The sequence below is a fragment of the Somniosus microcephalus genome, chromosome 2, assembly GCF_052327205.1.
Source record: "Somniosus microcephalus isolate GS21.2 chromosome 2, FLI_Smic_1.0, whole genome shotgun sequence".
Lineage (NCBI taxonomy): Eukaryota > Metazoa > Chordata > Chondrichthyes > Squaliformes > Somniosidae > Somniosus > Somniosus microcephalus.
The window spans coordinates 385377676-385521854 of NC_140988.1; the positions used below are offsets into that span (position 1 = coordinate 385377676).

General features: G+C 51.2%; 1 protein-coding gene across 1 annotated transcript; it reads right to left on the reverse strand.

The window, feature by feature from the left end:
• Positions 1-13811: 13811 nt before the first annotated feature.
• Positions 13812-71339, reverse strand: LOC147123835 (uncharacterized). Its single transcript, XM_085976360.1, has 7 exons — positions 70994-71339; positions 65712-67431; positions 60575-60714; positions 59351-59495; positions 56355-56612; positions 48541-48713; positions 13812-14878 (listed from the first exon to the last, which is right to left on the reverse strand). The coding sequence occupies exons 1-7, from the start codon at positions 71150-71152 to the stop codon at positions 14573-14575; spliced, it is 2901 nt and encodes a 966-aa protein (XP_085832486.1). The 5' UTR covers positions 71153-71339; the 3' UTR covers positions 13812-14572.
• Between the last annotated feature and the right edge of the window lie 72840 nt (positions 71340-144179).

The window sequence follows — 144179 nt, forward strand, 5'->3', positions numbered from 1 at the left end:
TCAACACATGTGTCAGCACATCTGTCAGCACATCTGTCAACACATCTTTCAGCACATCTGTCAGCACATCTGTCAACACATCTGACAACACATCTGTCAGCACATCTGTCAGCACATCTGTCAACACATCTGTCAACACATCTGTCAGCACATCTGTCAACACATCTGTCAGCAGCTCTGTCAACACATCTGTCAGCACATCTGTCAACACATCTGTCAACACATCTGTCAGCACCTCTGTCAGCACCTCTGTCAGCACCTCTGTCAGCACCTCTGTCAGCACATCTGTCAGCACATCTGTCAACACATCTGTCAACGCATCTGTCAGCACATCTGTCAACACATCTGTCAGCACATCTGTCAGCACCTCTGTCAGCACATCTGCCAACACATCTGTCAGCACATCTGTCATCACCTCTGTCAGCTTACCTCTGTCAGCACATCTGTTAACACATCTGTCAACACCTCTGTCAACACCTCTGTCAACACCTCTGTCAGCACATCTGTCAGCACATCTGTCAGCACATCTGTCAGCACATCTGTCATCACATCTGCCAGCAGCTCTGTCAACGCATCTGTCAACACATCTGTCAACACCTCTGTCAACACAACTGTCAGCACATCTGTCAGCACATCTGTCAACACATCTGTCAACACATCTGTCAGCACATCTGTCAGCTCCTCTGTCAACACATCTGTCAACACATCTGTCAGCACCTCTGTCAACACATCTGTCAGCACATCTGCCAACACAACACGGTGCAGCACGGTGGCATAGTGGTTAGCACTGTTGCCTCACAGCGCCAGGGACCCGGGTTCGAATCCGGCCCCGGGCGACTGTCTGTGTGGAGTTTGCACATTCTCCCCGTGTTTGCGTGGGTTTTCTCCGGGTGCTCCGGTTTCCTCCCACAGTCCAAAGATGTGCGGGTTAGGTTGATTGGCTATGATAAATTGACCCTTAGTGTTAGGGGGATTAAATACGTGGGGTTACGGGGATAGGGTGGGATATGTGTTGGTGTAGGGGTTACAGGGATCGGGTGGGATATGTGTCGGTGCAGGCTCGATGGGCCGAAATGGCCTCTATCTGCACTGTGGGGTTTCTGTGATTCTGTGATTCTGTGAACTGTCAGCACCTCTGTCAACACATCTGTCAGCACATCTGTCAACGCATCTGTCAACACATCTGTCAACACATCTGTCAGCACCTCTGTCAACACATCTGTCAGCACATCTGTCAGCACATCTTTCAACACATCTGTCATCACCTCTGTCAACACATCTGTCAGCACATCTGTCAGCACCTCTGTCAACACATCTGTCAGCACCTCTGTCAGCACATCTGTCAGCACATCTGTCAGCACATCCGTCAGCACATCTGTCAACACATCTGTCAGCACATCTGTCAGCACATATGTCAACACATCTGTCAGCACATCTGTCAGCACCTCTGTCAACACATCTGTAAGCACCTCTGTCAACACATCTGTCAGCACATCTGTCAACACATCTGTCAGGGGAGGGTTTAAACTGAAATAACAACAGAAAACACTGGAAAAACTCAGCAGGCCAGGCAGCATCCGTGGAGAGAGAAACAGAGTCAATGTTTCAGGTCGAACCCTTCATCAGAACTGGAAAAAAAGCAGGAAATGGAACAGATTTTAAAGCAAGTTTAGGGGCTGGGAAATGGGGGAGGGGATGAAAGAACAAAAGGGAAGGTCTGTGATAGGATGGACGGCAGGAGAGGTTAAGAGACATTAAGAAATATTCAAGGCGAGACGAGATGGTAATGGGACAGGTTAAGGAATAAAGGATGGCTCTAGATGAAGTGTGAATTGCGCTGGCAGAGTGAAGGACAGCTGCCCTGTGGGAGAGAAGAACAGAAGGCACAAACAAAAAGTGTGGATAAAAAATATATATATATGTGATAGGGGCCGAGGTTATGATCTGAAATTGTTGAACTCTATGTTGAGTCCAGAGGGCTGTAAAGTGCCTAATCGAAAGATGAGGTGCTGTTCCTCGAGCTTACGCTGAGCTTCCGTGGAACAGGGTTTAAACTAGCTTGGCAGGGGGATGGGAAGCTGAGAGTAGATTCAGAAGGGAGAGAAGCAAAGCTGGAAATGGAAGGCAGAAACTTAGTGATGTAATAAAACTCACTACGGACTTGGTTTGAGCATAAAGCAAGGCTTTAATCAACTTGTTTCAGAACATGGCGGTCTAGTTCAATGCAGATGAGCTGATAGACACGTGGGAGTATGATATTATAGCTATTATTGAGACATGGTTGAAAGGAGGGCAGGAATGGCAGCTCAACATTTCTGGTTACATGGCTTTCAGACGAGATAGAGAGGGGGATAAAAAAGGAGGGGGGTGGTCGCAATATTGATTAAAGAAACAATTACAGCTGTGAGGAGGGAGGATATCTTAGAAGGGTCATCCAATGAGGGCCTATGGGTTGAACGGAAAGGCAATCACACTGCTGGGAGTGTACTAGAGACCCCCAAATAGTCAGAGGGAGATAGAAGAGCAAATATGTAGGCAAATTTCTGAGACGTGCAAAAATAGGGCAGTAATAGTAGGGGATTTCAACTATCCTAATATTAACTGGGATAGACTCAGTGTAAAGGTATAAAGGGCGCAGAATTCTTAAAATGCATTCAGGAGAACTTTGTTAGCCAGTATGTGGCAAGCCCAACAAGAGAGGGGGCGGTTCTGGACCTAGTTTTAGGGAATGAAGCTGGGTAGGTGGAAGGGGTATCAGCAGGAGAGCAGTGTAGAAGGTCAGAGGGACCTGCGAGTGCAGGTCCACAGATCCCTGAAGGTAGCAGGACAGGTAGATAAGATGGTTAAGAAGGTATACGGAATCCTTGCCTTTATTAGCCGTGGCATAGAATACAAGAGCGGCGGGGGGGTTATGCTTCAACTGTATAAAACACTAGTTAGGCCGCAGCTAGAGCACTGCGTGCAGTTCTAGTCACCACATTACAGGAAGGATGTGATTGCACTAGAGAGGGTGCAGAGAAGATTTACAAGGATGTTGCCAGGACTGGGGAATTTTAGCTATGAGGAAAGATTGGATAGGCTGGGGTTGTTTTCTTTGGAACAGAGGAGGCTGAGGGGAGATTTAATTGAGGTGTATAAAATGTTGAGGGGCCTAGATAGAGTGGATAGGAAGGACCTATTTCCCTTAGCAGAGAGGTCAAAAACCAGGGGGGCATAGATTTAAAGTTATTGGTAGAAGGATTAGAGGGGAGTTGAGGAGAACCTTTTTCACCCAGAGGGCGGTGGGGGTCTGGAACTCACTGCCTGAAAGGGTGGTCGAGGCAGAAACCCTCATCACATTTAAAAAGTACTTGAATATGCACTTGAAGTGCCGTAACCTGCAGGGCTACGGACCAAGAGCTGGGAAGTGGGATTAGGCTGGGTAGCTCTTTGTTGGCCGGCGCGGACACGATGGGCCGAATGGCCTCCTTCCGTGCTGTAAATTTCTGTGATTCTACAATTCTATACCCTATCAGTTCCCCTTAATATTTTGAAAACTTCGATCAAATCACCCCTTAGCCTTCTAAATTCCAGGGAGTACAAGCCAATGTGTTTATTCTTTTCTGTACAAGTGAAGAGATAAGGCAGTTTATGTTGTGTTCTGAGAACCATGCACTCTGGAGCCTTTATAAGTCTTTAAAATGTTGAGCTAATAATACCCGTTGTAAAACCATGAGCCAAGGCCGTGGCGGAGGTGATCTAATGGCCTTTTAGCAGAGCTTAAAAGCGACCCCGTTGTAACATGAGGTGTGGAGATGGAGGAGAGAGACAGCTGGAACAGCAGGAGGGGTGAATCTCCCTCTCCTGCAACAACGACTCCTTTGTAATCTTGGTGTTGGCCGTGAGCATATTTCACATTTAGGGGGGAAAAATTCGGCTGCTTTGCACCTCCCGTTAGCGCACCCTTGGGGCTGCAAAGCCCCTAGCGCCCAGGCGCGGCGCCGCTAACGCCTCCAGCGAGATTCAGCCATGCGCAACGTCCCGCTTGCTAGGCCCCTCCCCTTTAATCAGGGCAGGGCGGCCTGCAGTGCCGCGGCGCTACGTGCCGACCCGCGTGGCGCTGTTGCCCATAGCGCCACGATATTGAATGGGAGCGCCCCAAGAGGGAGGGGGAGCGCTTCCAGTAGCCCCGCCTCCTGCTCGGGGCGCGACCATTCAATTTCGGGCACGGGGGCGCTAACTTTTTCGGGGCGTTAAAAGGAGCAAATTATCGCCCCGATGGGGGCGCGAGCCAATTTCCCCCCCTTTAATCTTTAATAAACAGCAAATATTTGACTCCGTGTCTAAGATTTCATCCTTGGCTTTATAACAGTAACAACAACTTGCATCTTTGACATAGTAAAACATCCCAAGGTGCCTCACAGGAGCGTAAATCAGACAAAAATTTGACAGCGAGCCACATAAGGAGATATTAGGGCAGGTGACCAAAAGCTGGGTCAAAGAGCGAGGTTTTAAGGAGCGTCTTAAAAGAGGAGAGACTGGCGGAGAGGTTTAGGGAGGGAATTCCAGAGTTTAGGACCCAGGCGGCTGAAGGCACGGCCGCCACTGGTGGAGCGATTATAATCGGGGGCCTGCTCAAGGGGCCAGAATTGGAGGAGTGCAGAGATCTCGGGGGGTTGTGGGGCTGGTGGTGGTTACAGAGATTGGGAGGCGATGTAGTATTACAATATTTATATTCCTAACTCCCCCTGCGATGTCCCCCGGCTTCCCGTAGGTTCTGATTACAGCCAACCTTTATTTGGCTCTTCAACCTTGTTCATCTTCTCTCCCAGCCTGGCCTTTCAATCTATTTCATTTCCTGTGCTTTTTCAGTCTTGACAAAGGGTCTGACCCGAAACGTCGACTTTATTTTCTCTCCACGGATGTTGCCTGGCCTGCTGAGTTTTTCCAGCATTTTCTGTTGTTATTTTGGATTTCCAGCATCTGCAGTATTTTGCTATCGTACTAGTGTTTGGTTCACTGCCACACCTCTTCTAGGAATGCCTACCTTGAAGAAGTTCTGCTCTTCTCTTCGACGGGATCTCCGTTTGGCTCTTCAACCTTGTTCATCTTCTGTCCCAGCCTGGCCTTTCAATCTATTTCATTTCCTGTGCTTTTTCAGTCTTGACAAAGGGTCTGACCTGATACGTTAACTCTGTTTCTCTCTCCACGGATGTTGCCTGGCCTGCTGAGTTTTTCCAGCATTTTCACAGAAATCACAGAAACCCCACAGTGCAGATAGAGGCCATTTCGGCCCATCGAGCCTGCACCGACACATATCCCACCCTATCCCCGTAACCCCACGTATTTAATCCCCCTAACACTAAGGGTCAATTTACCATAGCCAATCATCCTAACCCGCACATCTTTGGACTGTGGGAGGAAACCGGAGCACCCGGAGGAAACCCACGCTGTTATTATTATTTTAAATACGCAGATTGGACTCTGATGGTGTCAGCAGGTTCCCGCCGGCTCTCTTAACCCCAGGCCCGTGGAGGGAGGGGTGGGGGCTAGAGTTCTGGGCAGCCCATTACAGGAGGGGGTACCAGATCCAGGGAAAGGGGGCAGTGAGGATTCATAGAGTGGGACCAGCAGCGGGAGGGTAGAGTTTGATTTATTGGGGCTCCTTCATTGGAGCAGAGAAGGGAATCTCAGGGGCTTCCGTTATTAGCTGCCGCTCACAGTCTGCGAGCAGCGTGTCGGCATCGGGAAGGGGTTGGGGTGAAAAACTGGTTGAGTTTCACGACAGGACGGCCAGAGGCTTCAGTGTAAATAACCCAGGACGCCTGGTGCCAGGAATCGGCAGGGCGACACCACCATCTGGTGGCTGTAAATCTTACTGCAACAAGACAACAACAACAACCTGCATTTATACAGCACCCTTAACGTAGTAAATCGTTCCCAAGGCGCTTCACAGCAGCGTTGCCAAACAAAATTTGACACCGAGCCACATAAGGAGAAATTAGGGCAGGTGACCAAAAGCTGGGTCAAAGAGGTAGGTTTTAAGGAGCGTCTTAAAGGAGGAGAGACTGGCGGAGAGGTTTAGGGAGGGAATTCCAGAGCTTAGGGCCTCGGCAGCTGGAGACACGGCCGCCATTGGCGGAGCGATTAAAACCGGGGATTTAGAAGAGGGCAGAATTGGAGGAGCTCAGAGATCTCGGGGGGTCATGGGGCTGGAGGAGGTTACAGAGATAGGGAGGGGGCGAGGCCATGGTGGGATTTGAAAACAAGGATGAGAATTTTGAAATCGAGGCGTTGCCGGACCGGGAGCCAATGTAGGTCAGCGAGCACAGGGGTGATGGGCGAACGGGACTTGGTGCGAGTTAGGACACGGGGCAGCCGAGTTTTGGATGAGTTTGAGTTCATAGAAGGTGGAAGAGAAACTTCTTTACCCAAAGAATGTGGAATTCGCTACCACAGGGAATGGTTGAGGCGAATAATATAGGTACATTTAAGGAGAGGCTAGACAAACATATGAGGGAGAAGGGAATAGAGGGTTATATTGATGGCGTTGGATGAAGTAGGGTGGGAGGAGGCTCGTAGACCACACTTGGAGTACTGTGTACAGTTCTGGTCGCCATATTATAAAAAGGATATAGAGGCACTGGAGAGGGTGTAGAGAAGATCTACAAGGATGATACCAGAAATGTGAGGTTATACCTATCAGGAAAGGATGAACAGGCTGGGTTTCTTTTAAGAACATAAGAAATAGGAGCAGGAGTCGGCCATTCGGCCCTTCGAGCCTGCTCCGCCATTCAATGAGATCATGGCTGATCTTCTGCCTCAACTCCATTCACCAGCCCTATCGCCATATCCCTTGATGCCCTCACTAGTCAGAAATCTATCGACTTCTGTTTTGAATATACTCAACGACTGAGCCTCGACAGCCCTCTGGGGTAGAGAATTCCAAAGATTCACCACCCTCTGTGTGAAGAAATTTCTTCTCATCTCAGTCCTGAATGGCCTACCCTTTATCTTGAGGCTGTGGCCCCTGGTTCTAGACTCCCCAGCTAATGGAAACATTCTCCCAGCATCCATCCTATCAAGACTTGTAATAATTTTGTATGCTTCAATGAGATCCCCTCTCATTCTTCTGAATTCAAGAGAATACAGGCCTAGTTTACTCAATCTCTTCTCATACGACAGTCCCGCCATCCCAAGAATCAATCTGGTGAACCTTCATTGCACTCCCTCTATGGCAAGTATATCCTTCCTTAGGTAAGGAGACCAAATTGTACATAGTACTCCAGGTGTGGTCTCACCAAGGCCCTATATAATTGGAGTAAGACTTCTTTACTCCTGTACTCAAATTCTCTTGTAATGAAGGCCAGCATACCATTTGCCTTCCTAATGGCTTGCTGCACCTGCACATTCACTTTCAGTGACTCATGTACAAGGACACCCAGGTCCCTTTGAGCATCTGCATTCCCCAATCTTTCACCATTTAGGAAATACTCTGCCTTTCTGTTTTTTCTACCAAAGTGGATAACTTCACATTTATCCACATTATATTCCATCTGCCATGTTCTCGCCCACTCACTGAGCCTGTCGAGATCCCCTTGAAGCCTCTTCACATCCTCTTCGCAACTGACACTGCCACTTAGCTTTGTATCATCAGCAAATTTGGAAATGTTACATTTAGTCCCCTCATCCAAATCATTGATATAGATTGTGAATAGCTGGGGCCCAAGCACCGATCCTTGCGGTACCCCACTAGTCACAGCCTGCCATCCTGAAAAAGACCCGTTTATCCCTACTCTTTGTTTTCTGTCTGTTAACCAATTCTCAATCCATGCTAGTATATTACCCCCAATTCCATGAGCCCTAATTTTGTTCACCAACCTCTTGTGTGGGACCTTATCGAAGGCCTTCAGAAAATCCAGATACACCACATATACCGGTTCCCCTTTGTCTACTCCACTAGTTACATCCTCAAAGAACTCCAATAGGTTTGTCAAATAGGACTTCCCTTTCATAAATCCATGTTGACTCTGCCCAATCTTACTATTAGTTTCTAAGTGCCCAGTTATTGCATCCTTTATAATAGATTCCAGCATTTTCCCAACTACTGATGTGAGGCTAACAGGTCTGTAGTTCCCTGTTTTCTCTCTCCCTCCTTTCTTAAATAGCGGGGTTACATTTGCTATCCTCCAATCTGCAGGAACCGTTCCAGAATCTATAGAATTTTGGAAGATGACAACCAATGTGTCCACTATCCCGATGGCCACCTCTTTCAAAACCCTAGGATGTAGGTCATCCGGTCCTTGGGATTTATTGACTTTTAGTCCCATTAATTTTTTACTAATAATAATTTCTTTAAGTTCCTCATTCTCGTCACACCCTTGGTTTTCTTGTATTTCTGGGAGGTTTTTTGTGTCTTCCTCCGTGAAGACAGAAACAAAGTATTTATTTAATTTCTCTGCCATTTCCTCATTCCCCATTATAAATTCTCCCATCTCTGACTGTAAAGGACCTACATTTACCTTCGCCAGTCTTATCCTTTTCACATACCTATAGAAGCTTTTACAATCCGTTTTTATATTTTTCGCTAGTTTGTGCTCATATTCCATTTTCCCTTTCTTTATCAATTTCTTGATCCCCCTTTGCTGATTTCTAAAAAGATCCCAATCCTCAGGCTGACCGCTTTTTCTGGCAACTTTATAAGCTTCCTCCTTTGACTTAATACTAACTTTAATTTCTTTTGTTAGCCATGGTTGGATCACTTTTCCTTTTGGGTTTTTATGCCCTAGAGGAATATATGTTTGTTGCAAATTATGCATTATTTCCTTGAATGTTAGCCATTGTATGTCCACCATCATACCTTTTAGTGTAGTCTCCCAATCTACCATGGCCAACTTGTCCCTCATACCCTTGTAGTTCCCTCTGTTTAGATTGAAGACCTTAGTTTCAGATTGGACTACATCACTCTCACACCGGGCAGCACGGTGGCATAGTGGTTAGCACTGTTGCCTCACAGCGCCAGAGACCCGGGTTCAAATCTGGCCTCGGGTGACTGTCTGTGTGGAGTTTGCACATTCTCCCCGTGTTTGCGTGGGTTTTCTCCGGGTGCTCCGGTTTCCTCCCACAGTCCAAAGATGTGCGGGTTAGGTTGATTGGCCATGATAAAAAAATTGGCCTTTAGTGTTAGGGGGGATTAAATACGTGGGGTTACGGGGATAGGGCTTGGGTGGGATGGCTGTCGGTGTAGGGACCGGGTGCTAGGGTTTGGATGATCAGCCATGATCTCGTTGAATGGCGGAGCAGGCTCGAAGGGCCGAATGGCCTACTCCTGCTCCTATCTTCTATGTTTCTATGTTAATGTAAAATTCAATCATATTATGGTCACTTGTCCCTAAAGGCCCCTTTACCACAAGATTATTGATTAGCCCTTTCTCATTACACAGTACCAGATCAGAATAGCCTGTTTCCTGGTTGGTTCCTCCACATACTGATCCCGGAAACCATCTCGTATGCATTCCAAGAATTCATCCTCCACACCATTAGTGGTAATTTGAGTTGCCCAGTCAATATGTAGATTGAAAAAAGAAGGCTGAGGGGTGACATAATAGAGGTCTTTAAAATTATGAAAGGTTTTGATAGAGTGGATACAGAGAGAGTGTTTCCACTTGTGGGGAAGAGCAAAACTAGAGGTCACCAATATAAGATAGTCACCAAGAAATCCAATTGGGAATTCAGAAGAAGCTTTTACAATCCGTTTTTATATTTTTCGCTTGTTTGTGCCCATATTCCATTTTCCCTTTCTTTATCAATTTCTTGATCCCCCTTTGCTGATTTCTAAAAAGAGGCTACATCTTGAGTATTGTGTGCAGTGTTGGTCGCCTTATCTGAGGAAGGATGTTCTTGCCATGGAAGGAGTGCAGCGAAGATTCACCAGACTGATACCTAGGATGGCAGGAATGACGTATGAGGAGAGATTGGGTCGATTGGGCTTGTACTCGCTGGAGTTTAGAAGAATGAGAGGGGATCTCATCGAAACTTATAAAATTCTAACAGGACTAGACAGGCTAGATGCTGGAAGGATGTTCCCGATGGTCGGGGAGTCCAGAACCAGGGGTCACAGTCTAAGGATAAGGGGTAAGCCATTTAGGACAGAGATGAGGAGGAATTTCTTCACCCAGAGAGTGTTGAACCTGTGGAATTCTCTACCACAGAAGGCAGTGGAGGCCAATTCATTAAATATATTCAAGAAGGAGTTAAATATATTTCTTAAGGCTAAAGGGATCAAGGGGTATGGGGAGAAGGCAGGGACAGGGTACTGAATTTGGATGATCAGCCATGATCTCATTAAATGGCGGAGCAGGCTCGAGGGGCCGAATGGCCTACTCCTGCTCCTGTCTTCTATGTTTCTATGTTTCTATGAAACTTCTTTACCCAGAGAGTGGTGAGAATGTGGAACTCACTACCACAGGGAGTGGTTGAAGCGAATAGTATCGATGTGTTTAAGGGGAGGCTAGATAAACATATGAGGGAGAAGGGAATAGAGGGTTATGCTGATAGTTAGATGAGGAAAGACGGGAGGAGGATCGTGTGGAGCATAAACGCCGGCATGGACTGGTTGGGCCGAATGGCCTGTTTCTGTGCTGTAAATACCATGTAATTTCCCAATAACCTGCTCCTTCCCGATCAGTGACATCATCTGAGCATCCCATCACCACCAGGAAATCAGGAAGCACTTCTTCACACAAAGGGTAGTGGAAATCCGGAACTCACTCCCTCAAAAAGGCTGTGAATGCTGAGGGTCAATTAGAGATTTCATGACTGAGATCGATAGATATTTATTGGGTAAGGGTATCAAGGGGTATGGAACAAAGGCTTTTAAATAGAGTTGAAGTACAGATCAGAAATTATCTGATTGAATGGCGGAACAGGCTCGAGGGAACTGAATGGCCTCCTCCTGTTCCTGTGTAACAGGCTTGAGGGGCTGAATGGCCTCCTCCTGTTCCTGTGTAACAGGCTCGAGGGGCTGAATGGGCCTCCTCCTGTTCCTGTGTAACAGTCTCGAGGGGCTGAATGGCCTCCTCCTGTTCCTGTGTAACAGGCTCGAGGGGCTGAATGGCCTCCTCCTGTTCCTGTGTAACAGGCTCGAGGGGCCGAATGGCCTCCTCCTGTTCCAGTGTAACAGGCTCGAGGGGCCGAATGGCCTCCTCCTGTTCCTGTGCAACAGGCTCGAGGGGCCGAATGGCCTCCTCCTGTTCCTGTGTAACAGGCTCGAGGGGCTGAATGGCCTCCTCCTGTTCCTGTGTAACAGGCTCGAGGGGCTGAATGGCCTCCTCCTGTTCCTGTGTAACAGGCTCGAGGGGCTGAATGGCCTCCTCCTGTTCCTGTGTAACAGGCTCGAGGGGTTGAATGGCCTCCTCCTGTTCCTGTGTAACAGGCTCGAGGGGCTGAATGGCCTCCTCCTGTTCCTGTGTAACAGGCTCGAGGGGCTGAATGGCCTCCTCCTGTTACTGTGTAACAGGCTCGAGGGGCTGAATGGCCTCCTCCTGTTCCTGTGTAACAGGCTCGAGGGGCTGAATGGCCTCCTCCTGTTCCTGTGTAACAGGCTCGAGGGGCTGAATGGCCTCCTCCTGTTCCTGTGTAGCAGGCTCGAGGGGCTGAATGGCCTCCTCCTGTTCCTGTGTAACAGGCTCGAGGGGCTGAATGGCCTCCTCCTGTTCCTGTGTAACAAGCTCGAGGGGCTGAACGACCTCCTCCTGTTCTTATGTTTCCTCAGGGGTTATGTTCACAGCCCGGTTTGGTACGGATCATGACAGGCCCAGGTTAGGCTTTACTATCTGTCCTGAGTTAGCCAATCACAGCCGGGGTTAGAGAGAGGGGTCAACACGATTGGCATCAGTGCCCCCTGGTGTGGTGAGGGGGTTAAAACAAGGCAGAGTTTCCCCACTCTCTATCCCCATCCAGCGAATGTGTTGGGAAAAACGGTGGAGAGGGGCTATAGAGTCATACGGCAGAGAAGGAGGCCATTCGGCCCATCGAGTCCGTGCCGGCTCTCTGCAGAGCAATCCAGCCAGTCCCAGCCCCCGCTCCACCCCCGTAGCCCTGCAAGCCCACCTCCCTCAAGTGCCTAGCCAGTCTCCCCCCGAAAACAATGAGTGTCTTCGCTTCCACCACTTCCGTCGGCAGCGAGTTCCAAGTCACAAGCACTCGCTGCGTATTTTTTCCTCACAGGGTTGGGCTGGGATACGATGCCACCCAGAGTTGAATTGCCCGCTGACACTCCCTCGCCTCGGCTCACCTGTGGAGGATGGTCACTCGCGTGATGGACAGGCGTGGAGAATGGAGCCTGTAGCCCAGTAACAGGTCACCTGGAGCGGAGGGGGCAAGGCCCCAACTTAGCAACGAGCTGGAGTCCGTGGGCTGTGTCACGTGACACTACACCCCCCTCATTGCATCACTTCCTGTTTTGAAAGGAAGTGCTACCCCATGCAGAGCAGCTGGTGGATCTGATATTTTTGTGGAACATTCCGGAAATACAGGGTGCTGTGACGGGCCTGAAAAATTGCGTCACGTAACGTTACATTGATGGGACCCACTCATTCCATTCTTCCCCAGCACAAAAGTCACATGCTCCAGCCCAAAACTGCGACCATTGCACGTTTCAGCATTTGCGAAGTTTTATTATGTACATTTCCCGAAACACCAAACCAAACCCTGGTCAAAAAAGTATTTATGCAGCAGAATATTACACGTACATTCAGGACTCGGAAAGGCCAGGGGAGGAATCGGGGGTGACTGAGATACAATAGCAAGGACAGCTCATCAAATCCAACCCAGAATATTGGGGCAGATCTTCCAAACTTCTCTACACTGTCCCATCAAACACTCCCAGGGCAGGTACAGCACGGGTTAGCTACAGAGTAACATAGAAACATAGAAGATAGGAGCAGGAGTAGGCCATTCGGCCCCTCGAGCCTACTCTGCCATTCAATGCGATCATGGCTGATCATCCAAATTCAGTACCCGGTCCCTGCTTTCTCCCCATACCCCTTGATCCCTTTAGCCTTAAGAAATATATCCAACTCCTTCTTGAATATATTTAATGAACTGGCCTCCACCGCCTTCTGTGGTAGAGTTCCACAGGTTCACCACTCTCTGGGTGAAGAAATTCTTCCTCATTTCTGTCCTAAATGGCCTACCCCTTATCCTTAGACTGTGACCCCTGGTTCTGGACTCCCCGACCATCGGGAACATCCTTCCTGCATCTAGTCTGTCCAGTCCTGTCAGAATTTTATAAGTTTCAATGAGATCACCTCTCATTATTCTAAACTCCAGCGAGTACAAGTTCAATCGACCCAATCTCTCCTCATACGTCATTCCTGCCATCCCAGGTATCAGCCTGGTGAATCTTCACTGAATTCCTTCCATGGCAAGAACATCCTTCCTCAGATAAGGTGACCAAAACTGCACACAATACTCAAGATGTGGTCTCACTAAGGCCCTAAGTAAAGCTTCCTCTACACTATCCCATCAAACACACCCAGGGCAGGTATAGCACAGGTTAGATACAGAGGAAAGCTCCCTCTACACTAACCTATCAAACACTCCCAGGGCAGGTACAGCACGGGTGAGATACAGAGTAAAGCTCCTTCTACACTGTCCCATCAAACACTCCCAGGGCAGGTATAGCACGACTTAGAAACAGAGTAAAGCTGCCTCTACACTGATCCATCACACACTCCCAGGGCAGGTACAGCACGGGTTAGATACAGAGTAAAGCTCCCTCTACACTGTCCTATCAAACACTCCTGGGGCAGGTACAGCACGGGTTAGATACAGAGTAAATCTCCTTCTACACTGTCCCATCAAACACTCCCGGGGCAGGTACAGCACGGATTAGATACAGAGTAAAGCTCCCTCTACACTGTCCCATCAAGCACTCCCGGGGCAGGTGCAGCACGGGTTAGATACAGAGTAAAGCTCCCTCTACACTGTCCCATCAAACACGCCCAGGGCAGGTACAGCACGGGTTAGATACAGAGTAAAGCTCCCTCTACACTGTCCCATCAAACACTCCCAGGGCAGGTACAGCACGGGGTTAGATACAGAGTAAAGCTCCCTCTACACTGTCCCATCAAACACTCCCACGGCAGGTACAGCGTGGGTTAGATACAGAACAAAGCCTCCCAATGTACAGGCGCTCTGAGTGAAAATGGAGGACACTGAAGTACTCACAGAGTTGCCCGTTGTTGAGTGAACCCTTGACCTGCTGGACCCTAACCCTGTTAAATAAGGCGTGGTTGGTGAAGTTTGACAGAGGTGTAAAGGGCAGTAACATGAAGCTCACTGCAGGTCCCTGGCCTGAACTTGTACATACTGAGGTGCACAAAAGCACACTCGTAAAATAAAGAAGAGGAGGGTTTGAACTTGGTAGCGCAGGGGTGAAAGTTCAGAGGTCAGCATTGCATAATCAGTTTGCTGTTGAGCCCGTACGTCGATCTGCTTTGTCGGTTGACGAGTGGAGTGGAGTCAGTTAAATCCGGTGCGCTCCTATCGGGGAGTGGCTCTCCCACCCTCGGGCCCCAATTTTCCCATCCTATTGGTGCCCTGGTGTTCTGGAACCATCCACCTCACAGATGTCGAACCAGTGCTCGGCGATGCGTCCCCGGGGCAGTAGACCGTTGAGGGGGAGCGAGGTGTTCCCTTCGCGGTCCCGCTCGCTGATGACCCTCCAGAAGACAGTGTCCTTGAAGACGAAGATGGTGGCGTGGGTGTAGGAGTAGTAAACTGCGTCCAGGTTCCCCAGGGGGTGGTTGCCCCTGACCACCGGCGGAAACACGTCCACGATTCTCTTGGGGTAGCCGGGCACTGTGCTGTTGAGGTCGACGCTGAATGCGGTCACCTGCGGATTTCAACAGACAGGTCAACGCCGCGGTAACACTGACGCTGGACTAGGTGCAGGTCTGCTCAACGGGAACGTACTACCCCCGCAACATAGGGTCAACTCCTCCCATCGCCCAACTTAGGGTCAACTCCTCCCATCACCCAACTTAGGGTCAACTCCTCCCATCCCCCAACTTAGGGTCAACTCCTCCCATCCCCCAACTTAGGGTGAACTCCACCCATCCCCCAACTTAGGGTCAACTCCTCCCATCCCCCAACTTAGGGTCAACTCCTCCCATCCCCCAACTTAGGGTCAACTCCTCCCATCCCCCAACTTAGGGTCAACTCCTCCCATCCCCCAACTTAGGGTCAACTCCTCCCATCGCCCCAACTTAGGGTCAACTCCTCCCATCGCCCAACTTAGGGTCAACTCCTCCCATCGCCCAACTTAGGGTCAACTCGCCCCATCCCCAAACTTAGGGTCAACTCCTCCCATCGCCCCAACTTAGGGTCAACTCCTCCCATCACCCAACTTAGGGTCAACTCCTCCCATCCCCCAACTTAGGGTCAACTCCTCCCATCGCCCAACTTAGGGTCAACACCTCCCATCCCCCAACTTAGGGTCAACTCCTCCCATCCCCCAACTTAGGGTCAACTCCTCCCATCGCCCAACTTAGGGTCAACTCCTCCCATTGCCCCAACTTAGGGTCAACTCCTCCCATCGCCCCAACTTGGGTCAACTCCTCCCATCCCCCAACTTAGGGTCAACTCCTCCCATCGCCCAACTTAGGGTCAACTCCTCCCATTCCCCAACTTAGGGTCAACTCCCCCCATCCCCCAACTTAGGGTCAACTCCTCCCATCGCCCAACTTAGGGTCAACTCCTCCCATCCCCCAACTTAGGGTCAACTCCTCCCATCGCAAAACTTAGGGTCAACTCCTCCCATTGCCCCAACTTAGGGTCAACTCCTCCCATTGCCCCAACATAGGGTCAACTCCTCCCATCACCCCAACTTAGGGTCAACTCCTCCCATCGCCCAACTTAGGGTCAACTCCTCCCATCGCAAAACTTAGGGTCAACTCCTCCCATTGCCCCAACTTAGGGTCAACTCCTCCCATCGCACAACTTAGGGTCAACTCCTCCGATCGCCCAACTTAGGGTCAACTCCTCCCATCGCAAAACTTAGGGTCAACTCCTCCCATTGCCCCAACTTAGGGTCAACTCCTCCCATTGCCCCAACATAGGGTCAACTCCTCCCATCACCCCAACTTAGGGTCAACTCCTCCCATCGCACAACTTAGGGTCAACTCCTCCGATCGCCCAACTTAGGGTCAACTACTCCCATCCCCCAACTTAGGGTCAACTCCTCCCATTGCCCAACTTAGGGTCAGCTCCTCCCATCGCCCCAACTTAGGGTCAACTCCTCCCATCCCCCAACTTAGGGTCAGCTCCTCCCATCGCCCCAACTTAGGGTCAACTCCTCCCATTCCCCAACTTAGGGTCAACTCTTCCCATTCCCCAGCTTAGGGTCAACTCCTTCCATCCCCCAACTTAGGGTCAACTCCTCCCATCGCCCAACTTAGGGTCAACTCCTCCCATCGCCCAAACTTTGGGTCAACTCCTCCCATCCCCCAACTTAGGGTCAACTCCTCCGATCGCCCATCTTAGGGTCAACTACTCCCATCCCCCAACTTAGGGTCAACTCCTCCCATCGCCCAACTTAGTGTCAACTCCTCCAATCCCCCAACTTAGGGTCAACTCCTCCCATCGCCCAACTTAGGGTCAACTACTCCCATCCCCCAACTTAGGGTCAACTCCTCCCATCCCCCAACTTAGGGTCAACTCCTCCCATCCCCCAACTTAGGGTCAACTCCTCCCATCGCCCAACTTAGGGTCAACTCTTCCCATCGCCCAACTTAGGGTCAACTCCTCCCATCGCCCAACTTAGGGTCAACTCCTCCCTTCGCCCAACTTAGGGTCAACTCCTCCCATCGCCCAACTTAGGGTCAACTCCTCCCATCGCCCAACTTAGGGTCAACTCCTCCCATCACCCAACTTAGGGTCAACTCCTCCCATCGCCCAACTTAGGGTCAACTCCTCCCATCCCCCAACTTAGGATCAACTCCTCCCATCGCCCAACTTAGGGTCAACTCCTCCCATCGCCCCAACTTAGGGTCAGCTCCTCCCATCGCCCCAACTTAGGGTCAACTCCTCCCATTCCCCAACTTAGGGTCAACTCTTCCCATTCCCCAGCTTAGGGTCAACTCCTTCCATCCCCCAACTTAGGGTCAACTCCTCCCATCGCCCAACTTAGGGTCAACTCCTCCCATCGCCCAAACTTAGGGTCAACTCCTCCCATCCCCCAACTTAGGGTCAACTCCTCCCATCGCCCAAACTTAGGGTCAGCTCCTCCCATCGCCCCAACTTAGGGTCAACTCCTCCCATTCCCCAACTTAGGGTCAACTCTTCCCATTCCCCAGCTTAGGGTCAACTCCTTCCATCCCCCAACTTAGGGTCAACTCCTCCCATCGCCCAACTTAGGGTCAACTCCTCCCATCGCCCAACTTAGGGTCAACTCCTCCCATCCCCCAACTTAGGGTCAACTCCTCCCATCCCCCAACTTAGGGTTAACTCCGCCCATCGCCCAACTTAGGGTCAACTCCTCCGATCGCCCAACTTAGGGTCAACTCCTCCCATCCCCCAACTTAGGGTTAACTCCGCCCATCCCCCAACTTAGGGTCAACTCCTCCCATCGCCCAACTTAGGGTCAACTCCTCCAATCCCCCAACTTAGGGTCAACTCCTCCCATCCCCCAACTTAGGGTCAACTCCTCCCATCCCCCAACTTAGGGTCAACTCCTCCCATCGCCCCAACTTAGGGTCAACTCATCCCATCCCCCAACTTAGGGTCAACTCCTCCCATCGCCCAACTTAGGGTCAACTCCTCCTATCCCCCAACTTAGGGTCAACTCCTCCCATCGCCCAACTTAGGGTCAACTCCTCCGATCCCCCAACTTAGGGTCAACCCCTCCCATCCCACACCTTAGGGTAAACTCCTCCCAACCCCCAACTTATGGTCAACTCCTCCCTTCGCCCAACTTAGGGTCAACTCCTCCCATCCCCCAACTTAGGGTCAACTCCTCCCATCGCCCAACTTAGGGTCAACTCCTCCCATCGCCCAACTTAGGGTCAACTCCTCCCATCGCCCAACTTAGGGTCAACTCCTCCCATCCCCCAACTAAGGGTCAACTCCTTCCATCCCCCAACTTAGGGTCAACTCCTCCCATCGCCCAACTTAGAGTCAACTCCTCCCATCGCCCCAACTTATGGTCAACTCCACCCATCCCCCAACTTAGGGTCAACTCCTCCCATCGCCCAACTTGGAGTCAACTCCTCCCACTGCCCCAACTTAGGGTCAACTCCTCCGATCCCCCAACTTAGGGTCAACTCCTCCCATCCCACAACTTAGGGTCAACTCCTCGCATCCCCCAACTTAGGGTCAACTCCTCCCATTGCCCAACTTAGGGTCAACTCCTCCCATCGTCCAACTTAGGATCAACTCCTCCCATCCCCCAACTTAGGGTCAACTCCTCCCATCGCCCAACTTAGAGTCAACTCCTCCCATCGCCCCAACTTATGGTCAACTCCACCCATCCCCCAACTTAGGGTCAACTCCTCCCATCGCCCAACTTGGAGTCAACTCCTCCCACTGCCCCAACTTAGGGTCAACTCCTCCGATCCCCCAACTTAGGGTCAACTCCTCCCATCCCACAACTTAGGGTCAACTCCTCGCATCCCCCAACTTAGGGTCAACTCCTCCCATTGCCCAACTTAGGGTCAACTCCTCCCATCCCCCAACTTAGGGTCAACTCCTCCCATCCCCCAACTTAGGGTGAACTCCACCCATCCCCCAACTTAGGGTCAACTCCTCCCATCCCCCAACTTAGGGTCAACTCCTCCCATCCCCCAACTTAGGGTGAACTCCACCCATCCCCAAACTTAGGGTCAACTCCTCCCATCCCCCAACTTAGGGTCAACTCCTCCCATTCCCCAACTTAGGGTCAACTCCTCCCATCACCCAACTTAGGGTCAACTCCTCCCATCCCCCAACTTAGGGTCAACTCCTCCCATCGCCCAACTTAGGGTCAACTCCTCCCATCGCCCAACTTAGGGTCAACTCCTCCCATTGCCCCAACTTAGGGTCAACTCCTCCCATCGCCCCAACTTGGGTCAACTCCTCCCATCCCCCAACTTAGGGTCAACTCCTCCCATCGCCCAACTTAGGGTCAACTCCTCCCATTCCCCAACTTAGGGTCAACTCCCCCCATCCCCCAACTTAGGGTCAACTCCTCCCATCGCCCAACTTAGGGTCAACTCCTCCCATCCCCCAACTTAGGGTCAACTCCTCCCATCGCAAAACTTAGGGTCAACTCCTCCCATTGCCCCAACTTAGGGTCAACTCCTCCCATTGCCCCAACATAGGGTCAACTCCTCCCATCACCCCAACTTAGGGTCAACTCCTCCCATCGCACAACTTAGGGTCAACTCCTCCGATCCCCCAACTTAGGGTCAACTCCTCCCATCGCAAAACTTAGGGTCAACTCCTCCCATTGCCCCAACTTAGGGTCAACTCCTCCCATTGCCCCAACATAGGGTCAACTCCTCCCATCACCCCAACTTAGGGTCAACTCCTCCCATCGCACAACTTAGGGTCAACTCCTCCGATCCCCCAACTTAGGGTCAACTCCTCCCATCGCCCAACTTAGGGTCAACTCCTCCCATCCCCCAACATAGGGTCAACTCCTCCCATCCCCCAACTTAGGGTCAACTCCTCCCATCCCCCAACATAGGGTCAACTCCTCCCATCCCCCAACATAGGGTCAACTCCTCCCATCCCCCAACATAGGGTCAACTCCTCCCATCGCCCAACTTAGGGTCAACTCCTCCCATCCCCCAACATAGGGTCAACTCCTCCCATCCCCCAACTTAGGGTCAACTCCTCCCATCCCCCAACTTAGGGTCAACTCCTCCCATCCCCCAACATAGGGTCAACTCCTCCCATCGCCCAACTTAGGGTCAACTACTCCCATCCCCCAACTTAGGGTCAACTCCTCCCATCCCCCAACATAGGGTCAACTCCTCCCATCCCCCAACATAGGGTCAACTCCTCCCATCCCCCAACATAGGGTCAACCCCTCCCATCCCCCAACATAGGGTCAACTCCTCCCATCGCCCCAACTTAGGGTCAACTCCTCCCATCGCCCAACTTAGGTCAACTCCTCCCATCGCCCAACTTAGGGTCAACTCCTCCTATCCCCCAACTTAGGGTCAACTCCTCCCATCGCCCAACTTAGGGTCAACTCCTCCCATTGCCCAACTTAGGGTCAACTCCTCCCATCCCCCAACTTAGGGTCAAATCCTCCCATTGCCCCAACTTAGGGTCAACTCCTCCCATCCCCCAACTTAGGGTCAACTCCTCCCATCGCCCAACTTAGGGTCAACTCCTCCCATCGCCCAACTTAGGGTCAACTCCTCCTATCCCCCAACTTAGGGTCAACTCCTCCCATCGCCCCAACTTAGGGTCAACTCCTCCCATCGCCCAACTTAGGGTCAAAACCTCCCATCACCCAACTTAGGGTCAACTCCTCCCATTGCCCAACTTAGGGTCAACTCCTCCCATCCCCCAACTTAGGGTCAACTCCTCCCAGTGCCCAACTTAGGGTCAACTCCTCCCATTGCCCAACTTAGGGTCAACTCCTCCCATCAACCAACTTAGGGTCAACTCCTCCCATCGCCCCAACTTAGGGTCAACTCCTCCCATCGCCCAACTTAGGGTCAACTCCTCCCTTCGCCCAACTTAGGGTCAACTCCTCCCATCGCCCAACTTAGGGTCAACTCCTCCCATCGCCCCAACTTAGGGTCAACTCCTCCCATCGCCCAACTTAGGGTCAACTCCTCCCATCGCCCAACTTAGGGTCAACTCCTCCCATCGCCCAACTTAGGGTCAACTCCTCCCATCCCCCAACTTAGGGTCAACTCCTCCCATCGCCCAACTTAGGGTCAACTCCTCCCATCGCCGCAACTTAGGGTCAACTCCTCCCATCCCCCAACTTAGGGTCAGCTCCTCCCATCGCCCCAACTTAGGGTCAACTCCTCCCATCCCCCAACTTAGGGTCAGCTCCTCCCATCGCCCCAACTTAGGGTCAACTCCTCCCATTCCCCAACTTAGGGTCAACTCTTCCCATCCCCCAACTTAGGGTCAACTCCTCCCATTCCCCAACTTAGGGTCAACTCTTCCCATCCCCCAACTTAGGGTCAACTCTTCCCATCCCCCAACTTAGGGTCAACTCCTTCCATCCCCCAACTTAGGGTCAACTCCTTCCATCCCCCAACTTAGGGTCAACTCCTCCCATCGCACAACTTAGGGTCAGCTCCTCCCATCGCCCCAACTTAGGGTCAACTCCTCCCATTCCCCAACTTAGGGTCAACTCCTTCCATCCCCCAACTTAGGGTCAACTCCTCCCATCGCCCAACTTAGGGTCAACTCCTCCCATCGCCCAAACTTTGGGTCAACTCCTCCAATCCCCCAACTTAGGGTCAACTCCTCCCATCGCCCAACTTAGGGTCAACTCCTCCCATCCCCCAACTTAGGGTCAACTCCTCCCATCGCCCAACTTAGGGTCAACTCCTCCCATCCCCCAACTTAGGGTCAACTACTCCCATCCCCCAACTTAGGGTCAACTCCTCCCATCGCCCCAACTTAGAGTCAACTCCTCCCATCGCCCAACTTAGGGTCAACTCCTCCCATCGCCCAACTTAGGGTCAACTCCTCCCATCACCCAACTTAGGGTCAACTCCTCCCATCGCCCAACTTAGGGTCAACTCCTCCCATCCCCCAACTTAGGGTCAACTCCTCCCATCCCCCAACTTAGGGTCAACTCCTCCCATCCCCCAACTTAGGGTCAACTCCTCCCATCGCCCAACTTAGGGTCAACTCCTCCCATCGCCCCAACTTAGGGTCAGCTCCTCCCATCGCCCCAACTTAGGGTCAACTCCTCCCATTCCCCAACTTAGGGTCAACTCTTCCCATCCCCCAACTTAGGGTCAACTCCTCCCATCGCCCCAGCTTAGGGTCAACTCCTTCCATCCCCCAACTTAGGGTCAACTCCTCCCATCGCCCAACTTAGGGTCAACTCCTCCCATCGCCCAAACTTAGGGTCAACTCCTCCCATCGCCCAACTTAGGGTCAACTCCTCCCATCCCCCAACTTAGGGTCAACTCCTCCCATCCCCCAACTTAGGGTCAACTCCGCCCATCGCCCAACTTAGGGTCAACTCCTCCGATCGCCCAACTTAGGGTCAACTCCTCCCATCCCCCAACTTAGGGTTAACTCCTCCCATCGCCCAACTTAGGGTCAACTCCGCCCATCGCCCAACTTAGGGTCAACTCCTCCCATCCCCCAACTTAGGGTCAACTCCTCCCATCGCAAAACTTAGGGTCAACTCCTCCAATCCCCCAACTTAGGGTCAACTCCTCCCATCGCCCAACTTAGGGTCAACTACTCCCATCCCCCAACTTAGGGTCAACTCCTCCCATCCCCCAACTTAGGGTCAACTCCTCCCATCGCCCCAACTTAGGGTCAACTCATCCCATCCCCCAACTTAGGGTCAACTCCTCCCATCGCCCAACTTAGGGTCAACTCCTCCCATCGCCCAACTTAGGGTCAACTCCTCCCATCGCCCAACTTAGGGTCAACTCCTCCCATCCCCCAACTAAGGGTCAACTCCTTCCATCCCCCAACTTAGGGTCAACTCCTCCCATCGCCCAACTTAGAGTCAACTCCTCCCATCGCCCCAACTTATGGTCAACTCCACCCATCCCCCAACTTAGGGTCAACTCCTCCCATCGCCCAACTTGGAGTCAACTCCTCCCACTGCCCCAACTTAGGGTCAACTCCTCCGATCCCCCAACTTAGGGTCAACTCCTCCCATCCCACAACTTAGGGTCAACTCCTCGCATCCCCCAACTTAGGGTCAACTCCTCCCATTGCCCAACTTAGGGTCAACTCCTCCCATCGTCCAACTTAGGATCAACTCCTCCCATCGCCCAACTTAGGGTCTACTCCTCCCATCGCCCAAACATAGGGTCAACTCCTCCCATTCCCCAACTTAGGGTCAACTCCCCCCATCCCCCAACTTAGGGTCATCTCCTCCCATCGCCCAACTTAGGGTCAACTCCTCCCATCCCCCAACTTAGGGTCAACTCCTCCCATCGCAAAACTTAGGCTCAACTCCTCCCATTGCCCCAACTTAGGGTCAACTCCTCCCATTGCCCCAACATAGGGTCAACTCCTCCCATCACCCCAACTTAGGGTCAACTCCTCCCATCGCACAACTTAGGGTCAACTCCTCCGATCGCCCAACTTAGGGTCAACTACTCCCATCCCCCAACTTAGGGTCAACTCCTCCCATCCCCCAACATAGGGTCAACTCCTCCCATCGCCCCAACTTAGGGTCAACTCCTCCCATCGCCCAACTTAGGTCAACTCCTCCCATCGCCCAACTTAGGGTCAACTCCTCCCATCCCCCAACTTAGGGTCAAATCCTCCCATTGCCCCAACTTAGGGTTAACTCCTCCCATCGCCCAACTTAGGGTCAACTCCTCCCATCGCCCAACTTAGGGTCAACTCCTCCCATCGCCCAACTTAGGGTCAACTCCTCCTATCCCCCAACTTAGGGTCAACTCCTCCCATCGCCCCAACTTAGGGTCAACTCCTCCCATCGCCCAACTTAGGGTCAAAACCTCCCATCACCCAACTTAGGGTCAACTCCTCCCATTGCCCAACTTAGGGTCAACTCCTCCTATCGCCCAACTTAGGGTCAACTCCTCCCATCGCCCAACTTAGGGTCAACTCCTCCCAGTGCCCAACTTAGGGTCAACTCCTCCCATCGCCCAACTTAGGGTCAACTCCTCCCATTGCCCAACTTAGGGTCAACTCCTCCCATCAACCAACTTAGGGTCAACTGCTCCCATCCCCCAACTTAGAGTCAACTCCTCCCATCGCCCAACTTAGGGTCAACTCCTCCCATCGCCCAACTTAGGGTCAACTCCTCCCATCGCCCAACTTAGGGTCAACTCCTCCCATCGCCCAACTTAGGGTCAACTCCTCCCATCCCCCAACCTAGGGTCAACTCCTCCCATCGCCCAACTTAGGGTCAACTCCTCCCTTCGCCCAACTTAGGGTCAACTCCTCCCATCGCCCAACTTAGGGTCAACTCCTCCCATCGCCCAACTTAGGGTCAACTCCTCCCATCACCCAACTTAGGGTCAACTCCTCCCATCGCCCAACTTAGGGTCAACTCCTCCCATCCCCCAACTTAGGATCAACTCCTCCCATCCCCCAACTTAGGGTCAACTCCTCCCATCGCCCAACTTAGGGTCAACTCCTCCCATCCCCCAACTTAGGGTCAGCTCCTCCCATCGCCCCAACTTAGGGTCAACTCCTCCCATTCCCCAACTTAGGGTCAACTCTTCCCATTCCCCAGCTTAGGGTCAACTCCTTCCATCCCCCAACTTAGGGTCAACTCCTCCCATCGCCCAACTTAGGGTCAACTCCTCCCATCGCCCAAACTTAGGGTCAACTCCTCCCATCGCCCAACTTAGGGTCAACTCCTCCCATCGCCCAACTTAGGGTCAACTCCTCCCATCCCCCAACTTAGGGTCAACTCCTCCCATCCCCCAACTTAGGGTTAACTCCGCCCATCGCCCAACTTAGGGTCAACTCCTCCGATCGCCCAACTTAGGGTCAACTCCTCCGATCGCCCAACTTAGGGTCAACTCCTCCCATCCCCCAACTTAGGGTTAACTCCGCCCATCCCCCAACTTAGGGTCAACTCCTCCCATCGCCCAACTTAGGGTCAACTCCTCCAATCCCCCAACTTAGGGTCAACTCCTCCCATCGCCCAACTTAGGGTCAACTACTCCCATCCCCCAACTTAGGGTCAACTCCTCCCATCCCCCAACTTAGGGTCAACTCCTCCCATCGCCCCAACTTAGGGTCAACTCATCCCATCCCCCAACTTAGGGTCAACTCCTCCTATCCCCCAACTTAGGGTCAACTCCTCCCATCCCCCAACTTAGGGTCAGCTCCTCCCATCGCCCAACTTAGGGTCAACTCCTCCCATCACCCCAACTTAGCGTCAACTCCTCCGATCCCCCAACTTAGGGTCAACCCCTCCCATCCCACACCTTAGGGTAAACTCCTCCCAACCCCCAACTTATGGTCAACTCCTCCCTTCGCCCAACTTAGGGTCAACTCCTCCCATCCCCCAACTTAGGGTCAACTCCTCCCATCGCCCAACTTAGGGTCAACTCCTCCCATCGCCCAACTTAGGGTCAACTCCTCCCATCGCCCAACTTAGGGTCAACTCCTCCCATCCCCCAACTAAGGGTCAACTCCTTCCATCCCCCAACTTAGGGTCAACTCCTCCCATCGCCCAACTTAGAGTCAACTCCTCCCATCGCCCCAACTTATGGTCAACTCCACCCATCCCCCAACTTAGGGTCAACTCCTCCCATCGCCCAACTTGGAGTCAACTCCTCCCACTGCCCCAACTTAGGGTCAACTCCTCCGATCCCCCAACTTAGGGTCAACTCCTCCCATCCCACAACTTAGGGTCAACTCCTCGCATCCCCCAACTTAGGGTCAACTCCTCCCATTGCCCAACTTAGGGTCAACTCCTCCCATCGTCCAACTTAGGATCAACTCCTCCCATCGCCCAACTTAGGGTCAACTCCTCCCATCGCCCAAACATAGGGTCAACTCCTCCCATTCCCCAACTTAGGGTCAACTCCCCCCATCCCCCAACTTAGGGTCATCTCCTCCCATCGCCCAACTTAGGGTCAACTCCTCCCATCCCCCAACTTAGGGTCAACTCCTCCCATCGCAAAACTTAGGCTCAACTCCTCCCATTGCCCCAACTTAGGGTCAACTCCTCCCATTGCCCCAACATAGGGTCAACTCCTCCCATCACCCCAACTTAGGGTCAACTCCTCCCATCGCACAACTTAGGGTCAACTCCTCCGATCGCCCAACTTAGGGTCAACTACTCCCATCCCCCAACTTAGGGTCAACTCCTCCCATCCCCCAACATAGGGTCAACTCCTCCCATCGCCCCAACTTAGGGTCAACTCCTCCCATCGCCCAACTTAGGTCAACTCCTCCCATCGCCCAACTTAGGGTCAACTCCTCCCATCCCCCAACTTAGGGTCAAATCCTCCCATTGCCCCAACTTAGGGTCAACTCCTCCCATCGCCCAACTTAGGGTCAACTCCTCCCATCGCCCAACTTAGGGTCAACTCCTCCCATCGCCCAACTTAGGGTCAACTCCTCCTATCCCCCAACTTAGGGTCAACTCCTCCCATCGCCCCAACTTAGGGTCAACTCCTCCCATCGCCCAACTTAGGGTCAAAACCTCCCATCACCCAACTTAGGGTCAACTCCTCCCATTGCCCAACTTAGGGTCAACTCCTCCCATCGCCCAACTTAGGGTCAACTCCTCCCAGTGCCCAACTTAGGGTCAACTCCTCCCATCGCCCAACTTAGGGTCAACTCCTCCCATTGCCCAACTTAGGGTCAACTCCTCCCATCAACCAACTTAGGGTCAACTGCTCCCATCCCCCAACTTAGAGTCAACTCCTCCCATCGCCCAACTTAGGGTCAACTCCTCCCATCGCCCAACTTAGGGTCAACTCCTCCCATCGCCCAACTTCGGGTCAACTCCTCCCATCGCCCAAACTTAGGGTCAACTCCTCCCATCCCCCAACTTAGGGTCAACTCCTCCCATCGCCCAACTTAGGGTCAAATCTTCCCATCGCCCCAACTTAGGGTCAACTCCTCCCATCGCCCAACTTCGGGTCAACTCCTCCCATCCCCCAACTTAGGGTCAAATCTTCCCATCGCCCCAACTTAGGGTCAACTCCTCCCATCGCCCAACCTAGGGTCAACTCCTCCCATCGCCCAACTTAGGGTCAACTCGTCCCATCGCCCAACTTAGGGTCAACTCCTCCCATCGCCTCAACTTCAGGTCAACTCCTCCCATCACCCCAACTTAGGGTCAACTCCTCCCATTCCCCAACTTAGGGTCAACTCTTCCCATTCCCCAACTTAGGGTCAACTCCTCCCATCGCCTCAACTTCAGGTCAACTCCTCCCATCACCCCAACTTAGGGTCAACACCTCCCATTCCCCAACTTAGTGTCAACTCCTCCCTTCGCCCAACTTAGGGTCAACTCCTCCCATCGCCCAACTTAGGGTCAACTCCTCCCATCGCCGCAACTTAGGGTCAACTCCTCCCATCGCCCAACTTAGGGTCAACTCCTCCCATCCCCCAACTTAGGGTCAACTCCTCCCATCCCCCAACTTAGGGTCAACTCCTCCCATTCCCCAACTTAGGGTCAACTCCTCCCATCGCCCCAACTTAGGGTCAACTCCTCCCATCACCCAACTTAGGGTCAACTCCTCCCATCGCCCAACTTAGGGTCAACTCCTCCCATCGCCCCAACTTAGGGTCAACTCCTCCCATCACCCAACTTAGGGTCAACTCCTCCCATCCCCCAACTTAGGGTCAACTCCTCCCATCACCCAACTTAGGGTCAACTCCTCCCATCCCCCAACTTAGGGTCAACTCCTCCCATCGCCCCAACTTAGGGTCAACTCCTCCCATCGCCCCAACTTAGGGTCAACTCCTCCCATCACCCAACTTAGGGTCAACTCCTCCCATCACCCAACTTAGGGTCAACTCCTCCCATCGCCCCAACTTAGGGTCAACTCCTCCCATCCCCCAACTTAGGGTCAACTCCTCCCATCCCCCAACTTAGGGTCAACTCCTCCCATTCCCCAACTTAGGGTCAACTCCTCCCATCGCCCAACTTAGGGTCAACTCCTCCCATCACCCAACTTAGGGTCAACTCCTCCTATCCCCCAACTTAGGGTCAACTCCTCCCATCCCCCAACTTAGGGTCAAATCTTCCCATCGCCCCAACTTAGGGTCAACTCCTCCCATCGCCCAACTTAGGGTCAACTCGTCCCATCGCCCAACTTAGGGTCAACTCCTCCCATCACCCCAACTTAGGGTCAACTCCTCCGATCCCCTAACTTAGGGTCAACTCCTCCCATCGCCCAACTTAGGGTCAACTCCTCCCATCCCCCAACTTAGGGTCAACTCCTCCCATCGCCCAACTTAGGGTCAACTCCTCCCATTGCCCAACTTAGGGTCAACTCCTCCCATCGCCCAACTTAGGGTCAACTCCTCCCATTGCCCAACTTCGGGTCAACTCCTCCCATCGCCCAACTTTGGGTCAACTCCTCCCATTGCCCAACTTAGGGTCAACTCCTCCCATCCCCCACCTTAGGGTAAACTCTTCCCATCCCCCAACTTAGGGTCAACTACTCACTTCGCCCAACTTATGGTCAACTCCTCCCATTCCCCAACTTATGGTCAACTCCTCCCATTGCCCAACTTCGGGTCAACTCCTTCCATCGCCCAACTTATGGTCAACTCCTCCCATCGCCCAACTTAGGGTCAACTCCTCCCATCGCCCCAACTTAGGGTCAACTCCTCCCATCCCCCAACTTAGGGTCAACTCCTCCCATCGCCCAACTTAGGGTCAACTCCTCCCATCACCCAACTTAGGGTCAACTCCTCCCATCGCCCAACTTAGGGTCAACTCCTCCGATCCCCCAACTTAGTCTCAACTCCTCCCATCCCCCAACTTAGGGTCAACTCCTCCCATCGCCCAACTTAGGGTCAACTCCTCCCATCGCCCAACTTAGGGTCAACTCCTCCCATTGCCCAACTTAGGGTCAACTCCTCCCATCGCCCAACTTAGGGTCAACTCCTCCCATCGCCCAACTTAGGGTCAACTCCTCCCTTCGCCCAACTTAGGGTCAACTCCTCCCATCGCCCAACTTAGGGTCAACTCCTCCCATCGCCCAACTTAGGGTCAACTCCTCCCATCACCCAACTTAGGGTCAACTCCTCCCATCGCCCAACTTAAGGTCAACTGCTCCCATCCCCCAACTTAGGGTCAACTGCTCCCATCCCCCAACTTAGGGTCAACTCCTCCCATCGCACCAACTTATGATCATCTCCTCCCATCCCCCAACTTAGGGTCAACATCTCCCATCGCGCCAACTTAGGGTCAACTCCTCCCATTGCCCAACTTAGGGTCAACTCCTCCCATCGCCCAACTTAGGGTCTACTCCTCCCATCGCCCAACTTAAGGTCAACTCCTCCCATCCCCCAACTTAGGGTCAACTCCTCCCATCGCCCAACTTAGGGTCAACTCCTCCCATCACCCCAACTTAGCGTCAACTCCTCCGATCCCCCAACTTAGGGTCAACCCCTCCCATCCCACACCTTAGGGTCAACTCCTCCCATCCCCCAACTTATGGTCAACTACTCACTTCGCCCAACTTAGGGTCAACTCCTCCCATTCCCCAAGTTAGGGTCAACGCCTCCCATCGCCCAACTTAGGGTCAACTCCTCCCATCGCCCAACCTAGGGTCAACCCCTCCCATCGCGCAACTTAGGGTCAACTCCTCCCTTCGCCCCAACTTAGGGTCAACTCCTCCGATCCCCCAACTTAGTGTCAACTCCTCCCATCGCCCAACTTAGGGTCAACTCCTCCCATCCCCCAACTTAGGGTCAACTCCTCCCATCGCCCAACTTAGGGTCAACTCCTCCCATCGCCCAACTTAGGGTCAACTTCTCCGATCGCCCAACTTAGGGTCAACTACTCCCATCCCCCAACTTAGGGTCAACTCCTCCCATCCCCCAACATAGGGTCAACTCCTCCCATCCCCCCAACTTACGGTCAACTCCTCCCATCCCCCAACTTCGGGTCAACTCCTCCCATCGCCCAACTTAGGGTCAACTCCTCCTATCCCCCAACTTAGGGTCAACTCCTCCCATCCCCCAACTTAGGGTCAAATCCTCCCATTGCCCCAACTTAGGGTCAACTCCTCCCATCGCCCAACTTAGGGTCAACTCCTCCCATCGCCCAACTTAGGGTCAACTCCTCCCATCGCCCAACTTAGGGTCAACTCCTCCTATCCCCCAACTTAGGGTCAACTCCTCCCATCGCCCCAACTTATGATCATCTCCTCCCATCCCCCAACTTAGGGTCAACACCTCCCATTGCCCCAACTTAGGGTCAACTCCTCCCATCGCCCCAACTTATGATCAACTCCCCCCGTCCCCCAACTTAGGATCAACACCTCCCATTGCCCCAACTTAGGGTCAACTCCGCCCACTGCCCAACTTAGGGTCAACTCCTCCCATCGCCCAACTTAAGGTCAACTCCTCCCATCCCCCAACTTAGGGTCAACTCCTCCCATCGCCAAACGTAGGGTCAACTTCTCCCATCGCCCAACTTAGGGTCCACTCCTCCCATCGCCCAACATAGGGTCAACTCCTCCCATCCCCCAACATAGGGTCAACTCCTCCCATCCCACAACTTAGGGTCAACTCCTCCCATCCACCAACTTAGGGTCAACTCCTCCCATCCCACAACTTAGGGTAAACTCCTCCCATCGCCCAACTTAGAGTCAACTCCTCCCATCCCCCACCTTAGGGTAAACTCTTCCCATCCCCCAACTTAGGGTCAACTACTCACTTCGCCCAACTTATGGTCAACTCCTCCCATTCCCCAAGTTAGGGTCAACTCCTTCCATCGCCCAACTTAGGGTCAACTCCTCCCATCGCCGAACTTAGGGTCAACTCCTCCCATCGCCCCAACTTAGGGTCAACTCCTCCGACCCCCAACTTAGTGTCAACTCCACCCATCCCCCAACTTAGGGTCAACTCCTCCCATCCCCCAACTTAGTGTCAACTCATCCCATCGCCCCAACTTAGGGTCAACTCCTCCCATCGCCCAACTGAGGGTCAACTCCTCCCATCACCCAACTTCGGGTCAACTCCTCCCATTGCCCAACTTAGGGTCAACTCCTCCCATCGCCCAACTTAGGGTCAACTCCTCCCATTGCCCAACTTAGGGTCAACTCCTCCCATCGCCCAACTTATGGTCAACTCCTCCCATCGCCCAACTTAGGGTCAACTCCTCCCATTGCCCAACTTAGGGTCAACTCCTCCCATTGCCCAACTTAGGGTCAACTCCTCCCATTGCCCAACTTAGGGTCAACTCCTCCCATCGCCCAACTTAGGGTCAACTCCTCCCATCAACCAACTTAGGGTCAACTCCTCCCATCGCCCAACTTAAGGTCAACTGCTCCCATCCCCCAACTTAGAGTCAACTCCTCCCATCGCCCAACTTAGGGTCAACTCCTCCCTTCGCCCAACTTAGGGTCAACTCCTCCCATCGCCCAACTTAGGGTCAACTCCTCCCATCGCCCAACTTAGGGTCAACTCCTCCCATCACCCAACTTAGGGTCAACTCCTCCCATCCCCCAACTTAGGGTCAACTCCTCCCATCCCCCAACTTAGGGTCAACTCCTCCCATCGCCCAACTTAGGGTCAACTCCTCCCATCGCGCCAACTTAGGGTCAACTCCTCCCATCCCCCAACTTAGGGTCAGCTCCTCCCATTGCCCAACTTAGGGTCAACTCCCCCCATCCCCCAACTTAGGGTCAACTCCTCCCATCCCCCAACTTAGGGTCAAATCCTCCCATCGCCCCAACTTAGGGTCAACTCCTCCCATTCCCCAACTTAGGGTCAACTCTTCCCATTCCCCAGCTAAGGGTCAACTCCTTCCATCCCCCAACTTAGGGTCAACTCCTCCCGTCGCCCAACTTAGGGTCAACTCCTCCAATCCCCCAACTTAGGGTCAACTCCTCCGATCGCCCAACTTAGTGTCAACTCCTCCCATCCCCCAACTTAGGGTCAACTCCTCCCATCGCCCAACTTAGTGTCAACTCCTCCCATCGCCCAACTTAGGGTCAACTCCTCCAATCCCCCAACTTAGGGTCAACTCCTCCGATCGCCCAACTTAGAGTCAACTACTCCCATCCCCCAACTTAGGGTCAACTCCTCCCATCCCCCAACTTAGGGTCAACTCCTCCCATCGCCCCAACTTAGGGTCAACTCCTCCCATCCCCCAACTTATGGTCAACTCCTCCCATCGCCCAACTTAGGGTCAACTCCTCCTATCCCCCAACTTAGGGTCAACTCCTCCCATCCCCCAACATAGGGTCAAATCTTCCCATCGCCCCAACTTAGGGTCAACTCCTCCCATCGCCCAACCTAGGGTCAACTCCTCCCATCGCCCAACTTAGGGTCAACTCGTCCCATCGCCCAACTTAGGGTCAACTCCTCCCATCGCCCCAACTTCAGGTCAACTCCTCCCATCGTCCCAACTTAGGGTCAACTCCTCCCATCGCCCAACTTAGGGTCAACTCCTCCCATCGCCCCAACTTAGGGTCAACTGCTCCCATCGCCCAACTTAGGGTCAACTCCTCCCATCGCCCAACTTAGGGTCAACTCCTCCCATTGCCCAACTTAGGGTCAACTCCTCCCATCGCCCAACTTAGGGTCAACTCCTCCCATTGCCCAACTTCGGGTCAACTCCTCCCATCGCCCAACTTTGGGTCAACTCCTCCCATTGCCCAACTTAGGGTCAACTCCTCCCTTCAACCAACTTAGGGTCAACTCCTCCCATCGCCCAACTTAAGGTCAACTGCTCCCATCCCCCAGCTTAGGGTCAACTCCTCCCATCGCCCAACTTAGGGTCAACTCCTCCTATCCCCCAACTTAGGGTCAACTCCTCCCATCGCACCAACTTATGATCATCTCCTCCCATCCCCCAACTTAGGGTCAACTCCCCCCATCCCCCAACTTAGGGTCAACACCTCCCATCGTGCCAACTTAGGGTCAACTCCTCCCATTGCCCAACTTAGGTTCAACTCCTCCCATCGCCCAACTTAGGGTCAACTCCTCCCATCGCCCAACTTAAGGTCAACTCCTCCCATCCCCCAACTTAGGGTCAACTCCTCCCATCGCCCAACTTAGGGTCAACTCCTCCCATCCCCCAACTTAGGGTCAGCTCCTCCCATCGCCCAACTTATGGTCAACTCCTCCCACCACCCCAACTTAGCGTCAACTCCTCCGATCCCCCAACTTTGTGTCAACCCCTCCCATCCCACACCTTAGGGTAAACTCCTCCCATCCCCCAACTTATGGTCAACTACTCACTTCGCCCAACTTAGGGTCAACTCCTCCCATCGCCCCAACTTAGGGTCAACTCCTCCCATCGCCCAACTTAGGGTCAACTCCTCCCATTCCCCAAGTTAGGGTCAACTCCTCCCATCGCCCAACTGAGGGTCAACTCCTCCCATCGCCCAACTTAGGGTCAACTCCTCCCATCGTGCAACTTAGGGTCAACTCCTCCCTTCGCCCCAACTTAGGGTCAACTCCTCCGATCCCCCAACTTAGGGTCAACTCCTCCCATCGCCCGACTTAGGGTCAACTCCTCCCATCCCCCAACTTAGGGTCAACTCCTCCCATCGCCCAACTTAGGGTCAACTCCTCCCATCGCCCAACTTAGGGTCAACTCCTCCCATCGCCCAACTTAGAGTCAACTCCTCCCATCGCCCCAACTTAGGGTCAACTCCACCCATCCCCCAACTTAGGGTCAACTCCTCCCATCGCCCAACTTGGAGTCAACTCCTCCCACCGCCCCAACTTAGGGTCAACTCCTCCGATCCGCCAACTTAGGATCAACTCCTCCCATCGCCCAACTTAGGGTCAACTCCTCCCATCGCCCAAACTTAGGGTCAACTCCTCCCATCCCCCAACTTAGGGTCAACTCCTCCCATCGCCCAACTTAGGGTCAACTCCTCCCATCCCCCAACTTAGGGTCAACTCCTCCCATCCCCCAACTTAGGGTCAACTCCTCCCATCGCCCAACTTAGTGTCAACTCCTCCCATCGCCCAACTTAGGGTCAACTCCTCCCATCCCCCAACTTAGGGTCAACTCCTCCGATTGCCCAACTTAGGGTCAACTCCTCCCATCGCCCAACTTAGTGTCAACTACTCCCATCCCCCAACTTAGGGTCAACTCCTCCCATCCCCCAACATAGGGTCAACTCCTCCCATCCCCCCAACTTACGGTCAACTCCTCCCATCCCCCAACTTCGGGTCAACTCCTCCCATCGCCCAACTTAGGGTCAACTCCTCCCATCGCCCAACTTAGGGTCAACTCCTCCCATCGCCCAACTTAGGGTCAACTCCTCCCATCCCCCAACTTAGGGTCAACTCCTCCGATTGCCCAACTTAGGGTCAACTCCTCCCATCGCCCAACTTAGTGTCAACTACTCCCATCCCCCAACTTAGGGTCAACTCCTCCCATCCCCCAACTTCGGGTCAACTCCTCCCATCGCCCAACTTAGGGTCAACTCCTCCTATCCCCCAACTTAGGGTCAACTCCTCCCATCCCCCAACTTAGGGTCAAATCCTCCCATTGCCCCAACTTAGGGTCAACTCCTCCCATTGCCCAACTTAGGGTCAACTCCTCCCATCGCCCAACTTAGGGTCAACTCCTCCCATCGCCCAACTTAGGGTCAACTCCTCCTATCCCCCAACTTAGGGTCAACTCCTCCCATCGCCCCAACTTAGGGTCAACTCCCCCCGTCCCCCAACTTAGGGTCAACACCTCCCATTGCCCCAACCTAGGGTCAACTCCGCCCACTGCCCAACTTAGGGTCAACTCCTCCCATCGCCCAACTTAGGGTCTACTCCTCCCATCGCCCAACTTAAGGTCAACTCCTCCCATCCCCCAACTTAGGGTCAACTCCTCCCATAGCCAAACTTAGGGTCAACTCCTCCCATCGCCCAACTTAGGGTCAACTCCTCCCATCGCCCAACATAGGGTCAACTCCTCCCATCCACCAACTTAGGGTCAACTCCTCCCATCCACCAACTTAGGGTCAACTCCTCCCATAGCCAAACTTAGGGTCAACTACTCCCATCCCCCAACTTAGGGTCAACTCCTCCCATCCCCCAACTTAGGGTCAACTCCTCCCATCCACCAACTTAGGGTCAACTCCTCCCATCCCACAACTTATGGTCAACTCCTCCCATCCCCCAACTTAGGGTCAACGTATCCCATCGCCCAACTTAGAGTCAACTCCTCCCATCCCCCACCTTAGGGTAAACTCTTCCCATCCCCCAACTTAGGGTCAACTACTCACTTCGCCCAACTTATGGTCAACTCCTCCCATTCCCCAAGTTAGGGTCAACTCCTTCCATCGCCCAACTTAGGGTCAACTCCTCCCATCGCCGAACCTACGGTCAACTCCTCCCATCGCCCCAACTTAGGGTCAACTCCTCCCATCGCCGAACCTACGGTCAACTCCTCCCATCCCCCAACTTAGGGTCAACTCCTCCCATCGCCGAACCTACGGTCAACTCATCCCATCGCCCCAACTTAGGGTCAACTCCTCCCATCGCCCAACTGAGGGTCAACTCCTCCCATCGCCCAACTTAGGGTCAACTCCTCCCATCCCCCAACTTAGGGTCAACTCATCCCATCGCCCCAACTTAGGGTCAACTCCTCCCATCGCCCAACTGAGGGTCAACTCCTCCCATCACCCAACTTAGGGTCAACTCCTCCCATCGCCCAACTTAGGGTCAACTCCTCCCATCGCCCAACTTAGGGTCAACTCCTCCCATCGCCCAGCTTATGGTCAACTCCTCCCATTGCCCAACTTAGGGTCAACTCCTCCCATCAACCAACTTAGGGTCAACTCCTCCCATCGCCCAACTTAAGGTCAACTGCTCCCATCCCCCAACTTAGAGTCAACTCCTCCCATCGCCCAACTTAGGGTCAACTCCTCCCTTCGCCCAACTTAGGGTCAACTCCTCCCATCGCCCAACTTAGGGTCAACTCCTCCCATCGCCCAACTTAGGGTCAACTCCTCCCATCGCCCCAACTTAGGGTCAACTCCTCCCATCCCCCAACTTAGGGTCAACTCCTCCCATCCCCCAACTTAGGGTCAACTCCTCCCATCCCCCAACTTAGGGTCAACTCCTCCCATCGCCCCAACTTAGGGTCAACTCCTCCCATCCCCCAACTTAGGGTCAGCTCCTCCCATCGCCCAACTTAGGGTCAACTCCTCCCATCCCCCAACTTAGGGTCAAATCCTCCCATCGCCCAACTTAGGGTCAACTCCTCCCATCCCCCAACTTAGGGTCAGCTCCTCCCATCGCCCAACTTAGGGTCAACACCTCCCATCGCCCAACTTAGGGTCAACTCCTCCGATCGCCCAACTTAGGGTCAACTCCTCCCATCCCCCAACTTAGGGTCAGCTCCTCCCATCGCCCAACTTAGGGTCAACTCCTCCCATTCCCCAACTTAGGGTCAACTCTTCCCATTCCCCAGCTAAGGGTCAACTCCTCCCATCCCCCAACTTAGGGTCAACTCCTCCCATCCCCCAACTTAGGGTCAGCTCCTCCCATCGCCCAACTTAGGGTCAACTCCTCCCATCCCCCAACTTAGGGTCAACTCCTCCCATCGCCCCAACTTAGGGTCAACTCCTCCCATTCCCCAACTTAGGGTCAACTCTTCCCATTCCCCAGCTTAGGGTCAACTCCTCCCATCGCCCAACTTAGGGTCAAATCCTCCCATTGCCCCAACTTAGGGTCAACTCCTCCCATCCCCCAACTTAGGGTCAAATCCTCCCATTGCCCCAACTTAGGGTCAACTCCTCCCATCGCCCAACTTAGGGTCAACTCCTCCTATCCCCCAACTTAGGGTCAACTCCTCCCATCGCCCAACTTAGGGTCAACTCCTCCCATCGCCCAACTTAGGGTCAACTCCTCCTATCCCCCAACTTAGGGTCAACTCCTCCCATCGCCCCAACTTATGATCATCTCCTCCCATCCCCCAACTTAGGGTCAACTCCCCCCATCCCCCAACTTAGGGTCAAATCCTCCCATCGCCCCAACTTAGGGTCAACTCCTCCCATTCCCCAACTTAGGGTCAACTCTTCCCATTCCCCAGCTAAGGGTCAACTCCTCCCATCCCCCAACTTAGGGTCAACTCCTCCCATCGCCCCAACTTAGGGTCAACTCCTCCCATTCCCCAACTTAGGGTCAACTCTTCCCATTCCCCAGCTTAGGGTCAACTCCTCCCATCGCCCAACTTAGGGTCAACTCCTCCCATCGCCCAAACTTAGGGTCAACTCCTCCCATCCCCCAACTTAGGGTCAACTCCTCCCATCGCCAAACTTAGGGTCAACTCCTCCCATCGCCCAACTTAGGGTCAACTCCTCCCATCGCCCAACATAGGGTCAAAGCCTCCCATCCCCCAACTTAGGGTCAACTCCTCCCATCCACCAACTTAGGGTCAACTCCTCCCATTCCCCAACTTAGGGTCAACTCCTCCCATCCCCCACCTTAGGGTAAACTCTTCCCATCCCCCAACTTAGGGTCAACTACTCACTTCGCCCAACTTATGGTCAACTCCTCCCATTCCCCAAGTTAGGGTCAACTCCTTCCATCGCCCAACTTAGGGTCAACTCCTCCCATCGCCGAACTTAGGGTCAACTCCTCCCATCGCCCAACTTAGGGTCAACTCCTCCCATTCCCCAAGTTATGGTCAACTCCTTCCATCGCCCAACTTAGGGTCAACTCCTTCCATCGCCCAACTTAGGGTCAACTCCTCCCATCGCCCAACTTATGGTCAACTCCTCCCATCGCCCAACTTAGGGTCAACTCCTCCCATCGCCCAACTTAGGGTCAACTCCTCCCATCGCCCCAACTTAGGGTCAACTCCTCCCATCCCCCAACTTAGGGTCAGCTCCTCCCATCGCCCCAACTTAGGGTCAACTCCTCCCATCGCCCCAACTTAGGGTCAACTCCTCCCATCCCCCAACTTAGGGTCAACTCCTCCCATCGCCCCAACTTAGGGTCAACTCCTCCCATCGCCCCAACTTAGGGTCAACTCCTCCCATCGCCCCAACTTAGGGTCAACTCCTCCCATCGCCCCAACTTAGGGTCAACTCCTCCCATCGCCCAACTTAGGGTCAACTCCTCCCATCCCCCAACTTAGGGTCAAATCCTCCCATCGCCCCAACTTAGGGTCAACTCCTCCCATTCCCCAACTTAGGGTCAACTCTTCCCATTCCCCAGCTAAGGGTCAACTCCTCCCATCCCCCAACTTAGGGTCAACTCCTCCCATCGCCCCAACTTAGGGTCAACTCCTCCCATTGCCCCAACCTAGGGTCAACTCCGCCCACTGCCCAACTTAGGGTCAACTCCTCCCATCGCCCAACTTAGGGTCTACTCCTCCCATCGCCCAACTTAAGGTCAACTCCTCCCATCCCCCAACTTAGGGTCAACCCCTCCCATCGCCAAACTTAGGGTCAACTCCTCCCATCGCCCAACTTAGGGTCAACTCCTCCCATCGCCCAACGTAGGGTCAAAGCCTCCCATCCCCCAACTTAGGGTCAACTCCTCCCATCCACCAACTTAGGGTCAACTCCTCCCATTCCCCAACTTAGGGTCAACTCCTCCCATCCCCCACCTTAGGGTAAACTCTTCCCATCCCCCAACTTAGGGTCAACTACTCACTTCGCCCAACTTATGGTCAACTCCTCCCATTCCCCAAGTTAGGGTCAACTCCTTCCATCGCCCAACTTAGGGTCAACTCCTCCCATCCCCGAACTTAGGGTCAACTCCTCCCATTGCCCCAACTTAGGGTCAACTCCTCCGATCCCCCAACTTAGTGTCAACTCCTCCCATCGCCCAACTTAGGGTCAACTCCTCCCATCGCCCAACTGAGGGTCAACTCCTCCCATCACCCAACTTAGGGTCAACTCCTCCCATCGCCCAACTTAGGGTCAACTCCTCCCATCGCCCAACTTAGGGTCAACTCCTCCCATCGCCCAGCTTATGGTCAACTCCTCCCATTGCCCAACTTAGGGTCAACTCCTCCCATCAACCAACTTAGGGTCAACTCCTCCCATCGCCCAACTTAAGGTCAACTGCTCCCATCCCCCAACTTAGGGTCAACTCCTCCCATCGCCCAACTTAGGGTCAACTCCTCCCATCGCCCAACTTAGGGTCAACTCCTCCCATCCCCCAACTTAGGGTCAACTCCTCCCTTCGCCCAACTTAGGGTCAACTCCTCCCATCGCCCAACTTAGGGTCAACTCCTCCCATCGCCCAACTTAAGGTCAACTGCTCCCATCCCCCAACTTAGGGTCAACTCCTCCCATCGCCCAACTTAAGGTCAACTGCTCCCATCCCCCAACTTAGGGTCAACTCCTCCCTTCGCCCAACTTAGAGTCAACTCCTCCCATCGCCCAACTTAGGGTCAACTCCTCCCTTCGCCCAACTTAGGGTCAACTCCTCCCATCGCCCAACTTAGGATCAACTCCTCCCATCGCCCAACTTAGGGTCAACTCCTCCCATCCCCCAACTTAGGGTCAACTCCTCCCATCCCCCAACTTAGGGTCAACTCCTCCCATCGCCCCAACTTAGGGTCAACTCCTCCCATCCCCCAACTTAGGGTCAGCTCCTCCCATCGCCCCAACTTAGGGTCAACTACTCCCATCCCCCAACTTAGGGTCAGCTCCTCCCATCGCCCCAACTTAGGGTCAACTCCTCCCATCGCCCCAACTTAGGGTCAACTCCTCCCATCCCCCAACTTAGGGTCAACTCCTCCCATCGCCCCAACTTAGGGTCAACTCCTCCCATCGCCCCAACTTAGGGTCAACTCCTCCCATCGCCCCAACTTAGGGTCAACTCCTCCCATCGCCCCAACTTAGGGTCAACTCCTCCCATCGCCCAACTTAGGGTCAACTCCTCCCATCCCCCAACTTAGGGTCAAATCCTCCCATCGCCCCAACTTAGGGTCAACTCCTCCCATTCCCCAACTTAGGGTCAACTCTTCCCATTCCCCAGCTAAGGGTCAACTCCTCCCATCCCCCAACTTAGGGTCAACTCCTCCCATCGCCCCAACTTAGGGTCAACTCCTCCCATTCCCCAACTTAGGGTCAACTCTTCCCATTCCCCAGCTTAGGGTCAACTCCTCCCATCGCCCAACTTAGGGTCAACTCCTCCCATCGCCCAAACTTAGGGTCAACTCCTCCCATCCCCCAACTTAGGGTCAACTCCTCCTATCGCCCAACTTAGGGTCAACTCCTCCCATCGCCCAACTTAGGGTCAACTCCTCCCATCCCCCAACTTAGGGTTAACTCCGCCCATCGCCCAACTTAGGGTCAACTCCTCCCATCCCCCAACTTAGGGTCAACTCCTCCCATCCCCCAACTTAGGGTCAACTCCTCCCATCCCCCAACTTAGGGTCAACTCCTCCCATCGCCCAACTTAGGGTCAACTCCTCCCATCGCCCAACTTAGGGTCAACTCCTCCGATCGCCCAACTTAGGGTCAACTACTCCCATCCCCCAACTTAGGGTCAACTCCTCCGATCGCCCAACTTAGGGTCAACTCCTCCCATCCCCCAACTTAGGGTCAACTCCTCCCATCCCCCAACATAGGGTCAACTCCTCCCATCCCCCCAACTTACGGTCAACTCCTCCCATCCCCCAACTTCGGGTCAACTCCTCCCATCGCCCAACTTAGGGTCAACTCCTCCTATCCCCCAACTTAGGGTCAACTCCTCCCATCCCCCAACTTAGGGTCAAATCCTCCCATTGCCCCAACTTAGGGTCAACTCCTCCCATTGCCCAACTTAGGGTCAACTCCTCCCATCGCCCAACTTAGGGTCAACTCCTCCCATCGCCCAACTTAGGGTCAACTCCTCCTATCCCCCAACTTAGGGTCAACTCCTCCCATCGCCCCAACTTAGGGTCAACTCCCCCCGTCCCCCAACTTAGGGTCAACACCTCCCATTGCCCCAACCTAGGGTCAACTCCGCCCACTGCCCAACTTAGGGTCAACTCCTCCCATCGCCCAACTTAGGGTCTACTCCTCCCATCGCCCAACTTAAGGTCAACTCCTCCCATCCCCCAACTTAGGGTCAACTCCTCCCATAGCCAAACTTAGGGTCAACTCCTCCCATCGCCCAACTTAGGGTCAACTCCTCCCATCGCCCAACATAGGGTCAACTCCTCCCATCCACCAACTTAGGGTCAACTCCTCCCATCCACCAACTTAGGGTCAACTCCTCCCATAGCCAAACTTAGGGTCAACTCCTCCCATCGCCCAACTTAGGGTCAACTCCTCCCATTGCCCAACTTCGGGTCAACTCCTCCCATCCCCCAACTTAGGGTCAACTCCTCCCATCCCCCAACTTAGGGTCAACTCCTCCCATCCACCAACTTAGGGTCAACTCCTCCCATCCCCCAACATAGGGTCAACTCCTCCCATCCCACAACTTATGGTCAACTCCTCCCATCCCCCAACTTAGGGTCAACGTATCCCATCGCCCAACTTAGAGTCAACTCCTCCCATCCCCCACCTTAGGGTAAACTCTTCCCATCCCCCAACTTAGGGTCAACTACTCACTTCGCCCAACTTATGGTCAACTCCTCCCATTCCCCAAGTTAGGGTCAACTCCTTCCATCGCCCAACTTAGGGTCAACTCCTCCCATCGCCGAACCTACGGTCAACTCCTCCCATCGCCCCAACTTAGGGTCAACTCCTCCCATCGCCGAACCTACGGTCAACTCCTCCCATCCCCCAACTTAGGGTCAACTCCTCCCATCGCCGAACCTACGGTCAACTCATCCCATCGCCCCAACTTAGGGTCAACTCCTCCCATCGCCCAACTGAGGGTCAACTCCTCCCATCGCCCAACTTAGGGTCAACTCCTCCCATCCCCCAACTTAGGGTCAACTCATCCCATCGCCCCAACTTAGGGTCAACTCCTCCCATCGCCCAACTGAGGGTCAACTCCTCCCATCACCCAACTTAGGGTCAACTCCTCCCATCGCCCAACTTAGGGTCAACTCCTCCCATCGCCCAACTTAGGGTCAACTCCTCCCATCGCCCAGCTTATGGTCAACTCCTCCCATTGCCCAACTTAGGGTCAACTCCTCCCATCAACCAACTTAGGGTCAACTCCTCCCATCGCCCAACTTAAGGTCAACTGCTCCCATCGCCCAACTTAGGGTCAACTCCTCCCATCGCCCAACTTAGGGTCAACTCCTCCCATCGCCCCAACTTAGGGTCAACTCCTCCCATCCCCCAACTTAGGGTCAACTCCTCCCATCGCCCAACTTAGGGTCAACTCCTCCCTTCGCCCAACTTAGGGTCAACTCCTCCCATCGCCCAACTTAGGGTCAACTCCTCCCATCGCCCAACTTAGGGTCAACTCCTCCCATCGCCCCAACTTAGGGTCAACTCCTCCCATCCCCCAACTTAGGGTCAACTCCTCCCATCCCCCAACTTAGGGTCAACTCCTCCCATCCCCCAACTTAGGGTCAACTCCTCCCATCGCCCCAACTTAGGGTCAACTCCTCCCATCCCCCAACTTAGGGTCAGCTCCTCCCATCGCCCAACTTAGGGTCAACTCCTCCCATCCCCCAACTTAGGGTCAAATCCTCCCATCGCCCAACTTAGGGTCAACTCCTCCCATCCCCCAACTTAGGGTCAGCTCCTCCCATCGCCCAACTTAGGGTCAACACCTCCCATCGCCCAACTTAGGGTCAACTCCTCCGATCGCCCAACTTAGGGTCAACTCCTCCCATCCCCCAACTTAGGGTCAGCTCCTCCCATCGCCCAACTTAGGGTCAACTCCTCCCATTCCCCAACTTAGGGTCAGCTCCTCCCATCGCCCAACTTAGGGTCAACTCCTCCCATCCCCCAACTTAGGGTCAACTCCTCCCATCCCCCAACTTAGGGTCAGCTCCTCCCATCGCCCAACTTAGGGTCAACTCCTCCCATCCCCCAACTTAGGGTCAACTCCTCCCATCGCCCCAACTTAGGGTCAACTCCTCCCATTCCCCAACTTAGGGTCAACTCTTCCCATTCCCCAGCTTAGGGTCAACTCCTCCCATCGCCCAACTTAGGGTCAAATCCTCCCATTGCCCCAACTTAGGGTCAACTCCTCCCATCCCCCAACTTAGGGTCAAATCCTCCCATTGCCCCAACTTAGGGTCAACTCCTCCCATCGCCCAACTTAGGGTCAACTCCTCCTATCCCCCAACTTAGGGTCAACTCCTCCCATCGCCCAACTTAGGGTCAACTCCTCCCATCGCCCAACTTAGGGTCAACTCCTCCTATCCCCCAACTTAGGGTCAACTCCTCCCATCGCCCCAACTTATGATCATCTCCTCCCATCCCCCAACTTAGGGTCAACTCCCCCCATCCCCCAACTTAGGGTCAAATCCTCCCATCGCCCCAACTTAGGGTCAACTCCTCCCATTCCCCAACTTAGGGTCAACTCTTCCCATTCCCCAGCTAAGGGTCAACTCCTCCCATCCCCCAACTTAGGGTCAACTCCTCCCATCGCCCCAACTTAGGGTCAACTCCTCCCATTCCCCAACTTAGGGTCAACTCTTCCCATTCCCCAGCTTAGGGTCAACTCCTCCCATCGCCCAACTTAGGGTCAACTCCTCCCATCGCCCAAACTTAGGGTCAACTCCTCCCATCCCCCAACTTAGGGTCAACTCCTCCCATCGCCAAACTTAGGGTCAACTCCTCCCATCGCCCAACTTAGGGTCAACTCCTCCCATCGCCCAACATAGGGTCAAAGCCTCCCATCCCCCAACTTAGGGTCAACTCCTCCCATCCACCAACTTAGGGTCAACTCCTCCCATTCCCCAACTTAGGGTCAACTCCTCCCATCCCCCACCTTAGGGTAAACTCTTCCCATCCCCCAACTTAGGGTCAACTACTCACTTCGCCCAACTTATGGTCAACTCCTCCCATTCCCCAAGTTAGGGTCAACTCCTTCCATCGCCCAACTTAGGGTCAACTCCTCCCATCGCCGAACTTAGGGTCAACTCCTCCCATCGCCCAACTTAGGGTCAACTCCTCCCATTCCCCAAGTTATGGTCAACTCCTTCCATCGCCCAACTTAGGGTCAACTCCTTCCATCGCCCAACTTAGGGTCAACTCCTCCCATCGCCCAACTTATGGTCAACTCCTCCCATCGCCCAACTTAGGGTCAACTCCTCCCATCGCCCAACTTAGGGTCAACTCCTCCCATCGCCCCAACTTAGGGTCAACTCCTCCCATCCCCCAACTTAGGGTCAGCTCCTCCCATCGCCCCAACTTAGGGTCAACTCCTCCCATCGCCCCAACTTAGGGTCAACTCCTCCCATCCCCCAACTTAGGGTCAACTCCTCCCATCGCCCCAACTTAGGGTCAACTCCTCCCATCGCCCCAACTTAGGGTCAACTCCTCCCATCGCCCCAACTTAGGGTCAACTCCTCCCATCGCCCCAACTTAGGGTCAACTCCTCCCATCGCCCAACTTAGGGTCAACTCCTCCCATCCCCCAACTTAGGGTCAAATCCTCCCATCGCCCCAACTTAGGGTCAACTCCTCCCATTCCCCAACTTAGGGTCAACTCTTCCCATTCCCCAGCTAAGGGTCAACTCCTCCCATCCCCCAACTTAGGGTCAACTCCTCCCATCGCCCCAACTTAGGGTCAACTCCTCCCATTGCCCCAACCTAGGGTCAACTCCGCCCACTGCCCAACTTAGGGTCAACTCCTCCCATCGCCCAACTTAGGGTCTACTCCTCCCATCGCCCAACTTAAGGTCAACTCCTCCCATCCCCCAACTTAGGGTCAACCCCTCCCATCGCCAAACTTAGGGTCAACTCCTCCCATCGCCCAACTTAGGGTCAACTCCTCCCATCGCCCAACGTAGGGTCAAAGCCTCCCATCCCCCAACTTAGGGTCAACTCCTCCCATCCACCAACTTAGGGTCAACTCCTCCCATTCCCCAACTTAGGGTCAACTCCTCCCATCCCCCACCTTAGGGTAAACTCTTCCCATCCCCCAACTTAGGGTCAACTACTCACTTCGCCCAACTTATGGTCAACTCCTCCCATTCCCCAAGTTAGGGTCAACTCCTTCCATCGCCCAACTTAGGGTCAACTCCTCCCATCCCCGAACTTAGGGTCAACTCCTCCCATTGCCCCAACTTAGGGTCAACTCCTCCGATCCCCCAACTTAGTGTCAACTCCTCCCATCGCCCAACTTAGGGTCAACTCCTCCCATCGCCCAACTGAGGGTCAACTCCTCCCATCACCCAACTTAGGGTCAACTCCTCCCATCGCCCAACTTAGGGTCAACTCCTCCCATCGCCCAACTTAGGGTCAACTCCTCCCATCGCCCAGCTTATGGTCAACTCCTCCCATTGCCCAACTTAGGGTCAACTCCTCCCATCAACCAACTTAGGGTCAACTCCTCCCATCGCCCAACTTAAGGTCAACTGCTCCCATCCCCCAACTTAGGGTCAACTCCTCCCATCGCCCAACTTAGGGTCAACTCCTCCCATCGCCCAACTTAGGGTCAACTCCTCCCATCCCCCAACTTAGGGTCAACTCCTCCCTTCGCCCAACTTAGGGTCAACTCCTCCCATCGCCCAACTTAGGGTCAACTCCTCCCATCGCCCAACTTAAGGTCAACTGCTCCCATCCCCCAACTTAGGGTCAACTCCTCCCATCGCCCAACTTAAGGTCAACTGCTCCCATCCCCCAACTTAGGGTCAACTCCTCCCTTCGCCCAACTTAGAGTCAACTCCTCCCATCGCCCAACTTAGGGTCAACTCCTCCCTTCGCCCAACTTAGGGTCAACTCCTCCCATCGCCCAACTTAGGATCAACTCCTCCCATCGCCCAACTTAGGGTCAACTCCTCCCATCCCCCAACTTAGGGTCAACTCCTCCCATCCCCCAACTTAGGGTCAACTCCTCCCATCGCCCCAACTTAGGGTCAACTCCTCCCATCCCCCAACTTAGGGTCAGCTCCTCCCATCGCCCCAACTTAGGGTCAACTACTCCCATCCCCCAACTTAGGGTCAGCTCCTCCCATCGCCCCAACTTAGGGTCAACTCCTCCCATCGCCCCAACTTAGGGTCAACTCCTCCCATCCCCCAACTTAGGGTCAACTCCTCCCATCGCCCCAACTTAGGGTCAACTCCTCCCATCGCCCCAACTTAGGGTCAACTCCTCCCATCGCCCCAACTTAGGGTCAACTCCTCCCATCGCCCCAACTTAGGGTCAACTCCTCCCATCGCCCAACTTAGGGTCAACTCCTCCCATCCCCCAACTTAGGGTCAAATCCTCCCATCGCCCCAACTTAGGGTCAACTCCTCCCATTCCCCAACTTAGGGTCAACTCTTCCCATTCCCCAGCTAAGGGTCAACTCCTCCCATCCCCCAACTTAGGGTCAACTCCTCCCATCGCCCCAACTTAGGGTCAACTCCTCCCATTCCCCAACTTAGGGTCAACTCTTCCCATTCCCCAGCTTAGGGTCAACTCCTCCCATCGCCCAACTTAGGGTCAACTCCTCCCATCGCCCAAACTTAGGGTCAACTCCTCCCATCCCCCAACTTAGGGTCAACTCCTCCTATCGCCCAACTTAGGGTCAACTCCTCCCATCGCCCAACTTAGGGTCAACTCCTCCCATCCCCCAACTTAGGGTTAACTCCGCCCATCGCCCAACTTAGGGTCAACTCCTCCCATCCCCCAACTTAGGGTCAACTCCTCCCATCCCCCAACTTAGGGTCAACTCCTCCCATCCCCCAACTTAGGGTCAACTCCTCCCATCGCCCAACTTAGGGTCAACTCCTCCCATCGCCCAACTTAGGGTCAACTCCTCCGATCGCCCAACTTAGGGTCAACTACTCCCATCCCCCAACTTAGGGTCAACTCCTCCGATCGCCCAACTTAGGGTCAACTCCTCCCATCCCCCAACTTAGGGTCAACTCCTCCCATCCCCCAACTTAGGGTCAACTCCTCCGATCGCCCAACTTAGGGTCAACTCCTCCCATCCCCCAACTTAGGGTCAACTCCTCCCATCCCCCAACTTAGGGTCAACTCCTCCGATCGCCCAACTTAGGGTCAACTCCTCCCATCCCCCAACTTAGGGTCAACTACTCCCATCCCCCAACTTAGGGTCAACTCCTCCCAACGCCCGAACTTAGCGTCAACTCCTCCCATCCTTACCTGCCCTGGGAGTGTTTGATGGGACAGTGTAGAGGGAGCTTTACTCTGTATCTTACCCGTGCAGTACCTGCCCTGGGAGTGTTTGATGGGACAGTGTAGAGGGAGCTTTACTCTGTATCTAACCCGTGCTGTACCTGCCCTGGGAGTGTTTGATGGGACAGTGTAGAGGGAGCTTTACTCTGTATCTAACCCGTGCTGTACCTGCCCTGGGAGTGTTTGATGGGACAGTGTAGAGGGAGCTTTACTCTGTATCTAACCCGTGCTGTACCTGCCCTGGGAGTGTTTGATGGGACAGTGTAGAGGGAGCTTTACTCTGTATCTAACCCTGTGCTGTACCTGCCCTGGGAGTGTTTGATGGGACAGTGTAGAGGGAGCTTTACTCTGTATCTAACCCGTGCTGTACCTGCCCTGGGAGTGTTTGATGGGACAGTGTAGAGGGAGCTTTACTCTGTATCTAACCCGTGCTGTACCTGCCCTGGGAGTGCTTGATCGGACAGTGGAGAGGGAGCTTTACGCTGTATCTAACCCGTGCTGTACCTGCGCTGGGAGTGTTTGATGGGACAGTGTAGAGGAAGCTTTACTCTGTATCTAACCCGTGCTGTACCTGCCCTGGGAGTGTTTGATGGGACAGTGTAGAGGGAGCTTTACTCTGTATCTGACCTGTGCTGTACCTGCCCTGGGAGTGTTTGATGGGACAGTGTAGAGGGAGCTTTACTCTGTATCTAACCCGTGCTGTACCTGCCCTGGGAGTGTTTGATGGGACAGTGCAGAGGGAGCTTTACTCTGTATCTAACCCGTGCTGTCCCTGCCCTGGGATTGTTTCATGGGGCAGTGTAGAGGGAGCTGTCCTCTGTATCTTCCCCGTGCTGCACCTGTCCTGGGATTGTTTGATGGGACAGTGTAGAGGGAGCTTTAATCTGTATCTACAGCTGTGCTGTACCTGACCCGGGAGTGTTTGATGGGACAGTGTAGAGGGAGCTTTAATCTGTATCTAACCCGTGCTGTACCTGCCCTGGGAGTGTTTGATGGGACAGTGTAGATGGAGCTTTACTCTGTATCTAACCCGTGCTGTACCTGCGCTGGGAGTGTTTGATGGGACAGTGTAGAGGGAGCTTTACTCTGTATCTAACCTGTGCTGTATCGGCCCTGGGAGTGTTTGATGGGACAGTGTAGAGGGAGCTTTACTCTGAATCTGGCCCGTGGTGTACCTGCCCTGGGAGTGTTTGATGGGACAGTGTAGAGGGAGCTTTACTTTGTATTTAACCCATGGTCTACCTGTCCTGGGAGTGTTTGATGGGGACAGTGTAGAGGGAGCTTTACTCTGTATTTAACCCATGGTCTACCTGTCCTGGGAGTGTTTGATGGGGACAGTGTAGAGGGAGCTTTACTCTGTATTTACCCATGGTCTACCTGTCCTGGGAGTGCTCAAAGCTGTTTCAGTGCTTGGAGTAAGCTTCCTGATTGTCCATTGTTGCTATCCGTCATTAGAATGAAAGCAAGGAATGGAAGGACCAGCAGTGATGACATGGGGTTGAAGAGCATCAGATTTGGGAGTGAGTCGGGGATGAGAGATACTCACGTTGAATCCTTTAAAGAAATACACGCAGTGATCCCTTTTGTCAAAGTAGCTGGTGTCGATGGGACCGTCAATCCCTGGAAACCCTTGAGAGATGGGGCGGGGATAGCGATTGCCTTGAGGGTCCTCTGTGTAGACTCTGTCGTTATCATTATCGTAGTGCCAGTACATCGTCCCTACGACCAGACAGAGAGCGCACCGTCAGCACCTCACAGACACCTTCAGTTGGCAAAGGCAGCCTGGGACTGAGCCATACTGAGCCAGCCTCTGCCTTGTTCATGGCGCTACAGCTTATCTCAGTATCCCTTCGGAAGCTCATGGGGTTAAAGGGGCAGCGGCGGCATGGATACGTTGTATAGAATTAGAGTCTGCAGCACCAAAACAGGACATTCAGCCCAACAGCTCTATGCTGGTGTTTATGCCCCTCATGAGCCTCCTCCCAACCCTCTTCATCACCCCCTATCAGTATATCATAGAATGTTACAGACCAGAAGGAGGCCATTCGGCCCATCAAGTCTGCGCCGGCTCTTTCGAAGAGCAATCCAGTTAGTCCCACTCCCCCGCTCTTTCCCCATATCCCTGCAATTTTTTCTCATTCAAGTATTTATCCAATTTCCTTTTGAAAGTTACTGTTGAATCAGTATCCAACTCCCTATCAGGCAGCGCGTTCCAAATCCTAACCACTCATAGCATAAAAATGTTTTTCCTCATGTCGCCTCTGGTTCTTTTGCCAATCACCTTAAACCTGTGCCCTCTCGTTACCGACCCTTCAGCCACTGGAAACAGTTTCTCTTTATTCACTCCATCTAAACCCTTCATGATTTTAAACACCTCTATCAAATCTCCTCTTCGCCTTCTCTGCTCTGAGGAGAACAATCCCAGCTTCTCCAGTCTATCCACGTAGCTGTATTTCCTCATCTCTGGAATGATTCTAGTAAATCTCCTCTGTACCCGCTCCAAGCCTTCATGTCCTTCCTAAAGTGTGGTGCCCAGAATTGGACACAATATTCCAGCTGGGGCCGAACTAGTGTTTATAAAGGTTTAGCACAACTTCCTGCCTTTTGTACTCCATGCCTCTCTCTTTATAAAGCCCAGGATTCCATATGCTTTATTAATTGCTCTGTTAACCTGTCCTGCCACCTTCACAGATTTTTGCACAAACACCCCCAGGTCTCTCTGTTCTTGCACACCCTTTAGAATTGTACCATTAAGTGTGCATCGTCTCTCCTTCTTTCTACCAAAATGTATCACCTCACACTTTCTGCGTAGAATTTCATCTGCCAGGTGTCCGCCATTCCACCAGTCTCTCTCTGTCCTCTTGAAGTCTACTACTATCTTCCTGACTGTTTACTACACTTCCAAGTTTGGTATCATCTGCAAATTTCAAAATTGTGCATAACCATCTATTCCTTTCTCCCTCATGTAGTTATCTAACTTCCCCTTAAATGCATCAAAATTGGAGAAAGAGCAGAGAAGTGGGACTAATTGGATCGCTCCCTCGAAGAGCTGGCACAGGCACGATGGGCCGAATGGCCTCCTTGTGTGCTGTATGATTCGGCGCAGGAGGAAGAATGAGCTCGAGACCCTGGTCCTGATGACTCCTGTGATGGTTGACGGGGACAGTAGCTGCCGCCAACCATGTCGTCCATCACTCCCAGTGTTGAACGTTTGGTGAAGACAAGACTGGGCTCAGCTCTGCCATCTCCAGTGGTATGGAAGCTTTCCATCACTCACTCTATGAAGAGTGAATTCTCGGGGGAAAGGTGCCTGAGGGCTGCTGGTACTTGTGGAACAACAGACGGGCAACAGCCAGAGTGAAAAAAGAAACAGAAAGGTTGGCAGAGCTGGTGAGCCGAGGAATAAGACATTGAGGAGTGAAGGTGGAGCTTCAACACTGGGACCGATGGGTGATGTGGTTATTGGCGACTACTATTATAGCTGATCTGCTTCTGACGGAAGGGGCTCAGCAATACTGCGGGGCTGCTGCTGCTGATGTTACACCCCACTTGTAATACAAGCAAATTGTCTGCGTCCGTTGGGATTGTGTAAAACGGGAGTGAATGGGAAGGGGTTTGGTCCATTGGGATTGCATACAACGGGAGTGAATAGGAAGGGGTTTGGTCCATTGGGATTGTGTACAATGAGGGTGAATGGGAAGAGGTTCGGTCCATTGGTATTCTATACAATGGGAGTGAATGGGAAGGGGTTTGGTCCATTGGGATTGTGTACAACAGGAGTGAATGGGACGGGGTTTGGTCCATTGGGGTTGTGTACAATGGGAGTGAATGGGAAGGGGTTTGGTCCATTGGGATTGTGTACAATGAGGGTGAATGGGAAGAGGTTCGGTCCATTGGGATTGTGTACAATGGGAGTGAATGGGAAGAGGTTTGGTCCATTTGGATTCTGTAAAATGGGAGTGAACAGGAAGAGATTTGGTCCATTGGGATTCTATACAGTGGGAGTGAATGGGAAGGGGTTTGATCCATTGGGATTCTGTGCAGTGGGAGTGAATGGGAAAAGGTTTGGGTCCATTGGGATTCTATATAATGGGAGTGAATAGGAAGGGGTTTGGGTCCATTGGGATTCTGTAAACTGGGAGTGAATGGGAAGGGGTTTGGGTCCATTGGGATTCTATAAACTGGGAGTGAATGGGAAGGGGTTTGGGTCCATTGGGATTCTGTAAACTGGGAGTGAATTGGAAGGGGTTTGGATCCATTGAGATTCTATACAATGGGAGTGAATAGGAAGGGGTTTGGGTTTATTGGGATTCTATACAATGGGAGTGAATGGAAAGGGGTTTGGGTCCATCGGGATTCTATACAATGGGAGTGAATGGGAAGGGGTTTGGGTCTATTGGGATTCTATATAATGGGAGTGAATGGGAAGGGGTTTGGGTCTATTGGGATTCTATATAATGGGAGTGAATGGGAAGGGGTTTGGGTCTATTGGGATTCTATATAATGGGAGTGAATGGGAAGGGGTTTGGGTCTATTGGGATTCTATATAATGGGAGTGAATGGGAAGAGGTTTGGTCCATTTGGATTCTGTAAAGTGAGAGTGAATGGAACGGGGTTTGGGTCCATTGGGATTCTATACAATGGGAGTGAATAGGAAGGGGTTTGGGTTTATTGGGATTCTATACAATGGGAGTGAATGGAAAGGGGTTTGGGTCCATCGGGATTCTATACAATGGGAGTGAATGGGAAGGGGTTTGGGTCTATTGGGATTCTATATAATGGGAGTGAATTGGAAGGGGTTTGGGTCTATTGGGATTCTATATAATGGGAGTGAATGGGAAGGGGTTTGGGTCTATTGGGATTCTATATAATGGGAGTGAATGGGAAGGGGTTTGGGTCCATTGGGATTCTATAAACTGGGAGTAAATGGGAAGGGGTTTGGGTCCATTGGGATTATATAAACTGGGAGTGAATGGGAAGGGCATTGGTCCATTGGTATCTGTGCAGTGGGAGTGAGTGGGAAGAGGTTTGGGTCTATTGGAATTCTATACAATGTGAGTGAATGGGAAGGGATTTGGTCCATTGGGATTCTGTAGAGTGGGAGTGAATGGGAAGGGGTTTGATCCATTGGGATTCTGTACAATGGGATTGAATGGGAAGGGCTTTGGTTCCATTGGGATTCTATAAACTGGGAGTGAATGGGAAGGGGTTTGGGTCCATTGGGAATCTGTACAATGGGAGTGAATGGGAAGAGGTTTGGGTCCATTGGGATTCTATAAACTGGGAGTGAATGGGTTTGGGTCCATTGGGAATCTGTACAGTGGGAGTGAATAAGAAGGTGTTTGGGTCCATTGGGATTCTGTACAATGGGAGTGAATCGGAAGGGGTTTGGGACCATTGGGATTCTATAAACTGGGAGTGAATGGGAAGGGGTTTGGGTCCATTGGGAATCTGTACAGTGGGAGTCAATGGGAAGGGGTTTAGGTCCATTGGGATTCAATACAATGGAAGTGATTGGGAAGTTGTTTGGTCCATTGGGAATCTATACAATGGGAGTGAATGGGAAGGTGTGTCATCCATTGGGATTCTATACAATGGGAGTGAATGAGAAGGGTTTTGGTACCATTGTGATTCTATAAACTGGGAGTGAATGGGAAGGGGTTTGGGTCCATTGGGAATCTGTACAATGGGAGTGAATGGGAAGGGGTTTGGGTCCATTGGGATTCTATAAACTGGGAGTGAATGGGAAGGGGTTTGGGTCCATTGGGATTCTATAAACTGGGAGTGAATGGGAAGGGCTTTGGTCCATTGGGATTCTGTAAAATGAGAGTGAGTGGGAAGGGGTTTGGGTCCATTGGGATTCTATACAGTGGGAATGAATGGGAAGTGGTTTGGGTCCATTGGGATTCTATAAACTGGGAGTAAATGGGAAGGTGTTTGGGTCCATTGGGATTCTGTGCAATGGGAGTGAATAGAAAGAGGGTTATGGCCATTGGGATTCTGTACAGTGGGAGTCGATGGGAAGGGATTTGGTCCATTGGGATTCTGTAGAGTGGGAGTGAATGGGAAGGGGTTTGGTCCATTGGGATTCTATAAACTGGGAGTGAATGGGAAGGGGTTTGGGACCATTGGAATTCTATAAACTGGGAGTGAATGGGAAGGGGTTTGGGACCATTGGGATTCTATAAACTGGGAGTGAATGGGAAGGTGTTTGGGTCCATTGGGATTCTGTACAATGGGAGTGAATGGGAAGGGGTTTGGGTCCATTGGGATTCTGTACAATGGGGGTGAATGGGAAGGGGTTTGGGTCTATTGGGATTCTATATAATGGGAGTGAATGGGAAGGGGTTTGGGTCTATTGGGATTCTATATAATGGGAGTGAATGGGAAGGGGTTTGGGTCTATTGGGATTCTATATAATGGGAGTGAATGGGAAGGGGTTTGGGTCTATTGGGATTCTATATAATGGGAGTGAATGGGAAGAGGTTTGGTCCATTTGGATTCTGTAAAGTGAGAGTGAATGGAACGGGGTTTGGGTCCATTGGGATTCTATACAATGGGAGTGAATAGGAAGGGGTTTGGGTTTATTGGGATTCTATACAATGGGAGTGAATGGAAAGGGGTTTGGGTCCATCGGGATTCTATACAATGGGAGTGAATGGGAAGGGGTTTGGGTCTATTGGGATTCTATATAATGGGAGTGAATGGGAAGGGGTTTGGGTCTATTGGGATTCTATATAATGGGAGTGAATGGGAAGGGGTTTGGGTCTATTGGGATTCTATAAACTGGGAGTGAATGGGAAGGGGTTTGGGTCCATTGGGATTCTATAAACTGGGAGTAAATGGGAAGGGGTTTGGGTCCATTGGGATTATATAAACTGGGAGTGAATGGGAAGGGCATTGGTCCATTGGTATCTGTGCAGTGGGAGTGAGTGGGAAGAGGTTTGGGTCTATTGGAATTCTATACAATGTGAGTGAATGGGAAGGGATTTGGTCCATTGGGATTCTGTAGAGTGGGAGTGAATGGGAAGGGGTTTGATCCATTGGGATTCTGTACAATGGGATTGCATGGGAAGGGCTTTGGTTCCATTGGGATTCTATAAACTGGGAGTGAATGGGAAGGGGTTTGGGTCCATTGGGAATATGTACAATGGGAGTGAATGGGAAGAGGTTTGGGTCCATTGGGATTCTATAAACTGGGAGTGAATGGGTTTGGGTCCATTGGGAATCTGTACAGTGGGAGTGAATAAGAAGGTGTTTGGGTCCATTGGGATTCTGTACAATGGGAGTGAATCGGAAGGGGTTTGGGACCATTGGGATTCTATAAACTGGGAGTGAATGGGAAGGGGTTTGGGTCCATTGGGAATCTGTACAGTGGGAGTCAATGGGAAGGGGTTTAGGTCCATTGGGATTCAATACAATGGAAGTGATTGGGAAGTTGTTTGGTCCATTGGGAATCTATACAATGGGAGTGAATGGGAAGGTGTGTCATCCATTGGGATTCTATACAATGGGAGTGAATGAGAAGGGGTTTGGTTCCATTGGGATTCTATAAACTGGGAGTGAATGGGAAGGGGTTTGGGTCCATTGGGAATCTGTACAATGGGAGTGAATGGGAAGGGGTTTGGGTCCATTGGGATTCTATAAACTGGGAGTGAATGGGAAGGGGTTTGGTTCCATTGGGATTCTATAAACTGGGAGTGAATGGGAAGGGGTTTGGGTCCATTGGGATTCTATAAACTGGGAGTGAATGGGAAGGGCTTTGGTCCATTGGGATTCTGTAAAATGAGAGTGAGTGGGAAGGGGTTTGGGTCCATTGGGATTCTATACAGTGGGAATGAATGGGAAGTGGTTTGGGTCCATTGGGATTCTATAAACTGGGAGTAAATGGGAAGGTGTTTGGGTCCATTGGGATTCTGTGCAATGGGAGTGAATAGAAAGAGGGTTATGGCCATTGGGATTCTGTACAGTGGGAGTCGATGGGAAGGGATTTGGTCCATTGGGATTCTGTAGAGTGGGAGTGAATGGGAAGGGGTTTGGTCCATTGGGATTCTATAAACTGGGAGTGAATGGGAAGGGGTTTGGGACCATTGGGATTCTATAAACTGGGAGTGAATGGGAAGGTGTTTGGGTCCATTGGGATTCTGTACAATGGGAGTGAATGGGAAGGGGTTTGGGTCCATTGGGATTCTGTACAATGGGGGTGAATTGGAAGGGGTTTGGGTCCATTGGGATTCTATAAACTGGGAGTGAATGGGAAGGGGTTTGGGTCCATTGGGGTTCTATACAATGGGGGTGAACAGGAAGAGGTTTGGTCCATTTGGATTCTGTAAAATGGGAGTGAACAGGAAGACGTTTGGTCCATTGGGATCGAAACAGTGGGAGTGAATGGACAGTGGTTTGATCCATTGGGATTCTGTACAGTGGGAATGAATGGGAAGAGGTTTGGTCCATTTGGATTCTGTAAAGTGAGAGTGAATGGGAAGGGGTTTGGGTCCATTAGGATTCTATACAATGGGAGCGAATGGGAAGGGGTTTGGGTCCATTGGGATTCTATACAATGGGTGTGAATGGGAAGGGGTTTGGTCCATTGGGATTCTATACAATGGGAGTAAAATTGAGGGTTTGGGTTTAGTGGGACTCTATATGGGGCAGAGCTCGGTATTTACTCTATGGTACAGCAGTATAGTTGTTTATTATTGGACTAGTAACCCAGGTGTCTGCACTAAAAATCCAGGGAAAATGTGTCCAAATTCCACCCTGGCTGTTTGGAAATTTGCATTCAATTTGAAAATAAAATCTGGAAATAAAAAGCTGGTCTCGGTAAAAGTGAGCATGACGCTGTGGAGATTGTCATAAAAACCCATCTGGTTCACTGATGTCCTTTAGGGAAGGAAATCTACCGTCCTTACCTGGTCTGGCTTATATGTGACTCCAGATCCACACCAATGTGGTTGACTCTTAACTGCCCCTCTTAAGTGGCCGAGCGAGTCACTCAGTTTTTATCGACACCGTCTCAGGGCAACTAGGGATGGGCAATAAATTCTGCCGATACTTTCTTTCAAAACTATGTTTGGAGACTGGGATAGTTCAAAGGATAATTCTGCTAGTATGACCATAACAAGCAGCACTTCACATAAGGGATTCAAGTTTTATATCTAAATTTTCCTTATATTACCTCTCTTAGATTCACTTAACAAGGTAATTCTGGAACCCGAAGATGAATCCAATGATGCACTCTGATCTCGTTTCACTTGGTCATACATGCCGCAAGAATATTCTAGATCCCTCTGAATTTTGCAGCATCAGCACTTGTTAGCGACACCCACACCAAGGGAATGAGTAAAAACATGGCCTCACCTTTAAAGAACAGAGTTGTATCCTTATTCCAGGTCCAGATGTGAACGAACCCATCCATGTCGGAGGGGGGGAGACCTCGCCATCCTACGACCAGTGGGATGGGATCTCCGTAGCGAGTTCTGTTGAAGCGGTTCTCGTACATCCAGTACCAACTGTGTCGCAAGAAGTAGGTATTGAAACGGTATGTTGCCTCGCCAAAGTCATTCTCCTCTCTACGGACCCAGTCGAACACGGTGTTGAAGCTGCCTTCACAAACCCCTGAAGGCCAAACAGGAGACACAAGTGGACATTCCAGCTCAGATAACCCGTGTAGAATTACTCTTTACTTTTTAACCACTTTGACTTAATTTGTGTTCTGTTTAACCTGGTTATTGGAGGAACCTCGTAACTTACTGCCAAGCCTCTCACAGTGAAGCTCTTACCTTCACCTCTAGGACTCACTCAAGAAAGTCAGCCCGCTTGATCGGCAGCCCATCCATCTTCCACCACCTTAAACATTCACCCCCTCCACCACCAGCGTACCGTGGCTGCAGTGTGTACCATCTACAAGATGCACTGCAGCAACTGGCCAAGGCTTCTTCGGCAGCACCTCCCAAACCCGCGACCTCTACCACCTAGAAGGACAAGGGCAGCAGGCGCGTGGGAACACCACCACCTCCAAGTTACACACACCATCCTGACTTGGAAATATATCGCCGTTCCTTCATTGTCACTGGGTCAAAATCCTGGAACTCCCTCCCTAACAGCACTGTAGGAGCACCTTCATCATACTGACTTTTTAAAAAATTTGGTCATGGGATGTGGGCATCGCTTACATTTATTGCCCATCCCTAGTTGCCCTTGAGAAGGTGGTGACGAGCTGCCTCCTTGAACTGCTGCAGTCCGTGTGGTGAAGTTACTCCCACAGTGAGTATAATTCTTTGTTGCGGTTTGGTACAACTGAGTGTCTTGCTAGGCCATTTCCGAGGGCAGTTAAGATGTCACATGTAGGCCAGACCGGGTAAGGACAGCAGATTTCCTTCCTCTAAAGGACATTAGTGAACCAGATGGGTTTCTACGACTATCCGATAGTTTCATTATTCCAGATTTATTTAACTATTTGAATTAAAATTCCCCAGCTGCCATGGTGGGATTTGAACTTGCATCTCCAGGTCATTAGTCCAGGTCTCTGGATTACTAGTCCAGTAACATAACTGCTATGCTACCGCTCCCAGACTGCAGCTGTTCAATAAGCCGCCCACCACCTTCTCAAGGGCGACTGGGGATGGGCAATAAATGCCGGCCTTGCCAGCAATGCCCACACCCCGAGAATGAATAAAAACGAAGCGTTGGTCAGTGAGACCCGTCCCCCTGTCCCCTGAGGGGGGCCTGGTCTCTCCTGGCAGCTGGCGTGAGTTTGGGGCATCAGGTGGGATTGAGAGATATGATCAGCGCCATGACGTACACCATACCCCCAGTACATCGAACTAGTCACATATAAGCTCTGGTGCAAGTTCAGAATAGATCCATAGAACAAATGCTACTGGAATATCAGACAGGCTCTAACCTTGGAATCCCAATCTAGTGGTTCAGATGGCATCATCAGCTCTGGAAATGAAAACTGAGTGGTTGGACTGTCGAAGAAACCCTTTGATTAGATCCACTCTTGGGTTGCAATGACAATTACATTTCCTTTCATTTAATAAGGCCATAGATTATCATGCATCAATTAATCTCACTAAGGGATCTGTTGTTGTTCTGTATGATGGGAAAAGCTTACAATGGGATGTCTAGTTTGGCTGTCCAATCGATGGCCTCCCGAGATGCCAAGTGGAGAAATGAGGTGCCTCCTGCAACAGATCTCAGTGGGCAGGTTGATGTGAGGTGTTCCACGGTCTGGGACTCATGGCCACCTCGGGTCGTCCCTCATCTTCCACTTGTGGGGCAGGTGACTGCATTGTCCGTGCCCTGTGCAGATTGGGTTGAGCGCTCTCCACTGTCTTTGAGGGAGGTCGAAGCCAGGGACCTCTGCTGTTGGGTCAGTGACGAGGTGCTGGTTCGTAATGTTGCATATTGGGATATGCAGGGTTTGTTGATGATCCTTTAGAGGATGTGGAATCCCCTTGTAATCTGCTGCGACGTATCAAGCCTTTGAAATGCCAAGTTATACCTTACCAGGCAGCCAATTAACTAATTACCAGACCATGGCATTCAACCAAGCCAAGTAATGAGCTAACCAATTAACTAGCAAATCAGCCAACAAACCAACCAGCCAGCCAACTGGCAAACCAAGCAACCCATGATAAAACCAACCAGCCAGAGAATCATTTAACCATCCAATCATTCAACAACTTGTATTTATATAGCGCCTTTCACCACCTCAGGACATCCCAAAGTGCTTTACAGCCAATTAAGTACTTTTGAAGTGTAGTCACTGTTGTAATGTAGGAAATGTGGCAGCCAATGTGCACACAGCAAATCCCACAAACAGCAATGTGATAATGACCAGATCATCTGTTTTTGTTATGTTGGTTGAGGGATAAATATTGGCCCCAGGACACGGGAGAACTCCCCTGCTCTTCTTCAAAATAGTGCCATGGGATCTTTTACATCCACCTGAGAGGCCTCAGTTTAATGTCTCACCTGAAAAACGGCACCTCCAACAGTGCAGCACACCCGCAGTACTGCACTGGAGTGTCAGCCTGAATTATGGGCTCAAGTCTCTAGGGTGGGACTTGAACCCACAACCTTCTGAGGTGAGTTTTACCTGCTGAGTCAAGATTGGTACCAACCAGAAATTCAGTTAACTAACCAACCAAACAGCCAGACAATGAACTATCAAACCAAGCAACTATTTAACTAATCTTTCAATCAACCAGCCAAACAATCAATAAGTCAATGAATTATCAAACCAATTAACCAACCAACCAACCAATCAGTCAATCATTATGAGGTTTGATGTCCAAGTCCATGAACTCAACGTCCAGTGACACCACTGAAGATCTCATCTAACGCACCATATATCTGCTGAATGGCTTTCCGATCATGCCAGTCCAGCTCCAAGTCTTTTGAGTCATGTGGAATGTAGTTTGGGTGCATTATGGATCCCGGGCGTCTGATGTGGGGCAATCCTAGGACGTGTCCAATTTCATGAACAGCCACCTTTTGAGGAAGAAGAAATTAAATCAGAGTTCAACAGAGCAAAGGTGAGATCAATAACATCGTGGACTCCACTCAATGCATTGAGCTCTGGAGAAAAGGCTCTATGTGGCTCTCCACATCCCTCAATGATAAGTCTCTAGTAGAGACTAACCTCACTCTTACATTCCACACGGCAATTGGCAATCTCTATCTGTGTTGACCCTGCTCACCCTCAGTCCCCTTCTGAAGCACAAACGTATGGACTTCCCTTTAAAGGTGCCGACCAGGGCCGTGTTAACTGTTCTATTTGCGACTCTTTTCCACATCTTCATGACTCCAGGAGAATTAATCCAGGGCGATGGGTATTGATTAATTGGATAACTCTTTCAAAGAGCTGGCACAGGCACGATGGGCTGAATGGCCTCCTTCTGTGCTGTGAGATTCTAATTTGCTACTAATCTCGAGGGGATGCCTGAGGCTTGTCCGGTTTAGACATGTGTCCTACATTTCTGTATTCACAGTCCAATGTAAATTACTTGCTTGGATCAATCTTGTCCATTACTGTCAGTGCTACTCTGCTGGTAATGGACAAGTGAGCTGAAAACTTTAGATATCATGTATTAGAAACTGTCAATAACAGGAAGTGATCTCATAGAAACTGTTAATTGTCAATCTTTCTTTGGCAGCACCTCCCAAACCCGCGACCTCCACCACCTAGAAGGACAAGGGCAGCAGGCTCATGGGAACACAACCACCTCCAAGTTCCCCTCCAAGTCACACACCATCCTGACTTGGAAATATATCGTCCGTTCCTTCATCGTCGCTGGGTCAAAATCCTGGAACTCCCTCCCTAACAGCACTGTGGGAGCACCTTCACCACACGGACTGCAGCGGTTCAAGAAGGCGGCTCACCACCACCTTCTCGAGGGTAATTAGGGATGGGCAATAAATGCTGGCCTTGCCAGCGACGCCCACATCCCAGGAATGAATAAAAAAAAAGAAACAGCGAATAGCAGGAAGTGAGCTGATAGAAACTGCCAGTGACAGGGTGTGAAGCTGAGGCTGAAGGAGTGTTTAATGGTTTATAGACAATCAGTAACCGTCAGCAAGCTGATCCCTTCGCTGCTAGAAGGGGTGACAAAATGCTCATCATCATCAAAGTGCACGTCTCCCAGACGCCAGGCGTGTGCGTACTCCTGTCCCGTCCCATCGAAAACCTGCGAGCATCCGAGGTGCCTCTCTGTGGGGAACAGGAAAAGAAGCAAATCAGCCTAAAGGCCGCCCACACCCGTCGAGGGATATTCACCCGAATATTATCTGCACCGAGGAGATTTCCCCCCGCCACCCCTCGCTGCTTCCTCCTGAATGAACTGGCATGATGTGTGAATCCACTGCGCTCGGCAGCTCTCCCGGCCTGGAGACCGGCCACACTATTCCACCACAGAGGCTTCACATCGAAGCCCCCCTGTCCTGCCTTCATCCGATGCCCAAAATGGCAGCTCGCCCATCGAGGGCATCACACAGAGGCCCCCATCCCAGCTTCGTCTGCTTTAATCCCAACTTCATTTATTCACAGAGCTGAGTCCTGTCTCTCATCAGTCTCTTCTCTGCCCAAAATAAGTTCAGTCCCTTGAAACTTTCCTCCCATCATAAGCTCCCCACTAATCCTGGGGCCGTCCTGGGGGTGCCTGAGAGACACCCTTTAGGACCCCCTCCAGAGCAGTTGGGGTACAGATCAGCCATGACACAACTGAATGGTAGGGCCAGGCTTGTAGGGGCTGATAGACCTCCTCCTGTTCCGATGTAAACCTTGTCCTCTGCCTGTGCACTCCCAGTTCACTAAAATTATGTATTTACTTCAACTTCATCCATTCATCTCGTTATTTTACAGAGCTGGATCCGGTCCCCCTCCCATCTCTACATTTCTCCAGTAAACACGGGTTCAGCCTTTGATTGTCTTCACCTAGCAAGGACCCTCAGTCTCAACTCATCCCAACTGCTCCATCCCATCCATGGATGTTACCCCGAAGGGAGGCTATCCAAAGGCGGATTCTCTATTCCAAATATGGCCCCAAAACTCAGGATGACAATAACCTGCCAACTTTTCATCAAATGCACTTAAGATGCATCAGTGGAGAGCTTTAGCCTACAAACTAAAAATCTCAGTAACTTGGGCAGTGTAGAGGGAACTTTAGTCTGTATCTAACCTGTGCTGTACCTGCGCTGGGAGTGTTTGATGGGACAGTGTAGAGGGAGCTTTACTCTGTATCTAACCCGTGCTGTACCTGCGCTGGGAGTGTTTGATGGGACAGTGTAGAGGGAGCTTTACTCTGTATCTAACCCGTGCTGTACCTGTCATGGGAGTGTTTGATGGGACAGTGTAGAGGGAGCTTTACTCTGTATCTAACCTGTGCTGTACCTGTCATGGGAGTGTTTGATGGGACAGTGTAGAGGGAGCTTTACTCTGTATCTAACCCGTGCTGTACCTGCCCTGGGAGTGTTTAATGGGACAGTGTAGAGGGAGCTTTACTCTGTATCTAACCTGTGCTGTACCTGTCATGGGAGTGTTTGATGGACAGTGTAGAGGGAGCTTTACTCTGTATCTAACCCGTGTTGTACCTGCCCTGGGAGTGTTTGATGGGACAGTGTAGAGGGAGCTTTACTCTGTATCTAACCCGTACTGTACCTGCCTTGGGAGTGTTTGATGGGACAGTGTAGAGGGAGCTTTACTCTGTATCTAACCCGTGCTGTACCTGCCCTGGGAGTGTTTGATGGGACAGTGTAGAGAGAGCTTTACTCTGTATCTAGCTCGTGCTGTACCTGCCCTGGAGGGAGCTTTACTCTGTTTCTAACCCATGCTGTACCTGCCCTGGGAGTGTTTGAAACATAGAAACATAGAAGATAGGAGCAGGAGTAGGCCATTCAGCCCCTCGAGCCTGCTGCCCATTTAATGAGATCATGGTTGATCATCCAAATTCAGTGCCCTGTCCCTGCTTTCTCCCCATATCCCTTGATCCCTTTAGCCTTAAGAAATATATCTAACTCCTTCTCGAATATATTTAAAGAATTGGCCTCAACTGCCTTTAGTGGTAGAGAATTCCACATGTTCACCACTCTCTGGGTGAAGAAAGTCTTCCTCATCTCTGTCCTAAATGGCTTACCCCTTATCTTTAGACTCTGGCCCCTGATTCTGGACTCCCCCACCATCAGGAACATCCTTCCTGCATCTAGTCTGTCTAGTCCTGTTAGAATTTTATATGTTTCAATGAGATCCCCTCTCATTCTTCTAAACTCTAGCGAATATAAGCCCAATCGACCCAATCTCACCTCATACATCATTAGTGCCATCCCAGGTATCAGTCTGGTGAATCTTCGCTGCACTTCCTCCATGGCAAGAACATCCTTCCTCAGATAAGGTGACCAAAACTGCAAACAATACTCAAGGTGTGGTCTCACCAAGGCCCTGTACAACTGCAGCAATACATCCTTGCTCCTGTACTCGAATCCTCTCGCTATGAAGGCCAACATACCATTTGCCTTCTTAACCGCCTGCTGCACCTGCATGCTTACCTTCAGCGACTGGTGCACAAGGACACCCAGGTCTCATTGCACTTCCCCTCCTCTCAATCTATTGCCGTTCAGATAATAATCTGCCTTCCTGTTTTTGCCACCAAAGTGGATAATCTTGCATTCATCCACATTATACTGCATCTGCCATGCATCTGCCCAATCACCCAACCTGTCCAAATCATACTGGAGTTTCTCGACATCCTCCTCACAGTACACACGCCCACCCAGCTTTGTGTCATCTGCAAACATGGAGATATTACATCTAGTTCCCTCGCCTTGATCATTGATATATATTGTGAATAGCTGGGGTCCTAACACTGATCCCTGCGGTACCCCACTGGTCACTGCCTGCCACTCAGAAAAAGACCCGTTTATTCCAACTCTTTGCTTCCTGTCTGCCAACCAGTTCTCTATCCAAATCAGTACCTTACCCCCAATCCCATTTGCTTTAACTTTACACGCTAATCTCTTATGCAGGACCTTATCGAAAGCCTTTTGAAAGTCCAAATACACCACATCCACTGGTTCTCCCTTATCTAATCTAAAAGTTACATCCTCAAAAAATTCCAGTAGATTAGTCAAGCACGATTTACCTTTTATAAATCCATGTTGACTTTGTCCGATCCTGTCACTGTTTTCCAAGTGCTCTGCTATTAAATCTTTTATAATGGACTCTAGCATTTTCCCCACTACCAATGCCAGGCTTACCGGTATATAATTCCCCGTTTTCTCGCTACCACATTTTTTGAAAGGTGGGGTTACATTTGCTACCCTCCAATCCATGGGAACTGTTCCAGAGTCTATAGAATTTTGGAAGATGACCAGCAATGCATCTACTATTTCTAGGGCCACTTCCTTAAGTACCCTAGGATGTAGATTATCAGGCCCTGGGGATTTATCGGCCTTCAATCCCGTCAATTTCCCTAACACCATTTCCCTACAAATACTGATTTCATTCAGTTCCTCCCTCTCATTAGACCCTATGTTCCCCGACATCTCTGGGAGGTTATTTGTGTCCTCCTTTGTGAAGACAGAACCAAAGTATGTATTTAATTAGTCAGCCATTTATTTGTTCCCCATTATAAATTCCCCTGATTCTGACTGCAAGGGACCTACGCTTGACTTCACCAATCTTTTTCTCTTCACATATCTATAGAAGCTTTTACAGTCAATTTTTATGTTCCCTGAAATCTTTCTCTCATTCTATTTTCCCCCTCTTAATTAATCCCCTTGTCCTCCTTTGCTGATTCCTGAACTGCTCCCACTCCTCAGGTTTGCTGCTTTTTCTGGCCAATTTATATGTCCTCTCCTTGGATCTTATGCGATCCCTAATTTCCCTTGATAGCCACGGTTGAGTCACTTTTTCTGTTTTATTTTTTATGCCAAACAGTGATGAACAAATTCTGTAGTTCATCCATGCGATCTTTAAATGTTTGCCATTGCCTATCCACCATCAACCCTTTAAGTAATGTTCCCCAATCCATCCTAGCCAACTCACGCCTCATACCATCGTAGATTCCTTTATTTAAATTCAGGACCCTAGTCTCTGTGTCAAATACTTCACTCTCCATCTTAATGAAGAATTCTATCATATTATGATCGCTCCGCCCCAAGGGGCCTTGCACAACCAGGTTGCTAATTAATCCTTGCTCATTACATAATATCCAGTCTAAGATGGCCTGATCTCCAGTTGGCTCCTTGACATATTGGTCCAGGAAACCATCCCGTATACACTCTAGGAATTCCTCCTCCACAGTATTGTTACTAATTTGGCTAGCCCAATCTATATGTAGATTAAAGTCACCCATGATAACTGCTGTGCCCTTAATGCATGCGTCTCTAATTTCCCATTTAATGCCATCCCCACCCTCAGCATTACTGTTTGGGGGCCTGTATACAACTCCCACTAACGTTTTCTGTCCCTTGGTATTTGATGGGATAGTGTAGAGGGAGATTTACTCTGTATCTAACTCATGCTGTACCTGCCCAGGGAGTGTTTGATGGAACAGTGTAGAGGGAGCTTTACTCTGTATCTAACCCGTGCTATACCTGCCCTGGGAGTGTTTGATGGGACAGTTTAGAGGGAGCTTTAATCTGTATCTAACCCGTGCTATACCTGCCCTGGGAGTGTTTGATGGACAGTGTAGAGGGAGATTTACTTTGTGTCTATCCCGTGCTGCACCTGCCCTGGGACAGTGTAGAGGGAGCTTTACTCTGTATCTAACCCGTGCTGTACCTGCCCTGGGAGTGTTTGATGGGACAGTGTAGAGGGAGCTTTACTCTGTATCTAACCCGTGCTGCACCTGCCCTGGGAGTGTTTGATGGGACAGTGTAGAGGAAGTTTACTCTGTATCTAACCCGTGCTGTACCTGCCCTGGGAGTGTTTGATGGGACAGTGTAGAGGAAGTTTACTCTGTATCTAACCCGTGCTGTACCTACCCCGGGAGTGTTTGATGGGACAGTGTAGAGGGAGCTTTACTCTGTATCTAACCCGTGCTGTACCAGCCCCGGGAGTGTTTGATGGGACAGTGTAGAGGGAGCTTTACTCTGTATCTAACCTGTGCTGTACCTGCCCTGAGTTAGTGTACAGACATCTCCCAAGCATCCCCAGTGACCTGAATTCCAATGCATATATTTTTGATTTGCAAAAGCTGAGAAAATTCTCACTTGTTCCAAATCCCAGTTTGATGTCTATCTCAGAAGCGAGAGATGTCAGATCCTCTTCAAATATGAGGGGCGTGACTTCGCTCCACATCCGAAAGGCTAATTTCAGGATCATCTTCTGGTCATCTATCGTCATCTGGGAGCTGTAGCCTTCGTCCAGAATGCGCCACTTCAGTTTGGTCTTTGTGAAGGCGAGCAGCGGGAAGATGTTGTCCAATAAGTCTGAGGAGCCTCGTTTCTTCCGCATGTTGTCCACGAACCACCGTAGGAAGCGCTTTCTGCGGCTTGGACTAGGAATGGCTCCATCCAATGAGCTCTCTGTACTGTTGGGTTGGCTTTGGATGGATATCTCTGTGTTGTTGGATTGCCCTTCACTGGAGATCTCTGTGTTATTGCGGTTACCTTGGCTGGAGATCCTAGTACCATTGGGTTGGACTTCGCTGGATATCTCTGTGCTGTTGGGTTGGACTTGGTTGGAGATCTCTGTGTTATTGGCTTGGCCTTGGTTGGAGATCCTAGTACCATTGGGTTGGACTTCGCTGGATATCTCTGTGTTGTTGGATTGCCCTTCACTGGAGATCTCTGTGTTATTGCGGTTACCTTGGCTGGAGATCCTAGTACCATTGGGTTGGACTTCGCTGGATATCTCTGTGTTGTTGGATTGCCCTTCACTGGCGATCTCTGTGTTATTGCGGTTACCTTGGCTGGAGATCCTAGTACCATTGGGTTGGACTTCGCTGGATATCTCTGTGTTGTTGGATTGCCCTTCACTGGCGATCTCTGTGTTATTGCGGTTACCTTGGCTGGAGATCCTAGTACCATTGGGTTGGACTTCGCTGGATATCTCTGTGTTGTTGGATTGCCCTTCACTGGCGATCTCTGTGTTATTGCGGTTACCTTGGCTGGAGATCCTAGTACCATTGGGTTGGACTTTGCTGGATATCTCTATGCTGTTGGGTTGGACTTGGTTGGAGATCTCTGTGTTATTGGCTTGGCCTTGGTTGGAGATCCTAGTACCATTGGGTTGACTTTGGTTGAAGATGACCATTTGATTGAGTTGCCCTTGGCTGGAGGTCTCTGTGTTGTTAGGTTGTCCTTGGCTGGAGATTCCAGTACCATTGGGTTGACTTTGGTTGGACATGACCATTTGGTTGGGCTGTCCTTGGCTGGTGATCTCCATGCGATTGTGTTGAGTGTCATGGTGGGAAGTCTCGGTGCGCTTTGGTTGGACGCCGAGGTGGGCGGTCTCCAGGTGGTGGCGCTGGATTCCGCTGCGGGAAGTCTCCATGTGCTTGGGTTGGCTCACGCTTGTATTTGCCGTGATGTTACCTCCTACCCTGAGCTGGTCAGTCGGCGGTTTGTAGCCCAGACCGGCGCTGCGCACCACAGTGCTGTTCAGAGTGTCTGAGTCGTTGCCATGTGCCTTGTGATCTGGGACTCCGCAACGAGGCATGTTCATGGCTTCTTTGGTGGCTTCATCCAGAATCCCGGTGACGGGAAGGCTGTTGGCTTTCTGAAATCTCAGGAGGGCACTGGTGTACTTTGCCAGCATCTGCTGGGATTCCTCCTGCTCCTTCACGTGTCTACGGCTGTAATGTCCTTCCAGCAGGAGCCCAGAGATGTCCAGTGGAGAGGGGTCATCATCCAATGGGACCGAGACGCCTTGGTAGGCCAGGTCCTCCCAGTTCACGGGCTCTGTCCATCCATATTTGTTGAGATAGTCCTTAAAAAGAAAGCATAATCATTTCTGTCAAACGACAAAATGAAATTGGTACTGTGGATTTAATCAGATAGTTGAGAAAGGAAGGGGGACTGAGGACAGGGGAGGTATCTCAGAGATCACTGTGCTCCTCCAATTCCAGCCTCTTACACATCCACTATTTTAATCGCTTCACCATTGGTGGCAGTCTAGTCCTAAGCTCTAAAATTATCTCCCTAAACCTCTCTCTCCTCCTTTAAGACGCTTCTCAAAACCTACCTCTTTGACCAAGCTTTTGGTCACCAGCCCTAATATCTCCTTATGTGGCTCGGTGTCAAATTTTGTTTGATAATCGCTCCTGTAAAGTGCCTTGGGACGTTTTACTACATTAAAGGTGCTATATAAATGCACGTTGTTGTTGTAGGAGCTGGAGCAGAACAGGAGTACAGGAGTAGAGAGTGAACAAGTCTCAAAGTTGGTATAAAGAAGGGACTTGCACCTTTCACAACCTCACAGCTAATGAAATACTTTTGAAGTGTAGTCACTGTTGTAATGTAGGAAACGCGGCAGCCAATTTGCGCACAGCAAGCTCCCGCAAACAGCAATGTGATAATGACCAGATAATTTGGTTGTGATATTGGTTGAGGGATAAATATTGGCCAGGACACCGGAGTAAACTCCCCTGCTCTTCTTCGAAATAGTGCCATGGGATCTTTTACGTCCACCTGAGAAAGCAGACGGGGCCTCGGTTTAATGTCTCATCCGAAAGACGGCCCCTCCGACAGTGCAGCGCTCCCTCAGTACTGCCCTCCGACAGTGCGGCACTCCTTCACTACTGCCCCTCCGACAGTGCGGCACTCCCTCAGTACCGCACCTCCAACAGTGCAGCACTTCCTCAGTACCGCCTCTCCGACAGTGCAGCGCTCCCTCAGTACTGCCCCTCCGACAGTGCGGCGCTCCCTCAATACTGGCCTCCGACAGTGTGGCGATCCCTCAGTACTGCCCCTCCGACAGTGCGGCGCTCCTTCAGTACTGCCCCTCCGACAGTGCGGTGCTCCCTCAGTACCGCCCCTCCGCCAGTGCAGCACTTCCTCAGTGCTGCCCCTCCAACAGTGCAGCGCTCCCTCAGTACTGCCCCTCCGACAGTGCGGCGCTCCCTCAGTACTGGCCTCCGACAGTGTGGCGCTCCCTCAGCACCGCCCCTCCGACAGTGTGACGCTCCCTCGGTACTGCCCCTCCGACAGTGCGGCACTCCCTTAGCACCGCCCCTCCGACAGTGCAGCACTCCCTCAGTACCGCCCCTCCGACAGTGCGGCGCTCCCTCGGTACTGCCCCTCCGACAGTGCAGTGCTCCCTCAGTACTGCCCTTCCGACTGTGCGGCGCTCCCTCAGTACTGCCCCTCCGACAGTGCAGTGCTCCCTCAGTACTGCCCCTCCGACAGTGCAGCGCTCCCTCAGTACTGCCCCTCCGACAGTGCAGCGCTCCCTCAGTACTGCCCCTCCGACAGTGCAGCGCTCCCTCAATACTGCCCCTCCGACAGTGCAGCGCTCCCTCAGTACTGCAGTGGAATGTTAACCTGGATTATCTGTTGAAGTCTCAGAGAGTGAGACTTGATCCCACAACCTCCTGACTCGAGAGACGAGTGTGCTGCCCACTGAGCCATGGCCGACATTGCTGGAGCAGCGACTTTCAGAAGTCACAGTGCCTTGAAAACAGCAGTGCCGGTGACCCCTGAGGAACCACGGGAATGAACCGCGCCGCCATTGGGCTGAGCCGGTCCGTGTAGGCTCAGAAAAAAGAAAAGTGCAAAAAAAAAAACCCAAGTACTGGGGTTAATTTCTAGAGGGACAGGATTGAAAAGCAGAGAAGTGATATTAAACCTGTCTAGAACCTTGGTTAGACCACACTCGGAGCACTGTGCACAGTTCTGGTCTCTGTTTTATAGAAAGGGTATAGAGGCACTGCAGAAGGTGCAAAGAAGATTTACAAGTGTCATACCAGAACTGAGAGATAATAGAAACATAGAAAAATAGGAGCAGGAGTCGGCCATTCGGCCCTTCAAGCCTGCTCCGCCATTCAATATGGTCATGGCTGATCCTCTCTCTCAATACCATATTCCCGCTCTCTTCCCATACCCCTTGACGCCTTTTGCGTCTAGAAATCTATCGATCTCCTTTTAAATATATTCAGTGACTTGGCCTCCCCAGCCTTCTGGGGCAGAGAATTCCACAGGTTCACCACCCTCTGAGTGAAGAAATTTCTCCTCATCTCAGCCCTAAATGTCCTACCCCGTATCCTGAGACTGTGACCCCTCATTCTAGAGCCCCCCCAGCCAGGGGAAACATCCTCCCTGCATCCAGTCTGTCGAGCCCTGTCAGAATTTTATACGTTTCAATGAGATCCCCTCTCATTCTTCTAAACTCTAGTGAATACAGGCCTAGTCGACCCAATCTCTCCTCATACGACAGTCCTGCCATCCCAGGAATCAGTCTGGTGAACCTTCGCTGCACTCCCTCTATGGCAAGTATATCCTTTCTTAGGTAAGGAGACCAAAACTGCACACAGTACTCCAGGTGTGGTCTCACCAAGGCCCTGTACAACTGTAGTAAGACATCCTTGCTCCTGTACTCAAATCCTCTTGCAATGAAGGCCAACATACCATTTACCTTCCTAACTGCTTGCTGCACCTGTATGTTTGCTTTCAGTGACTGGTGTACAAGGACACCCAGGTCCCTTTGTACATCAACATTTCCCAATCTATCACCATTTAAATAATACTCTGCCTTTCTGTTTTTCCTACTGAAGTGGATAACTTCACATTTATCCACGTTATACTGCATCTGCCGTGTATTTGCCCACTCACTCAACTTGTCTAAATCGCCTTGAAGCCTCTTTGCATCCTCCTCACAACTCAGAACCCCACCTAGTTTCGTGTCGTCAGCAAACTTGGAAATATTACATTTGGTTCCCTCATCCAAATCATTGATATATATTGTGAATAGCTGGGGCCCAAGCACTGATCCCTGCGGTACCCCACTAGTCACCGCCTGCCACCCCGAAAAAGACCCATTTATTCCTACTCTCTGTTCTACCTATCAGGAAAGATTGAACAGGCTGGGGCTCTTTTCTTTAGAAAATAGGAGACTGAGGGGTGACCTGATAGAGGTCTTTAAAATTATGAAAGGGTTCGATAGGGTAGACAGAGAGAAGATGTTTCCACTTGTGGGGGAGACCAGAACTAGGGGCCATAAATATGAGATAGTCACTAATAAATCCAATCGGGAATTCAGGAGAAACTTCTTTACCCAGAGAGTGGTGAGAATGTGGAACTCGCTCCCACAGGGAGTGGTTGAGGTGAATAGTACAGATGTATTTAAGGGGAGGCTGGATAAACACATGAGGGAGAAAGGACTAGAACAATGTGTTGATAGGATGAGATGAAGAGGGGTGGGAGGAGGCTCATGTGGAGCATACACTAGCATGGACCAGTTGGGCCGAATGGCCTGTTTCTGTGCTGTACATACTTGGTAATCTTATGTAACCTCGTGTAATCCTGTGTAATCCCAAGATTGTGCCGTGACGTACCTGGGCAGACTCAGTGGTCAGGACTGGTCGAGCCCGCGTCCACAGTCTCTCCTGGATGTCTGAGTGGTCACGGCTGTGATAGACCTTCTCACCCACGCTCACCGCCAGGAACCAGAGCTGGAGACAAAGGGACAGCACCCCAGCTCTGAGATGCTTCATGGTCCTCCCGGCCAGATGACGGTTGTCTACAAGGCTCACGCTTTCGCCCTGGGTTGACAGGATGAGTAACTTCACAGCGATAAATACTTGGCCGAAGATAATCGGTTCTCCCAGTCACGTTTTCAACTCAGCTCCCAGCCGAGAGGTGATGGTCTGTGCGAGAGAGAAAAGGCTTAGAGACGTACGAGGCAGACCGTCTGATAGCGTGGGGAGGTGTCATTCTCCACTATGGAGTGTCAATGTTCCAGAGTTAGACAAAGACACAGCAAATGCTTCGACAATCAATAAACCTGTGTCTTTGCACCAAAACATCTCAAAGTTCATCACTGTGTAGGAACATTGGAAGAACACAGGAACAGGAGGAGGCCATTCAGCCCCTCGAGCCTGTTACACAGGAACAGGAGGAGGCCATTCAGACCCTCGAGAGTGTTACACAGGAACAGGAGGAGGCCATTCAGCCCTTCGAGCCTATTACACAGGAACAGGAGGATGCCATTCAGCCCCTTGAGTCTGTTACATAGGAACAGGAGGAGGCCATTCAGCCCTTCGAGTCTCTTACATAGGAACAGGAGGAGGCCATTCAGCCCCTCGAGCCTATTACACAGGAACAGGAGGAGGCCATTTAGCCCCTCGAGCCTGTTACACAGGAACAGGAGGAGGCTATTCAGCCCCTCGAGCCTGTTACACAGGAACAGGAGGAGGCCATTCAGCCCTTCGAGCCTATTACACAGGAACAGGAGAAGGCCATTCAGCCCCTTGAGTCTGTTACATAGGAACAGGAGGAGGCCATTCAGCCCTTCGAGCCTATTACATAGGAACAGGAGGAGGCCATTCAGCCCCTCGAGCCTATTACACAGGAACAGGAGGAGGCCATTCAGCCCCTCGAGCCTGTTAAACAGGAACAGGAGGAGGCAATTCAGTCCCTCGAGCCTGTTACACAGGAACAGGAGGAGGCCAGTCAGCCCCTCGAGTCTGTTACACAGGAACAGGAGGAAGCCATTCAGCCCCTCGAGTCTGTTACACAGGAACAGGAGGAGGCCATTCAGCCCCTCGAGCCTGTTACACAGGAACAGGGGGAGGCCATTCAGCCCCTCGAGCCTGTTACACAGGAACAGGAGGAGGCCATTCAGCCCCTCGAGCCTGTTACACAGGAACAGGAGGAGGCCATTCAGCCCCTCGAGTCTGTTACACAGGAACAGGAATAGGCCATTTGGCCCGTCGAGCCTGCTCCACCATTCAATAAGATCATAGCTGATCTTCTACCTCAACTCCACTTTCCTGCACTACCCCATATCGCATGATTCTCTTAATATACCCCTGGTTCTAGACTCCCCAGCCAGGGGAAACATCCTCCCTGCATCTACCCTGTCAAGCCCTGTAAGAATTTTGTATGTTTGAATGAGATCACCTCTCATTCTTCTAAACTCTAGAGAATATAGGCCTAGTCTACTCAATCTCTCCTCATAGGACAATCTCCCCATCCCAGGAACCAGTCTGGTGAACCTTCGTTGCACTCCCTCTATGGCAAGCATATCCTTCCTTAGGTAAGGAGACCAAAACTGTCCACAATACTCCAGGTGTGGTCTCACCAGGGCCCTATATAATTGCAGTAAGACATCTTTACTCTTATACTCAAATCCTCTTGTAATAAAGGCCAACATACCATTTGCTTTCCTAATTGCTTGCTGTACCTGCATGTTAACTTTCAGTGATTCGTGTACAAGGACACCCAGGTCCCTCTGAACACCAACATTTCCCAATCTCTCACCATTTAAAAAATACTCTGCTTTTCTATTTTTCCTACCAAAATGGATAACTTCACATTTCTCCACATTATATTCCATTTGCCATGTTCTTGCCCATTCACTTAGCCTGTCTATATCCCCTTGAAGTCTCCTTGCATCCTCCTCACAACTTACATTCCCACCCAGCTTTGTATCATCAGCAAACTTGGATAGGTTAGTTGGTCCCCTCATCCAAATCATTGATGTAGATTGTGAATAGTTGAGGCCCAAGCACTGATCCTTGTGGTACCCCACTAGTTATAGCCTGCCAACCCAAAAATGACCCGTTTATTCCTACTCCCTGTTTTCTGTCCGCTAACCAATCCTCAATCCATGCTAGTATATTAACCCAATCCCATGAGCACTAATTTCGTTTGATAACCTCTTGTGTGGCACAAGGAGGAGGCCATTCAGCCCCTCGAGCCTGTTACACAGGAACAGGAGGAGGCCATTCAGCCCCTCGAGCCTGTTACACAGGAACAGGAGGAGGCCATTCAGCCCCTCGAGCCTGTTACACAGGAACAGGAGGAGGCCATTCAGCCCCTCGAGCCTGTTACACAGGAACAGGAGGAGGCCATTCAGCCCCTCGAGCCTGTTACACAGGAACAGGAGGAGGCCATTCAGCCCCTCGAGCCTGTTCTGCCATTCAATTAGATCACGGCTGATCTGCATTTTAACTCCATCTACCCCTCTTGGTTTGTTAACCCTTAATATCCTTACGCAACAAAAGTCTATCAATCTCCGTGCTGAAACTTTGAGCCTCCAGCCTCAACATTTGTTTGTGGGGGTGGGGGTGGGGGGTTGGGGGAGGGGAGGAAGCGGGGAGAGAGTTCCAGATTTCCACTGCCCTTTGTGTGAAGAAGTGCTTCCTGACATCACCCCTGAACGGCCTGGCTCTAATTTTAAGTTTATGCCCCTTTGTTCTGGACTCCCCCCACCAGAGGAAATAGTTTCTCTCTCTCTACTCTATCGAATACTTTAATCATCTTAAACACCTCAATTAGTTCACCCCCTAATCTTCTAAACTCGAGGGAATACAAGCCCAGTCTGTGGAACCTGTCCTCATAATTTAACCATTTAGAAGTATAATTATTTAAGTCTCCATAGCAAACAAGAAATACACACACACACAAACACACACACTCACACACAGACACACACTCACACAGACAGACACACTCACAGACACACACACTCACAGACACACACACTCACAGACACACACACTCACAGACACACACACTCACAGACACACACACTCACACACAGACACACACACTCACAGACACACACTCACACACAGACAGACACACACTCACAGACACACACACACTCACACAGACAGACACACTCACAGACACACACTCACACACAGACACACACACTCACACACAGACAGACACACTCACAGACACACACACTCACACACAGACAGACACACACTCACAGACACACACACACTCACACAGACAGACACACTCACAGACACACACTCACACACAGACAGACACACACTCACAGACACACACACACACACAGACACACACACTCACACACAGACACACACACTCACAGACACACACACTCACAGACACACACACTCACAGACACACACACTCACACACAGACAGACACACTCACAGACACACACTCACACACAGACAGACACACACTCACAGACACACACACTCACACACAGACAGACACACTCACAGACACACACTCACACACAGACAGACACACACACACTCACAGACACACACACACACACACAGACACACACACTCACAGACACACACTCACACACTCACACACACTCACAGACACACACACTCACACACAGACAGACACACACTCACAGACACACACACTCACAGACACTCACACACACAGACACACACACACACTCACAGACACACACACTCACACACAGACACACACACTCACAGACACACACTCACACACTCACACACACAGACACACACACTCACGGACACAGACACACACACTCACACACACAGACACACACACTCACAGACACAGACACAGACGCACACACTCACAGACACAGACGCACACACTCACAGACGCACACACACACACACACACTCTCACACACACACACACACACACACACATAGATACACACAGTTTTACACATACCACACACATACACAGAACTACAGATAAAGTCGCACAGACACAGGGATACACACACACTCAGAAATACACACACACACACACACACACACAATCAGAGACACTTACACAGACAGACACAGACACTCAGGCGCAGACACAGAGACAGAGACAGTCACTGACACACCTGCACATTAACAGAATAGAAGCTGTGTGAGATCCCTGGCTAGCAGAGCCCGGAGAGGAACTCTTCCTGTGTCTGCAGTGCTCAGTAACAGGGCCATCACTCTCGGGAATTCGGTGCTGCTGTCTTTCCCTCCCCATGGAGCAGTGGAATCCTCTACACATGGAGACTGTCTCAGGGGTAGTGAGCAGCCTGAGCTTATTACAGCAAGATGATTGAACAGCGAGGAGGGGCCACATGAAATGCACAGCCTAAGTCTAAGCATGCAGCCAATGAGGGGGCTTTGGGAGGGTAACTGTTATTAAGGCGAGCCCATACCTTGCAGAGCAATGATTTGACTCTTTCTGAAATCCTGATTGGGAGGGATCTTGTCCGGAAACTCTGGCTTAAAGCTGATGCAAAATGCACCTTTGTCCGAATGTGTGATTCACTGGCCCCTTAAAACCTTTTGTTGCAGTTTCAAATAAAGTTGATTTCATCGCATCTCTCACCCTCCACTCCTTCGAGGGGGCCCTCGTGCTCAGAGACAGAGCGAGGAGTCCGCTCCCTGGAGGGAGTCTCGGGTACAGAGCGAGGGGTCCGTTTCCTCCAGTATCTCTCCCAACAGTCCACTCATCAAATGTAATCTGAGGCTAGTGGACAGGGGCAAAAATCAATCAGAAAGGCTCACGGAATGTTGGCCTTTATCTCCCGGGGTCTGGAACACAAAGGGGTGGAAGTTCTGTTCCAGCTGTACCGAGCTCTGGTCAGACCCCATCTGGACACTGCGTTCCGTTCTGGGCCCCGCCCCTCAGGAAGGATCGATTGGCCTCGGAGGGGGAGCAGCGCAGATTCACCAGAATGATACCGGGGCTAAAAGGGTTAAATTACGAGGACAGGTTGCACAGACTGGGCTTGTATTCCCCTGAATATAGAAGATTAGGGGGTGATCTAATCGAGGTGTTTAAGATGATTAAAGTATTTGATGGGTTCGATAGAGAAACTGTTTCCTCTGGTGGGGGGAGTCCAGAACAAGGGGGCAGAACCTTCAAATTAGAGCCAGGCCGTTCAGGGGTGCTGTCAGGAAGCACTTCTTCACACAAAGGGTGGGGGAAATCTGGAACGCTCTCCCCCCCCAAAAAGCTGTTGAGGCTGGGGGTCAATTGGAGCTTTCAAGACTGAGATCGATAGATTTTGTTGGGTAAGGGAATCGAGGTATATGGAGCAAAGGCAGGTAAATGGAGTTGAGGTCCAGATCAGCCGTGATCTAACTGAATGGTGGAACAGACTCGAGGGGCTGAATGGCCTCCTAATGTTCCTTGGTTCCTAAATTCCTATAATATAAACAGAAAATGCTGAACAGTTCAGGCAGCATCAGTGGAGAGAGAAACAGTGTTCACGTTTCAGGTCGATGACCTTTCCTCAGAACTGGAAGATAAATTCCTCTGTTCCTTCCCTGGTAACTGATTCCTTAATTCCATTCCCTTTTGGACAGAAAGGCTCCCCCTGATATCCCTCCTTACTCTTGGCGTCCTAATGTTTGACTTATTTCACCTGTTTCTCTGCGGCACTTTCTCCTCGCAGCGCGCACGTTCCCTGTCTCTCTCTTTGCTCTCTTGCACCAGTGCTGTACCTGAGATGGGTTTACTAGGCTCAGCCCCTGCAATGACCCTTTCCACACTTCACCTATGATTGAAATAATACTTGTGTGATAGGGTAGGGGCGGGTTGGGAATTTGAACCTCACACAGTTTACACCGTATGACAAAAGGGATATTTCAATGGATATTCAAATTTAATGAAATATTGTCAACATTGAATCAAATTCATGAGGGACCAAAATCCCTACTGCATGTTGGACTGCTTAATTGGCCGAGCACCTAGACTTCCAGGAAGCTTTTGATAAAGTACCACATGAAAGGCTGTGAGAGATGTACTGAGTGGAGTGTCCCAGGGATCGGTGCTGGGTGATGTACTGAGTGGAGTGTCCCAGGGTTCGGTGCTGGGTGATGTACTGAGTGGAGTGTCCCAGGGATCGGTGCTGGGTGATGTACTGAGTGGAGTGTCCCAGGGATCGGTGCTGGGTGATGTACTGAGTGGAGTGTCCCAGGGATCGGTGCTGGGTGATGTACTGAGTGGAGTGTCCCAGGGATCGGTGCTGGGTGATGTACTGAGTGGAGTGTCCCAGGGATCGGTGCTGGGTGATGTACTGAGTGCAGTGTGCCAGGGATCAGTGCTGGGTGATGTACTGAGTGGGGTGTCCCAGGAATCGGTGCTGGGTGATGTACTGAGTGGGGTGTCCCAGGGATCGGTGCTGGGTGATGTACTGAGTGGAGTGTCCCGGGGATCGGTGCTGGGTGATGTACTGAGTGGAGTGTCCCAGGGATCGGTGCTGGGTGATGTACTGAGTGGAGTGTCCCAGGGATCGGTGCTGGGTGATGTACTGAGTGGAGTGTCCCAGGGATCGGTGCTGGTTGATGTACTGAGTGGAGTGTCGCAGGGATCGGTGCTGGGTGATGTACTGAGTGGAGTGTCCCAGGGATCAGTGCTGGGTGATGTACTGAGTGGAGTGTCCCAGGGATCGGTGCTGGGTGATGTACTGAGTGGAGTGTCCCAGGGATCGGTGCTGGGTGATGTACTGAGTGGAGTGTCCCAGGGATCGGTGCTGGGTGATGTACTGAGTGGAGTGTCCCAGGGTTCGGTGCTGGGTGATGTACTGAGTGGAGTGTCCCAGGGATCGGTGCTGGGTGATGTACTGAGTGGAGTGTCCCAGGGATCGGTGCTGGGAGATGTACTGAGTGGAGTGTCCCAGGGATCGGTGCTGGGTGATGTACTGAGTGGAGTGTCCCAGGGATTGGTGCTGGGAGATGTACTGAGTGGAGTGTCCCAGGGATCGGTGCTGGGTGATGTACTGAGTGGAGTGTCCCAGGGATTGGTGCTGGGTGATGTACTGAGTGGAGTGTCCCAGGGATCGGTGCTGGGTGATGTACTGAGTGGAGTGTCGCAGGGATCGGTGCTGGGTGATGTACTGAGTGGAGTGTCCCAGGGATCAGTGCTGGGTGATGTACTGAGTGGAGTGTCCCAGGGATCGGTGCTGGGTGATGTACTGAGTGGAGTGTCCCAGGGATCGGTGCTGGGTGATGTACTGAGTGGAGTGTCCCAGGGATCGGTGCTGGGTGATGTACTGAGTGGGGTGTCCCAGGGATCGGTGCTGGGTGATGTACTGAGTGGAGTGTCCCAGGGATCGGTGCTGGGTGATGTACTGAGTGGAGTGTCCCAGGGATCGGTGCTGGGTGATGTACTGAGTGGAGTGTCCCAGGGATCGGTGCTGGGAGATGTACTGAGTGGAGTGTCCCAGCGATCGGTGCTGGGTGATGTACTGAGTGGAGTGTCCCAGGGATCGGTGCTGGGAGATGTACTGAGTGGAGTGTCCCAGGGATCGGTGCTGGGTGATGTACTGAGTGGAGTGTCCCAGGGATCGGTGCTGGGTGATGTACTGAGTGGAGTGTCCCAGGGATCGGTGCTGGGTGATGTACTGAGTGGAGTGTCCCGGGGATCGGTGCTGGGTGATGTACTGAGTGGGGTGTCCCAGGGATCAGTGCTGGGAGATGTACTGAGTGTGGTGTCCCAGGGATCGGTGCTGGGAGATGTACTGAGTGGAGTGTCCCAGGGATCGGTGCTGGGGAGATGTACTGAGTGGAGTGTCCCAGGGATCGGTGCTGGGTGATGTACTGAGTGGAGTGTCCCAGGGATCGGTGCTGGGTGATGTACTGAGTGGGGTGTCCCAGAGACCGGTGCTGGTAGATGTACTGAGTGGAGTGTCCCAGGGATCGGTGCTGGTAGATGTACTGAGTGGAGTGTCCCAGGGATCGGTGCTGGGTGATGTACTGAGTGGGGTGTCCCAGGGATCAGTGCTGGGTGATGTACTGAGTGGAGTGTCCCAGGGATCGGTGCTGGGTGATGTACTGAGTGGAGTGTCCCAGAGATCGGTGCTGGGTGATGTACTGAGTGGAGTGTCCCGGGGATCGGTGCTGGGTGATGTACTGAGTGGAGTGTCCCAGGGATCAGTGCTGGGTGATGTACTGAGTGGAGTGTCCCAGGGATCGGTGCTGGGTGATGTACTGAGTGGAGTGTCCCAGGGATCGGTGCTGGGTGATGTACTGAGTGGAGTGTCCCAGGGATCGGTGCTGGGTGATGTACTGAGTGGAGTGTCCCAGGGATCGGTGCTGGGTGATGTACTGAGTGGAGTGTCCCAGGGATCAGTGCTGGGTGATGTACTGAGTGGAGTGTCCCAGGGATCGGTGCTGGGTGATGTACTGAGTGGAGTGTCCCAGGGATCGGTGCTGGGTGATGTACTGAGTGGAGTGTCCCAGGGATCGGTGCTGGGTGATGTACTGAGTGGAGTGTCCCAGGGATCGGTGCTGGGTGATGTACTGAGTGGAGTGTCCCAGGGATCGGTGCTGGGTGATGTACTGAGTGGAGTGTCCCAGGGATCGGTGCTGGGTGATGTACTGAGTGGAGTGTCCCAGGGATCGGTGATGGGTGATGTACTGAGTGGAGTGTCCCAGGGATCGGTGCTGGGTGATGTACTGAGTGGAGTGTCCCAGGGATCGGTGCTGGGTGATGTACTGATTGGAGTGTCCCAGGGATCGGTGCTGGGTGATGTACTGAGTGGAGTGTCCCAGGGATCGGTGCTGGGTGATGTACTGAGTGGAGTGTCCCAGGGATTGGTGCTGGGTGATGTACTGAGTGGGGTGTCCCAGGGATCGGTGCTGGGTGATGTACTGAGTGGAGTGTCCCAGGGATCGGTGCTCGGTGATGTACTGAGTGGAGTGTCCCAGGGACCGGTGCTGGGTGATGTACTGAGTGGGGTGTCCCAGGGATCGGTGCTGGTAGATGTACTGAGTGGAGTGTCCCAGGGATCGGTGCTGGGAGATGTACTGAGTGGGGTGTCCCAGGGATCGGTGCTGGGTGATGTACTGAGTGGGGTGTCCCAGGGATCGGTGCTGGGAGATGTACTGAGTGGAGAGTCCCAGGGATCGGTGCTGGGTGATGTACTGAGTGGAGTGTCCCAGGGATCGGTGCTGGGTGATGTACTGAGTGGAGTGTCCCAGGGATCGGTGCTGGGAGATGTACTGAGTGGAGAGTCCCAGGGATCGGTGCTGGGTGATGTACTGAGTGGAGTGTCCCGGTGATCGGTGCTGGGGGATGTACTGAGTGGAGTGTCCCGGTGATCGGTGCTGGGTGATGTACTGAGTGGAGTGTCCCAGGGATCGGTGCTGGGAGATGTACTGAGTGGAGTGTCCCAGGGATCGGTGCTGGGTGATGTACTGAGTGGAGTGTCCCAGGGATCGGTGCTGGGAGATGTACTGAGTGGAGTGTCCCAGGGATCGGTGCTGGGTGATGTACTGAGTGGAGTGTCCCAGGGATCGGTGCTGGGAGATGTACTGAGTGGGGTGTCCCAGGGATCGGTGCTGGGAGATGTACTGAGTGGAGTGTCCCAGGGATCGGTGCTGGGAGATGTACTGAGTGGAGTGTCCCAGGGATCGGTGCTGGGTGATGTACTGAGTGGAGTGTCCCAGGGATCGGTGCTGTTTGATGTACTGAGTGGAGTGTCCCAGGGATCGGTGCTGGGTGATGTACTGAGTGGAGTGTCCCGGGGATCGGTGCTGGGTGATGTACTGAGTGGAGTGTCCCAGGGATCAGTGCTGTTTGATGTACTGAGTGGAGTGTCCCAGGGATCGGTGCTGGGTGATGTACTGAGTGGAGTGTCCCAGGGATCGGTGCTGGGTGATGTACTGAGTGGAGTGTCCCAGGGATCGGTGCTGGGTGATGTACTGAGTGGAGTGTCCCAGGGATCGGTGCTGGGTGATGTACTGAGTGGAGTGTCCCAGGGATCGGTGCTGGGTGATGTACTGAGTGGAGTGTCCCAGGGATCGGTGCTGGGTGATGTACAGAGTGGAGTGTCCCAGGGATCGGTGCTGGGTGATGTACTGAGTGGAGTGTCCCAGGGATCGGTGCTGTTTGATGTACTGAGTGGAGTGTCCCAGGGATCGGTGCTGGGTGATGTACTGAGTGGAGTGTCCCAGGGATCGGTGCTGGGTGATGTACTGAGTGGAGTGTCCCAGGGATCGGTGCTGTTTGATGTACCGAGTGGAGTGTCCCATGGATCGGTGCTGGGAGATATACTGAGTGGGGTGTCCCAGGGATCGGTGCTGGGTGATGTACTGAGTGGAGTGTCCCAGGGATCGGTGCTGGGTGATGTACTGAGTGGAGTGTCCCAGGGATCGGTGCTGGGAGATGTACTGAGTGGAGTGTCCCAGGGATCGGTGCTGGGTGATGTACTGAGTGGGGTGTCCCAGAGACCGGTGCTGGTAGATGTACTGAGTGGAGTGTCCCAGGGATCGGTGCTGGGTGATGTACTGAGTGGAGTGTCCCAGGGATTGGTGCTGGGAGATGTACTGAGTGGAGTGTCCCAGGGATCGGTGCTGGGTGATGTACTGAGTGGAGTGTCCCAGGGATTGGTGCTGGGTGATGTACTGAGTGGAGTGTCCCAGGGATCGGTGCTGGGTGATGTACTGAGTGGAGTGTCGCAGGGATCGGTGCTGGGTGATGTACTGAGTGGAGTGTCCCAGGGATCAGTGCTGGGTGATGTACTGAGTGGAGTGTCCCAGGGATCGGTGCTGGGTGATGTACTGAGTGGAGTGTCCCAGGGATCGGTGCTGGGTGATGTACTGAGTGGAGTGTCCCAGGGATCGGTGCTGGGTGATGTACTGAGTGGGGTGTCCCAGGGATCGGTGCTGGGTGATGTACTGAGTGGAGTGTCCCAGGGATCGGTGCTGGGTGATGTACTGAGTGGAGTGTCCCAGGGATCGGTGCTGGGTGATGTACTGAGTGGAGTGTCCCAGGGATCGGTGCTGGGAGATGTACTGAGTGGAGTGTCCCAGCGATCGGTGCTGGGTGATGTACTGAGTGGAGTGTCCCAGGGATCGGTGCTGGGAGATGTACTGAGTGGAGTGTCCCAGGGATCGGTGCTGGGTGATGTACTGAGTGGAGTGTCCCAGGGATCGGTGCTGGGTGATGTACTGAGTGGAGTGTCCCAGGGATCGGTGCTGGGTGATGTACTGAGTGGAGTGTCCCGGGGATCGGTGCTGGGTGATGTACTGAGTGGGGTGTCCCAGGGATCAGTGCTGGGAGATGTACTGAGTGTGGTGTCCCAGGGATCGGTGCTGGGAGATGTACTGAGTGGAGTGTCCCAGGGATCGGTGCTGGGGAGATGTACTGAGTGGAGTGTCCCAGGGATCGGTGCTGGGTGATGTACTGAGTGGAGTGTCCCAGGGATCGGTGCTGGGTGATGTACTGAGTGGGGTGTCCCAGAGACCGGTGCTGGTAGATGTACTGAGTGGAGTGTCCCAGGGATCGGTGCTGGTAGATGTACTGAGTGGAGTGTCCCAGGGATCGGTGCTGGGTGATGTACTGAGTGGAGTGTCCCAGGGATCGGTGCTGGGTGATGTACTGAGTGGAGTGTCCCAGGGATCGGTGCTGGGTGATGTACTGAGTGGAGTGTCTCAGGGATCGGTGCTCGGTGATGTACTGAGTGGAGTGTCCCAGGGACCGGTGCTGGGTGATGTACTGAGTGGAGTGTCCCGGGGATCGGTGCTGGGTGATGTACTGAGTGGAGTGTCCCAGGGATCGGTGCTGGGTGATGTACTGAGTGAAGTGTCCCAGGGATCGGTGCTGGGTGATGTACTGAGTGGAGTGTCCCAAGGGTCGGTGCTGGGTGATGTACTGAGTGGAGTGTCCCAGGGACCGGTGCTGGGTGATGTACTGAGTGGAGTGTCCCAGGGATCGGTGTTGGGTGATGTACTGAGTGGAGTGTCCCAGGGATCGGTGCTGGGTGATGTACTGAGTGGGGTGTCCCAGGGATCGGTGCTGGTAGATGTACTGAGTGGAGTGTCCCAGGGATCGGTGCTGGGTGATGTATTGAGTGGAGTGTCCCAGGGATCGGTGCTGGGTGATGTACTGAGTGGAGTGTCCCAGGGATCGGTGCTGGGAGATGTACTGAGTGGAGTGTCCCAGGGATCGGTGCTGGGTGATGTACTGAGTGGAGTGTCCCAGGGATCGGTGCTGGGTGATGTACTGAGTGGAGTGTCCCAGGGATCGGTGCTGGGTGATGTACTGAGTGGAGTGTCCCAGGGATCGGTGCTGGCTGATGTACTGAGTGGAGTGTCCCAGGGATCGGTGCTGGGTGATGTACTGAGTGGGGTGTCCCAGGGATCGGTGCTGGGTGATGTACTGAGTGGAGTGTCCCAGGGATCGGTGCTGGGTGATGTACTGAGTGGAGTGTCCCAGTGATCGGTGCTGGGTGATGTACTGAGTGGGGTGTCCCAGGGATCGGTGCTGGTAGATGTACTGAGTGGAGTGTCCCAGGGATCGGTGCTGGGTGATGTACTGAGTGGAGTGTCCCAGGGATCGGTGCTGGGTGATGTACTGAGTGGAGTGTCCCAGGGATCGGTGCTGGGTGATGTACTGAGTGGAGTGTCCCAGGGATCGGTGCTGGGAGATGTACTGAGTGGGGTGTCCCAGGGATCGGTGCTGGGTGATGTACTGAGTGGAGTGTCCCAGGGATCGGTGCTGGGTGATGTACTGAGTGGGGTGTCCCAGGGATCGGTGCTGGTAGATGTACTGAGTGGAGTGTCCCAGGGATCGGTGCTGGGTGATGTACTGAGTGGAGTGTCCCAGGGATCGGTGCTGGGTGATGTACTGAGTGGAGTGTCCCAGGGATCGGTGCTGGGTGATGTACTGAGTGGAGTGTCCCGGGGATCGGAGCTGGGTGATGTACTGAGTGGAGTGTCCCAGGGATCGGTGCTGGGTGATGTACTGAGTGGAGTGTCCCAGGGATTGGTGCTGGGTGATGTACTGAGTGGAGTGTCCCGGGGATCGGTGCTGGGTGATGTACTGAGTGGAGTGTCCCAGTGATCGGTGCTGGGTGATGTACTGAGTGGAGTGTCCCAGGGATCAGTGCTGGGTGATGTACTGAGTGGAGTGTCCCAGGGATCGGTGCTGGGTGATGTACTGAGTGGAGTGTCCCGGGGATCGGTGCTGGGTGATGTACTGAGTGGAGTGTCCCAGGGATCGGTGCTGGTAGATGTACTGAGTGGAGTGTCCCAGGGATCGGTGCTGGGTGATGTACTGAGTGGAGTGTCCCAGGGATCGGTGCTGGGTGATGTACTGAGTGGAGTGTCCCAGGGATCGGTGCTGGGTGATGTACTGAGTGGAGTGTCCCAGGGATCGGTGCTGGGAGATGTACTGAGTGGGGTGTCCCAGGGATCGGTGCTGGGTGATGTACTGAGTGGAGTGTCCCAGGGATCGGTGCTGGGTGATGTACTGAGTGGAGTGTCCCAGGGATCGGTGCTGGGAGATGTACTGAGTGGAGTGTCCCAGGGATCGGTGCTGGGTGATGTACTGAGTGGAGTGTCCCAGGGATCGGTGCTGGGTGATGTACTGAGTGGAGTGTCCCAGGGATCGGTGCTGGGTGATGTACTGAGTGGAGTGTCCCAGGGATCAGTGCTGGATGATGTACTGAGTGGGGTGTCCCAGGGATCGGTGCTGGGTGATGTACTGAGTGGAGTGTCCCAGGGATCGGTGCTGGGTGATGTACTGAGTGGGGTGTCCTAGGGATCGGTGCTGGGTGATGTACTGAGTGGGGTGTCCGAGGGATCGGTGCTGGGTGATGTACTGAGTGGAGTGTCCCAGGGATCGGTGCTGGTAGATGTACTGAGTGGAGTGTCCCAGGGATCGGTGCTGGGTGATGTACTGAGTGGAGTGTCCCAGGGATCGGTGCTGGGTGATGTACTGAGTGGAGTGTCCCAGGGATCGGTGCTGGGTGATGTACTGAGTGGAGTGTCCCAGGGATCGGTGCTGGGTGATGTACTGAGTGGAGTGTCCCAGGGATCGGTGCTGGGTGATGTACTGAGTGGAGTGTCCCAGGGATCGGTGCTGTTTGATGTACCGAGTGGAGTGTCCCATGGATCGGTGCTGGGAGATATACTGAGTGGAGTGTCCCAGGGATCGGTGCTGGGTGATGTACTGAGTGGAGTGTCCCAGGGATCGGTGCTGGGAGATGTACTGAGTGGAGTGTCCCAGGGATCGGTGCTGGGTGATGTACTGAGTGGAGTGTCCCAGGGATCGGTGCTGGGTGATGTACTGAGTGGAGTGTCCCAGGGATCGGTGCTGGGTGATGTATTGAGTGGAGTGTCCCAGGGATCGGTGCTGGGTGATGTACTGAGTGGAGTGTCCCAGGGATCGGTGCTGGGAGATGTACTGAGTGGAGTGTCCCAGGGATCGGTGCTGGTAGATGTACTGAGTGGAGTGTCCCAGGGATCGGTGCTGGGTGATGTACTGAGAGGAGTGTCCCAGGGATCGGTGCTGGGTGATGTACTGAGTGGAGTGTCCCGGGGATCGGTGCTGGGAGATGTACTGAGTGGAGTGTCCCAGGGATCGGTGCTGGGTGATGTACAGAGTGGAGTGTCCCAGGGATCGGTGCTGGGTGATGTACTGAGTGGATTGTCCCAGGGATCGGTGCTGGGTGATGTACTGAGTGGAGTGTCCCAGGGATCGGTGCTGGGTGATGTACTGAGTGGAGTGTCCCAGGGATCGGTGCTGGGTGATGTACTGAGTGGGGTGTCCCAGAGACCGGTGCTGGTAGATGTACTGAGTGGAGTGTCCCAGGGATCGGTGCTGGTAGATGTACTGAGTGGAGTGTCCCAGGGATCGGTGCTGGGTGATGTACTGAGTGGGGTGTCCCAGGGATCAGTGCTGGGTGATGTACTGAGTGGAGTGTCCCAGGGATCGGTGCTGGGTGATGTACTGAGTGGAGTGTCCCAGAGATCGGTGCTGGGTGATGTACTGAGTGGAGTGTCCCGGGGATCGGTGCTGGGTGATGTACTGAGTGGAGTGTCCCAGGGATCAGTGCTGGGTGATGTACTGAGTGGAGTGTCCCAGGGATCGGTGCTGGGTGATGTACTGAGTGGAGTGTCCCAGGGATCGGTGCTGGGTGATGTACTGAGTGGAGTGTCCCAGGGATCGGTGCTGGGTGATGTACTGAGTGGAGTGTCCCAGGGATCGGTGCTGGGTGATGTACTGAGTGGAGTGTCCCAGGGATCAGTGCTGGGTGATGTACTGAGTGGAGTGTCCCAGGGATCGGTGCTGGGTGATGTACTGAGTGGAGTGTCCCAGGGATCGGTGCTGGGTGATGTACTGAGTGGAGTGTCCCAGGGATCGGTGCTGGGTGATGTACTGAGTGGAGTGTCCCAGGGATCGGTGATGGGTGATGTACTGAGTGGAGTGTCCCAGGGATCGGTGCTGGGTGATGTACTGAGTGGAGTGTCCCAGGGATCGGTGCTGGGTGATGTACTGAGTGGAGTGTCCCAGGGATCGGTGCTGGGTGATGTACTGAGTGGAGTGTCCCAGGGATCGGTGATGGGTGATGTACTGAGTGGAGTGTCCCAGGGATCGGTGCTGGGTGATGTACTGAGTGGAGTGTCCCAGGGATCGGTGCTGGGTGATGTACTGATTGGAGTGTCCCAGGGATCGGTGCTGGGTGATGTACTGAGTGGAGTGTCCCAGGGATCGGTGCTGGGTGATGTACTGAGTGGAGTGTCCCAGGGATTGGTGCTGGGTGATGTACTGATTGGGGTGTCCCAGGGATCGGTGCTGGGTGATGTACTGAGTGGAGTGTCCCAGGGATCGGTGCTCGGTGATGTACTGAGTGGAGTGTCCCAGGGACCGGTGCTGGGTGATGTACTGAGTGGGGTGTCCCAGGGATCGGTGCTGGTAGATGTACTGAGTGGAGTGTCCCAGGGATCGGTGCTGGGAGATGTACTGAGTGGGGTGTCCCAGGGATCGGTGCTGGGTGATGTACTGAGTGGGGTGTCCCAGGGATCGGTGCTGGGAGATGTACTGAGTGGAGAGTCCCAGGGATCGGTGCTGGGTGATGTACTGAGTGGAGTGTCCCAGGGATCGGTGCTGGGTGATGTACTGAGTGGAGTGTCCCAGGGATCGGTGCTGGGAGATGTACTGAGTGGAGAGTCCCAGGGATCGGTGCTGGGTGATGTACTGAGTGGAGTGTCCCGGTGATCGGTGCTGGGGGATGTACTGAGTGGAGTGTCCCGGTGATCGGTGCTGGGTGATGTACTGAGTGGAGTGTCCCAGGGATCGGTGCTGGGAGATGTACTGAGTGGAGTGTCCCAGGGATCGGTGCTGGGTGATGTACTGAGTGGAGTGTCCCAGGGATCGGTGCTGGGAGATGTACTGAGTGGAGTGTCCCAGGGATCGGTGCTGGGTGATGTACTGAGTGGAGTGTCCCAGGGATCGGTGCTGGGAGATGTACTGAGTGGGGTGTCCCAGGGATCGGTGCTGGGAGATGTACTGAGTGGAGTGTCCCAGGGATCGGTGCTGGGAGATGTACTGAGTGGAGTGTCCCAGGGATCGGTGCTGGGTGATGTACTGAGTGGAGTGTCCCAGGGATCGGTGCTGTTTGATGTACTGAGTGGAGTGTCCCAGGGATCGGTGCTGGGTGATGTACTGAGTGGAGTGTCCCGGGGATCGGTGCTGGGTGATGTACTGAGTGGAGTGTCCCAGGGATCGGTGCTGTTTGATGTACTGAGTGGAGTGTCCCAGGGATCGGTGCTGGGTGATGTACTGAGTGGAGTGTCCCAGGGATCGGTGCTGGGTGATGTACTGAGTGGAGTGTCCCAGGGATCGGTGCTGGGTGATGTACTGAGTGGAGTGTCCCAGGGATCGGTGCTGGGTGATGTACTGAGTGGAGTGTCCCAGGGATCGGTGCTGGGTGATGTACTGAGTGGAGTGTCCCAGGGATCGGTGCTGGGTGATGTACAGAGTGGAGTGTCCCAGGGATCGGTGCTGGGTGATGTACTGAGTGGAGTGTCCCAGGGATCGGTGCTGTTTGATGTACTGAGTGGAGTGTCCCAGGGATCGGTGCTGGGTGATGTACTGAGTGGAGTGTCCCAGGGATCGGTGCTGGGTGATGTACTGAGTGGAGTGTCCCAGGGATCGGTGCTGTTTGATGTACCGAGTGGAGTGTCCCATGGATCGGTGCTGGGAGATATACTGAGTGGGGTGTCCCAGGGATCGGTGCTGGGTGATGTACTGAGTGGAGTGTCCCAGGGATCGGTGCTGGGTGATGTACTGAGTGGAGTGTCCCAGGGATCGGTGCTGGGAGATGTACTGAGTGGAGTGTCCCAGGGATCGGTGCTGGGTGATGTACTGAGTGGGGTGTCCCAGAGACCGGTGCTGGTAGATGTACTGAGTGGAGTGTCCCAGGGATCGGTGCTGGTAGATGTACTGAGTGGAGTGTCCCAGGGATCGGTGCTGGGTGATGTACTGAGTGGGGTGTCCCAGGGATCGGTGCTGGGTGATGTACTGAGTGGAGTGTCCCAGGGATCGGTGCTGGGTGATGTACTGAGTGGAGTGTCCCAGGGATCGGTGATGGGTGATGTACTGAGTGGAGTGTCCCAGGGATCGGTGCTGGGTGATGTATTGAGTGGAGTGTCCCAGGGATCGGTGCTGGGTGATGTACTGAGTGGAGTGTCTCAGGGATCGGTGCTGGGTGATGTACTGAGTGGAGTGTCCCAGGGATCGGTGCTGGGTGATGTACTGAGTGGAGTGTCCCAGGGATCGGTGCTGGGTGATGTACTGAGTGGAGTGTCCCAGGGATCGGTGCTGGGTGATGTACTGAGTGGAGTGTCTCAGGGATCGGTGCTGGGTGATGTACTGAGTGGAGTGTCCCAGGGATCGGTGCTGGGTGATGTACTGAGTGGAGTGTCCCAGGGATCGGTGCTGGGTGATGTACTGAGTGGAGTGTCCCAGGGATCGGTGCTGGGTGATGTACTGAGTGGAGTGTCCCAGGGATCGGTGCTGGGTGATGTACTGAGTGGAGTGTCCCAGGGATCGGTGCTGGGTGATGTACTGAGTGGAGTGTCTCAGGGATCGGTGCTCGGTGATGTACTGAGTGGAGTGTCCCAGGGACCGGTGCTGGGTGATGTACTGAGTGGAGTGTCCCGGGGATCCGTGCTGGGTGATGTACTGAGTGGAGTGTCCCAGGGATCGGTGCTGGGTGATGTACTGAGTGAAGTGTCCCAGGGATCGGTGCTGGGTGATGTACTGAGTGGAGTGTCCCAGGGGTCGGTGCTGGGTGATGTACTGAGTGGAGTGTCCCAGGGACCGGTGCTGGGTGATGTACTGAGTGGAGTGTCCCAGGGATCGGTGTTGGGTGATGTACTGAGTGGAGTGTCCCAGGGATCGGTGCTGGGTGATGTACTGAGTGGGGTGTCCCAGGGATCGGTGCTGGTAGATGTACTGAGTGGAGTGTCCCAGGGATCGGTGCTGGGTGATGTATTGAGTGGAGTGTCCCAGGGATCGGTGCTGGGTGATGTACTGAGTGGAGTGTCCCAGGGATCGGTGCTGGGAGATGTACTGAGTGGAGTGTCCCAGGGATCGGTGCTGGGTGATGTACTGAGTGGAGTGTCCCAGGGATCGGTGCTGGGTGATGTACTGAGTGGAGTGTCCCAGGGATCGGTGCTGGGTGATGTACTGAGTGGAGTGTCCCAGGGATCGGTGCTGGGAGATGTACTGAGTGGAGTGTCCCAGGGATCGGTGCTGGGTGATGTACTGAGTGGGGTGTCCCAGGGATCGGTGCTGGGTGATGTACTGAGTGGAGTGTCCCAGGGATCGGTGCTGGGTGATGTACTGAGTGGAGTGTCCCAGTGATCGGTGCTGGGTGATGTACTGAGTGGGGTGTCCCAGGGATCGGTGCTGGTAGATGTACTGAGTGGAGTGTCCCAGGGATCGGTGCTGGGTGATGTACTGAGTGGAGTGTCCCAGGGATCGGTGCTGGGTGATGTACTGAGTGGAGTGTCCCAGGGATCGGTGCTGGGTGATGTACTGAGTGGAGTGTCCCAGGGATCGGTGCTGGGAGATGTACTGAGTGGGGTGTCCCAGGGATCGGTGCTGGGTGATGTACTGAGTGGAGTGTCCCAGGGATCGGTGCTGGGTGATGTACTGAGTGGGGTGTCCCAGGGATCGGTGCTGGTAGATGTACTGAGTGGAGTGTCCCAGGGATCGGTGCTGGGTGATGTACTGAGTGGAGTGTCCCAGGGATCGGTGCTGGGTGATGTACTGAGTGGAGTGTCCCAGGGATCGGTGCTGGGTGATGTACTGAGTGGAGTGTCCCGGGGATCGGAGCTGGGTGATGTACTGAGTGGAGTGTCCCAGGGATCGGTGCTGGGTGATGTACTGAGTGGAGTGTCTCAGGGATCGGTGCTCGGTGATGTACTGAGTGGAGTGTCCCAGGGACCGGTGCTGGGTGATGTACTGAGTGAAGTGTCCCAGGGATCGGTGCTGGGTGATGTACTGAGTGGAGTGTCCCAGGGGTCGGTGCTGGGTGATGTACTGAGTGGAGTGTCCCAGGGACCGGTGCTGGGTGATGTACTGAGTGGAGTGTCCCAGGGATCGGTGTTGGGTGATGTACTGAGTGGAGTGTCCCAGGGATCGGTGCTGGGTGATGTACTGAGTGGGGTGTCCCAGGGATCGGTGCTGGTAGATGTACTGAGTGGAGTGTCCCAGGGATCGGTGCTGGGTGATGTATTGAGTGGAGTGTCCCAGGGATCGGTGCTGGGTGATGTACTGAGTGGAGTGTCCCAGGGATCGGTGCTGGGAGATGTACTGAGTGGAGTGTCCCAGGGATCGGTGCTGGGTGATGTACTGAGTGGAGTGTCCCAGGGATCGGTGCTGGGTGATGTACTGAGTGGAGTGTCCCAGGGATCGGTGCTGGGTGATGTACTGAGTGGAGTGTCCCAGGGATCGGTGCTGGGTGATGTACTGAGTGGAGTGTCCCAGGGATCGGTGCTGGGTGATGTACTGAGTGGGGTGTCCCAGGGATCGGTGCTGGGTGATGTACTGAGTGGAGTGTCCCAGGGATCGGTGCTGGGTGATGTACTGAGTGGAGTGTCCCAGTGATCGGTGCTGGGTGATGTACTGAGTGGGGTGTCCCAGGGATCGGTGCTGGTAGATGTACTGAGTGGAGTGTCCCAGGGATCGGTGCTGGGTGATGTACTGAGTGGAGTGTCCCAGGGATCGGTGCTGGGTGATGTACTGAGTGGAGTGTCCCAGGGATCGGTGCTGGGTGATGTACTGAGTGGTGTGTCCCAGGGATCGGTGCTGGGAGATGTACTGAGTGGGGTGTCCCAGGGATCGGTGCTGGGTGATGTACTGAGTGGAGTGTCCCAGGGATCGGTGCTGGGTGACGTACTGAGTGGGGTGTCCCAGGGATCGGTGCTGGTAGATGTACTGAGTGGAGTGTCCCAGGGATCGGTGCTGGGTGATGTACTGAGTGGAGTGTCCCAGGGATCGGTGCTGGGTGATGTACTGAGTGGAGTGTCCCAGGGATCGGTGCTGGGTGATGTACTGAGTGGAGTGTCCCGGGGATCGGAGCTGGGTGATGTACTGAGTGGAGTGTCCCAGGGATCGGTGCTGGGTGATGTACTGAGTGGAGTGTCCCAGGGATTGGTGCTGGGTGATGTACTGAGTGGAGTGTCCCGGGGATCGGTGCTGGGTGATGTACTGAGTGGAGTGTCCCAGTGATCGGTGCTGGGTGATGTACTGAGTGGAGTGTCCCAGGGATCAGTGCTGGGTGATGTACTGAGTGGAGTGTCCCAGGGATCGGTGCTGGGTGATGTACTGAGTGGAGTGTCCCGGGGATCGGTGCTGGGTGATGTACTGAGTGGAGTGTCCCAGGGATCGGTGCTGGTAGATGTACTGAGTGGAGTGTCCCAGGGATCGGTGCTGGGTGATGTACTGAGTGGAGTGTCCCAGGGATCGGTGCTGGGTGATGTACTGAGTGGAGTGTCCCAGGGATCGGTGCTGGGTGATGTACTGAGTGGAGTGTCCCAGGGATCGGTGCTGGGAGATGTACTGAGTGGGGTGTCCCAGGGATCGGTGCTGGGTGATGTACTGAGTGGAGTGTCCCAGGGATCGGTGCTGGGTGATGTACTGAGTGGAGTGTCCCAGGGATCGGTGCTGGGAGATGTACTGAGTGGAGTGTCCCAGGGATCGGTGCTGGGTGATGTACTGAGTGGAGTGTCCCAGGGATCGGTGCTGGGTGATGTACTGAGTGGAGTGTCCCAGGGATCGGTGCTGGGTGATGTACTGAGTGGAGTGTCCCAGGGATCAGTGCTGGATGATGTACTGAGTGGGGTGTCCCAGGGATCGGTGCTGGGTGATGTACTGAGTGGAGTGTCCCAGGGATCGGTGCTGGGTGATGTACTGAGTGGGGTGTCCTAGGGATCGGTGCTGGGTGATGTACTGAGTGGGGTGTCCGAGGGATCGGTGCTGGGTGATGTACTGAGTGGAGTGTCCCAGGGATCGGTGCTGGTAGATGTACTGAGTGGAGTGTCCCAGGGATCGGTGCTGGGTGATGTACTGAGTGGAGTGTCCCAGGGATCGGTGCTGGGTGATGTACTGAGTGGAGTGTCCCAGGGATCGGTGCTGGGTGATGTACTGAGTGGAGTGTCCCAGGGATCGGTGCTGGGTGATGTACTGAGTGGAGTGTCCCAGGGATCGGTGCTGGGTGATGTACTGAGTGGAGTGTCCCAGGGATCGGTGCTGTTTGATGTACCGAGTGGAGTGTCCCATGGATCGGTGCTGGGAGATATACTGAGTGGAGTGTCCCAGGGATCGGTGCTGGGTGATGTACTGAGTGGAGTGTCCCAGGGATCGGTGCTGGGAGATGTACTGAGTGGAGTGTCCCAGGGATCGGTGCTGGGTGATGTACTGAGTGGAGTGTCCCAGGGATCGGTGCTGGGTGATGTACTGAGTGGAGTGTCCCAGGGATCAGTGCTGGGTGATGTATTGAGTGGAGTGTCCCAGGGATCGGTGCTGGGTGATGTACTGAGTGGAGTGTCCCAGGGATCGGTGCTGGGAGATGTACTGAGTGGAGTGTCCCAGGGATCGGTGCTGGTAGATGTACTGAGTGGAGTGTCCCAGGGATCGGTGCTGGGTGATGTACTGAGAGGAGTGTCCCAGGGATCGGTGCTGGGTGATGTACTGAGTGGAGTGTCCCGGGGATCGGTGCTGGGAGATGTACTGAGTGGAGTGTCCCAGGGATCGGTGCTGGGTGATGTACAGAGTGGAGTGTCCCAGGGATCGGTGCTGGGTGATGTACTGAGTGGATTGTCCCAGGGATCGGTGCTGGGTGATGTACTGAGTGGAGTGTCCCAGGGATCAGAGCTGGGTGATCTGCTGAGTGGAGTGTCCCAGGGATCGGTGCTGGGAGATGTACTGAGTGGAGTGTCCCAGGGATCGGTGCTGGGTGATGTACTGAGTGGAGTGTCCCAGGGATCGGTGCTGGGTGATGTACTGAGTGGGGTGTCCCAGAGACCGGTGCTGGTAGATGTACTGAGTGGAGTGTCCCAGGGATCGGTGCTGGGTGATGTACTGCGTGGGTGTTCCAGGGACCGGTGCTGGCGAGCACATAGACAACAAAGTAGAGGATGACAAACGGTCGTACAAGAAGTTTAGGAATGGTGTCAAGAAAACAATTAGGAAGCCAAAGAGAAACTACAAAATTAATTTATCAAAGAATATAAAAAGAAATAGTAAAGTATTCTACAGACACATTACTGTAATAACAAAAGGAAATTCGGGATAGGGATCGGCCTACACACGATAAACTGACAGGGAATGTCACTGAAATGGCAGTAATATTGAACAGTTACTTTGCCTCCGTGTTTTCCAGGGAGACTGGCACGGTGGACATGACACTAGAGGAAAGGATCAAAAAAGATATAAAGACATTTATGATAGAAAGGGGGGAAATAATTAATAAACTAATCAAATTCAGAGAGGATAAAACCCGTGGCCCAGATGGATTGCATCCGCACATAGTAAAATAAGTTAGGGAAGAGATAGCGGAGGCACTATTATTTATTATAACAATTTATTAGACAAGGGAATAGTGCCAGAGGACTGACAGACAGTTAATGTGATTCCTGTATTTAGAAAGGGAGATAGAACAAATCCAGGGAACTATAGACCAGTTAGCTTAACATCGTTGGTAGGAAAGGTAATGGAATCCTTTCTCAAAGATGTAATACAAAAACATCTAGGGGGAGAAATTGGGTGGAGCCGCAAACGGGGCGCCAAGCTCGCCTGGGCGCCAGATTTAGCGCTGCGATCGGAGCAGCAGCGATCGCCAGAAATTCAGCTTGAGCGCCCCAAGAGGAACACGGGGCGAGGCTCGAGGCGCTCCGCGTTCCTCTTAGGGCGCTGAAACTGAATATCTCAGCGCAACGTGCCGCTGCGCCACACGCTGCGGCACGGCGCGTTGCGGTACTGCAGGCCTTCCTCCCATTCTTAAGGGGGCGGGGCCTGCACCAGCGCGATGAGTGATCGCGAGTGCCGGCAAAAGAGCCCGGCACCGAGGAGAAGTGCCGGGCTCTCGGAAAACAGCCGGCAATGCCGCGGGGGGAGAACAGGAGGCCGGGGACGGAGGTGCTGGCAGGCGGCCGCCGAAAAAAACGGCCGCCCCGCACCTCCACCTTAATTTGCGCCACTGCCGCCACAGGAAGGCCCCGTGAACCGGGCGCGATTAGCAAGCGGCACTACAGAGGCGGTCGCTGCCAAATATCGCGATCGGGGTGGTAGCGGGGCGCTGCGCACACCGATGATGTCATCGGTGGCGGCGCAGCGCAACAGGCTAACGCCGGCATTAGCGCCCCAGCTAAATATCGCAGGAGGCGTGGCCAGTGGCGCTAAAGCCACTGAGTGCCCTCTTTAGGCGCTAACTGGTGGCGCAGCCCACCGAATTTCTACCCCCTAGAATTTGAAAATATAATAAATTAGTCAGCACGGATTCTAAAAGTGAAAGTCCTGCTTGACCAACCTTATTGAATTCTTTGAAGAAGTAACAGAAAGGGTAGACAAGGGTAATGCAGTAAATGGAATATATTTGTATTTCCAAGAGTCCATTGATAAGGTGGACATAGTAGACTCATGACTAAGGTCAAAGCATGTGGAGTCAGGGGATAGGTAGCAGAATGGATAGCAAGCTGGTTACAAAACACATAGAAGATAGGAGCAGGAGTAGGCCATTCGGCCCCTCGAGTCTGCTCCACCATTCAATGTGATCGTGGCTGATCATCCAAATTCAGTACCCGGTCCCTGCTTTCTCCCCATACCCCTTGATCCCTTTAGCCTTAAGAAATATATCCAACTCCTTCTTGAATATATTTAATGAATTGGCCTCCACCGCCTTCTGTGGTAGAGAATGCCACAGGTTCACCACTCTCTGGGTGAAGAAATTCCTCATCTCTGTCCTGAATGGCTTACCCCTTATCCTTAGACTGTGACCCCTGGTTCTGGACTCCCCGGCCATCGGGAACATCCTTCCTGCATCCAGTCTGTCCAGTCCTGTTAGAATTTTATAAGTTTCAATCATATCCCCTCTCATTCTTCTAAACTCCAGCGGGTATAAGCCCAATCGACCCAATCTCTCCTCATACATCATTCCTGCCATCCCAGGTATCAGTCTGGTGAATCTTCGCTGCACTCCCTCCATGGCAAGAACATCCTTCCTCAGATAAGGCGACCAAAACTGCACACAATACTCAAGGTGTGGTCTCACCAAGGCCTTGTACAACTGCAGCAAGACATCCTTGTTCTTGTACTCGAACCCGCTCGCTATGAAGGCCAACATACCATTTGCCTTCTTAACCGCCTGCTGCACCTGCATGCTTACTTTCAGTGACTGGTACACAAGGACACCCAGGTCTCGTTGCATTTCCCCTTCTCCCAATCTATTGCCGTTCAGATAATAATGTGCCTTCTTGTTTTTGCCACCAATGTAGATAACCTTGCATTTATCCACATTATACTGCATCTGCCATGCTTCTGCCCAATCACCCAACCTGTCCAAATCACACTGGAGTTTCTCGGCATCCTCCTCACAGCACACACGCCCACCCAGCTTTGTGTCATCTGCAAACTTGGAGATATTACATCTAGTTCCCTCGTCTAGATCATTAATATATATTGTGAATAGCTGGGGTCCTAGGACCGATCCCTGCGGTACCCCACTAGTCACTGCTTGCCACTCGGAAAAAGGGCCGTTTATTCCAACTCTTTGCTTCCTGTCTGCCAACCAGCTCTCTATCCAAGTCAATACCTTGCCCCCAATCCCATGTGCTTTAAATATACACGCTAATCTCTTATGCGGGACCTTATCGAAAGCCTTCTGAAAGTCCAAATACACCACATCCACTGGTTCTCCCTTAGGGTAGGGTAGAACAATAGTTACTCGGATTGGCAAATAGTGGGAAGTGGTGTTCCACAGGGATCGGCGCTGGGACCACTGTTGTTCGCAATTTCTATAAATGATTTGGACTCAGGAATTGGAAATACAATATCAAAATTTGCGAATTACACTCAACCATCTTCAGCTGCTTCATCAATGACCTTCCCTCCATCATAAGGTCAGAAGTGGGGATGTTCGCTGATGACTGCACCGTGTTCAGTTCCATTCGCAACTCCTCAGATAATGAAGCAGTCCGTGTCCGCATGCAACAATACCTGGACAACATTCAGGCTTGGGCTGATAAGTGGCAGGTAACATTCGCGCCACACAAGTGCCAAGCAATGACCATCTCCAACAAGCGAGAGTCTAACCACCGCCCCTCGGCATTCAACGGCACCACCGCCTCGAAGTTCTCATCCAAGTGACACAACATCCTGACTTGGAAATATATCGGCCGTTCCGTCATCGTCGCTGGGTCAAAATCCTGGAACTCCCTCCCTAACGGCACTGTGGGAGTACCTTCACCGCACGGACTGCAGCGGTTCAAGAAGGCGGCTCACCACCACCTTCTCAAGGGATGGGCAATAAATGCTGACCTCACAAATCACAAATAATTAAAAGTAGGGACGCAGGTAAACAAAGCTATAACAAGTGCAAACAACGCACTGGGGTTCATTTCTAGAGGAATTGAATTCAAAAGTAGAGAAGTTATGTTAAACTTGCATCGAACCTTGGTTAGACCACACTTAGAGCACTACGTACAGTTCTGGTCTCCATATTATTAAAAGGATATAGAGGCACTGAAAAGGGTGCAGAGAAGATTAACTAGAATGATACCAGAACTGAGAGGTTACACCTGTCAGGAAAATCTGAGCAGGCTGGGGCTCTTTTCTCTAGCAAAGAGTAGACTGAGAGGCGACCTGATAGAGGCCTTTAAAATTATGAAGGGGTTCGATAGGTTAGACAGGTGATGACCAATGTTCCTGTTAAGCTGCATGGCTGCGCGGCAGTCTGGAGGTCCCGTGCACGCTGCTTGGCGGCTTTACAATGGGAAAAACCGTGCATGCCCGGAAATTTTAATGGGTCGCGCACCCAAAAAAAAATTAGAGGGAAGACTGGTGATGACTGTAGTGTGACTATGGAAAGTCCGTAGTATGACACCTGGAATAGAAAGTCTCCTACATTACACCAGTGACCACACTTCAAAAAGCACTTCAATTGGCTGTAAAGCGCTTTGGGACGTCCGGTGGCCGTGAAAGGCGCTGTAGAAATGCAAGTCTGTCTTTCTTTCCTTAGTGTGTCATCTGGAGCGTGACCTCAGGATTGTGACGCCTGCAGTGTGACAGGGGCTGTTATAATAAGTGGATATCCTGTGATGTTGCTCAAGGTAAGTTGACGATATGCTGTCCTACAAAGAGAATGATACCACGTAATGCACAATGCACTATTCTGATACAGAGGAAAATCTGTGTCTTTTGAAGGCTCCAATTTCAGTAAACACGGGGCGAGTTCATTGTTATTTAGACTGCAGGTCAGAATCCCGTCTTTGTTTGTCATTTTTTTAATGTGTAAAATGAGGCTACAGATATTGTGGCTCGAGCATATTCTGTTCCTGCCACGTTTTTTTTAAGTGTAAGGTAGAAATTTGAACATGACACTTTAAGTATGAAATACACTATCTGCACCATAGTTATTATATTATACCAGCAAATCTCCCACAGTACATTGGTAGTCAGACCATGGGTATTGTGACAAGATGAGGAATATAATTTAGGACTACAAAGTCTACTGTTGTTAAGTAAACACCGTATGAGTTCATGCAGATGTCAATTGTGAGACTGCAGATATTCTGGCTCCAATAGTTTGCTACCTGTAAGGTGCATTGTTTCATTACACCTGTCTTTGAGTCTGAAGTGTGACAGACAAGCGTGACAGAGAAGTATGACAAACAAGAAATGTGTACCAAATGTAATGCTTTATGTTATAGACAGAAATACAATAACAGATCTGATCTAATTGAGCCTGTGATTTTTTTTAAATTCATTCACGGGATGTGGGCATCGCTGGCAAGGCCAGCGTTTATTGCCCATCCCTAATTGCCCTTGAGAAGGTGGTGGTGAGCTGCCTTCTTGAACTGCTGCAGTCCGTGTGGTGAAGGTACTCCCACAGTGCTGTTAGGGAGGGAGTGCCAGGATTTTGACCCAGTGACGATGAAGGATCAGCGATATATTTTCTGAGTCAGGATGGTGTGTGACTTGAAGGGGAACTTGGAGGTGGTGGTGTTCCCATGCGCCTGCTGCCCTTGTCCTTCTAGGTGGTAGAGGTCACGGGTTTGGGAGGTGCTGCCGAAGAAGCCTTGGCGAGTTGCTGCAGTGCATCTTGTAGATGGTACACACTGCAGCCACGGTGCGCCGGTGGTGGAGGGAGTGAATGTTTAAGGTGGTGGATGGGGCGCCGATCAAGCGGGCTGCTTTGTCCTGGATGGTGTCGAGCTTCTTGAGTGTTGTTGGAGCTGCACTCACCCAGGCAAGTGGAGTCCTTTCCCCTCCCCCTCTGCCTCCCCTCACCCTCTCCTCACACCCCTCTCCCCCCTCGTCCCCCTCGCTCCCTGTCTGAGCTACGGAGGGCTATGGGACGACGAGGGGAGAGGCAGACCTGAGGGGACAGAGATAGATAGAGGGAGGAGAGACAGACGGAGACAGAGAGAAGGCGAGGGAAATTCAGAGAGAGCCAGCGAGCGAGAGAGAGAGAGAGAGACGAATCAGATAGATAAAGACCGAAACAGACTGAGAGATATCGAGAAAGATGATAAAAGGAACAGACAGAGCATCGGAGAATGTGCAAGTGTGAGTGATGCAGTCAGAATAAAAGAGAGCAGGAGAGAGATAGACGGAGATAAAAATATAGGGAGCAAGAGAGAGAGAGAGACTGGTGCAGGTAGAAATAGAGAGAGAGAAGGCGAGGGAGAGGGAGAGAGATAGAAAGACAGGGAGTAGAGAGAGATAGAGAGGCGGACCCCTCCCACCTCCCCCTCGCCCTTGCCCCTCCCCTTGCCCAAGTGGACCACTCGTGTTCCTCAATGTGACAGGCTTTGAGAGGGGCAGTGAAAGAGGAAAGAGAGGCAGAGAGGAGAGGGTGGGAGAAGACGAGTAGGACATTAATCCAATTGGCCGTGACTGTGGTGCGTGTGACAGATGTTCTGGCTGGTCAGGTGTCTGGGAATGTCAGGGCGAGGACCCGTCCAGTGCGGGAAGCCAATGGCTGTAAATCTTGGAATAAGATTTTGTCACTTAAAAATTTCACATTATGCTAAGTAACGTCTCCTGACCTGTGATTCCCCTGTTGGCCTCTCTTGGACAGATGCCACCACATACCCGATCTGTGCGCAATCATCAGGTTGTTTTCTCAGTGTTTACTCTCTCTGTATGCATTTGCTCTACTTGAATTCCTTTACTGCTTGGTAAACACATTCTCCGATGCTGTGGGTCTCACAATGTTACAGACAGACTTACCGACTCCAGGGCTCCCTCCATATTCTGCACGGGTCAAGGCGCTGGTCTCACAGATTCCACCCACGTCTTTGCAAACTGGTGTGTCCACAGACAGATTGCGACCGGAGAGCTCGTCCGCCTCTCTATCTCTCTCTACTCACTGTCTCTCTATCTCTCTCCCTCTCCCTCGCCTTCTCTCTCTCTATTTCTATCTGCACCGGTCTCTCTCTCTTTCGCTCTTGCTCCCTATATTTTTATCTCCGTCTATCTCTCTCCTGCTCTCTTTTATTCTGACTGCATCACTCACACTTGCACATTCTCCGATGCTCTGTCTGTTCCTTTTATCGTCTTTCTCGGTATCTCTCAGTCTGTCTCGGTCTTTATCTATCTGATTCCTCTCTCTCTCTCTCTCTCTCTCGCTCGCTGGCTCTCTCTGAATTTCCCTCGCCTTCTCTCTGTCCCCTCAGGTCTGTCTCTCTCCTCGTCGTCCCATAGCCCTCCGTAGCTCAGACAGGGAGCACCTCACAGTCAGGTCCTCAATCCCCACACAGGTGAATAACTGCGATCGAGGGAAGTGACATCAGAGATGGCTGATCGGGCTTACTTGCCTGAGGGTGCGAGCGCTCTGAGTTACAGTGTTCATACCAAACACTGCTGGGTGTGGCAATACAACCTGCTCCAAACACACACAGAGGAAAAAGGGAGAGCAGTTCAGAGAGTAAGCAGAAATTTCAACGTCATTTACTCCCTTAACTTCCAGAAATTTCTTCAACTTGATTTTGTGACTAGATTGGTTCCTGGGATGAGAGGGCTGTCCTATGATGAGAGATTGTGTAGAATGGGCCGATACTCTCTGGAGTTTAGAAGAATGAGAGGCGATCTCAGTGAAACATACAAGATTCTGAAGGGGATTGACAGGGTAGATGCTGAGAGGTTGTTTCCCCTGGCTGGAGAGTCTAGAACTAGGGGGCACAGTCTCAGGATAAGGGGTCGGCCATTTAAGACTGAGATGAGGAGGAATTTCTTCACTCAGAAGGTTGTGAATCTTTGGAATTCTCTGCCCCAGAGGGCTGTGGATGCTGAATCGTTGAGTATATTCAAGGCTGAGATCGATAGATTTTTGGACTCCAGGGGAATCAAGGGATATGGAGATCGGGCGGGAAAGTGGAGTTGAAGTCAAAGATCAGCCATGATCTTATTGAATGGCGGAGCAGGCTCGAGTGGCCAAATTGCCTACTCCTGCTTCTAATTCTTATGTTCTTATGTACTTATGTGAATGAGTATTTGTCCGTGGCAAGGTTAGAGACAACAGTACCAGAGCAGAAGGCATGATGATTCCTTCAGATGCTACCAGGTACAGCACGGGTTAGATACAGAGTGAAGCTCCCTCTACACTGTCCCATCAAACACTCCCAGGGCAGGTACAGCATGGGTTAGATACAGAGTAAAGCTCCCTCTACACTGTCCCATCAAACACTCCCAGGGCAGGTACAGCATGGGTTAGATACAGAGTAAAGCTCCCTCTACACTGTCTCATCAAACACCCCCAGGGCAGGTACAGCACGGGTTAGATACAGAGTAAAGCTCCCTCTACACTGTCCCATCAAACACTCCCAGGGCAGGTACAGCACGGGTTAGATACAGAGTAAAGCTCCCTCTACACTGTCCCAACAAACGCTCCCAGGGCAGGTACAGCACGGGTTAGATACAGAGTAAAGCTCCCTCTACACTGTCCCATCAAACACTCCCAGGGCAGGTACAGCACGGGTTAGATACAGAGTAAAGCTCCCTCTACACTGCCCCATCAAACACTCCCAGGGCAGGTACAGCATGGGTTAGATACAGAGTAAAGCTCCCTCTACACTGTCCCATCAAACACTCCCAGGGCAGGTACAGCACGGGTTAGATACAGAGTAAAGCTCCCTCTACACTGTCCCATCAAACACTCCCAGGGCAGGTACAGCACGGGTTAGATACAGCGTAAAGCTCCCTCTACACTGTCCCATCAAACACTCCCAGGGCAGGTACAGCACGGGTTAGATACAGAGTAAAGCTCCCTCTACACTGTCCCATCAAACACTCCCAGGGCAGGTACAGCACGGGTTAGATAAAGAGTAAAGCTCCCTCTACACTGTCCCATCAAACACTCCCAGGGCAGGTACAGCATGGGTTAGATAAAGAGTAAAGCTCCCTCTACACTGTCCCATCAAACACTCCTAGGGCAGGTACAGCACGGGTTAGATACAGAGTAAAGCTCCCTCTACACTGTCCCATCAAACACTCCCAGGGCCCGTACAGCACGGGTTAGATACAGAGTAAAGCTCCCTCTACACTGTCCCATCAAACACTCCCAGGGCAGGTACAGCATGGGTTAGATACAGAGTAAAGCTCCCTCTACACTGTCCCATCAAACACTCCCAGGGCAGGTACAGCACGGGGTTAGATACAGAGTTAAGCTCCCTCTACACTGTCCCATCAAACACTGCCGGCGCAGGTACAGCATGGGTTAGATACAGAGTAAAGCTCCCTCTACACTGTCCCATCAAACACTCCTAGGGCAGGTACAGCACAGGTTAGATACAGAGTAAAGCTCCCTCTACACTGTCCCATCAAACACTCCCAGGGCCCGTACAGCACGGGTTAGATACAGAGTAAAGCTCCCTCTACACTGTCCCATCAAACACTCCCAGGGCAGGTACAGCATGGGTTAGATACAGAGTAAAGCTCCCTCTACACTGTCCCATCAAACACTCCCAGGGCAGGTACAGCACCGGGTTAGATACAGAGTTAAGCTCCCTCTACACTGTCCCATCAAACACTCCCAGGGCAGGTACAGCACGGGTTAGATACAGAGTAAAGCTCCCTCTACACTGTCCCATCAAACACTCCCAGGGCAGGTACAGCACGGGTTAGATACAGAGTAAAGCTCCCTCTACACTGTCCCATCAAACACTCCCAGGGCAGGTACAGCACGGGGTTAGATACAGAGTTAAGCTCCCTCTATACTGTCCCGTCAAACACTGCCGGCGCAGACTCGATGGGCCGAATGGCCTCCTTCTGTGCCATTCTAGAAATCTGGTAATGAAAAGCTGGGGTCAGTAATAGTGACCATGAAGCTGTCGGATTGTCGTAAAAACCCATCTGGTTCACTAACATTCTTTAGGGAAGGTAAACCTGCCGTCATTACCCGGTCTGGGCCTATACGTGACTCCAGTCCCACAACAATTTGGTTGACTCTTAGCTGCCCTCTGAAGTGGCCCCTCAGATCTATCAAACTGTTACCAGCAGTTCAAGCAGATGGTCCACCACCACCTTCTCAGGGCAGCTGGGGTGGGCAACATAGGAACAGGAGGAGGCCGTTCAGCCCCTCGGGCCTGCTCCGCTATTCAATAAGATCATGGCTGATCTGATCTTGGCCTCAACTCCACTTCCCTGCCCGCTCCCCATAACCCTTCACTCCCTTATCGTTCAAAAATCTGTCTATCTCCACCTTAAATATATTCACTGACCCAGCCTCCACAGCTCTCTGGGGAAGAGAATTCCAAAGATTCACGAACCTCTGAGAGAAGAAATTCCTCCTCATTTCCATTTTAAATGGGTGTCCCCTTATCCTGAAACTATGCCCCCTAGATCTAGATTCCCCCACGGGGGGAAACATCCTCTCAGCATCTACCCTGTCAAGACCCTTCAGAATCTTATATGTTTCAATAAGATCCCCTCTCATTCTTCTAAACTCCAATGAGCATAGACCGAACCTGCTTAGCCTTTCTACATAAGACAACCCCTTCACCCCAGGAATTAACCTCGTGAACCTTCTCTGAACTGCCTCCAATGCAGGTATATCCTTCCTTAAATAAGGAGACCAAAACTGTACGCAGTGCTCCAGGTGTGGTCTCACCAACGCCCTGTACAGTTGTAGCAACACTTCCCTACTTTTATACTCCATCCCCTTTGCAATAAAGGCCAACATTCCATTTGCCTTCCTAATTACTTGCTGTACCTGCATGCTGACTTTTTGTGATTCATGTACAAGGACCCCTAGATCCCTCTGTACCTCAGCATTTTGTAATCTCCCACCATTTAAATAATTTGCTTTTTTATTTTTCCTGCCAAAGTGGATAACCTCGCATTTCCCACATTAAACTCCATCTGCCAGGTTTTTGCCCACTCACTTAGCCTGTCTATATCCCTGTGGAGATTCTTTGCGTCCTCCACACATTGCTTTCCCAATTTGTGTGTAGAAGTGTTTCCTAATTTCACTCCTGAAAGGCCTGGCTCTAATTTTTAGGCAATGTCTCTTAGTCCGAGACTCCCCCACCAGCGGACGGGCAATAAATGCCAGGCTTGTCAGCAACGCCCACATCTCGAGAATGAATTAAGATTAAAAAAAGCATCTAGTAGGTTATCTCAACGCTGAAGAATCCTGGAAATGAGAGGCCTGTTAACCCAACAGCTACGGTGGGATAAATTGCTTGGCAGTGTTTGTACTGTTAATCCTCTCGAGGGCTGGTGAGTGGAAGATTCCGGAACACTGAGCTACGCCTCACTAAGCTGCTGAAATTCTTTGTGGAGGTAATTAAAGCAATGGCGAGGGCTGGACCACACTAGCACTTTCGAGAATGGGATTTGATAAAGTTCCGCGTCATAAACTTCTAAATAAGACAACGCTTGGCGGGATTAATGGTGGGGTCGGCTGACTGGGGCTGGTCCGAGGGGTGGAGTGAGACTGAACACTGACACTCTGTGTGTGTGTGTGTGTGTCCGGGGCGGGGAGAAGTCGGCCCTCACTGGTGGAGCTCTGAGACTCCTACTCTTCACAATATTAATACGTGGGAAGGAGAGGTTATTTTTAGTGTTCTGACATTTGTCGGTGATGCCAGATCAGGTGACCCAGTGGCAAATAGAAAAAAAGAAAGAGAGACTTGCATTCCTATAGCGCCTTTCACATCCTCTGAGGTAGTCTGGGAGGGGAGTGGGGATACAGGGGAGGGAGTCAGGGGGAGGAGAGTGAGGAATGGGAAGAGGGAGTGGGGGGGAGGGGAGTCAGGGAGGGGAGTCAGGGGTGGGAGGGGAGTCGGGGGGAGGGGAGTTGGGGGGAGGAGTTGGGCGGAGGGGAGTCGGGGGTGGGGAGTCGGGGGAGGGAGGTGAGTCGGGGGGAAGGGGTCAGGGGACGAGGGACTCGGGAGGGGGAGTCGGGGAGAGGGGAGTCGGGGGAGGGAGGTGAGTCTGGGGAGGGAGCGGTGTCGGGGGAGGGAGGTGAGTCGGGGGGAGGGGAGTCGGGGGAGTCGGGGGAGGGGAGTCAGGGGAGGGAGGGGAGTCAGGCGGGGGAGTCGGGGGGGAGGGAAGTCGGGGAAGGGGAGTCAGGGGAGTCGGGAGGGGGAGTCGGGTGGGGAGTCGGGGGAGAGGGGAGGCGGTGGGGGAGGGGTGTCTGGGGAGGGGAATCGAGAGAGGAGGGAGTCGAGGGGTGGGGAGTCGGGAGGGGGGAGTCGGGGGGGGGTGGGGTTATGTTACAATGTGTTATTAAATATTGTGCAGGTTCTGGGCCAGAGACGGGAAACTCTCCCTAAACCTTGCCCCACTTGCCTGGTGATGGCCAGTCAGGGCTGGAGGACACAGTGGGCTGGGAACGCTCTCCTGTCTGTGGTCTGGGCTCTGGGTGAGATTATAATATGCCGGGTGTTGTCAGAGGTGAGCTGTTTACCCTGTTCTTGGGACTCAGTGGGCAGATCACAGGAGCAGATTTAAAACTTGGCTTTTTGCCATCTGAGCAACCCGAGCCTCCTCCCAGTCACACCTCCATTGTGGGTTCCAGTTACACCTGCGAGGGATCGCTGACACCATGTTACCTCTCTAAGTATGTCAGTGATTGGATTGCATTAAATCTTTGCTGCTCCTGTATCTCTGTGTTCCTCCGCTGTGCTCTCACCTTGTGTTCCTCCGCACTACTGATGTGCGAGATATGGGCTTTGGACAGTCAACCCCGGATTGAGAGTGGCCCACAGTGGCCCACAGTGGCCCGGTGTGCAAAAGCACTGCCTACTGAGCTGTTCAACTTGCATTTATTTCATGAAGCATCTTAATAAGGCAGCCAATTTGTACACAGCAAGATCCCACAACAGTAAATGCGACTGGGGGTTTTTGGTATTGGTTGCGGGAGGAGTAAAAAGAAAATTATTTCATTTCCATCACGCCATTCACCACCTCAGGACGTCCCAAAGCGCTTTACAGCCAATGAAATACTTTTGAAGTGTAGCCACTGTTGTCATGTAGGAAACGTGGCGGCCATTTTGTGCACAGCAAGCTCCCACAAGCAGCAATGTGATAATAACCAGATCATCTGTTTTACCGCTGTTGATTGAGGGATGAATATTGGCTAGGACACCGGGGAGAACTCCCCTGCTCTTCTTTACCTCAAAATAGTGCTGTGGGATCTTTAACGTCAACCTGAGAGGGCAGATGGGGCCGCGGTTTAACGTCTTATCCAAAAGACAGCACCTCCAACAGTGCAGCGCTCCCTCAGTACTGCACTGCAGTATAAACAAACATAGGATGAGTTATATAGAACCTCTCTCAGAAACATCACATACAGGTAGACTATCCTTTATCCGAAAACCTTGGGACCAGCTGTGTTTCGGTTTTTGGAATTTTTCGGATTTCAGAAGGTTTTGACAACAAACACTGTTGCTTAGCAACAGCTTGTAAACACTCGGGCCCTGCCTTGGAAGCGTCTCTGAAGCTGTTGCTAAGCTACAGAGACTCTTTCCACAGCCTGACTGTTTAAAAAAATGCTAGGGGAAGAAAAAAAACCTGCTAGGGGAAGAAAAAAAACCTAACAAAAGTCCTGCTGATTTCTGCCGTTAGATCAAGGTTTCCGGCTCCCCCTGCTTCGTATCTGAATTCCTTGACTTAGCGGGAGTCTGGGGCTCGACTGCCGCCGCCAGTTGTGGGAAAGCCGTATATCGGCTGACTCCTACACTAAGCTGGCCCGCAAATCAGGTCGGGGGGGTGGGGGGGGGGAAGAAAAGACTATCGGACGGGCCGCTGCAGCTATCTGACGGGCCTCTGTATTGTTGGGTTCACTCTCCCGGTACCTCCTTCACACTGCCCGGCTCGGCCTGCAATCTCCTACCCAGGAGGGAACTCTGTGACCCTCTGCCCTGCTCACAGGGAAAGGCAGAGCTCCCGGACCACTCCTGTCATGTTTGGCGCCACTCGGGTCATGTCGTGCGCACGACTTAACGCTCCACGAAAATACTTTCGGTTTTTAGAGGTTTTCGGTTTTCAGAAGTGCGGATAAAGGATAGTCTACCTGTAAAAAGAATCACACACTGAAGTACAGTCACACTGCACAGCGTAAAATTCCCTCTACACTGCCCATCAAACACTCTCAGGGCAGGTACAGCACGGGTTAGATACAGATTAAAGCTCCCTCTACACTGTCCCATCAAACACTCCCAGGGCAGAAACAGCACGGGTTAGATACAGAGTAAAGCTCCCTCTACACTGTCTCATCAAACACTCTCAGGGCAGGTACAGCATGGGTTAGATACAGAGTAAAGCTCCCTCTACACTGTCCCATCAAACACTCACAGGACAGGTACAGCACAGGGTAGATACAGAGTAAAGCTCCCTCTACACTGTCCCATCAAACACTCACAGGACAGGTACAGCACGGGTTAGATACAGAGTAAAGCTTCCTCTACACTGTCCCATCAAACACTCGCAGGGCAGGTACAGCACGGGTTAGATACAGAGTAAAGCTGCCTCTACACTGTCCCATCAAACACTCCCAGGGCAGGTACAGCACGGGTTAGATACAGAGTAAAGCTCCCTCTACACTGTCCCATCAAACACTCACAGGACAGGTACAGCACGGGTTAGATACAGAGTAAAGCTCCCTCTACACTGCCCCATCAAACACTTCCAGGGCAGGTACAGCACAGGTTAGAAACAGAGTAAAGCTCCCTCTACACTGTCCCATCAAACAGTCCCAGGGCAGGTACAGCACGGGTTAGATACAGAGTAAAGCTCCCTCTACACTGTCCCATCAAACACTCACAGGACAGGTACAGCACGGGTTAGATACAGAGTAAAGCTCCCTCTACACTGTCCCATCAAACACTCAGGACAGGTACAGCACGGGTTAGATACAGAGTAAATCTCCCTCTACACTGTCCCATCAAACACTCCCAGGGCAGATACAGCATGGGTTAGATACAGAGTAAACATAGAAACAGAGGAACATGGAAGATAGGAGCAGGAGTAGGCCATTCGGCCCCTCGAGCCTGTTCCACCATTTAATGAGATCATGACTGATCATCCAAATTCAGTATCCTGTCACTGCTTTCTCCCCCTATCCCTTGATCCCTTTAGCCTTAAGAAATATATCTAACTCCTTCTTCAATATATTCACTAAGTTGGCCTCAACTGTCTTCTGTGGTAGAGAATTCCACAGGTTCACCACTCTCTGGTGAAGAAATTCCTCCTCATCTCTGTCCTAAATGGCCTACCCCTTATCCTTGGACTGTGACCCCTGGTTCTGGACTCCCCCGCCATCGGGAACATCCTTCCTGCATCTAGTCTGTCTGGTCCTGTTAGAATTTTATAAGTTTCAATGAGATCCCCTCTCATTCTTCTAAATTCCAGCGAGTATAAGCCTAATCGACCCAATCTCTCCTCATATGTCATTCCTGCCATCCCAGGTATCAGTCTGGTGAATCTTCGCTGCACTCCCTCCATGGCAAGAACATCCTTCCTCAGATAAGACGACCAAAACTGCACACAATACTAAAGGTGTGGTCTCACCAAGGCCCTGTATAACTGCAACAAGACATCCTTGCTCCTGTACTCGAATCCTCTCGCTATGAAGGTCAACATACCATTTGCCTTCTTAACTGCCTGCTGCACCTGCATGGTTACCTTCAGCGACTGGTGCACAAGGACACCCAGGTCTCGTTGCACTTCCCCTTTTCCCAATCTATTGCTGTTCAGATAATAATCTGTCTTCCTGTTTTTGACACCAAAGTGGATAACCTCGCATTTATCCACATTATACTGCATCTGCCATGCCTCTGCCCAATCACCCAACCTGTCCAAATCATACTGGAGTTTCTCTGCATCCTCCTCACAGCACACACGCCCACCCAGCTTTGTGTTGTCTGCAAACTTGGAGATATTACATCTAGTCCCCTCGTCTAGATCATTAATATATATTGTGATTAGCTGGGGTCCTAGCACCGACCCTACTAGTCACTGCCTGCCACTTGTACAGCACGGGTTAGAGACAGAGTAAAGCTCTCTCTACACTGTCCCATCAAACACTCCCAGGGCAGGTACAGCACGGGTTAGATACGGAGTAAAGCTCCCTCTACACTGTCCCATCAACACTCCCAGGGGAGGTACAGCACGGGTTATATACAGAGTAAATCTCCCTCTACACTGCCCCATCAAACACTCCCAGGACAGGTACAGCACAGGTTAGATACAGAGTAAAGCTCCCTCTACACTGCCCCATCAAACACTCCCAGGGCAGGTACAGCACAGGTTAGATACAGAGTAAAGCTCCCTCTACACAATCCCACCGGTTTATGAACTAAAATTGTCACTAAATAGTTTTATAATAATCTTGAATGTAAATCTGTTGAACTGGAGACTTACTTTAGATTTTAGGTGCAGTGAGATTTTGTTTATTAGCCGACATTGAATCCCAACCCTTCTTCACTCTCATTCTGGGAAGGTAATCTCTGCTGTAAACAGGGTAGGGCTCCTGGCAATGGACCCAAAAACCTCGAAAGTTGGATAAATCTGTGCTGTAAATCAGTTCCCCCGCACAGTGCACCTCCCGCTCCTCAATCAGGCGCTGAACTCGAGCTGCTGTGTCTGAACGACCCTCGGGACCAAACCATTGCCCCTTTGTGCTTAAATGAAGAGGCTGAGAGAAATGCAAGAAAGTGGAAATCCAGCCATCTGGGACAGCTATATAAATCAACAAAGAATGTAATAAGTGGGGCAAAAAAGCCTACATGAAAATAAAACGTGCGAAGGATATCAAGCTAACAGCAAAAGATTTTATAAATATATTAAGAGAAAGAGAGTGTTAAAGGGGAATGTGGGCCCAATAAAGACTGATTTAATCAAGACCATAATGGATATAGGGTGCAGAGGAGATTTACCAGAATGGTTCCGGGGATGGGGGATCTTAGCTACAAGGACAGGTTGGAGAAGCTGGATTTGTTTTCATTAGAGCAAAGGAGGTTGAGGGGTGATTTGATCGAGGTGTACAGGATTATGACGGGTTTGGATAGGCTAGACGGGAAAAGGCTGTTCCCACTAGTTGATGGTACAAGGACTAGGGGACACAGATTTAAGGTTTTGGGCACGAGAAACAGGGGGAACGTGAGGAAAACCTTTTTACACAGCGAGTGGTGAGGACCTGGAACTCGCTGCCGACGGAAGTGGTGGAAGCGGAGACACTCGCAGTTTTCAAGGGGAGACTGGATAGGCACTTGAGGGAAATAAACTTGCAGGGCTACGGGGATAGAGCGGGGGAATGGGACTGACTGGATTGCTCTACAGAGAGCTGGCATGGACTCGATGGGCCGAATGGCCTCCTTCTCTCCTTGCCTCTGCACTTGCTTAAAAATATGTTACTTCTCCAACTTTTTCCAGTTCTGATGAAAGTTCATCAACCTGAAACGTTAACTCTGTTTCTCTCTCCACAGATGCTGCCTGACCTGCTGAGTAGTTCCAGCTTTTTTTAAATTTCAGATTTCCATCATCCGCAGGATTTTGCTTTTGTACTGATATTACCAACTTTACAGTTTGCAGGTGTGATTTACTTTTCTCAGTGGTGCTAACTGAAGGAAACATTTTTTTCAGGGCTATGGGGAAAGGGTGGGGGAGTGAAGTGCTCTTGTACGATTCTATGATTCTGTGCCATTGACTCTATAATAAGGAAATGGCAGAATTGTTAAATCCGTACTTTGGACCCATTTTCACGGTGGAGAAAGAGGACAAAATAATAGCGATACAAGGAAACCTAAAAATAGGTCAAGGGGTACATAGTGGATTTAATATGAATTCAAAAATGGTAATGGAAAAAATAATGGGACAAATCTCCAGGACCTGATGGTTTCCACTCCAGGGTATCAAAAGAAATAGATGAAGAAATTGCAGATGTGTAAAATTTCCCAAAGCTCTCGATTCAGGAGTTGAGCCATTGGAATGGAAAATTGCAAAGGTCACTCCATTATTTAAGAAGGGAGGGAGAGAGAAACCAGGTGACTAGACACCTGTCAGTTTAACATCAATTGTTGGGGAAGTTACTGGAATCTATCAGCAGAGAGAGTGACTCAGCACTTGGACAAGTATGACTGAAGCTGGATGGAATTAGGATACAGATCAGTCATGATCTCATTGAATGGCTCGAGGGGCTGAATGGCTACCTCCTGTTCCTACGTTCTTATGACCTGATCAAAGTGAGTCAGCATGTATTAGAAACATAGAAACATAGAAAAATAGGAGTAGGTCATTCGGCCCTTCGAGCCTGCTCCGCCATTCAGTAGGATCATGGCTGATCCTCTATCTCAATACCATATTCCCACTCTCTCCCCATACCCCTTGATGCCTTTTGTGTCTAGAAATTTATCAATCTCCTTCTTAAATATATTCAGAGACTTGGCCTCCACAGCCTTCTGTGGCAGAGAATTCCACAGGTTCACCACCCTCTGAGTGAAGAAATGTCTCCTCATCTCAGTCCTAAATGCCCTACCCATATCCTGAGACTGTGACCCCTCGTTCTAGACCCCCCAGCCAGGGGAAACATCCTCCCTGCATCCAGTCTGTCTAGCCCTGTCAGAATTTGATACGTTTCAATGAGATCCCCTCACATTCTTCTAAACTCTAGTGAATACAGGCCTAGTCAACCCAATCTCTCCTCATACGACAGTCCTGCCATCCCAGGAATCAGTCTGGTGAGCCTTCGCTGCACTCCCTCTATGGCAAGTATATCCTTTCTTAGGTAAGGAGACCAAAACTGCTCACAGTACTCCAGGTGTAGTCTCACCAAGGCCCTGTATAACTGTAGTAAGACATCTTTGCTCCTGTACTCAAATCCTCTTGCAATGAAGGCCAACATACCATTTGCCTTCCTAACTGCTTGTTGCACCTGCATGTTTGCTTTCAGTGACTGGTGTAGAAGGACACCCAGGTCTCTCTGTACATCAACATTTCCCAATCTATTACCACTTAAATAATACTCTGCCTTTCGGTTTTTCCTACTGAAGTGGATAACTTCACATTTATCCACGTTATGCTGCATCTGCCATGTATTTACCCACTCACTCAACTTGTCTAAATCGCATTGAAGCCTCTTTGCATCCTACTCACCACTAACAAATATTTGTAAAGGGTAGGTCATGTCTGACTAATCTAATTGAATTTTATGAGATTACTGGCATGGTGGCTAGGGCAGTGTCTATGGGTGTGGTCTGTAAGGACTTCCAGAAGGAATTTGAAAAGGTTCCACTCGAGATTTTTAGCAAAAATGAGAGTGCATGGAATTGGGGAAACCTTGCGACATGGGTGGTTAATTGAGCGGGAGGTAGGAGACAGAGTGTAGGGATAAAGGGAACGTTCACTGATTGGGATGTGACAAGTGGTGTTCCTCCAGTTATCTGTACTGGGGCCTCAGCTTTTCACCATAGATATCAAGGACGTGGATGAAGGAGTAGAGAGTTGTATATCCAAGGTTGCAGATGACACTAAGTTAGGAAAGTGCAGGAAAGTGGATATCAGGTAGAAGAGCAGCCATGATCTTATTGAAAGGCGCAGCAGGCTCAAAGGGCCAATTGGCCGGCTCCTGCTCCTATTTCTTATGTTCCACACTGTCCCATCAAACACTCCCAGGGCAGGTACAGCACGGGTTAGATAGAGAGTAAAGCTCCCTCTACACTGTCCCATCAAACACTCCCAGGGCAGGTACAGCACAGGTTAGATACAGAGTAAAGCTCCCTCTACACTGTCCCATCAAACACTCCCAGCGCAGGTACAGCACGGGTTAGATACAGAGTAAAGCTCCCTCTACACTGTCGCATCAAACATTCCCAGGGCAGGTACAGCATGGGTTAGATACAGAGTAAAGCTCCCTCTACACTGCCCCATCAAACACTCCCAGGGCAGGTACAGCATGGGTTAGATAGAGAGTAAAGCTCCCTCTACACTGCCCCATCAAACAGTCCCAGGGCAGGTACAGCACGGGTTAGATACAGAGTAAAGCTCCCTCTACACTGCCCCATGAATCACTCCCAGGGCAGGTACAGCATGGGTTAGATACAGAGTAAACTCCCTCTACACTGCCCCATGAATCACTCCCAGGGCAGGTACAGCACGGATTAGATACAGAGTAAAGCTCCCTCTACACTGCCCCATGAAACACTCCCAGGGCAGGTACAGCATGGGTTAGATACAGAGTAAAGCTCCCTCTACACTGTCCCATCATACACTCCCAGGGCAGGTACAGCACGGGTTAGATACAGAGTAAAGCTCCCTCTACACTGCCCCATGAAACACTCCCAGGGCAGGTACAGCACGGGTTAGATATAGAGTAAAGGTCCCTCTACACTGTCCCATCAAACATTCCCAGGGCAGGTACAGCACGGATTAGATACAGAGGAAAGCTCCCTCTACACTGTCCCATCAAACACTCCCAGGGCAGAAACAGCATGGGTTAGATACAGAGTAAAGCTCCCTCTACACTGTCCCATCAAACACTCCTGGGGCAGGTACAGCACGGATTAGATACGGAATAACGCTCCCTCTACACTGTCCCATCAAGCACTCGCAGTGCAGGTACAGCACGGTTTAGATACAGAGTAAAGGTCTCTACAATGTCTCATTAAACACTCGCAGGGCAGAAACATAGAAACATAGAAGATAGGAGCAGGAGTAGGCCATTCGGCCCCTCGAGCCTGCTCCGCCATTCAATGCGATCATAGCTGATCATCCAAATTCACTACCCGGTCCCTGCTTTCTCCCCATACCCCTTGATCCCTTTAGCCTTAAGAAATATATCCAACTCCTTCTTGAATATATTTAATGAATTGGCCTCTACTGCCTTCTGTGGTAGAGAATTCCACAGGTTCACCACTCTCTGGGTGAAGAAATTCCTCCTAATTTCTGTCCTAAATGGCCTACCCCTTATCCTTAGAATGTGTCCCCTGGTTCTGGACCCGGCGACCATCGGGAACATCCTTCCTGCATCTAGTCTGTCCAGTCCTGTCAGAATCTTATACGTTTCAATGAGATCCCCTCTCATTCTTCTAAACTCCAGCGAGTACAAGCCCAATCGACCCAATCTCTCCTCATATGTCATTCCTGCCATCCCAGGTATCAGCCTGGTGAATCTTCGCTGAACTCCTTCCATGGCAAGAACATCCTTCCTCAGATAAGGCGACCAAAACTGCACACAATACTCAAGATGTGGTCTCACCAAGGCCCTGTACAACTGCAGCAAGACATCTTTGTTCCTGTACTCAAACCCTCTCACTACGAAGGCCAACATACCATTTGCCTTCTTAACCGCCTGCTGCACCTGCATGCTTACCTTCAGCAACTGGTGCACAAGGACTCCCAGGTCTCGTTGCTCTTCCACTTCTCCCAATCTATTGCCATTCAGATAATAATCTGCCTTCCTGTTTTTGACACCAAAGTGGATAACCTCGGTACAGCACGGGTTAGATACAGAGTAAAGCTCCCTCTACACTGTCCCATCAAACACTCCCAGGGCAGGTACAGCACGGGTTAGATACAGAGTAAAGCTCCCTCTACACTGTCCCATCAAACACTCCCAGGGCAGGTACAGCACGGGTTAGATAGAGAGTAAAGCTCCCTCTACACTGTCCCATCAAACACTCCCAGGGCAGGTACAGCACGGGTTAGATAGAGAGTAAAGCTCCCTCTACACTGTCCCATCAAACACTCCCAGGGCAGGTACAGCACAGGTTAGATACAGAGTAAAGCTCCCTCTACACTGTCCCATCAAACACTCCCAGGGCAGGTACAGCAGGGGTTAGATACAGAGTAAAGCTCCCTCTACACTGTCCCATCAAACACTCCCAGGGCAGGTACAGCACAGGTTAGATACAGAGTAAAGCTCCCTCTACACTGTCCCATCAAACACTCCCAGCGCAGGTACAGCACGGGTTAGATACAGAGTAAAGCTCCCTCTACACTGTCCCATCAAACACTCCCAGGGCAGGTACAGCACGGGTTAGATACAGAGTAAAGTTCCCTCTACACTGTCCCATCAAACACTCCCAGGGCAGGTACAGCATGGGTTAGATACAGAGTAAAGTTCCCTCTACACTGTCCCATCAAACACTCCCAGGGCAGGTACAGCACGGGTTAGATACAGCGTAAAGCTCCCTCTACACTGTCCCATCACACACTCCCAGGGCAGGTACAGCACGGGTTAGATACAGCGTAAAGCTCCCTCTACACTGTCCCATCAAACACTCCCAGGGCAGGTACAGCACAGGTTAGGTATAAACATAGAAACATAGAAGATAGGAGCAGGAGTAGGCCATTCGGCCCCTTGAGCCCGCTCCGCCATTTAATGAGATCATGGCTGATCGTCCAAATTCAGTACCCTGTCCCTGCTTTCTCCCCATATCCCTTTAGCCTCAAGAAATATACCCAACTCCTTCTTGAATATTTTTAATGAATTCCACAGGTTCACCACACTCTGGGTGAAGAAATTCCTCCTCATCTCTGTCGTAAATGGCTTACCCCTTAACCTTAGACTGTGGCCCTTGGTTCTGGACTCCCCGACCATCGTGAACATCCTTCCTGTGTCCAGTCTGCCTAGTCCTGTTAGAATTTTATAAGTTTCAATGAGATCCCCTCGCATTCTTCTAAACTGTAGCAAATATAAGCCCAATCGACCCAATCTCTCCTCATACGCCATTCCTGCCATCCCAGGTATCAGTCTGGTGAATCTTCGTTGCACTCTCTCCAGGGCAAGAACATCCTTCCTCAGATAAGGCAACCAAAACTGCACACAATACTCAAGGTGTGGTCTCACCAAGGCCCTGTTCAACTGCAGCAAGACCTCCTTGCACCTGTACTCAATTCCTCTCGCTATGAAGGCCAACATACCATTTGCCTTCTTAACTGCCTGCTGCACCTGCATGCTTACATTCAGCGACTGGTGCGCAAGGACACCCAGGTCTCGTTGCACTTCCCCTTTTCCCAATCTATTGCCGTTCAGATAATAATCTGTCTTCCTGTTTTTGCCACCAAAGTGGATAACCTCGCATTTATCCACATTATACTGCATTTGCCATGCATCTGCCCAATCACCCAACCTGTCAAAATTGTACTGGAGTTTCTTTGCATCCTCCTCACAGCACACACGCCCACCCAGCTTTGTGTCATCTGCAAACTTGGAGATATTACACCTAGTTCCCTCGTCTAGATCCTTTATATATATTGTGAATAGCTGGGGTCCTAGCACCGATCCCTGCAGTAACCCACTAGTCACTGCCTGCCACTCGGAAAAAGACCCGTTTATTCCAACTCTTTGCTTCCTGTTTGCCAACTAGTTCTCTATCCAAGACAGTACCTTACCCCCAATCTCGTGTGCTTTAACTTTACACGCTAATCTCTTATGCGGGACCTTATCGAAAGCCTTTTGAAAGTCCAAATACACCACATCCACTGGTTGTCCCTTATCTATTCTACCAGTTACATCCTCAAAAAATTCCAGTAGATTATGTGAAGGAACAGCCATGATTCAGAGAAATGCACAATACCATGAACAGATTGCTAATATTATTATTGCATGATATACTGCGTTTAAAAATCTAAAGCCTTAGAGACACAAGGTGTAAAACCTCAGAGACATAGGCTGTAAAAAGAATACAGGCTTCTGAGGTAAAGATCAGTTGATAACAAAGTTGTAAACCAGCTTTGAAATGGGAATTAGTTAAATATACTAAAACAATGAAAGATTGAAGCAAACCATTGTTGCTTCCGAAAGGTCTACGGTTTGCAACGAACACAATGAAAATGCCCAGTTTAAAGTGTTAAGAAGCTAACACGTAAAACAGAAACACAAACATTAAAAGAACCACGTGCCTTTGAAACATGACATCAAGTAAAAGAAACACCTGCTGGTCAAATCATTTTTATGTTAAACTTGGAAGACAGGAACCATAAGATTAAATATGCAAGCAATTGAGATAGCAAGAAAACAAGTAAACACACAGTTAAAGTGGTTTTGATTTACATATTGTAGATATAATACCAACAAGAAAGGTGTTGTGTATGTACCTTTAAGAGAATAACTGGTCTCAGACTGCAGTACCGGCAGTGACCACCCCTGTATAAAAGGCGCTAGTGAGCCTCTGTTGTTTCAGTTTCACTATTGACTTCCATCAGTAAAGACTTATTTTGTTCCACTCCTGCTGTCCGTGTCTCAATCATTCACAGATGTAATACTGGCGATGAGCAGCTACGAACCTACCTACAGTCTGCACCACCTCCTGGGATCCATTCCTACAGCGAAGTGAGCAGAGGTCGAGGCCAGAAAGAAAAGAAAGTAAGAGGCAGTAGAAACGGGCGTCGACCGTGGGCACCCGCCCTGTGTTGCAGAGTTGAAGATTGCTGGAGAAGCTGTCGGATGCGGGGCCTGGTTCCTGTCGACGGTGCTTCAGCTAATCGGGCTGGTGGCAGGTAGTGCACTGATCCTTCCTGGGCTGCGGCGGTCGCGAACTCGAGCGGGTGGTTTGCAACGGGGCCGAGCAGTGTTGTCGGGAAGAAGAGAGAGAGAGGGTGGAGCACACAGGGCGCGGCCAGTGCTACGAAGCCGGGCTGCGTATAGACCCGCGAAGAGGGAGGCAAGAGCCCCACAGGGTTGTTCCACGACGGGAAAATAATTAAAAAAAAATATATATTAAACGCGCAAGAAACCGTGGAAAGCAGTGCTAACAAAAGCGCGGGAGGCGCCATTTTGTTAAATCGGGGAAGAAGGCAAAGCGCGGGAGGCGCCATTTTAGATTTGCAAGATGCCGAAGACTGGCTGTATCACTGCTTTTGATAATACAATAGAGGACTGGACCACGTATGTGGAAAGAGTCGAGGTATATTTCGAGGCAAACGAAATAGCGGAGGAGAAAAAGGCATCGATATTGCTAAACTTAATGGGCGCTAGAACGTACGGCCTATTGCGGGACCTGATTACTCCAGCCAAACCGAAGGCGAAGAGTTTTAACGAAATTGTTGCTGTCCTACAGGAACACCTAAACCCTGCACCGCTGTTGATAGCAGAAAGATTTAAATTCCACAGGAGAACTCAGCACAAAGATGAGAGCAATGCTGAGTATCTTACGGAACTACGCAAGCTATCAAAGCACTGCCAGTTCGGAGCAGGACTGGCAGATACCCTACGGGACAAATTTGTCTGTGGACTCCTGAGTGAAGGAACACAGAAGAAGTTACTCTCAGAGAAAGAGCTGACGCTAGATAAGGCTTTCAGCGTGGCAGTATCGTATGAAGCAGAAGCCAGGGGAACTGCAGAAATTCAACAAAAACCACAGGAATACGGCACCCACGAAATGACACGGGGATTTGCAAAATGTTATCGCTGCGGCAGAACTAACCATGACCAGAAGGACTGCTGGTCCAAAGACAAAATATGCAGGCAATGCGGGAAGATGGGACACATTGCACGAGTTTGCAGGTCTGGGAAGAAGGCCAGTGACAACAAAAAGGCTACTAAGGAACCGTACAAGAAAGTACAAAAGATGACGGACAGTAGTTCCGAAGACCAGATGAGCGATAGGGAATCCGGGAACAGGAGACTAAGCTGTCTCAAACTTCACAATGTAATCGCAAAAGAGGATCACCGAACCATTTGGGTTACCCTCACGATAGCAGGGTCCCAAGTTAAAATGGAATTGGATACAGGGTCAGCGCTAACCGTCATGAATCGACGAGACTACGAGCGGCTATTTTCACACATACCCTTGAGAGGGACATCCATCATCTTGACGACGGATACGGGGCAAAAAGTATACCCCAGAGGAAAAATAAGGGTGCCTGTCGAATACAACGGCAAGAAAATACGGAAATTGTATCTCTACATACTGCCAAATGATGGACCACCGTTATTGGGACGGGAATGGATCAGGAAGATAAACTTAGATTGGCACTCCATTCATGCAATGACGGTGGACGGTAAAAAAGATGAAGACGTCACTCCTGGACGATTGTCAACAATCTTAGCTAACGCCGAAGAGGTATTTCAACAAGAACTGGGCACGCTTAAAGGCGTAACTGCCTCGATAAAAATAGAAGAGAATGCAGTTCCCAAGTTTTTCAAAGCAAGACCGGTACCATATGAAACTCGCCCAGCCGTCGAGGCAGAGCTGGAGAATCTGGAGAAGGCGGGCGTGTTGTCTAAGGTCGACTGGAGCGAGTGGGCGACACCCATCGTTCCTGTCATGAAGAAAACGTTAAGCAATAAGTCCGGGGAGCCAAGGAAGATTCGCATCTGTGGGGATTTCAAGGTGACGGTGAACCCAGTCCTTCACACAGTACGATATCCTCTTCCAAGGATAGAAGACATCTTCGCCTCACTGTCTGGAGGGAAGCGTTTTACAAAAATTGACCTAGCACAAGCATATTTGCAGATGGAGGTTGAAGAGACCTCTAGGAAGTATCTCACGATAAACACTCACAAAGGTCTTTACCAGTATCATCGATTGGTATTCGGAGTAGCATCGGCTCCGGCGATATGGCAAAGAGCGATGGAACAAGTCCTGCAAGGGATTCCGGGGACTCAGTGTTACTTGGACGACATCCTTGTGACAGGTGAAGATGACAGTGAACACCTTAACAACCTAGAACAGGTGCTCACTAGACTACGGGAACATGGGCTGCGAGCCAACCGCCCCAAGTGCGAATTGTTTAAGAAACAGATATCGTATTGTGGCCACGTGATTGATGAAGAGGGGTTACATAAGTCCCCTGACAAAATTGAAGCGGTTGTTAAGGCCCCAGCGCCTGAAAATGTGTCGCAACTGAGGTCATTCCTCAGATTGGTGAATTACTATCATAAGTTTTTGCCGAATTTGTCGACAATTCTGCACCCACTGAACGCCCTGCTACGAACGGGGGTAGCATGGAAATGGAGCGATGATTGTAAGCGTGCTTTTCAGAAGAGTAAGGACTTAATCACTTCAAGGGAAGTATTGGCTCACTACAACCCAGCACTGCCGATCAGACTGGCGTGTGATGCGTCTCCCTATGGCATTGGGGCGGTACTGTCACATAAATTCCTTGATGGTTTAGAGAGGCCGATAGCTTTTGCGTCACGCTCGTTAACTTCTGCCGAGCGTAACTACGCCCAGATTGACAGAGAGGCCCTCAGCCTAGTGTGGGGGGTGAAGAAGTTCAATCACTACCTGCATGGTCAAAAATTTACTCTACTAACCGATCATCAACCTCTTGTCTCCATTTTCAACCCTCAGAAGGGCGTACCGATAATGACAGCACAACGGCTGCAGAGATGGTCCCTTTTCCTAGGGGCACACCAATATGACATCGAGTACAAAGGAACTAAACAGCATGGAAATGCTGATGGATTGTCACGCCTACCGTTGCCGACGGTGGAAGAAGAAGACCTTGCAGTGGATCCAATGGAGTTATTCCACTCGACCATAGTCGAATGTCTCCCTGTGACGAATGCAAATATAGAAAAGGAAACACGGAATGACCCGACACTATCACGGGTCTATGATTTAACGGTGAAGGGATGGCCAGCACATGGCGAACCACTGCTGCCAGCATTCTCGCCGAGAAGAGAACAGCTGTCAGTGTGCAGAGGAACCTTGATGTGTGGATCCAGAGTAGTAATCCCACCTAAGTTGACGGATAGAGTGCTCAATGAGCTTCATGAGGGTCATCTGGGTGGGGTAAAAATGAAGAACTTAGCCAGAGCGTTTGTGTGGTGGCTGGGAATCGATAGAGAAATCGAAGAGATGACCAAGAGCTGTGCAGGATGCCAGAAGGTCCAAAACGCCCCACCACAAGCTCCTCTGCATCCATGGGAGTGGCCCTCATCTCCATGGCAAAGGGTGCACATTGATTTTGCTGGTCCCTTCATGGACTCGATGTTTTTAATTGCGGTGGATGCACATTGAAAGTGGCCAGAGGTAATAAAAATGTCCTCAACCACCATGGAAAAAACTATCACAGTTTTATGAACCATATTCGCCAGGAATGGGCTGCCTGAACAGATTTGCTCTGACAATGGACCACAGTTTGTGTCTGAAGAGTTCCGGAGGTTCTTAAAGAACAATGGTGTTAAGCATTACACATCTGCCCCATATAATCCAGCCACTAATGGATTGGCCAAGAGGTTTGTCCAAACATTCAAGAAGGCTATCAAGGCAATGTGTAATGAAGATATACCCCTACAACACAAGGTGGACAACTTCTTGTTTGCCTACCGGAATGCGACACATGCGGTTACCAACCAAACTCCAGCCATGATGTTCTTCAATCGAAGACTACGACTACTTGGATTTGGTTAAGCCAAACGTCCGAAGAGATGTGGAGAACAGGCAGTTTCAGAATATGAATGAAAGGCCGACCAGGAGTTTTAAGATAGGTCAACCAGTTTTGGCCCGGGACTACCGCATTGAGAAATGGCAGCCAGGAAAGATTTGTACACGGCAAGGACCTCTCATGTATACCGTGGACGTTGGGGAGAGCATTGTAAGACGCCATGCTGACCAGATTCTAGAGTCACTGGAAAACATCAACTCCACACCACGATCTGATACACCTGGTAATGAAATCGACGTTCCAATTGCAGCTACCGCAGAACCGGTAATATTGGAAGCAGATGAACCAAACAACGACATTGATCCCGACTCAACATTGCCAGAAGAACCTGATACCCCAAAGAGGCATTATCCAGACAGAATCAGGAAGCCTCCTCAAAGACTGAACTTATAATTGCTTAAACTTAACCAATGTATCTAGCAACAGTAATTGTGATTGTAATTAGTTATCATTTAGTTGTTAAATGAATGTTATGTACTGTTTATCTAAAAGGGGAGGAATTGTTGTGTATGTACCTTTAAGAGAATAACTGGCCTCAGACTGCAGTACCGGCAGTGACCACCCCTGTATAAAAGGCGCTAGTGAGCCTCTGTTGTTTCAGTTTCACTATTGACTTCCATCAGTAAAGACTTATTTTGTTCCACTCCTGCTGTCCGTGTCTCAATCATTCACGGACGTAATAAAAGGGTGGCTAAAGTAAATGTTGGTCCCTTAGAGGACGAGACCGGGAAATTAATGGTGGGAAATATGGAGATGGCAAAAACACTGAATGAATATTTTGTATCAGTCTTTACAGTAGAGGACACTAAGAATATCCCAACACTGGATAAACAGGGGGCTATAGGGGGGGAGGAGCTAAACACGATCAAAATCACTAAGGAAGTGGTACTCGGTAAAATAATGGGACTCAAGGCGGATAAATCACCTGGACCTGATGGCTTACATCCTCGGGTCTTGAGGGAAGTGGCGGTGGGGATTGCGGATGCATTAGTAATAATTTTCCAAAACTCCCTGGACTCAGCAAAGGTCCCGGCAGACTGGAAAACTGCTACTGTAACACCCTTATTTAAAAAGGGAGGTAGACAGAAGGCTGGAAACTATAGACCGGTTAGCCTAACATCTGTGGTAGGTAAAATTTTGGAGTCCATTATTAAGGAGACAGTAACAGGACATTTGGATAATCATAATTTAATAGGACAAAGTTAATATAGATTGTAAAGAGTTGGGGACCCAGCACTGACCCCTGCGGAACACCACTAGTTACTGATTGCCAGCCTGAGAATGAACCATTTATCCCAACTCTCTGCCTTCTGTTAGATAGCCAATCCTCTATCCATGCCAGAATATTATCCCCAATCCCGTGATTTTTTATCTTAAGCAATAATCTTTTGTGTGGCACCTTGTCAAATGCCTTTTGGAAGTCTAAATACACGACGTCCACTGGTTCCCCTTTATCCACCCAAAATGTTACTTCCTCAAAGAACTCCAGCAAATTTGTCAAACATGACTTCCCCTTCATAAAACCATGCTGACTTTACATAAGAACATAAGAACATAAGAAATAGGAGCAGGAGTAGGCCAATCGGCCCCTCGAGCCTGCTCCACCATTCAATAAGATCATGGCTGATCTGATCCTAATCGCCAATCCACTATCACAGAACCATCTCCTGAATCTAACAGAATTAGACACACGAAAACAGGAGCAGGATCAGGCTACACGGCCCCTGGGCCCGCTCCGCTACCCACAGGGCCATGACCGATCCGAACCTAGACTCATGTCCAAATTCCTGCCCGCTCCCCGTAACCCTTAATTCCCTTTTCTACTAGGAAACTGTCTATTTCTGTTTTAAATTTATGTAATGATGTAGCTTCGACAGCTTTTTGGGGCAGCATATTCCATGGACCTACCACCCTCTGAGTGAAGTAGTTCCTCCCCATCTCAGTTTATGTTCTTATGTTCTTATGTAATATTCTGGCATGGATAGAGGATTGGCTATCTAACAGAAGGCAGAGAGTTGGGATAAATGGTTCATTCTCAGACTGGCAATCAGTAACTAGTGGTGTTCCGCAGGGGTCCGTGCTGGGTCCCCAACTCTTTACAATCTATACTAACGATTTGGAGGAGGGGGCCGAGTGTAACATATCAAAGTTTGCAGATGATACTAAGATGGGAGGGAAAGTAGTGAGTGAGGAGGACATAAAAAACCTGCAAGGGGACATAGACAGGCTAAGTAAGTGGGCAGAGATTTGGCAGATGGAATACAATACTGGAAAGTGTGAGGTTATGCAGTTTGGCAGGAAAAATCGTAGAGCAAGTTATCTTAATGGCAAGAAACTGGAAAGTACTGAAGTACAAAGGGATCTGGGGGTCCTGGTGCACGAAACTCAAAAGGTTAGTATGCAGGTGCAGCAAGTGATTAAGAAGGCCAATGGAATGTTGGCTTTCATTGCTAGGGGGATAGAATATAAAAATAGGGAGGTATTGCTTCAGTTGTACAAGGTATTGGTGAGACTGCACCTGGAATACTGCATACAGTTTTGGTGTCCATACTTAAGAAAAGACATACTTGCTCTCGAGTCAGTACAAAGAAGGTTCACTCGGTTAATCCCGGGGATGAGGGAATGGACATATGAGGAGAGGTTGAGTAGATTGGGACTCTACTCATTGGAGTTCAGAAGAATGAGAGGCGATCTTATTGAAACATATAAGATTGTGAAGGTGTTGGATCAGGTGGATGCGGGGAGGATGTTCCCGATGATGGGTGAAACTAGAACTAGGGGGCATAGTCTTAGAATAAGGGGCTGCTCTTTCAAAACTGAGATGAGGAGGAACTACTTCACTCAGAGGGTGGTAGGTCCATGGAATATGCTGCCCCAAAAAGCTGTAGAAGCTACATCATTACATAAATTTAAAACAGAAATAGACAGTTTCCTAGAAGTAAAGGGAATTAAGGGTTACGGGGAGCGGGCAGGAATTTGGACATGAGTCTAGGTTCGGATCGGACATAGCCCTGTGGGCAGCGGAGCGGGCCCAGGGGCCGTGTAGCCTGATCCTGCTCCTATTTCGTGTGTCTAATTCTGTTAGATTCAGGAGATGGTTCTGTGATAGTAGATTGGCGGTTAGGATCAGATCAGCCATGATCTTATTGAATGGCGGAGCAGGCTCGAGGGGCCGATTGGCCTACTCCTGCTCCTATTTCTTATGTTCTTATGTTCTTAAGAAGTGTAGTGTATGTACCTTGAAGAAGGAACTATATTCTGCAGCCCCTGTATACTGCAGTACCAGTAGTGACCACCCCTGTATATAAGCCTGTGAAGTAACTTTGTATAGTAGTTCCAGTTTTGTCTCCATTCAGTAAACACCTGTTATAACCAACTGCTGCAGTCCGTGTCTCAATTACACACGGACGTTACACTGGCGACGAACAGATCTGAACTTACCTACAGTTCTGCACCACCTCACGGGGATCCATCCCTGAAGCGAAGTTGTTAGAGGTCGAGGCCAGAAGGAAGAAATCCAAAAAGAAAAAAAAAACAAACAGAAGAAACGGGCGTCGACCGTGGGCAAACGCCCTCTGATTCATCGAATTCGAAGATTTGCAGGAGAGGCTGTCGAGAGCTGGGCTTGGTTATCCAGTCTATGGTGTTCCAGCTAATTGGGCTGGTGGCAGGTAGTACACTGATCCTTCCTGGGCTGCGGCGGGCTAGAGCTCGATCGGGTGGCTTTTCAACGGGGCCGAGCAGCGTTGTCGGGAAGAGGAGAGAGAGAGAGTGGGTGGAGCACACAGGGCGCGGCCGGTGCTATGAAGCCGGCAGCGTACAGACCCGAGAAGAGGGAGGAAAGTGTCCCATAGGGTCTGCTCTGACGACGGGAACAGTAATTAAAATAAAAGAAATGAGAAGCGCAGAAAGCCGCAAGGAGCTGCAGTTTGCCACGGGGACCGCGGAGAGCGGCGTTGGCAGCAGCGCGAGGGGGAAGTGCGCGAAGACCATAGGGCGACGCCATCAAGGCATAAAAACGCCAGCAACAGCGCTAGCAGCAGCAGAAATAACAGAAAGCATGGGAGGCGCCATCTTAATCCAGCGGGGAAGAAGGCAAAGCGCGGGAGGCGCCATTTTGTTCAATTGGGGAAGAAGGCAAAGCGCGGGAGGCGCCATCTTAGATCTCCAAGATGCCGAAGACTGGCAATATCACTGCCTTCGATAATGCAATAGAAGACTGGACCACGTATGTGGAAAGAGTCGAAGTATATTGCAAGGCAAATGAAGTAGCCGATGAGAAAAAGGCATCGGTACTACTAAACTTAATGGGCGCAGGAACGTACGGCCTATTGCGGAACCTGATCACTCCAGTCAAACTGATGGCGAAGAGTTTTAACGAAATTGTTGATATCCTACAGGAACACCTATATCCTACACCGCTGCTGATAGCAGAAAGATTTAAATTCCACAAGAGAAATCAGCATAAAGGTGAGAGCAATGCTGATTACCTTGCGGAACTACGCAAACTATCAAAGCACTGCCAGTTCGGAGCAGGACTGGCAGATACCCTACGGGACAAATTTGTCTGTGGACTCCTGAGTGAAGGAACCCAGAAGAGGTTACTCTCAGAGAAAGAGCTGACGCTAGATAAGGCTTTCAGCGTGGCAGTATCGTACGAAGCAGCAGCAAGGGGAGCTGTGGAAATACAGCAAAAGCCACAGGAATACGGCACCCATGAAATGACATGGGGATTTGAAAAATGTTATCGCTGCGGCAGAACAACCCATGACCAGAAGGACTGCTGGTCCAAGGACAAAACATGCAGGCAACGCGGAAAGATGGGACACATTGCACAAGTTTGCAGTTCCGAGAAGAAGACTAACGACAACAAAAAGACTACTAAGGAAAAGTACAGGAAAGTACAAAAGATGATGGACAGTAGTTCCGAAGACCAGAAGAGCGATAGTGAATCCGGGAACAAGAGACTAAGCTGTCTCAAACTACACAACGTAATCACAAAAGAGGATCACCAAACCATTTGGGTCACCCTCACGATAGCAGGGTCCCAAGTCAAAATGGAATTGGATACAGGATCAGCCCTGACTGTCATGAATCGACGAGACTACGAGCGGCTATTCTCACACATACACTTGAAAGACACATCCATTGTCTTGAAGACATATACGGGGCAGAAAGTATACCCCAGAGGGAAAATAAGGGTGCCTGTCGAATACAACGGCAAGGAAATACAGAAATTGTATCTGTACATACTGCAAGATGGTGGACCACCGTTATTGGGACGTGAATGGATCAGAAAGATAAGTTTAGACTGGCACTCCATTCAGGCACTGACGGTGGCTGGTAAAAAGGATGACGACGTCACACCTGGACGATTGTCAAAAATCTTGGCTAACGCTAAAGAGGTATTTCAACAAGAACTGGGAGCTCTTAAAGGCGTAACTGCCTCGATAAAAATAGAAGTGAATGCAATTCCCAAGTTTTTCAAAGCAAGACCGGTACCATATGCAATTCGCCCAGCCGTCAAGGCAGCGCTGGAGAATCTGGAGAATGCAGGCGTATTGTCTAAGGTAGACTGGAGCGAGTGGGCGACACCCATCGTTCCTGTCATGAAGAAAACGTTAAACAATAAGTCTGAGGAGCCAAGGAAGGTTCGCATCTGTGGGGTCTTCAAGGTGACTGTGAACCCAGTCCTTCACACAGTACAGTATCCTCTTCCGAGGATAGAAGATATTTTCGCCTCACTAACTGGAGGGAAACGTTTTACAAAAATTGACCTAGCGCAAGCATATTTGCAGATGGAGGTTGAAGAATCCTCTAGGAAATATCTCACGATAAACACTCACAAAGGTCTTTACCAGTATAATCAACTGGTATTCGGAGTTGCATCAGCTCCGGCTATATGGCAAAGAGCGATGGAAAAAGTCCTGCAAGGGATTCCGGGGACTCAGTGTTACTTGGGCGACATCCTAGTGACGGGTGAAAATGACAGTGAACACCTTGCCAACCTAGAGCAGGTGCTCACTAGACTAAGAGAACATGGGCTACGAGCCAATCGCCCCAAGTGCGAGTTTTTTAAGAAACAAATATCGTATTGTGGCCACGTGATTGATGAAGAGGGGTTACATAAGTCCCCTGACAAAATTGAAGCGGTAGTTAAGGCTCCAGCACCTGAAAATGTGTCGCAACTGAGGTCATTCCTCGGATTGGTGAATTACTACCATAAGTTTTTGCCGAATTTGTCCACAATTCTGCACCCACTGAACGCCCTGCTACAAACTGGAGTAGCATGGAAATGGAGCGATGAATGTAAACGGGCCTTTCAGAAGTGTAAAGGCCTGATCACTTCAAGAGAAGTATTGGCTCACTACAACCCATCACTACCGATAAGACTGGCGTGTGATGCGTCTCCCTACGGCGTTGGAGCGGTACTGTCACATAAATCCCTCGATGGTTCAGAGAGGCCGATAGCTTTTGCGTCATGCTCGTTAACTGCAGCCGAGCGTAACTACCCCCAGATTGACAGAGAGGCCCTCAGCCTGGTGTGGGGGGTGAAGAAGTTCAATCACTACCTGCACGGACAGAAATTTACTCTACTAACTGATCATCAACATCTTGTCTCCATTTTCAACCCTAAGAAGGGCGTCCCGATAATGACAGCACAACGGCTACAGAGGTGGTCCCTTTTCCTAGGGGCACACCAATATGACATCGAGTACAAAGGAACTAAACAGCATGGGAATGCTGATGGATTGTCGCGCCTACCGTTGCCGATGGTGGAAGAAGCACCTGCAGTGGATCCTGTGGAGATATTCCACTCGACCATAGTCGAATGTCTACCTGTGACGAATGCAAACATAGAAAAGGAAACACGAAATGACCCGACACTCTCCAGGGTCTATGATTTAACGGTGAAGGGATGGCCAGCACATGGCGAACCACTGTTGCCAGCATTCTCGCCGAGAAGAGAACAGCTGTCAGTGTGCCGAGGAACCTTGATGTGTGGATCCAGAGTAGTAATTCCACCCAAATTGAAGGATAGAGTGCTCAATGAGCTTCATGAGGGTTATCTGGGAGGGGTAAAAATGAAGAACTTAGCCAGAGCGTTTGTGTGGTGGCCGGGAATCGATAGAGAAATCGAAGAGATGACCAAGAGCTGTACAGGATGCCAGAAGGTCCAAAACGCCCCACCACAAGCCCCTCTACATCCATGGGAGTAGCCCTCATCTCCATAGCAAAGGGTACACATTGATTTTGCTGGTCCATTTATGGACTCGATGTTTTTAATTGCGTTGGATGCACATTCAAAGTGGCCAGGGGTAATAAAAATGTCCTCAACCACCACAGAAAAAACTATCACAGCCTTACGAACCATATTCGCCAGAAATGGGCTGCCTGAACAGATTTGCTCCGACAATGGACCACAGTTTGTGTCTGAAGAGTTCCGGAGGTTCTTAAAGAACAATGGTGTTAAGCATTACACATCCGCCCCATATCATCCAGCCACCAATGGATTGGCCGAGAGGTTCGTTCAAACATTCAAGAAGGCTATCAAGGCAATGTGTAATGAAGACATACCCCTACAACACAAGGTGGATAAATTCTTGTTTGCCTACCGGAATGCGACACATGCGGTTACAAACCAAACTCCAGCCATGATGTTCTTCAATCAAAGACCAAGATGCCGCTTGGATTTGGTTAAGCCAAACATCAGAAGAGATGTGGAGAACAGGCAGTTTCAGAATATGAATGAAAGGCCAACCAGGAGTTTTAAGATAGGTCAACCAGTTTTGGCCCGGGACTACCGCACTGAGAAATGGCAGCCAGGAACTATCTGCACACGGCAAGGACCTCTAATGTATACCGTGGACGTTGGAGAGAGCATTGTAAGACGCCATGCTGACCAGATTCTAGAGTCACTGGAAAACGTCAAATCTACACCACGATCCTATACACCTGGTGATGAAACCGAAGTACCAATTGCATCTACCTCAGAATCGGTGATATTGGAAGCAGACAAACCAAACGACGACGTTGATCCCGAATCAACTTTGCCAGAAGAACCTGATACCCCAAAGAAGCGTTATCCGGACAGAATCAGGAAGCCTCCTCAAAAACTGAATTTATAATTGCTTAACTTCAGCTAATGTATATAGCAACTGTAATTGTAAATATGTTATTTAATTATTCATCGAATGTTATGTACTGTTTAGCTAAAAGGGGAGGAATTGTAGTGTATGTACCTTGAAGAAGGAACTATATTCTGCAGCCCCTGTATACTGCAATACCAGTAGTGACCACCCCTGTATATAAGCCTGTGCAGTAACTTTGTATAGTAGTTCCAGTTTTGTCTCCATTCAGTAAACACCTGTTATAACCAACTCCTGCAGTCCGTGTCTCAATTACACACGGACGTTACAAGAAGGCTTTGAAAATATGACTTCAGTAGAGACACCAAGCAATTACATTGTGTTTGTATTAAACTTGGAGCAGTAAGGGGAGTCACAATGTCTGCTAAAAACCAATAAAGCCAATATTAAGAATTGAATGAAGAATCTTCGGTAAGAATGACATCAAACAGAAACCTTTGCTGTCATTGTTTTTATGATAGTTTTTGGAACAACTAAAGGTAAGGAAATAATTATGGATGCAATAGTTGAATTGATAGTAAGATAGAAAGCATTCAAACAGAGGTATCAACAAAGACAATTAGCTGACATCAGCAGAGAACATCAAAGAAGAAATCAAAGCCAAAAGTGTATAAAAATAAGACCTTTTCAACAGAAAGTCAGAACTCGCTGAACGGGCAAAGCATTTCTCAACTCTTCAGAGGCATCTCTGTAAGTCTTTAACGATGAGTCTCGGGAGTCAAAGTGATTAATTTTGGTGGATGTTCTGGATTTAGAAATAAGTAAGAAATAAGAAATGTAACGAAGTAAAGATTTGAGAATAAGGATCTCTGAGAAATAAGAAATGTAAGCTATCTGTATTTTGAATTGTTAATGTTGTGACTGATTCAACAGATGTTAACTGAATGTCAGCTCTTAAATAAAACTATATGGGCTAAAAATTCGGTGGCGCCACATTTGGGGCGCCAAGCTCGCCTGGGCGCTGGAATTTGCGCTCCGGGCGGAGCCGCTTGCGCCTTCCCGATATTCAGTTGGAGCGCCCCAAGAGGGACTCGGGGCGCTGCTCGAGGCTCCCCACGTCCCGCTTGGGGCGCTCAAACTGAATATCGCAGCGCTACGTGCCGCAGCGCCACACACTGCGGCACGGTGCACTGCGGTACTGCAGGCCCGCCTCCCCTTCTTAAGGGGGAGGGGCCTGCACCAGCGCGATGACCGATCGCGAGTGCCGGCAAAAGAGCCCGGCACCGAGGAGAAGTGCCGGGCTCTCGGGACACAGCCGGCACTGCCCGGGGGGGGGGGGATCAGGAGGCCGGGGATGGAGGTGCTGGCAGGCGGCCACCAAAAAAATGGCCGCCCCGCACCTCCACCTTAATTTGCGCCACTTCCGCCACAGGTAGGCCCCGTGAACTGGGCGCGATTTGCGATCGGCGTTACAGAGGTGGGCGCGACCAAATATCGTGGTCAGGGCGGTAGCGGGGCGCTGCGCCCACCGATGACGTCATCGGTGGTGGCGCAGCGCAACAGGCTAACGCTGCCATTAGCGCCCCGCTAAATATCGCGGAAGGCACGGCCAGTGGCGCTAAAGCCACTGAGTGCCCTCTTTAGGCGCTAACTGGTGGCGCAGCCCACCGAATTTCTAGGCCTATATTTTTAGAATTGTCTCGAAGTGTAATTCTGTATAAACTCGCGAACCCAAATTCTGTACACTCTTTTGTAAGGAGTTGCAGAATTTTGGGGGGTATTCCGGACCCTCATAATACAGTCTAGTTCAACTTATTAATGGTACTATCTGGAGGACGGGAATATCTTCAGCCGTTCCTTTCCTTTTGGGAGAAATAGCCTGAACCTTTAGACCCATTTAAGCGTATTATGGAATTCGGCTATCTCTAACTTAAGTTAAGGGTGAACATCTGGGGAATACGCCTGATCTGGGATAGCCCAAAAGGGCAAGGACTGTAATTATCCCTTCGTGATGGGATGAAGTATAAAAACAGGAAAGTCTTGCTGCAGTTATACAGGGTATTGGTGAGGCCACACCTGGAATACTGCATGCAGTTTTGGTTTCCAAATTTAAGAAAAGATATTCTTGCTCTCGAGGCGGTTCAGAGAAGGTTCACTCGGTTGATTCTGGAGATGAGGGGGTTGACGTATGAGGAAAGGTTGAGTAGGTTGGGACTCTACTCATTGGAGTTCAGAAGAATGAGAGGCGATCTTATCGAAACATATAAGATTGTGTGGGGGCTTGATTGGGTGGATGCGGTGAGGATGTTTCCACTGATGGGTGAGACTAGAACTAGGGGGCATAATCTTAGAATAAGGGGCTGCCCTTTCAAAACTGAGATGAGGAGAAACTTCTTCATTCAGAGGGTAGTAAATCTATGGAATTTGCTACCCCAGAGAGCTGTGGGAGCTGCAACATTAAATAAATTTAAAATGGAGATAGACAGTTTCCTAGCAGATAAGGGAATTAGGGGTTACGGGGAGAGGGCAGGGAAGTGGACGTGAGTCTAGATTCGGATCAGCCATGATCCTATTGAATGGTGGAGCAGGCCCGAGGGGCCGTATGGCCTACTCCTGCTCCTACTTCTTATGTTCTTATGTTCTTATGAATCCCTACCCCTTGCACCATTCCTCTAGCCACGTATTCACCTGAAATATCCTTCTATTTCGACTCTGACTAGCACGTGGCACTGGTAGCCATCCTGAGATTACTACCTTTGAGGTCCTATTTTTTAATTTTTTTCCTAACTCCCTATATTCAGCTTTTAGGACCTCATCCCATTTTTTACCTATATCGTTCGTACCTATATGCACCACGACAACTGGCTGTTCACCCTCCCCCTCCAGAATGCCCTGCAGCCGCCCTGAGACATCCTTGACCCTTGCACCAGGGAGGCAACATACCATCCTGGAGTCTCGTTTGCAGCCACAGAAATGCCTATCTATTCCCCTTACAATAGAGTCCCCTATCACTATAGCTCTACCCCTCCTTTTCCTCTCGTCATGTGCAGCAGGACCACCCATGGTGCCAGGAAGTTGGCTGCTGCTGCCTACCCCCAATAAGCCATCTCCCTCAACAATATCCAAAGTGGTATATCTGTTTGAAAGGGGGATGGCCACAGGGGACCCCTGCACTACCTGCCTTGCACCTACTACGCTGCCTGGTGGCCACCCATTCCCTTCCTGCCTGTGCAGCCTTTACCTGCGGTGTGACCAACTCCCTAAACGTGCTATCCACGATGTCCTCAGTATATAAGAACATAAGAAGTAGGAGCAGAAGTAGGCCATACGGCCCCTCAGGCCTGCTCCGCCATTCAATAGGATCATGGCTGATCCGAACCTAGACTCACGTCCACTTCCCTGCCCTCTCTCCGTAACCCCTAATTCCCTTATCAGCTAGGAAACTGTCTATCTCCGTTTTAAATTTATTTAATGTCGCAGCTTCCACAGCTCTCTGAGGTAGCAAATTCCATAGATTTACTACCCTCTGAGTGAAGAAGTTTCTCCTCATCTCAGTTTTGAAAGGGCAGCCCCTTATTCTAAGATTATGCCCCCTAGTTCTAGTCTCACCCATCACTGGAAACATCCTCCCCGCATCCACCCGATCAAGCCCCCTCACAATCTTATATGTTTCGATAAGATCGCCTCTCATTCTTCTGAATTCCAATGAGTAGAGGCCCAACCTACTCAACCTTTCCTCATAAGTCAACCCCCTCATCTCTGGAATCAACCGAGTGAACCTTCTCTGAACTGCCTTGAGAGCAAGTATATATTTCTTAAATATGGAAACCAAAACTGCACGCAATATTCCAGGTGTGGCCTCACCAGTACCCTGTATAACTGAAGCAAGACTTCCCTGCTTTTATACTCCATCCCCCTTGCAATAAAAGCCAAGATTCCATTGGCCTTCCTGATCACCTGCTGTACCTGCATACTAACCTTCTGTGTTTCATGCACCAGGACCCCCAGATCCCTTTGTACTGTAGCACTTTGCTGTTTCTCTCCATTTAGATAATAACTTGCTCTTTGATTTTTTCTGCCAAAGTGCATAACCTCACACTTTCCAACATTATATTCCATCTGCCAAATTTCTGCCCACTCACTTAGCCTGTCTATGTCCTTTTGCAGGTTTTTTATGTCCTCCTCACTCACTGCTTTCCCTCCCATCTTTGTATCGTCGGCAAACTTGGATGTGTTGCACTCGGTCCCTTCCTCCAAATCGTTAATATAGATTGTAAAGAGCTGGGGTCCCAGCACTGACCCCTGCGGAACACCACTAGAATGCCAACCCGAGAATGAACCATTTATCCCAACTCTCTGTTTTCTGTTAGATAGCCAATCTTCCACCCATGCCAGTATATTACCCCCAATCCCGTGATTTTTTATCTTGTGCAGTAATCTTTTGTGTGGCACCTTGTCAAATGCCTTTTGGAAGTCCAAATACACCACATCCACTGGTTCCCCTTTATCCACCCTGTTTGTTACATCCTCAAAGAATTCAAGCAAATTTGTCAAACATGACTTCCCCTTCATAAAACCATGCTGACTCTGTCCAATTAAATTATGCTTTTCCAAATGTCCTGTTACTGCTTCCTTAATAATGGACTCCAAAATTTTACCAACCACAGATGTTAGGCTAACTGGTCTATAGTTTCCAGCCTTTTGTCTACCTCCCTTTTTAAATAAGGGCATTACATTAGCAGTTTTCCAATCTGCTGGGACCTTTCCTGAATCCAGGGAGTTTTGGAAAATTACCACCAATGCATCCGCAATCCCTACCGCTACTTCTCTCAAGACCCTAGGATGTAAACCATCAGGTCCAGGGGATTTATCCGCCTTAAGTCCCATTATCTTACCGAGTACCATCTCCTTCGTGATTTTAATCGTGTTTAGCTCCTCCCCCCCCATAGCCCCCTGTTTGTCCAGTGTTGGGATATTTTTAGTGTCTTCTACTGTAAAGACTGATACAAAATATTTGTTCAGCGTTTCTGCCATCTCCATGTTCCCCACTACTAATTTCCCGGTCTCGTCCTCTAAGGGACCAACATTCACTTTAGCCACCCTTTTTCTTTTTATATAACTATAGAAACTCTTGCTATCTGTTTTTATATTTTTTGCTCGTTTACTTTCATAATCTATCTTCCCTTTCTTAATTAATCTTTTAGTTATTCTTTGCTGGCTTTTAAATGTTTCCCAATCTTCTATCCTCCCACTAGATTTGGCTACTTTATATGCCCTTGTTTTCAGTCGGATACTATCCTTTATTACTTTACTTAGCCACGGATGGCTGTCTTTTCTTTTATGCCCCTTTTTCCTCAGTGGAATATATTTTTCTTGAAAGTTGTGAAATATCTCCTTGAATGTACACCACTGCTCATGTACCGTCTTACACCTTAATCTATTTTCCCAGTCCACTTTAGTGAACTCTGCTCTCATACCTTCATAGTCTCCTTTATTTAAGTTTAGTACGCTGGTTTGAGATCCAACTCTCTCACCCTCCAACTGAATTTGGAATTCAAACATGTTATGGTCACTCATTCCAAGGGGATCCTTTACTAGGACATTTTTTTATTAATCCTGTCTCATTACATAGGACCAGATCTAAGATTGCCTGCCCCCTGGTTGGTTCAGTAACATACTGCTCAAGGAACCTGTCCCTAATGCACTCTACAAACTCTTCCTCAAGGCTGCCCTGCTCAATTTGATTTGTCCAGTCAATATGAAAGTTAAAATCTCCCATGATTATAGCTGTTCCCTTATTACAAGCCCCAACTATTTCCTGATTTATACTCCGACCAATAGAGTTGCAACTGTTAGGAGGCCTATAGACTACGTCCACTAGTGACTTTTTCCCCTTATTATTCCTTATCTCCACCCAAACCGTTTCACTATCCTGATCCTTTGACCCAATATCATTTCTCACTATTGCAGTGATTCCATCCTTTATTAACATATCCACCCCACCTCCCTTTCCTTCCTGTCTGTCCTTCCTAATAGCCAAATAGTCAAATAGTCAGTATCGCGAATGCTGCAGTATGTATCCATTCGCAGCTCCAGCGCCGCAATGCGATCTGTCAGTAGCTGCAGCTGGATACACTTCCTGCACACATAGTCATCAGAGACACAGAAAGTGTCCCTGATTTCCCACATAGTGTAGGAGGAGCATGCCACGGGACCGAGCTGTGCTGCCATGACTTACCATTTAATAAATTTAAATTAAATTAAATTAAATCAATACCAATAATTACACTGCAATTAAATGATATACTCCAGGGCCATTGTTTACTAGCACTCCCCGCTAAACAACAGAGAAGCTAGAAACTTTAAACCACAAAAATTAAGTTTAGAAAATAAAGCGAGAAAGAGAGAAATACTCACCAACCAATCACTTACCTGTTTCTGGTGACTTCACACTTAGAATACTTCTGTTTTCTCCCTCTACAGACACAGAGTAAAGCTCCCTCTACACTGCCCCATCAAACACTCCCAGGGGAGGTACAGCACGGGTTAGATACAGAGTAAAGCTCCCTCTACACTGTCCCATCAAACACTCCCAGGGCAGGTACAGCACGGGTTGGATTCAGAGTAAAGCTCCATCTACACTGTCCCATCAAACACTCCCAGGACTGGTACAGCACGGGTTAGACACAGCGTAATGTTCCCTCTACACTGACACATCAAACAATCCCAGGGCAGTTACAGCATGGGTTAGATACAGAGTAAAGCTCCCTCTACACTGTCCCATCAAACACTCCCAGGGCAGGTACAGCACGGGTTAGATATAGAGTAAAGCTCCCTCTACACTGTCCCATCAAACACTCCCAGGGCAGGTACAGCACGGTGTTAGATACAGAGTAAAGCTCCCTTTACACTGTCCCATCAAACACTCCCAGGACAGGTACAGCACGGGTTAGATATAGAGTAAAGCTCCCTCTACACTGTCCCATCAAACACTCGCAGGGCAGGCACAGCACGGGTTAGATACAGAGTAAAGCTCCCTCTACACTGTCACATCAAACACTCCCAGGGCAAGTACAGCACGGGTTAGATACAGAGTAAAGCTCCCTCTACACTGTCACATCAAACACTCCCAGGGCAAGTACAGCATGGGTTAGATACAGAGTAAAGCTCCCCCTACACTGTCCCATCAAACACTCCCAGGGTAGGTACAGCACGGGTTAGATACAGAGTAAAGCTCCCCCTACACTGTCCCATCAAACACTCCCAGGGCAGGTACAGCACGGGTTAGATACAGAGTTAAGCTCCCTCTACACTGTCCATCAAACGCTCCCAGGGCAGGTACAGCACGGGTTAGATACAGAGTAAAGCTCCCTCTACACTGTCCCATCAAACACTCCCAGGACAGGTACAGCAAGTGTTCAATACAGTGTAAAGCTCCTTCTACACAGTCCCACCGGTTTATGAAATAAAATTGTCACTAAATATTTTTATATTTATTTTGGAATGCAACTCTTTTGAACTGGAGACTTCCTTTAGATTTTAGGAGCAGTGAGATTTTGTTTATTAGCCGACATTGAATCCAAACCCTTCTTCACTCTCATTCTGTGAAAGTAATTTCTGCTGTAAATAGGGTAGGGCTCCTGGCAATGGACCCAAAAACCTCGAAAGTTGGATAAATCTGTGCTGTAATTCAGTTCCCCCGCACAGTGCAACTCCCGCTCCTCAATCAGGCACTGAACTCGAGCTGCTGTGTCTGAACGACCCTCGGGACCAAACCATTGCCCCTCAGTGCTTAAAGGAAGAGGCTGAGAGAAATGCAAGAAAGTGGAAATCCAGCCATCTAGGAGAGCTATAAAAATCAACAAAGAATGTAATAAGTGGGGCAAAAAAGCCTACATGAAAATAAAATGTGCGAGGGATATCAAGCTAACAGCAAAAGATTTTATAAATATATTAAGAGAGAGTGTTAAAGGGGAATGTGGGCCCAATAAAGACTGATATAATCAAGATAAGAATGGATATAGGGTGCAGAGGAGATTTACCAGAATGGTTCCAGGGATGGGGGATCTTAGCTACAAGGACAGGTTGGAGAAGCTGGATTTGATTTCATTAGAGGAGAGGAGGTTGAGGGGTGATTTGATAGAGGTGTACGAGATTATGACTGGTTTGGATAGGCTAGACGGGGAAAGGCTGTTCCCACTAGTTGATGGTGCAAGAACTAGGGGACACAGATTTAAGGTTTTGGGCAAGAGAAACAGGGGGAACGTGAGGAAAAACTTTTTTACGCAACGAGTGTTGAGGACATGAAACTCGCTGCCGACGGAAGCGGACACACTCAATGTTTTCAAGGGGAGACTGGATAGGCACTTGAGGGAAATAAACTTGCAGGGCTACGGGGATAGAGCGGGGGAATGGGGCTGACTGGATTGCTCTACAGAGAGCCGGCACAGACTCGATGAGCTGAATGGTCTCCTTCTGTGCAATTATGACTCTATAATAAGGAAATGGCAGAATTGTTATATCTGTACTTTAGACCCGTTTTCACGGTGGAGAAAGAGGACAAAATAATAGCGATACAAGGAAACCTAAAAATAGGTCAAGGGGAACATAGTGCATTTAATATAAATTCAAAAATGATAATGGAAAAAATAATAGGACAAATCTCCAGGACCTGATGATTTCCACTCCAGGGTATCAAAAGAAATAGGTGAAGAAATTGCAGATTTGTTAAATTTCCCAAAGCTCTCGATTCAGGAGATGATATAATTGGGATTATGGAGGCATGGCTCCAGGGTGACCAAGAATGGGAATTCAGCATCCAGGCGTATTCAATATTCAGGAAGGAGAGGAAAAAAGGAAAAGGAGGTGGGGTAGCATTGCTGGTTAAAGAGGAGATTAACACAATAGTAAGGAAGGATATTATCACTGATGATGTGGAATCTGTATGGGCAGAGCTGAGAAATACCAAGGGGCAGAAAACGTTGGTGGGAGTTGTATACAGACCCCCAAACAGAAATGCTGAGATTGGGGATGGCATTAAACAGGAAATTAGAGACGCGTGCAATAAGGGCACAGCAGTTATCATGGGTGACTTTAATCTACATATAGATTGGGCTAACCAAATTAGTAACAACACTGTGGAGGAGGAATTCCGAGAGTGTAAACAGGATGGTTTCCTGGACCAATATGTCGAGGAACCAACTAGAGATCAGGCCATCTTAGGCTGGGTATTATGTAATGAGAAAGGATTAATTAGCAATCTTGTTGTGCGAGGCCCCTTGGGGAGGATCGATCATAATATGATAGAATTCTTCATGAAAATGGAGAGTGAAGTAGTTGACTCAGAGACTAGGGTCCTGAATTTAAATAAAGGAAACTACGATGGTATGAGGCACGAGTTGGCTAGGATGGAATGGGGAACGTTACTTAAAGGGTTGACGGTGGATAGGCAATGGCAAACATTTAAAGATCGCATGGATGAACTACAGAATTTGTTCATCCCTGTTTGGCATAAAAATAAAACAAAGAAGGTGAATCAACCGTGGCTAACAAGGGAAATTAGGGACAGCATAAGATCCAAGGAGAGGACATATAAATTGGCCAGAAAAAGCAGCAAACCAGAGGATTGGGAGCAGTTTAGGGTTCAGCAAAGAAGGAAAAAGGGATTAATTAAGAGGGGGAAATAGATTATGAGAGTAAGCTTGCAGGGAACATAAAAACTGACTGTAAAAGCTTCTGTAGATATGTGAAGAAAAAAAGATTGGTGAAGTCAAGCGTAGGTTCCTTGCAGTCAAAATCAGGGGAATTTATAATGGGGAACAAGGAAATGGCCGACCAATTAAATACATACTTTGGTTCTGTCTTCACAAAGGAGGACACAAATAACCTCCCAGAGATGTCGGGGATCATAGGGCCTAATGAGAGGGAGGAATTGAATGAAATCAGTATTTGTAGGGAAATGGTGTTAGGGAAATTGACGGGATTGAAGGTCAATAAATCCCCAGGGGCTGATAATCTACATCCTTGCGTACTTAAGGAAGTGGCCCTAGAAATAGTAGATGCATTGCTGGTCATCTTCCAAAATTCTATAGACTCTGGAACAGTTCCCATGGATTGGAGGGTAGCTAATGTAACCCCACTATTTATAAATATACCCCCCTTTGGGGCGCAACCACTCAATTTTCGGTGCAGGGGCGCGAATGTTTCCGGGGTGCTACTTTTAGCGCCCTGGCGAGGCTGGTGCCCAAAACGGGGCTATACTCAAGTCTCGAGGTAACAAAGGCATGGATAGAAACATAGAAGATAGGAGCAGGAGTAGGCCATTCGGCCCCTCGAGCCTGCTCCGCCATTCAATGAGAACATGGCTGATCATCCAAATTCAGCACCCCGTTCCTGCCTTCTCTCCCTATCCCTTGATCCCTTTAGCCTTAAGAAATATATTTGATATACCTATCAATTCATTCCATGAAAAGCGACGAGTTAAGATAGTAACTATAGGTTTTTATTGGCTAAATAACAGAGCCCACCCTCGTGGGTGATCGGTTCCAACAAGGAAGAATACTAGCCAAGCGGTCACCTTTATACCTGGGCAAGCAGGCGGAGCCATGGGCGGAGTCAGCTGAGGTATGCCTAGGTATAACAGCGTGCGTGGCAAGAGGTAACCTTGTGTAGTGATAACAACAGTGTAAACAGTGATAACAACAGTGTAACAATAGTGAACGGTTGTGAACGATAACAGTGGTTTACCACATTCACCCCTTGTTTAAAATTGAGTCCGGCGGGGTGAAGTGTACTATCAGTTCGTGTATGTCAGTCTATCAGGAGGCCTCGTAAGCCTTTCTGACCGGCGCAGCAGCGGCGGCGGTGGTGCAGTATCCGATGTTAATGCTGGTGTCTGCGTGGTTGACGAAGGCCCCTGGGGTTCCGGCATGCCGCCTACAGGAGCTGGATTTGGGGGAGTGGTGGGGGATAACGGTGGTGTCTCAGGGGTGCCCGAGGGTGCGAGGTCTCGCAAGGAGACTGTGTCCTCCCGCCCGTCTGGGTATTCCACATAGGCATACTGGGGGTTGGCGTGCAGGAGGTTCACCCTCTCGACCAGGGGGTCCGTTTTATGGGTCCTCATGTGCTTCCGCAGCAGGACGGGCCCCGGAGAAGTCAGCCATGTTGGTAGCGAGGTTCCCGTAGTCGACTTCCTGGGGAAAACGAACATTTGCTCATGAGGGGTGGCGTTAATGGCGGTACAAAGCAGTGACCGGATGGAATGGAGCACTGCCGGGAGGACTTCCTGCCAGCGAGAGATTGGGAGGCCCTTAGACTTTAGGGCTAAGAGGATGGCCTTCCAAACTGTCGCGTTCTCTCTTTCCACCTGGCCGTTCCCCCGGGGGTTGTAGCTGGTGGTCCTGCTCGCAGCAATACCTCTCGCGAGCAGGAACTGGCGAAGTTCCTCGCTCATGAAGGATGAGCCCCGGTCGCTATGTATATAGTTCGGGAACCTGAACAAGGCGAAGAGGTCGTTCAGGCATTTGATGACCGTGGTACTGGTCATGTCTGGGCAGGGGATGGCGAAGGGGAAACGGGAGTACTCGTCAATAATGTTGAGGAAGTACACATTACGGTCAGAGGACGGGAGGGGCCCCTTAAAATCGATGCTCAAGCGCTTGAAGGGGCGGGTGGCCTTGATCAGGCTTGCTCTGTCCGGCCTATAGAAATGCGGTTTGCATTCGGCACAGACTTGGCAGTTCCTGGTCATGGTCCTGACCTCCTCGATGGAGTAGGGCAGGTTGCGGGCCTTAATGAAGTGGTAAAGTCTAGTGACCCCGGGGTGGCAGAGGTCGTTGTGGAGGGTCCGCAGTCTATCACCTTGCGCGTTGGCGCATGTACCTCGTGATAGTGCATCTGGGGGCTCGTTGAGTTTACCAGGCTGGTACAAGATATCGTACTCGTAGGTGGAGAGCTCAATTCTCCACCTCAAGATCTTGTCGTTCTTGATTTTGCCCCTCAGCTTGTTATTAAACATAAAAGCAACCGAACGCTGGTCGGTGAGGAGGGTAAATCGTTTGCCTGCCAGGTAATGCCTCCAGCGTCGTACCGCTTCCACAATCGCCTGGGCCTCCTTCTCGACAGAAGAGTGTCGGATCTCAGGGCCCTGGAGGGTCCTTGAGAAGAAGGCCACAGGTCTCCCCGCCTGGTTAAGGGTTGCAGCTAGGGCGAAGTCGGATGCATCGCTCTCCACTTGGAAAGGGATGGACTCATCCACTGCGTGCATTGTGGCCTTCGCAATGTCTCCTTTTATGAGGGAGAAGGCTGCGCATGCTTCTGCTGTCAGGGGGAAGGAGGTGGACTTCATGAGGGGTCTGGCTTTGTCCGCATAATTGGGGCACCCATTGGGCATAGTAAGCGAAGAGACCCAGGGTTCTCTTCAGTGCCTTTTGACAGTGGGGAAAGGGAAGCTCCATGAGGGGGCGCATTCTTTCGGGGTCGGGGCCGATGACTCCGTTCTCTACTACGCAGCTGAGGATGGCAAGGTGTTAAACACACATTTCTCCTTATTGTAAGTGAGATTCAGCCGTTGGGCCGTACGGAGGAATTTCTCCAGATTAACATCGTGGTCCTGCTGGTCGTGGCCGCAGATGGTGACATTATCTAGATAAGGAAACGTGGCCTGCAGCGCGTTCTGGTCAACCATCCGGTCCATCTCCCTTTGGAAGACCGAAACCCCGTTGGTGACGCCGAAGGGAACCCTAAGGAAGTGGTAGAGGCGGCCATTCGCCTCGAAGGCGATATACTGGCGGTCCTCAGGGCGGATAGGGAGTTGGTGATAGGCCGACTTAAGGTCGATGGTGGAGAATACCCGGTACTGTGCAATCTGGTTGACCATATCAGATATGCGGGGGAGGGGGTATGCGTCCAGCTGGGTGTACCGGTTTATGGTTTGGCTGTAGTCGATGACCAGGTGGTTTTTATTGCCTGTCTTAACGACTACGACCTGGGCACGCCAGGGGCTGGTGCTCCCCTCGATGATGCCCTCTTTCAGGAGACGCTGCACCTCAGAGCTAATGAAAGCTCTGTCCCCGGCGCTGTACTGCCTGCTCTTGGTAGCGACGGGTTTAGTCGCGGGTGAGGTTAGCGAACAAGGAGGGGGGCGGGACTTTGAGAGTGGAGAGGCCGCAGGTGGTATGCGGCGGGCGGTTTAAAAACTGCTGGTTGTAGACTGTGAGTGGGGGGAGGGGTCCACTGTATGCCAAAGTGACACTTTGGAGGTGGCATTGGAAATCCAGCCCTAGTAGGACGGCAGTGCAGAGCTGGGGCAGGACGAGAAGTTTAAAGTTTTTATATTCTGTGCCCCTAACCGACAGGGTCACCACACAGTATCCGCTGACGTCTGTTGAATGGGACTTCGACGCCATCAAGATCCGATGGCACGTTGGCCGGACAGTGAGGGAGTAGCAGCGCACCGTGTCTGGGTGAATAAAACTCTCCGTGCTCCCGCTGTCGAACAGGCAGGTCGTGGCGTGGCCGTTTACCTCGATGTCCATCATGGACCTGGACAGATGATGCGGGAGAGCTTGGTCAAGCGTGACGGAGGCCAGTGTATGGCTGAGTGAGCTGCTGTCGTCGGCAGGTGAGGCGGTGGTCGGGTCTGGAGACAACATGGCGGCCGAGTGCGGCGAACAAAATGGCGGAGAAGATGGCCGCCCCCATGACTCACATGAGGCACTGCTGGCGTCTGTGGCCTTGATCAAAGATAGCCGCCCCCACAACTCACATGAGGCACTGCTGGCGTCTGTGTCCTTGATCAAAGATGGCCGCCCCCACAACTCACATGAGGCACTGCTGGCGTCTGTGGCTTTCCCTCTGCAGGCGTTCGCGAAGTGGCCTTTTTTTCTGCAGCCGGAGCAGGTCGCGTTCCTTGCAGGGCAGCGCGCCCTTTGATGTCTCGCCTGGCCACAGAAATAGCAGCTGGCGGCCCGATTGCGGGGCTCCGCTGCCGCAGCAGGTCCCGGGGGTGGCGGTCCCGATTGATTCCGGGACACCGACGCCGTAGTAGGTCCTAGGGGTGGCGGTGCGAGGGGTATTGCGGCCGGAGTCGGGCCCGAGTCCCACGGTCGCGCAGCACTGTACCCGGAGTACGCCTCGAGGTCCCGATGGGCCACTTCCAGGGAGCGAGCGAGGGCTGTAGCTGCTTTCAAGTCGAGGTCCTTTGATTCAAGCAGTCTTTGCCGTGAGTAGTCGGACCGAAGGCCTTTCACGAAGGCATCATGGATATTTCCTTCAGCATGTTGTGCAGCCGATACAGCTTTAAAGTCACGGGGCTAGATTTTCAGTATAGGCAGTTTTGGGGCGCTAACCTTAGCGCCCGCC

What these genes read in the sequence shown, in the direction of transcription:
- LOC147123835 (XM_085976360.1), bottom strand. Translation starts at nt 71,152, where the DNA reads ATGAAGCATCTCAGAGCTGGGGTGCTGTCCCTTTGTCTCCAGCTCTGG. An exon ending in TGACCACTGAGTCTGCCCAG is followed by an intron (nt 67,432 to 70,993) that starts GTACGTCACGGC and finishes TTTCTTTTTAAG; the next exon opens with GACTATCTCAACAAATATGG. An exon ending in AAGGGATCAGCTTGCTGACG is followed by an intron (nt 59,496 to 60,574) that starts GTTACTGATTGT and finishes CTTCCTCAAAAG; the next exon opens with GTGGCTGTTCATGAAATTGG.